Source organism: Urocampus carinirostris, chromosome 5 (genome assembly GCF_059441175.1).
Source record: "Urocampus carinirostris isolate Australia breed hairy pipefish chromosome 5, RoL_Ucar_1.0, whole genome shotgun sequence".
Lineage (NCBI taxonomy): Eukaryota > Metazoa > Chordata > Actinopteri > Syngnathiformes > Syngnathidae > Urocampus > Urocampus carinirostris.
In genome coordinates, this window is record NC_142353.1 from 45979482 (window position 1) to 46123660 (window position 144179).

Genomic DNA, 144179 nt, shown 5'->3' on the forward strand with positions numbered 1-144179 from the left:
CAATTTTTTGTGCAGTGTGTGTTAAGGGTGGTAATGGCTCTGGGGAAGAACCTGTCTCTGAGTCTGTTTGTTTTTGTTTTGTGTGAGGTCATGATTACTGTGCGTCACAGGAATCGTCGTTTCAGGCTGCAATACTTTACTTTTAATGAGTGCTCTTTTTAATGCATCATCTAGCACAACTTATGTACATTTATATACAAAAATAGTTCGTGAAAGCAGCTCCTAGGGTGGCCCCTCAGACTGTGCCCTGGCGAATAATCTTGGTCAGTCTTGATGATCTTCTGATGTGACCATACCACTCAAGTTTTGGTCAACAGTTCTTGGGAGGGTCCTATGTGCCCTCTGATAGTAGCTGATGCCCAGAAGTTTCCTGTACCATGGCATCTCCATGGCCTGGATTTTCTTTTCCAGTTTTGCTGTGAGAGTCCAAGAAGGAAGTAACAAGCGCTTGCATGAAATGAAATGATCTGCATTTCTATAGCGCTTTTCAAGTCAAGACTTCCCAAAGCGCTTTGCAGTGTGCTTCACATTTCCCACTAGCGGCTAACCTGCATATTGGGGGTATTAGGGGTTGAGTGTCTTACCCTAGGACACTTCGACATGTAACACGGAGGAGCCGTGATTCGAACTGGGATCCCTTGATCCCATGACGAACACTCTACCTCCTGAGCCACTGAGTCTAAACTTTAATTTCACTGCTATGTTCTTGTCCCTCCAGATGGGTTTCAGTCTGGCAAGTACGGCTGTAGTTTGAGCTACCCTGGCCATGATTTCTGGTTCCCGACCCTTCTTCTGATACGACGGCTCCAATATATTTCAGTTTGGTGACAAGTTCTTGCTCCCTGCGGTTGATGGTGATGTTAGTGGTGATACCTTGGTCAATACTTTTTTTTTCTGTGCTGATTTCCATCCCATATCGGCTTAATGCTTTGTCTAGGCAATCCTAGCTGAAGAACAGGCAGGTTCCAGGGAGAGAAGGAGCGCCACAGAACAGATTTTTAAACTGCGTGTCCTATGGGAGAAGTTTGAACAATACCAGAGAGAGCTTTTTGTTGATGTCAAGAAGACAGAGTATGGCTAACTGCTTTATGGGCCACCATGCGGAAGTACAGCACGGGCTAGAAACAAGTTCAGACCATTGTATGCCAATGCCAACTTATTACTTTTGTCCTGTTTTTAAATGCTCATATTGTACCAACATTTGTTTGATGAATGAAATCTGAACGTTGTTTCCTCTAGATATCCATGACCTGCTAAATCGCCAGGGTGAAGATCCCCCTGAGGAATGTTTGAGTTTGGAGCAGAAGAAGCCTCCGCTGCCCCCAGTCAAAGCAGAAGAACAAGAGCTTCAGCTTCCTCACGTTAAAACCGAAACAGAGGAGTGTGATGTCGGCTGGTTCCCACCGACGGGAAGCCCTGTCAGGAGCGAAGGCCAAGAGGAAGACCCAGCCGAGTGCCCCCAACGGCCCCAGGATGAAAGTCCAAGTGGCGACGGGTCTGGAGGACTGTTTGAAAAAACCATAGAGGAGGAACTTAGCCGACAACGACGGCTCCTGGAAGCGCTTTGCCACGGTCAAAACATTATGAGGAGCAGAGGTCTGCACACAAACTTACATTTCAACTTTGTTTGATTGAGTATTTGTCCATTCGTAATAATTGTGACCTCGTGTCCGCTCAAGTCTGTTGAAAAAAATCAATTTGTTCAAACTGTTGTTCCTCCGAAACATCTGAGTTATTACCTTGCGTTTCTAGCTTGTTTTGCAAAAAGCTAGCATGTTCTTTAAACATGTTAATAGAACACTTCGATGGAAGCAGTTAGACGTTTTGACAATTGAAATAACTTCGGAGCTTACATATGTTGATGCAAGTAGAACGCTCAGACAGTTGAAAAGCGTGATTAGCGCTATCAGCAGAGAAGAGGATTGAAACCTTTCTGCGCTGCTTCGATCACAAATTTTTTATATCGGTCAGGACAAAAAAATGATTCCCCGATTTTGGTGGTAACACGTGAAATTTCCGCCCCTGTTCCTTACCTCTTCGCTAAAACACCTAAAGCGCCTTATTGGCATGTAATGTTGATAAGTGACCGGCCAATTTATTTGGCTTCATGCTGTCTTCTGCCAACATTTTTAAACGTAGCAAGCGGGTCTTTCCTGATCCCTCCCTCCATGGTCACAATGAAAGTGATGGCTACATACGCTTAGTCAACCATCGTCCTCTTAACTTGCAAAAGACTTGAAAACCGAGGTCACACACAACCCCCTTGATATATCCTCGCCCCATAAAGGGATCAACTGTTTGAAAATCACTGGTTTAACCCCAAATTTAAAACGAGCCCAGAATGTTTCAGCCTTCAGCTCCTTTTAAACATATATGAAACCAGATCCATGTGTGCTTCAGTGCTTTTTGTCTTTTTTTTTAAAAGCTTGTATCAAACGACCACCGGTTTGATGAGCGAAACCTGAACATTGTGTCTTTCAGATAGCCGTCCCCTTCTAAATCGCCAGGGTGAAGGTCCTCCGGAAGACCTATGTCGGAGTTTGGAGCGGAAGAAGCCTCCGCTGCCCCCCGTCAAAGTAGAAGAACAAGAGCTTCAGCTTCCTCGCGTTAAAACCGAAAAAGAGGAGTGGGATGTCTGCCTTATCAAGAGTGCGGGCGAAGAGGAAGATTCAACTGAGGGATCGCAACAGTTCCAGGATGAAAGTCCAAGTGGGAGAAGGTCTGAAGGACCCCCACCGGATGAAGACTTGGCTCCCCTTTCAGACAGCGATGACCCGGAGAGCAGCGCACGCTGCAAACAAGACTCCCGACAGCTGGAAAGTTCCGAAAAGAGAAGCGCTTCCGGCGAAGAAAACGCGGACTGCTCGGTTTGCGGTAAAAGCTTTGCGAAAACACATTTTTGGAATCGGAAGGAGAACCGCCAAGGCCACCGCTGCGGGGTTTGTCGAAACCGTTCGGCCCAACGTTGCGTCGTGTGCGGAAAGGCCTTTCCTGGCAGGTCTCATTTGATCGTCCACATGAGAACGCATACGAACGAAAAACCATTTTCTTGTTCAATTTGCAAAGCGGAATTTTCTCAAAAGAGTAATCTGAACAGACACATGACGAGGCATTGGAACAAAAAAACATTTACTTGTTCGTTTTGCCAAAAAATATTTTCTCATAAAGGTAATTGGATTATGCACATGAGAACGCACAGGGCGCAAATCCCCCTTTCTTGCTCCGTTTGCAAAGCGGAATTTTCTCGAAAGAGTAATTTGACCAGACACATGAGAAGGCACACGGGGGAAAAACCTTTTCCTTGCCCATTTTGCGGTCAAGCTTTCACATCCAAAAGACGGATGGAAGAACACATGATAAGACACGTAGAGGACAATCCCAATCAGTGCTTCATTTGTGGGGACATTTTCTCTCAAACCATAAATTTGGTTCAACACATAAGAGCTCACAAAGGGGAAGGTTCTTTAAATTGTTTGGATTGTGGTCAAGATTTAACGAATCATTCTGATATGTTCCAACATTTGAGAGTACACATGCTACAAAGGGGAAAGCCTGAGTAGTCCTATCTGGAGGAAATATTCTTCAATTCCTTTAAGTTTTGAAAATGTTATGATTGTCTTGGGGGCAGCACGGCGGCGCAGTGGTTAGCGCATGTGCGGCACAGTTCATGTCATGGGAACCTCCTGCGTGGGTTCAAATCCAGCTCCAGACTTCCTGTGCGGAGTTTGTATGTTCTCCCCGTGCTTGCGTGGGTTTCCTCCGGGCACGTTCCAAAAACATGCATTTCAGGTGAATTGGCCGGTCCAAATCGTCCCTAGGTGTGAATGAGCGAGCGAGTGAGTTGTCTGTCCCCGTGTGTCCTGCGATTGGCTGGCAAAAAGTTCAGGGTGTCCCCTGCCCACTGCCCTGAGATGGCTGGGATGGGCTCCAGCCCCCCTGCGACCCTAATGAGGGTAAGCGGTACGGCTAATGAGATGAGATGATTGTCTTGGCTGCGGGAAGTTCGGGATTTCCTGGTAATTAAAACAATGATTTATGTCTTGACGTATTAATGTATTTGTTCATATAGTAGTTATACAGAAATTGTGTTGTTCTAAGTGGTGTTCTGATTTACTGTCGGAGGAGTCTTGCCTCTAGTCTGAGCGAACTACCAGCCTGGAAGAACTGGTGTGAAAGCAGAATCTGTGGAATTTTCCACTGACTCATTTTCATCATTGCCTCCCATGTTCCGCTCCTCCGATATAGAATTGGAAGCTCACTCGTGAAACTGTCAAAGCCTCTTTTTGTACTCGCAAACCGAGGATATTATTTTGTATGTGTTTTAAATTTTTGATTGTAATAAAAACCTCAACTGAACTGCTTCTATCTCACGGTGCATCCAAGAAAATCTTCAAAGCTTCTAGAGCATGGGTGTCAAACTCATTTAAGCTTGGGGGCCACACAATGGAACAAACATTCTGTCAGGGGCCGAACTAGTAGATTAAAGAGAAAGAAAAGGAGAGAGAAAGAAATAAGAGAAAGAGGTGGTAATCTCCCCTTCCAGGATGACCAGGCTGCAATGGATGTTGCAATAATATATCAAAAATACAACTTCGTAAATAGAACAAATGTACAACTATAACTATATTTTTGTAGTACTACAAAAATAGCCTATGGAAATACTACAAAAACATGGTAGAAACACTTTAAAAGTACAGTAAAAATATGACAAAAATACTCCAAAATCATAACGCAGAAACACTACAAAAATTCATGATAATGCTTGTAAAAGCTTTTTCATTTTTGGGCTCTGGACAAATTTGCTTTTTGTCCAATATGGCTCTTTTCACATTTTGCGTTGCCTACCTCTGCATTAAGGCGTCAAGCAAATAAGATAGAGAAACAAATACGTAAATAAATGTTTTCGGATATATGGTAATTGCCACGAAATCACGAACTTGATTGAAATAATAATAATGTGAGGAAGTTGTGACTGTATATTTGCATATACACACATTTCAATATCCCAACACCTGACATGTCGTCGGTATCCACCACAAGGTGGCAGGATTCCTCATCTCACGTCTACAAAGCGGCCACAACAGACAACATTTTCAAAACTTGAAAGAATGGAACCTTATATTCTCCAGACAGGGCCTCTCAGTCCTTTCTTTAAAGTACGTGTACTTTCAATAGTTGAAACAGATCAAGATTATTCGTCAAATCTTGACCACGAATCAAACAATTCAAAGTATTTTGCGTTTAACCATATTTAACATTTAAGTCAACATTTCCCCACAAATGAAGCACCTCTAAGGATTTTCCTCTATGTGTGGTCTGCCATATCTTTTGTATGCAAAGGGTTGACTGCAAAATGTTTTCAGTGTTTTTGTCATGAACAGGATCAGGACCCAAACGCGTGACGTTTCTCACTCAAGCTTTTATTTTACGGGAAATGGGGAGTCATGCACGTTAGGCAGCCGGTCTGGTGTGGAATAATAGGAAGCCAGAGACCGACGAGATCGATTCCAATTGCCAGAGTTGATATCGGACGGATGGGGTCGATACCGGACAGGACGGGACGGACAGGATTGATATTTTAATTATCGAAAATTAAACACGACAAACTAGACTGGGAAAAAAAAATGGAGAGAATAATAAACAGGACAAAAATAGACAGGAACGAATCCGGAAACCCATATTAAACAGGACACGGGAACAATACCGTACAGGAAATACCAAAAGGAAACAGGACCGAGTCAGAACCCACATCTTGCGGGGCTCTCATGATTGCCGATTGAGAGCACCTGCGACAGCCCGGACAGCTGATTGGTTGATGCTCTCTTTTAAAACCCGTCAGATCGTTATGCGAACTGTTGCCTCAAGCTCAGTAAGCCTTTTCGTCCGACTCCGTTCCTGCCCTGCTTTTTTTCTGCCTGATCTTTGTTACCGACCTGTTTCCGGACCTGACTTCGCCCCGTTCTGCCTGCCTGTTACCGGACCTGTTTTGCCCCGTTACCTGCCTGCCTCCTGCTACCGACCTCGCTTACGAATTCGACACCGCCTTTGATCTCCGGTCCCGGCCAACGACATGCTATTCCCGCCTGTCTCCGATCCTCCTCGCCAGACACGGAAGTGCCACTTCCGCACCGCTCGCTCCTTTTGTCTGTCAGCCATCGGATCGTGGAAACAAGCCTTACTCTCCCTCTTTATCAATAAAAACTGAGAAAACGAGCGCTATTGGGTCCTGTGTCCGTTTCTGGTCTGTGACAGGGGCAGAGGTCTGTTGACGGACTGACAAACAGAGAGCGTGAACACTGAACTTAAATAGAAGGAAAGCCAATCTGTCAATGAGCCGCAGCCGGCGCCACACGGGCGTGGCCAATCAGGCGCCATGGCATCCGTGACCGTTTTTCATGGATGCGTTTGACGGTTAGCTTTAAAAACAACAACTGTTCTTGGATTTTCTCATGTATTTTTTTTGCAGTTGATATTTGGGATTTGGTGGCGTCACTTGCTTGACTTTAAAGTTGCTTCATATAAAAATCTTGCGAATGTAAATCTGTTCACTGGAAGCTATTGTCATTTAGTAGAACAATAGATTAAAAATAAATATGAATTCATGATGTGCATAATAGTACATGCTCTTTGGTAACATCCTGATCAAACGGATGCCTCAAAACCTTTTTTTTTCCTTGCAATTTTTTTTTCGTCTTTATTATTTCTTTTTTTTTTCATTTTTCTAGATTTTAACTTCTTTTGATTCTTTTTTCCCTAGCTTTGTACTTCTTCTTTTCTCGATTTTTCTTTTCTCTTTTCACCCTTTTCTTTCTTTTCTTTCTTTTTCCTGTTTTTTCTTATCTCTTTTCACCTTTTTCCTTTTTTTTTTTTTTTCTTGATTTTTACTTCTTTTCTCTTTTTTTTTGCTTTGTGTTTCCCTTTTTAAAAACATTTAGTGCATAACGTTACATCATAATTGGTATAGTATGAATCAAGCAACAAAAAACCTCTGGGGAGCCTTGAGAGCCTTCTCTTTTTTTTGAGCCGCTTCTCGAAAAAGAGACTGAATTCCCTTCACTATAACAGGGCGGGGCTCTCTCCGTGGGGACTCAGGCATACACTGTGTGCTGTAGGGGGCAGTAGAGTCAACACTCGTGTCTGTAACAGGGGTCTCCAACCTGGTGCTGGACTGAAGACAGTCAAGGTGCCTGTGCGGACCCGTTCTGAAAAGAGCTCACCCGTGCTGGGTCATTGAGATTTTCTAGTCAAATTATTTTTTTTTTTTAGTGGTCAACTGATTCAATTTAACACTACCTCCTACTTCTTTCTTGTGTTTCTTTCTTTCTCGCTCTTTTTCTTGTCTATTTCTTGAGATTTTTCTTCTGTTTTTATTATTTCTTTCTATCTTTCTATCTTTCTATCTTTCCATCTTTCTATCTTTCCCTCTTTCTATCGTTCCCTTTCTATCTTTCCCTCTTTCTATCTTTCTCTTCTTCTATCTTACTCTCTATCTTTCTCTTCCTCCATTTTTCTTTCTCTCCCTATTACTTTCTATCCTTTTCTCTCTTTCTTTATTATTTTCTATTTCCAATAATTAACCTGGTAATAATATAGTAACAACGTAAGTAGTACAAGTTAAGTGATTATAAAAATGCAAATGAATTGGGGGGCTTTTGCGCTCATAATGAGCAAACAATTACTCTCGGCTAGAAAAACGTTGAAGACCCCTAACCCTAAATCGTTGTAATTTCCAACGCCGCGTTGTTGACAATGTGTTTTTTTTGTTTTTTTTAAATTAGCGTTTTTAATGATATCGAAGCCTATATTGTCTTTTATTAAGGAGAATCGATTTGGAAACTGCCATCATTTGTGGAGGCGCTTGAGTGGAATTCGGGGGTGCTAAAGCACCCCCCAAAACGGGCTGGTGACGCCCATGGTGCAGAGGCTCTTCAGCAGAAACGAGCCGACTTGCAAAACGCATGCCGCTCGCCTTGCAGTGGCATCAACGACGCTCGGTGCGACGTCACCTTTGAGCAAGGCACCAAGGTGAAAAAGTCGGAGGGAAGTAGTCGGGTGAGTGCACTTTTTTGCTTCTTTGCCGGCTATGCTAACGCGGTTAGCTCGCTCGCTAGCTTTAGCGTTAGCATTCGCACAGTTGAAACATTTAAGTGCAGACGAGTCGCAGTGTGTACACTCTCAGTTTATCATTTTAAATCTCCTACTACTCGCTTAAACCATTTACGAGTCTTGTCGTTTGGCAAAGATTCCGATTTTGTGAAGACGGGAGGATAAAATGGCATGGAAGTGCCTTGTGAACTATTTCAAAAGAAGCGACTCTGTAAGCTATGTGACACAATACCTGAGTACATCTGCAAGACTTTTCTCCATTTATGCTCGATTGCATGAAGTTGGACTCTTAAAACAACTCCCCATGCTTTACAATTCATCCATTTCGACGGGAAACTATCATCTCAAACGTTGAGCTACTATTTGTTTCTAATGATTGCAAAGGGCACCCACTTTCGTATGCATTTCTAAAATAGCAACTTAGCTAGATGACTTGCTAATAAGGTAAAAAGGTAGCTTGGTAGTTAGCTACAAAGGTAAACGGGTAAGCAATTCAATGGAGCTAGAAAGCTAGCTAAACGAGTAAAAAGCCATCTAAATTGCCTGATGGAAAGCTAAAACCAAAGCTAGATAGCTAGCTGAAAAGGCTAAAATGTTGGCTAGATTCTATCTATCTGCCTTGGTCATATTCCTCGAGAGGTGTGACCGACAGCAAGATAAACATACAAAGGAAATAAAAAGGAGAAAAAAAGTGGCAAAAAAATATCACACAAAATTTTTGGACCATGGCCAACCAAAATGCCCAAAGACCCAAAACAAGTCAGGCACCTAAGTTAGTCTTTCTTTCGTCCCACCAGATGAAACGGGACACCAGAAAGCGGCCACCTCACTCGGGTCAGGGTGACACAACACACTCTTTAGTTCGCTGGTTTACCCCTGCCGCATCATACAGGTGCCCTGCCCATCCCTTCCAAACCTCCCACTATTCTTTTACAACACCTCTCCACTCATTCCTATCACCAACAAGAGCTCAAGCTTCCACTAGATTTTGACCTCTTTCCTGCAGAGCACTCATAACACCATCCATCCACGTCCATCGCGGCCTTCCTCGGTCTCCTTCCATTGACTTCTGCTCTGTAGATCCTCTTCAACATTGGCTCCTCATCCATCCTCTCCATCTGTCCAAACCAAACCAGTACTCTCTTATCCACACGCTAGGTCAGCTCCACTACTACTCCAGTTTTGTCTCTCACAATTTCATTTCTCAATCTATCCAATCTTGTCACTCCTAACATACTCCTTAAACACTTTATCTCAAAAACATTTCATTTCCTTCTCAAATCTGCGTTCAGGCTCCAAGTCTCTGCACCGTACAACACAGTCGGCATTCTCCTCAAAGCACCCAAAACCTTGCTTCCTTGATTGACTCTGTGCAATACCTCGCACTCCATTCCACCAACTGCAGTCACATCACAACCCAAGTACCTAAAACTTTCAACTTCTTCCAGCACCTGTCCATTCAATCCGATTTCCAACGCCATGCCCACTCCATTACGTGAACACTTCATCACCTTACTCTTCCCAACATTCACACATAACTTACGCCTATCACATACCCTTCCAAACTCCGTTAGCAACCTTCTCAATGTTTCCTCAGAATCCGCCACAAGCGCTGTGTCATCTGCAAACAACTGACTTACCTGCCATACCGTTCCACCTCTGACAAATACTCTTGCATTCATCCCTCTCAACACACCATCCATGTACACCTAGCTAGATTGCATGCAAAAAATGTAAAATCTAGTTAGATAGCTTGCTAAATACTTGAAAAGGTATGAAGATAGCTTGCTAAAAACAACTGCACATTTTTTTGCTCTTTTCTTTGTAAAACCCATACATTGAAGTTTAGTTTGTTGTATTTTCTGTAAAACAAACAAATACATTGAAATACATATTTTTCAGACACAAAAAATTCTACTCTCTTAATTAATTGCCCAAAAATAGAAGTCAAGACCATGAACTGGAATGTATTTGAAATAACAACGCTATCACCGTTTTTAGTCTGTTCCATTCTTAAAAATAAAGTTTTAACAAAGTCCACCAAATAAAAGAAATCATTTTACAAGGAAATCACAATGATCCAGCACCGATTAGCTCTTTTCAGAACAGCTCAGCGGGCACCTCAACTGTCCTTGCGGGACACCCTGGTGTCCACGGGCACCACGTTGAAGACCCCTAATCCAAAATTAGGGTTCCAGTTTTGCCTTGGGTCACTGTCATTTCTAATAGGATTTTCAATGCCAAGTCGGAATTATTACTAGTATGCAACAGTTACTTCGATCACTTTTACGCAGTACTATAACGTTCCATCGGATGCTAACGTTAGCATAGCGCTAAATCTCCCGGCCGCTGCTATCAATAAACAGCAGCTCGCACACCCCGACGGAGCTTTTATCGTCGCCGGCGACTTTAATTGGGCGTGCTTAAGGACTGTACTTCCTAAATTCATTCAATACGTGGACTGAGAAATTAGGGAAAAAACACTGGACCGTGTGTACAGTAATATCAAACGTCTAGTTGGATCCGGCCATCTCTGTCTGTCCCTCACCCCCTCATACACCCCCCTCAGGAGGAAAACAAAGCCTATGGAATCAAGGACAGTACAAACATCTTCTTTGTTCCTTTATCGCTTTGTTTTCTTTAAAATGTGGACCTGGAGTGCCACGTCCAATTTCGTTGTCACAATATATTCAACCCATGTTGTAACAATGACAATAAAGGTAGATTCTATTCTATTCTATTGGTAGTACTGCTTGGTGCCGTAAATGAGCCGTGTGAAAAATGGAATATTCAAAAATCTTGCTAAATACTTGAAAAGGTATGAAGATAGCTTGCTAAAAACAACTCTGTTTAAGTGTCGTGGGAACCAATGACGCAATTGGCAGCTTCGGTTGCTCTTGTTTTGAAAGCTTTTGTACAAACAGGAAGCTAAATGAGCGAAATTCCCTGCATGCCTGACCCTATAGCTAATTCTTTCGTTGGCGTTCTCCTTTTGCCTTATATGTTCATTTAGCTGGAAAATTAAAACACCCTCCCGGCTGCGATGAATTTGTGTAAAAGCTTTTCGTTTTAGTGATCATAACTTTTAGCATTGCAGGTCAAATCGGATGGTAAGGGCGTTAGCCGTGATGCTAATGTTTTGGGTGTGCCCATATCAATTGTCAGCTCGCTCGCCAAATAAATCAGCGTTGGTCTGATGTTGCATAAGATCGGATGACTCTTTTGCTGCAAGCCCTGTTTCACACACTTTAGATTGTTTTGTTTTTTTTAGCTTTCGTTGTTGTCATCATTTAGATAGATGGATAGATATTCATCCCCATAGGGAAATTCACACTTCCAGCAGTATCCTTGTATTGAAAATAAAACAATAATAAAGGAACAGGAATATCATACATAAGACCCAATGTAACGTGTTGATATAGAGTATTTGAATAGTGCTACATAAAATACACAGTGTCATAAAAATAGGGGTCATATGCAAATGTGAGCGTGGGGTTTCATGTGGGCTTTTACTCCCCGGGGTGGAGTTAAAGAGCCTCATGGCATGAGGAAGAAATGATCTCCTCAGTCTGTCCGTGGAACAAGACTGTGACAGCAGTCTGTCGCTGAAGCTGCTCTTCCGTCTGGAGATGATGCTCTCAATACACACGTTCTATTATATTTCGAAATTAATTCCTGGCACTTGTTTTGTCTGTTTTTTTTTTCATTGACCCTTTGCACACACGTAACGATACCATGACTGAAGCTAGTAAACTGTAGTAAACGGTGGACGAGGCCATTAAACAATAGACAACAACTGCAAAAGCTATGCTATACAACACCTTTGGCAATGACTAGTCAAACCAATATTGTCCGACTGTTGGATGAGGTGAAACACCTTGTTGGAAAGCACAAAGAACGCTATTTAGAGAAAGTCAGGATAGCATTAGCAGGACTAGCTAACGACACCTACAGTCTTCCTCCTGACATATTCACACATCTAACCAAATCCTCCAGTCTGCCTGACTTCAGTCCACACCATATGTAATACTACAACTGTAAATGGAGTATCCCCATACACCAGTGCCGATCGAATAACTTATAGTAGACTGTGTTCTTCGTTACTGGTACGCGTTTTGGCGCTTTGTTAAATTGCACCCCCGTTGCGAAACGTCCCTCTAGTCCAAACGTTCCTAAAACGAGTTGGTATCTCAATTTTGGAGAAATTTAATAGAACAGTAAAGCATGGGGCATTTGCAACTTGACTTTTGAGCGTTTTGAAAATATTCACTGTGGCGATATGATATTTTATCTTTTGAACGTTGTGCTCTGGTTTTTAGCTGGTAATGATTGGGCAGTTTGTTTCTGCGTAATAAGCTTCATGGTAGAACACATTACAGTTTTCTGTACATGTGCTATTCGAAGGATCACGATTTTGAAACACAGCAATAAAAGCGGCTCGTTTCCGTTATATGAAATGGCAAAGGTAGGACACTAACATAGTTGGTTAGCACTAGCTATCTTATTATGTTGAGTGTCTCGGAAAATTGCATGGAAATCCATCAAGCGTACCTTGGAAAAGCTCGCTGCAGATCCTGGAATAATTCGAGGGCTGCAAGTCCCTCCGTTTGATTTGCAGATAAGCTTTGCCGTCTTCTTTCTTCATCTTAACAGATATACAGTAGAACCTGGGTTCTCGACCATAATCCGTTCCAGAACCCTGTTCGAAAGCCGATTTGTTCGATCGCCGAAATCATGTTTCCCATTAAAAATAATGTCAATCGTTTTAATCCGTTCCAACACCCTGAATGTTTACCTTGAATGTTTAACGTAAATATCAAGCTAACCCAGGCCAATCGTACGTCCGCGTTATCGTAATCTTCCGTATGAAAGATGACGCTAACATGAATGTGTAAAAATTAAAAAATCAGGTCGTTTACAAATCACTTAGCACCCCACAACAAGTGGTGAGCGGTTCATTGGAAAGGGGGCTCCGTTCCAACACCCTCAATGTTGGGCTCTGTTCAAACACCCTCAATGTTTACTGAATGTTTCACGTAAACTTAAAGCTAACCCAGGCTAATCGTACGTTCGCATTATCGTAATCTTCCGAACGAAAGATGACGCTAACGTGAACGTGTAAAAATAAAAAAAAAGGATCAAGAAAAGAATTATGAATAGGATTTCTTACCTTTGTGGTGGTCATCAGAAGGCGCAGGCAAGATCAGCAATAGTTGTACGCACTACTTTTCTTTTTTCACCTGTAGCAACTTTGCTGCTTGCACTGACTTTATTCGGAGGCATCATTAGGGGTTAAAACACTTCGTATACCTATATTAAAAGCGAAAGCAAAACGAAGCGCGTCCGCACGCGATAACAGTCGGTCAAGAAATGAGCGATCTACACCCGTACGCCGCTCAGCATGGCACCCTAGCGTACGCACTCACGCATTACCGGCTTTCGAACTCTGTTTTTTTTTACCGAACAGCGAAGCAGGAATTTCTCAATTTTGGGTCGGACTCCGATTTGTTCAAACTGAGAGGCGTTCGAAAACCGAGGTTCCACTGTAATGAAATTCCGAATCGGGTTTAGAACCTTGCCCTTTGGCACAGCCCAGCGCACTTCAATAAATGATAAAAATTCTATTCTTCTGCCGTCATTGTTTGTTTCAACTCAAATGCTTATTCAACTGGTATCTGTCAGGGTGCTTCTGCCGTCCGTCACGGCTCTCATTCTGCCAGGCAAGGCGATGTCACATAAGAAGTGTCTGTTCTCTCTCATGCAGACCGCTTGTCCATGCCTTGTAGGGAGGTTTCTTTGGGGACGCCATTGCAGGAAGCTGTCGTTCCAGCGAGGAAGCGCCTCCCTGATGTTGAAGCTTCAACAGGAAATAAACAAACAGGTCTTTGGGAGTAGTTCTTTCAAAACGGACTATACTTGGCTTATCGCTCCTCTCTTATTCTCCTCTTCTTCAATCAGAGCTTCGTGGCCTGTAAAATGCCCTATGCGGTACATGGTGCTTTCAAGTCTTTGAGCTCTGCATCATCTAGAGCTCACCATTTCACACCAGTTGGGCTGTCAAATGTCAGTCATCGTTCAAAATGTCCAACTCCTTAACATCTCCCACTTAGGCGTAACCAAAACTGCATTCGGGGGTGTTATTTTAGGACGTCTTTTCTGAATGTAGGGGAGGTTTCAAGCAGCTTCCCACGCTTATCTCCTTATTCCTTGGCCGGTTTGAAGGTTTCAAACCTGAAACGTCGATTCAATTCACTTTAAGCTTATATTGGTGAAAGATGAGAACTTTGCTAATGAAGATGGTTAGGGCTGCAACAACAAACTGATCAAAAAATTTGATTATTAACCAATCAACATTTCTGTGAAATTCGCCTAAAATCTCAATCCAAGTATGTTGGAGAATGTGGACGCTTTTGGTCTATGTTGAAAGTTAAAACTCAAGTATTGTCCCAAATTGAAATAATGTGTTGCAAGTCCTTCTAACTATGTGTCGTCTGAGTTAGAACACACATAGAAAGTTTTTAGTCTCGGCTGAATTTATTTTTTGCAATCAAATGCCTGCAGATGAGTGTAGCATGGGCATTTTGGCGAGAAAACATCTGGGACGATATCGAAAAGCCTTAAACATTGTTTTTTTTTTTGTTTTTTTTTACACATTTCTTTCAAGGTATGCGTTTCCAAAAGTGGTCATTTGGAGATGACCAGTTTACAGCCTTAAAACCTTTTGCAATCAGGTATTTTACTTTGGCCAATTTTTAGACATTGCGATAGTGTTGTAAAGGTCTGACTTCTCTAAGTTGTGCTCATTTGACAATGGTTGTTGTTTGCTTTAGACATTTTCTTTGTTTTTGTATGTGTTTGTCGGTCACCCCTCTCGAGGGATATGACCAGGGTAGATAGATAGATAGACCAGGTGTCTCAAACTTACGGCCCCCAGGATGATAGTTGAGGCCCCGGCCTGAAAATGAAAGTTCAAGGGGCAGTGTGTTTCGTTTTTACATTAGATATCGCTGTGTTGTCAAAAGCAAGTGCTAAAAGCATAACGGAAGAAGACAAGATGCGGCAACTCGGTGACTAAAATGCAACATTTTACTTTTGAGAACATTTACAACTCTTTCACAATGTCTAAAAATTAACCAAAGTAAAATACACAGTTGCAAAGGTTTTAGTGCTGTAATCTGGCCGTCTCCAAATGAACGCTTATGGAAACGGCTAGAACTACACATAGAAGAATGTGTAAAATACAAAGTTTATATTTTCAGATTTTACATGAACGTGAAGGGGTTTATGGACTCATTCTCTCTGTGATTCCAAAATGCCTAGATTTCTTTTTATCGTTCTCTTTTTTTGAGAGAGCTCACCTGGCTTGCCGCACTGCCATCGAGTCTTCGTCCGTGCCAAACCAGAACATAATCTTCATCATATGCAGTGAATTATATACATCAAGTAATGGCTACGTCCGCACCGTGTTACATGAAAAAAAGTGCATAGTTAGGTCGTCGTATAACTTTTATGGTTCAGCTTTATGTACCAATGAAATGTGTTTGAAACGAAGATGTCTGGATTGACTTTGCCCTGCTTTTACTGCTTTTACCTGCCTTCCATTTTGTTTTCACGGAGTAGAAAGTAAAGAACTGGGTTAGGATCAGGGATTTACCAGACTTTGATGATTGGGAAATGCATTTCCCTCAAACATTTCAATTGTAAAGTCTGCTCCTTTTTGCCTTGGAGTTGTTTGAAAATGAAAAGTCCTGCCCCGTGCGCTTAGAATTTATTTAATAGAATTTTTCGACATTAACATTGGAGGTCGGCACCGATATTTCGGAGTTTGAAGGATATCGGTATCTGCCTTTTTATACATTATACCGGCGAACGACATCGATTTCAAACGGTTAGAGGAGCAGGAGAGCGCTTTTCTCACTTAAATTTGACCAAAAGGTTGGAATTCCTCTCAACAATAATCGTGCCCCGTTTTATTATCGTTACTTTGGAAAGCAATATTATAGTTTGGACTTAACCATTTTTAAACTGTAAGAAACTGAACTTTGTATGGTATTTGTTGGCGTGTATAACTCCCGGGACCAGACTGAGTGTTTAGACGAAGGGAAAATATGATGATAAAAGACCAGTTGAGTTGAGGACTTTTATCAAAAAGTTGAAAAATAAACAAGAGTCATTCTGGACTTCTTGATCAGGAGAGCGGTCTCCCACCCAAGGGCCAGGAAAAGGTCTCCCTCAGAAAAGACATCGACAAAATGTTTCTCCCCTCTCTTAAAGGAAAAGGGTGTAGATTTGACAAAATGGAAAATTCAATTTACTAGGATGGAATCTCCTGAAAAAGTTAGAAAGTCACATATTCTCAGACCTTTTTTAAGACGGAACCCAGGTATGGCTGACTAATGCTGGGAAAGGATGTTAAACCTTGGAACAGAATGAACACAGAACTTATATACTTCATTCGCATATGTGGATAAATACTGTATAGCACATTTATCACAACTCAATTGATGGTGTGATTATCAAAGAAATGTTGTGCTGATTAAATCATGAAGGTAATATAGCTCAAAACTCATCCAACAGTCAAGTCAAGTCGTTTATTTGTGACGCACTTAATCACAAAGAGTCTCAAAGGGCTGCGCAGACCACAGACTATTATGACACCATGCTCTGATCTAAAACCTACATGAGGGCAAGGAAAAACACAAAAACCTCAACATAAATGAAGAAACCTTGACACTCCCCCTTCCAGGATGACCAGGTTGCAATAATAAGTAATACGCAGATATTGTCAACATCTACGGAATTAGGAATAGTTAGCGACCTTATGAGTGTTATTAATAAAGTGACAACATATTCAGTGACCAGGGTTGGGTAGGGTTACTTTAACTTGATTACTTTCAATGACTTTTGGATGACTCCAATAGCAAATATGCTCATAAAAGACAAAAGAAACTAAATAGGAATAAAATGACTCCATTTTGTGCAGGCTTGGGGAGTAACGGAATACATGGAATGGCAAAAATTATGTTTGGATTCATTTTCATTTCCTTTCTGTCGCATTTGATGTTCGTTTTGCCGGAGATCAAAGAGATCAAAGCCAGCAGAGAAACCTTACCACGTGTTGTGAGTCATCATTTTATTCATATTTAGTTTCTTTTGTCTTTTATTAGCATGTTTTGTATTGGAGTCATTCAAAAGTCATTGAAAGTAATCCAGTTCAAGTAACCCTACCCAACCCTGTCAGTGACACATTTTAATAATCTAACATTCTGTACTTTGTATTGACCAACTATGCCTTCAAAATGAACAGATTAAAAACTAATTATAGCAATTTGGTTTAGAACTAAGCTAATAAATTTAAGAATACAGGGGTCACTGTCGAGCAATGATGAGGAACAGAAAGCGAAACCACAGCCTGGTGTTTGTAATGCCTGACTCAACCTCCCGGATTAGTCCCACTGTTTGCACTGTAATCCCACCCTCAATTGTCAACGAGCGGGTGGCGTGCATGTGTAAATTGTTCTGTGTCAGCATGAGTTAAGCCTTGTTTTTGCCCTTTATCGTTTACTATTTTCATTCTTTTGACTTCTTACTTCAAGTTTGATATTTGAGCCACACATCCACGATCAAAGTTAAAATTTTTCAAAGGAACAAAAAATGCTGCAGAAATGCGGAGAATGAAAATTGAGTAAATCAAATAAAATTGAAAATAATAATAATGACATGTTTAACTCTACACAAGGGGGCGGATTTTTTTAGCATATTATATATCATTTTCAGATTGGGAATGTTACTCAAAGATTTAACCAAATAAAACAAAACACTTATCGACAACATTTCGAAAATTGGATTTACACTTTTATAAATAAAAAGAATTCCTACACATGAAATGAATTGTATTGCTCTTTCTTTTTTTTTTAAAAATGATCTTGATGATAAATAATAAGGTGTTAGTAAAAGAGTGTGTTACATATTTGGAGGATTATAGCATATATTTGTTTGTAATTTGTTGATTGTCATGTTAACTTGAATTTTTGTTTTGTTTCATATTATAAAATATTTTGTGCACTATTCTTCTGTCTGTTTCAATATTTGAAGAAAGGGGGGGGGAAATCCGATTCATCGATTAATAAAAAAGATAATGAACCGATGAATCGATTATAAAATGAATCCTTAGTTGCAGCCCGAGTAACATGCCAACTTACCTCGAGATGACTTCAATACCGAATGAGAGTATACTACGAACAAAATAACAATGATGCATCAACAAATAAAAACAGAACTGCGGTTGAATTAATGGTCTTTATTATCATGATGCTAAAGTACAGATAGACTTCGCGCTTTGGTTATTGCCGGTTCACTCCTTTGTGGATTTTTAATTGAATTCAATGGTCTTTATTGTCATTGATATCCACGTATTGTGTTTCTAATAAATGGCAGTGGGGGCAAAAGATAAGGGAGGACGCTTTGGGGCGGCAGTAGCTCAGGAGGTAGAGCGCTCGTCTTGGGATAAAGGGATCCCAGTTCGAATCCCGGCTCGTCCGTGTTACATGTCGAAGTGTCCTTGGGTAAGACACTGAACCGCTACTACCCCCAATAAGCATGTTAGCACCTTACATGGCTGCACGGCCGCTATTGGGAAATGTGGAGCACACTGTAAAGCGCTTTGGGAAGTCATTGACTTGAAAAGCGCTATAGAAATGCAGATCATTTCATTTGTGTTGGGTGGGTGTGACTGCAACTTTGGCTTGTTTCGCACTGCAGAGCTTAATGCTCATTTTCGATTTTTTGGGGTGAAATCTGATGTTTAGTCACATCATTTACATTACCAACTAAATGCGAATTGATATTCCTGTGTGAATGCGCCACAACTGTCATACGCAATGTAATCGTGTTTGCAGAAGTAGTCATGGATGTTAACAGCAGCGTGTTGTCCACCCAAATACTTACTAAATCCAGAACCTCGCTTTCCCCCATTGAATGCTGTCTGTGTGGTGGGATTTGAATTGTAATATTACTAACACTAGAGCGGGGGTCGGGAACCTATGGCATGGCTACATATGGCTCGTGAACCATACATGGCTTTTTTCATGGGTAGTGTACTTATGGCTCGGAGATAAAGTAGAACTTGCACATTATTTTAACATACTACTTCATGCGGAGCCAGTTTTCGCGCATACGAGTGCGAAACAATACTGGTGGAAAAAAGGTTTTTGGTCCAGTATAGAGAGCACAATCTTGACGACAGTTGACAGCCCCACAACCCCGTCTTGGCTGTAAATCGCGAAATAATCCTTTATATGAAAGCTCATGTGCAGGATGGCGGCGCAGTGGTTAGCGCGTGTGCGGCACAGTTCTGAGGTCATGAGATCGAACCTCCTGTGTGGAGTTTGTATGTTCTCCCCGTACTTGCGTGGGTTTCCTCCCACATTCCAAAAACATGCATGTCAGGTTAATTGGCCGGTCCAAGTGTTCCCTAGGTGTGAATGAGCGAGCGAGTTGTCTGTCCCTGTGTGCCCTGCGATTGGCTGGCAAGCAGTTGAGGTTGTCCCCTGCCCACTGCCTGAAGACTGCTGGGATGGGCTCCAGCACCCCCGCGACCCTACTGAGGATAAGCGGTGCAGATCATGGATGGATGGATGGATGAAAGCTCATTAAACAATCTCTGTTCATTGTTGAGACACTTTATGCTGAAAAGACACCCATCAAACTTTACCCTAAAACGGACGTCTTTTGCACAGAAGCTCAGAGAGCACCTAGAGCAATTTGATGGAGCGGTAGGATAGGGCGGAAGCTATAGACATGGCGCACACTCTTTCTCGTTTGCCCAGCGCCGTCTGCACTATTTGCTGCTATTCTCTTTTGCAGTATAATGGAACATTTTTACAAAATAACTGCCTGTGCCATTTAGGACATATATGCCTCAACACTCGGGAGACAAATTTTAAGAGGTATATTTATATTGGCCCCATAACTGTTTGTTGGTTATAGGAATGAGTGGAGAGGTGTTGTAAAAGGATAGTGGGGTGTGTGGACACGTTCTAAGGGATGGGCAGGGCACCTATATGATGCGGCAGGGGTAAACCAGTGAAAGCTGTCGGGCCCTGCTTTCGAACCTGACCGTAGTGACATGGCCGCTTTCTTGTGTCCCGTTTGATCCGGAGGGACGAAAGCATGACCGACTCGGGTGCCGAGGTGCTTAACTTGTTTGGGTGTTTTGGCATTTGGGTTAGCCATGGTCCAAAAATGTTTGTGTGTGTTTTTTTGCTATTTCTTTCCCTTTTTTTTTAGTTTTATTTGTTATTTTATGTGTTTGTCTTGCGGTCGGTCACCCCTCTTGAGGGATATGACCAAGGTAGATAGATAGATAGATATTTATATTGATATGAGACACAGGCTCTGGCATAATTATTATTTCATGGATTTCATCAAAGCATCTAACGTCACATCGTGAAATAAATTGCTTTGTCTTGTTGAATTTTGTAGTAAAATATATAGCGTGTGTCTCTTAGAAAAAATCTTCATATTTTTGCTTTTATAGCTCTTTGGGTCAAAAGGGTCCCCAATCCCCGCACTACTAGAGGATACTATAAGCAGTGTTCATTTGAGCTGTGAAAAGTGATGGGTCCCGGGGACTCGCATGCTCAAAAATCTATGGGTCCCAACAGAGATCTATGGCTCCCCAAAATGGAGTGTGCTCCATGCCCTTACAAACTGTCGTATTTTCCCTTACAAAATACAAAAAAATCTTTTTTTTTTTCCACACATGTTTATTGATGTAGTTTAACATGTTATATTGTACATGTGTTTCCTTGTATCATATATATTGTTAATGAACGTTTTGTTGTGAGACACTGAGTTGCTTGACATGAATGAGGTTTATTATGAAAAAAAGTTCAAAAATGAAGTCGCTTGGACGTTCACTGTAGAAGGAAAAAAATACATGCAAATATAATTAAGTAGAATAATACATTTTCTTATTCGAATTATAAATTCATTTTCTGCATTAAACTTGTTTATACAACATAATCATTTGTAATATAATGCATCAAAGCAAGTGAGCCGTTGGAGAACCGGCTCTCTTTAATGAGTTGAGCCGAAAAAGCCGGTTCTCTAAAAAGAAACGGACTTTCACCACACAACTCGAACTGGAGCTCGGCGTGCGGACGAAAACTCGAACCGCGAGACCAAAACAACAATGGCGGATCTGCCTCACGAAAAGTTTGGAGTGCGGTAAATCTTTGTTAAAAAATGATAATGACAATTTCGTGTCAAAAGAGTTGCGTCCCGGGGACGCACGTTGATTTGACACGATGCGTCCTCAGCAAAAATAATGCGTCTAGGACGCAGGGACGCGGGCAAACCAGAATGTATAAGGAAAGAATTAAGCAGGATAGAGAGAAGTGCTAAAGTAAGAGAGTATATATGTTCCTCCTCTCAGGTATTTTTTCCCTACATGTTTTAGGAATATCTTTAATGGAAAGAATTTGCCTCCTACGCAGCGATAGGCATATATTTCAACATGTGTTACCTTTCTCCTCGCTCTCGTCTGCTCAGACCGGGCTGTAAATGTTTCGGCACCGGGGAACTCAGTATGAAGAAGTCCAGCCGGCCTGCGGTGAATAAGGCGAGTAGCGATCGAGGCAAGGCGGAGGCCTCCTCTACCGCCGGTACAGGAAAAGCCGCATCCAAGACCAACAGTGCCCTATCTCTCTCCAAGGTGACGAGCGCCGTCTTGCTTCTATGCAGTTGTTTGTTTTTACCAGACGTGCCCGAATGTTGTGTTCCTATAATGTGCCGTCAGGTGAAAAGCAACGATGATCTTTTAGCTGCTATGGCCGGAGGAAATCCCGCTTCAAGTAATGTTGTGGGCAAAACCAGGAGAACGGCGTCGATCGGGACCACCACCAGCACTGGGGACAACAAGCAAAAAACAACAGGTATGTGGTATAATCCTCTTATCCTCGTCAGAATGTTGATGAGCAAATACGTGTCAACAGTCACTGCCACATATCATTGGAAAGTGCAATCTCTTTACATTTCAGATAGGATTTCAAAATGTATTCATCAGAGAAACCTCACAATCGGTCTCGCTTACCAATGACGTCCCCTGGAAGTTACCAAATGGGTGGAATGTCTGCAAACATGGAGTCGATAGGGTTAAATTGGAGTCAAATATTGACTCCAAAACACACAAGCTATTGTCGCACTTGTAAGATGCCTATGCTTCACTCATCTGCAGGCTTTTGATTGCTAAATAAAACCCAGAACAATTATAAAAACATTCTGTTATATGATTTTCGCCTTAAGACAAAACCTGAGAGTGTTCCCTTTCAAAAGAGGCCAAAAGCGTCCATATTCTCCTAAGAGCCTTCAGGTGACTGTGGGTACATCTTGGATTGGGACTTCAGGCCAATTTTACAGGAACGCTAATGTGTTAAAAACGCTACACATGCTGCTATTCCACGTTTTTATCAGTTATTATTTTTATCCTTTCGAGAGGCTACACAAAAAGTCTTTATAGTGTTCATGGCCTGAGAGAGATGGGTGCCACCTGGCTCTACTTTTCCAAGACACACCAGAAGAAATGCTGCCCCTAGGACCCTAGTGGTTAAGGGATCCAACCAACCAACCATTTTTCCAAATAAGGGGAAAATATGCTTTTTCGAACAAACAAGAGGCCTTGAGTAGGACTCTTTATATACCAGCTCAGTAGCCTAGATGGTAAGGCGCCCGCTTTGAGACTGGGAGGTTCGGGTTCGCGCCCCGGCCGAGTCATTCCTAAGACTTAAAAAGTGGTCGGCGGCGCCCTCTCTTGGCTGCGGCTGCATCGGGTCAGGTGCAATCGACATTTCGTTCTGTGTACATTGTTACACAGAATGACAATACAAGGAAATTATTATTATTATTATTATTATTAATAGCTATTATGCAGCATTTAGATAGATAGATAGATAGATAGATAGATACTTTGTTCATCCCCGAAGGGAAATTCACATTTCCAGCAGCATCCCTGAGCTGAGAACAATCGAGAACAATCGAAAATAACACGGGAGCTGCTGGAGTGGCTGCCATTCGTGACGGCGCCGGAAGAAAAGATTCAATTAGTGGCTTTTTACATGTATTCTTTCTTTTTGGGGACAGTGGCTCGGCTGTTTTGTTCATCCACAAAATTTGATGTGACTTGACGAGTGCCTAATCTTTTTTTACTTTACAGAAACACATCTAGTACCTGAATGTTGTGTTTTCGAGGTCAGGAAAAAGCATGAATTTTGCTGAAGTGCTTGAAAATGCTTGAAATGATTTCCGTTGCTGTGTTTCCTGGCAGTCTGACTTGATAGACCACACTTTGAAATGAAGAAAAATAACAAAAGTGCATAAAAATAACTCCAATGGTGGCTCTAGTGTAGTCCTCATTATCTAGTTGTCATATGAAGCGTTACCGCCCCCTGCTGTTGCATCCAAGAGGACAGGTCTATCAGACTAGTCATGGGAATTCCAGCTATTTTCTAGCAGCGGCTCTTTCGGCTCAGCTCACTGAGAAGAGTCTTGCCTTTTGGCTCCCAAAGGGCTCCTCAGATTATTTTTTTAAAGGTATATTATCAATAATAACGAAACAATATGCACCACATTACTTAGTATTTAGTATTTAATTTCATGTGTTTTGCAGAACAAAAACACAAGAAATATGAATTGAAATATTCACAGATCTATGAAAAACATCAAATACTAAACAATTATTTAAAGTAGAACAACAACTCAAAATCCCTAAAAATGCAAAATAATAAAAGTGCCATAAATAAATGATAAAATGCATTTTTTTAACTATTTACAATTCCATTTGAACTAATTTAGACACAGATCTTCCGCCAAAAAACCATAAAAATATAGGTTAAAAAAGAAAAAAATCAGCAGTCTCTAAGATTGAACGAATGAATGCACAGTGCTTCGGAGCCATCAATATCTTTAAAATGAGTCTAAATTTGGCTCATTTTTTAACTTTTTATACATTGCCGTACTTTCTTTCTCAGTCTTCCGTATTTAACTTTATTGTCACCCAACATCTACGGAGCCTTATTAAAGCAGAATGACAGAATTCATTTCAGCTTCTAGCAGCCCATTGACACAAATCGATCATAAATAGGAACCACGCAAAACGGCAGTAGCTCAGGAGGTAGAGAGCTCGTCTTGGGATCAAGGGATCCCAGTTCGAATCCCGGCTTGTCCGTGTTCCATGTCGAAGTGTCCTTGGGTAAGACTCTGAACCCCTAATACCCCCAATAAGCAGGTGAGCGCCTTACATGGCTGCAAGGCCGCTATTGGGAAATGTGGAGCGCATTGTAAAGCGCTTTAGGAAGTCATTGACTTGAAAAGCGCTAGAGAAATGCAGATCATTTCATTTCATTTCATGTGCTAGCAGCAAGACAGCGACTTGATTTAAATCATCAACGTCAACCCTTAAAAAAACGTTCTTTTGAATGGCACTGGATTTCTTCATTTGAAAGTACTGGAAACATTAAAAATATTTGCTTTGATAGTGCCATGAAGAAAGGTGTACGAACCATGAAAATGGAAACGTATCATCGCCAACCATTTTTTTCTTGGTGTTGGAGTTCTTACTGGTCTGATAATGGTATCCTAATGTGCATCCTTGTTACAATTTGAAACGTTATTTGCATTTGAAAAAATGTTGTTTCTCTGACAACGTTACACAACCGGTATTGGTTCTCTGAATGCTGTTGTTTACATGCTTACAAAATCAATGAAATATGCAAACATATTAGTGGTCGACCGATTATTGGCACAAAATTTGACATATCGGTATCTGCATCTTTTTCATTCGACGAGCCGATTGTCTCATGAAGCCCAGACTCTCTCTCTTTCCCCTACTTCTCCCCTCCTCTGCTATCCTCGCTACCCACTACGCATTTTCTAATTGGTCAAGCGACCGAGGGTGTAGCCAGTGAGAGCGACACCTCAGCTTACTCGTCGTCTGTGATAGAAGAGTGTTTGCGATTAGGAGAAAGCGTAAAAAGTCTATTCGATTTGTTTTAGAGAGGCACGTTCATGTGCATATGGAGATATTAGCTGTTATCATAACATTAGTTTGCCAAGCGCGTGTGTTGGTGTTTGTGAGCGGGCATAAGAAGCATGCTAAACTGGAAGTGATGAGCTCTTAATATCACACAAGTTCATCAATCTGGCCCTAAAACAGGTGTGTCCGCACTTTTTTATTTAAGTTAATGTAAGTCATGTTTCTGGTTTTTCATTTCTATTGTAAAAAGTTACAGGGAGCAATTTAACTTTTTCAATACCTTTTTTATATACGGTCTCTGCTAAGCCAAATTTGATTTTCTGCACTGTTAGTTTTTGGTTTAAGTGAAAGATCAGTCATGTTAGTTGTTTGGAAATTCTAAATTATTTAACAGGTTTTAGAGAGCTGTTCAAGTTTTATTTGAATTTATAACAAAAATTCTTTGTTTTCTTACACTACTTTTCAAGCTTTTACATTAAATGAATATATGTTATAAATATCCGTTATCGCCCTTCTCTTAATACTGATAATTGGTATTGGCCCCTAAACCCATATCGTTCGATCCCTAAAACATATTTTTTATCATGCAAAAAAATGTCAACCAACTATTCTTGGTATTTGAGTTTCATTGGCTTTTTCTCAGGATTTCTTTTTTTTGTCAGAACAAGTAAACACAAGATTCGTTTTTGTTCCGTCCCTAATTAGGTTCCTCAAGCAAGCGTACGGCGTCATCGACTTCAAAAGAGCCGACTTCTACACGAGACCGTCTGCGGACATCCAGGACGTCGGCCGTTAAAAAGCAGCCGGTTTCGGGGTCGGCAGCGGGCGACTCGACCTCCGGGAAGCGCTCTCGCAGCCAGGCCTCGACCGAGTCCGAGAGCCGCATGAGCAAGTCCAAATCGGACGGCCAGATCAGCGATAAGGTGGCGTTGGAAACGAAGGTCAATGACCTGCTCGGTCTGGCAAAGAGTAAGGATGTGGAGATTCTCCACCTTCGCAGTGAACTGAGAGACATGAGGGTCCAGCTCTGCATGGAAGGCAAGGACTCTCAGCCGCAGGAAGAACCCGAAGAAGGGGAGAAGCCGCACGCTTCGTCCATCACAGCGGCTGATGTCGAGTCCACTCTGCTCTTGTTGCAAGAACAGAACCAGGCCATCAGGGAGGAGCTCAACCTGCTGAAAAGTGAGAATCGAATGCTCAAAGACCGCCTCAATGCCCTCGGATTCTCCCTCGAGCAGAGGCTGGACGGCTCGGAGAAATTGTTCAACTACTCGTCGCTGAGTCCGGACATGACAGAGGTTAGCGGACAGAGTGAGGGCGGGGCGACCCTGACCTCCTCGGTGGAAGGCTCGGCCCCGGGCTCCTTAGAGGATCTCCTTACCGGTCACCAGCACGGTGGCTCTGCGGACAATTTGGACAGCGAATCCAGTGAGGTCTACCAGGCAGTCACCTCCAGCGACGACGCGTTGGACGCTCCGTCGGGGGCCTCGTCTTCCTCCGAATGCGAGTCTGCGCCTAGCCGAGAGCGCTCGCGCAGGGGCAGCAGCGGAAACGCCAGCGAGGTTTCAGTGGCCTGCCTCACGGAGCGCATCCATCAGATGGAGGAGAACCAGCACAGCACCTCAGAGGAGCTCCAAGCCACTTTGCAGGAGCTCGCCGACTTGCAGCAAATCACCCAAGAGTTGAACGGGGAGAACGAGCGACTGGGTGAAGAGAAGGTCATCCTCATGGATTCCTTGTGCCAGCAGAGCGACAAACTGGAGCTTTACGGTCGACAGATCGAGTACCTTCGCTCTCTCTTGGATGAACATCACGTCTCGTACGTGCTGGAGGAGGATATCAAAAGCGGCCGCTACTTGGAGCTGGAGCAGCGCTACGCCGACCTGGCGGACAATGCCCACTTCGAGAGAGAGCAGTTGCTGGGGGTGCAGCAGCACCTATCCAACACTTTGAAGATGGCGGAGCAAGACAACGCCGAAGCCCAAGACGTTATCGGAGCCCTGAAAGAGAGGAACCACCAAATGGAACGCGTCATGGACTGTGAGCGGCAAGAGCGGGATGCCATGGCGGCGGCGCTGGACGAATATAAAGCGGCAGTCAGCAGCGACCAGGCGGAGCTGAGCCGCTGTCGGACCCAGTTGGAGCAGGAGAGGCAGAGGGTGGCTGAGCTGTACTCCCTTCACACAGCGGGAGACAAAAATGACATCTGCCAGCTTCTGGAAAGTGCCCGGCTGGGGAAGGAGGAAGCCGAGGCCGAGGCTGCAAAAGCGCAAAAAGAGCTGGAACGGGCTCACAATGACCTTGCTCTCCTGCAGGACACGCTCAGTAAGGTCAGTTTTGGAAAGGGACTCACTTTGGGGGTCTTAAAAAGAAGACGTAACCCCTTAAAGTCTTGTCTTCCCCATTTGACCAGTCACTGAAATACGTATCTTTGGAAAGCTTAAACTCTATATGATCCTCATTCCAAAGTGTACTCATCACAGAAACATCACCATCAGTCTTAAACTAGATACTAGAACATTTGAAAGCCGGTATGACTCACCCAAAAGTGCTATAATAGTCCACCCATGACACGATTATACACAAACATGGTCTGGTTACATTCACCAGTCTAGTGAATCGAACAGTGTAAAATATTTACCCCAAAACACATAATACTGACAGATGAAAAATACGCCCCATTATTCCATTTTAAAAATAAACACTCTTCACATGATTTCCAATATGGCCGATCTGTTGATTGACATCACTCTCGGGCAATTGCAAGCTTTTTATCACGGTCCTTGGCCTGTGACAACCTATGAGGGCATGAATTGAAAAACAAAAACAAAAAAAGCAAATAAAATGACCTGCTTTGGCTTCAAAACTATTTAGCCATAAGTGACCGATTCAAATGTTGATTGACGTAATCTTCTGCCCTTTTAAGGGGCGTATTCAAATTAAAGTTGAAAAATGAGCATAAATGCGACACAGGATCCATTATTATGTGCAAGTGTGCACAACCAGCGATTGACTTTTGGAAAGAGAATTCAATCATTTACAATTCTTTCACAATATCTAAAAATTGACCAAAGTCAAATACACGGTTGGGCGGTAAACTGGTCTCCTCCCTACCAATAGAAGAATGTAAAGTACAATGTTTAGTTGACCTAGGACCAAGTAGGGCTTAATGCTATTGCTTGGCTGTTTGCCAGCTAATATGCCCATGCTTCACACATTTGATTAAGAAAAAAAAATCAGGCAAGATAAAAATGCTCTACTTCTCTAATGACTCGGTGTTAGTAGCACTTGCAGTCATTATGGTTCAAGAACAGCATTTAATATAATTTGGGTACATCTTGGATTGGGGTTTTAGGCCAATTTTACGGGAACGTTAACCATGTTAGACTTCTAGACTTATGGGAGGGTAAGGTTTCACTTTAGGTTTTTTTCTTGTAACACCAATGTGATCCTACAAAACATTTTGGAGCTGAATTCTCCTTGATAAATCTAAAATAGGTTATTCTGCAGGGTTCCCCCAAGGTCTTAAAAATCAAAAAAGTCATCAATTTGATAACTCCAAATGAAGGCATTGAAAAGGTCTTGAGTACCTTCGCTCTTTGCTGGATGAACATCATGTCACCCCGCTTCTTTGGCGCAGGGTGAGGCTTTAAAGTCCCCCGCCATCGAAGCCAGGTGGGGTCTGTCACGACTGGCCCCTCGCCCCCCCAGAGTAGGTGCAAGATTGGTCTCAAATTTCATCGGATGCGGTCTTGAAAAGATCTTTAAAAGTCTTGAATTGGAACCCTCGGGAACCCTGTTCTGATTTCAACGAGCGACTGCCGTTCCTCTGTGTGAGCAGCTGGACCGGGAATATCGAGACTTTCAACAGCAGGCGCAGCAGCAGGTGGCCGAGCAAGAGCACGTCTTGGAAAAACAACGCGTAGAGCTCCAGGAGAAAGATGCGGAGATCGTCGACATGAAGGAGACCATCTTTGAGCTGGAAGACGAAGTGGAGCAGCACCGAGCTCTCAAGCTCCACGACAACCTCATCATCACAGGCCTCGAGAGTAAGCGGCATTGTTTGTGTTTCTCGTTTCTCGAACATTTATCCCTGGTACTGTGACTTGGCTTTGAAAGTCTTTAAAAAGTGCTTGAATTTGCTCATAACAAAGGTGTACTCACCTTGGTCAGAGCATAGATCTTCCAGATAAAGCGTGGAGTGGATTAGATTTTCTGTCCACACAAATGAATACAGAAAATCTGGAGGTAATTTACCAGCGTTCTGTAAAGAGTATTCTACAATGTGTCTGGGCCAAACATGTGGTGGAGGGCCGTCGACAGAACTCTCAACGGGACGCGGCGTCGTGTTTGTTCAGAGAAGCTAGCTCGTGGCTACGAGACGAGGGTGGTCCCTTTCTGTTCCATGTGAGCTAGCTTGAAATTGTCAAGGAATTCCTTGGCGAACTGCAAATTAAGGACCGACTGATATGGGTTTCCGGGGCCGATACCGATGATTAGTATTCAGAGGAGGCCGATAACCGATATTTGGAGCCCATATTCATTTCCTGTAAAAATGGTTGTAAGATATTTTGAATTATGCAAAAAGAAACAATGAATATTTGTTATTGATTAGAATAAAACTTAAAATATCTCTTTGAAACGCTCACTGTAAATTGAAATTTCATCACAAATAATATGAATAATCTTTCCCTTTAACCAAAAGGTAACATGGCAGGCAATACAATTAGTCTTATCAGCAATCCATGTAAAGGTACATAAAAACGTTCCCCTTTTTGTTTTTTTTACAATAAAAATGTCAATACAACCAGCATGACTAAAACAAAACGGGGAATCGAAACCCTAACAAAGTTCACAAAATAAAAGTATGGGCGCTCCTGTTTTAGAACCAGAGTGGCAAAGTCATGTTATGCTAACAGCTAATGACTCACACTTGAGCGTGCTTTTTATGCTCTCAATCACAAACAGAAAACGCTTGATTGACCACCTCATGTTATGATAGGAATTAATATATCCGTTTCCATCTGAATGTTCTTCCCTAAATCAATATAACCATTGGATGCATGAGTGGGGTCAAAAATGACCCCGTGGGTTTTTATTCTTCAAAATGCTCACAAATAAAACAAGTTATAATATTGTCATATTCCAGGTATTCCTCATGAAACATAGTTATGAGATGATCCCATTACTCTTTCTACGTAATTGCTAATATTTCATTTAAATCAAAGAGCGGAAAAGGGATCACGAGGGACGGGCTCAGAGAGATATCGTTAAAGCTGTTGAACTGAAGCATAGATGTACTCTTGCATGTTACTTATACTGCAGGGGTCTCCGATGTGGTGACCCCTAAAAGGGGGCCTGCGGACGTGTTCTGAAAAATATTTCCAATATGGCCGCAAGCCTCTGACCTTTTGATTGACACCTTGCTCAGCCAATAGCAGGCTTTTTGTCCCACGGTCCACAGCCTGTATTAGCCTATAAGGAGCCTGTATTGATAAAACTGAGACCGCCTTTTTTAAGCTTCAAACATTTTTAGCCAGTAGTAACTGTTTAAAATGATGATTGCACATTGGTTAGCCAGCATAAGTGAGTGCAATTTTTTAACGTGTATTGAAATCAGAGCTGAAAAGTGTGTATTATCACGCGCAAGTGTGCACAATCATCGATTGACTTATGGAAAAAGAAGTCAACATTTACAACTCTTTCAAAATATCTAAAACAAATGGCTAAAGTAAAATTTGAGTTTTTATAGAGGTATGTCTAGTTTTTCAAATTTGTGATTAAATTGGACAAGGCATCAGGTGAGGTTTTAAGCTATTTTCTAACCCATTTTCCAGCTCAGATGCCCATGCTACTCTCGTGCAGGCACGTGATTGCAAATAAAAATTCAGGCGAGAATAAAAACCTTTATCCGTGTGATCCAACTCGGATGACTCAATGTCAGTAGCACTCGCAGTAGGGACAAACCGTTGCGAGTGTACCCTTTGAAAATAGACCAAAAGTGTCCAGGTTCTCTCACTGGTTCAAGAAGAGCCATGGGTACATCTTGGATCGGGATTTGACGCCAATTTGACAGGAACGCTAAGGGATTAAAAGCTGTTACTTAGTCTTGATGTCGGAAGTCTTTGTGTGTTGGACCATGACAGCATTAGCATACTGCATATAGCAGGAATGATTTTTACATCAAGACCGGTATATTTGGCTACAACTGCATCGGCTCGCTACAGTTTAACTGTACGGGTCAGGTGTATCGACATTTCGTTCTGTGTGCATTGTTACAAAGAATGACAATAAAGGTAAATTCTATTTTATTCTAAACGCAACTATTTTGTTTTCTAGACTCCGTAAAAAAGCTACAGGACGAGAAACGCGACATGGAACGGGAGATCAAGATCCTTAATCGCAGACTCCGGGTGAGTTGGTCCCTCTTGACTTGGCATGCTATTAGGAAATAGTAAAAAAGGGTTATTTACATGGTGACCTATCCCACTTGAAATAGTGTTCAAGAAGGAAGTTTGTTCTCATATGGAAACCATTTTATATAATGAGAAAAACTGCAGTTTTTTTGTGTCATTGTGACAATTTTTGTAGGGGATGATTGTTGAAAGAGCCATTTCTGTCTAATTCTTCAAAATAACATCATTTTGGCACAGGGGTTCAAAGATAAAGATGTCAAATTGTATTTCATTTTTTTCTCATCAACACCAGGCGAGCAACATGAAATATAGGCCATTCATAAGCTATAGAAAAGAATTGTGTTTTAAGCCGAGATTTCAACAGTTCCAGAGGTTGCAGATCAAATCTCAGAGGGTAGAGCATTCCACAGCTCTCGGACCAGCGGATTTCTTCTTGGCTCCTGGAATCATTAGTAGACCGGCATTTTCTAAATGAAGGCTCCGATCAGGAACGTAGGGGGAAACGAAATCTGAAAGATATGAGGGGGGCAAGTTCATCATCATTATAATCATGTATAAACCAACAGAATCTTAGAATACCCAACATCTTAAGCTTGGGGCGGCATTAGCTCAGGAGGTAGAGCCCGACATGCTTCAGGTCAAACGCTGGTCCGCTGACTCATCTCAAATCGTCCTTCTCCTTGGTATCACCACCAGGCAGGCAGGCGGAAAAAGACAGGACAATACAGAATATGAGGTAGGCATCAATCATAAGCTTTGGAATAGAAGTGTGTCTTAAGCCTTGATTTAAAAACTTCCATTGAGGTTGCAGATCTTATCTCCGGAGGCAGGGCGTTCCATAGCACCGGGGCCCGGATGGAGAACGCTCTCGAGCCCGCAGACTTCTTGGCTCTCGGAGTCACGAGTAGACCGGCATTTTCCGAGCGCAGACTCCGTGCAGGAACATAGGGGGAAATCAAATCGGAGCGATAAGAGGGTGCAAGCCCATGCAAACATTTATACGTTAATAAGAGAACCTTAAAGTCACATCGTAAGTGGACTGGGAGCCAGTGCAAGTTAACCAATACAGGAGTAATATGCTCAAACTTTTTTGTCTTAGTCAAAAGTCTAGCTCCCGCATTCTGAACCAGCTGCAAACCTTTGATGCCAGACATCTAGAGACCAGAAAGCAATACATGACAATAATCAAGCCGAGAAGTCATAAACGCATGAATTAAAACCTCTGCATCTGATTGGGACAGCATCGAACGAATCTTCGCACTATCACGGAGGTGGTAGAAACCGATTCTAGTCAGATTTTTCACGTGTGACTGAAACGACAGATTAGGATCAAATATAACACCTAGATTTTTGACCGAGTCACGATGGGTGATATTCCATCTGTCTAGGTTCAGGGCAGTGTTTGAAAACAACTCACGATAGTGAGCGGGACCAATAATCAACATTTCAGTTTTTTCTGGGTTAAGGCGCAACAAATGAAGTGATTTTAAGGCATGGATTTCAAGGTTTAACTCATTCTAAAAGAGTTACTTTAACGCTTAAGAGATATATTTAATTCTCGTTTTCGATGACATATTATTTAGCATTCAAACGTCCCTCGCTTCGCAGGAAGAATCGTTGGAGTGGCGTCAATTTCAAGCCGACCTGCAGACGGCAGTTGTCATCGCAAACGATATCAAATCCGAAGCGCAGGAGGAGATCACGGATCTGCGACGGCGACATCAGGAGGCCTTGGAGAAGAACGATAAGCTGAGCAAGGAGCTGGATGAAGTCAAGAGCCGCAAGTAAGCCACGCGCATCATTTTGGACATCTTCCATTACCTTTTCCTGCCACATTCGTTGATACTTTCTTGCTCTAACCATGTAAATCTTGGATTTAACATCTGCATGGTGATCCATTTTAAACTATCTATATGCTGTAGCGAAAATGGCTTCAAATTACGTTTTTGGGGTTCAGAATCTAACTGGTGGTTACTGATTCGGCCAGCAAGTGGTGCTCAGGATATCTCGCAGGAATTAATCCCCAAATTGGCCTCTTTTGTTTCTAGTCTCAAGATGGAAGCTATCATATTTTTTTTGCTTTAAATTGCTGATTTGGATAAAAATGGATCAGTCCAAAAGAAAACTAATAGACTCACAAATAAATGAGTCTAACAAACTACGATTTATTGACACGGCAAGGAATATTGAATCAAAAGAAAGAACTTTGTTGACATAAAAACTCGCAATGTTAATGAGGGGAAGGCGGTTGAAAATTCTGTAGCAGGGATGACAGTCCCAGTCAATAAACCAGATTTTGAGATAATCAACTCATTTAAATGATCAGGAATTATTTTATAGCGTGTCAAAATGAAATATTCATGCCCAGCACCAAGACGGTTTGTTGGGTTATCCTTTGGGTAAGATAAAGCAACACGCGAGGGCAGAGAAAGCAGCATGGTCCTTGGAAAAAGCGGAAACTTTCTTCTCTTTTTTTGGAGACTTATCTTGCGGACTTGACCGGGAGGGACCGATCCCCGGGCCATTGTCATTGTCGTGCAGAAGGCTTCCTCGCCGAAGGGCCCGCTCTGGGTTTTGTCCTTCTTTGCCGACCAGGCTTCCCCTATGGGTCCCCGTGTCCAGGAACAGGAAGAGAGGCGTTCGTACCTGGCCTTTTAAATGCCACTGATTATCAGTCACCTGAGGCGTGTCCTGTGAGCAGTTGCAGTTCCTGTTTTTTCTTTTCAAAATAAAGTTCTCCAATGGGTTGATTATAAGAGTTTCATTTCGACACGCAATGAATTAAAAATTTTGGCCCGAAACATGACACGCATATACAAATCATTCATCTTTTGTACAAATATACACTTTGGGGGTTTAAATCTTTATTACAGCTGGAGAGTCTGGTCACTTCCTGTGAATGAGTGCAATGTCTGTTCGCGGGCCCTGGTGTGCGTGCTCTTGTGTGCACTTTAGCAAAAAAGCAACTCATAAAAAAATTGTGGGTCTTTCAAAGATGTTAGCGGGTTTTTCAGTCCTCTACATGCCAATATTAAATTCTATATTATTTTTGACTCTACGGTTTTTTTTGCCCATGGTCTTAGTATGCTGTTGGTATCCTGTATTTATTTCCCCAGGCAAGAGGAGGAAAGGGGCCGAGTGTATAACTACATGAACGCAGTGGAGAGGGATTTGGCCGCGCTCAGACAGGGGATGGGTCTGAGTCGTCGATCTTCCACCTCTTCTGAGCCTTCGCCGACTGTCAAAACTCTCATCAAGAGCTTTGACAATGCCTCGCAAAGTAAGTAACAAACAAAACAACAAACTTAATCGCTCAATTTTCTGGAGTGCTTTTCAATGAACCCCTTTTTAACATTTATGGATTATATATATATATATATATATATATATATATATCTCATCTCATTAGCTGCACCGTTTATCCTCAGTAGGGTCGCGGGGGTGCTGGAGCCCATCCCAGCAATCATCGGGCAGTGGGCAGGGGACACCCTGAACTGGTTGCCAGCCAATTGCAGGGCACACAGGGACAGACAACTCGCTCACTCAATCACACCTAGGGACAATTTGAACCGGCCAATCCACCTGAAATGCATGTCATACCCCCCTAGTGTGAGGTGGCTAGAGTCATTTCTGACTCTTTTTGGGAGATTGATTCAGAGGAGGGGATTCCCAGCCCCCTCGCTCAACCCAACTGAGGTGTTGGGAGTCATTAGGTGAGCAAACCCCCCAATTCCAACCCCTAATGCTGAACACCAAGCAGGGAGGCAACGAGTACCAATGTTGTAAGTCTTAGGTATGACTCGGCCGAGGCTTAACCCACAACCTCCCAGTCTCGGGGCGGGCGTTTATGGATTAACACAAGTTTTTAAAAACATCAACAATTTGATCTTTTTGTAAAAAGAAAAAATGGGAAAAATTGAGTCACTTTTTGTAAAAATGAAGAGGAACAAAATCATTTCGGTCATATTTTACTAACAATTCCCAAAAATGTGTTAGTTCATTTGTGTTAAACAACCTGAAAAAGGGTTCAGGTTTATAATCCCCTCCGAAAGAATAGTGTTCTAATCTTTATAAATATATCAACTAACCCCAAATAAGGGTCAGATTCAAGGGTTGATTCATTTTCTTTAAGTATCGAAGTAAGTCGGTACAGAAAAGAACTCCTAAAACACTCCCAAAATCAAGTTGTCTTCTTTTAATCCAGCTCCTAAAATTGGGTCATTAGAAAAATACAAACCAAAAATCAGGGTTTTCTCTTTAAAAGCTAAAATAACTTGAATAGGGATTATAAAATATGGCTCAGTTTTCCCCATTTATTCCTAAACATTAAAACGTCTTAGGTTTTTGTTGCCCCCCAAGCCCCCACCGTGCTGAGAGGACCCATTTCCGACCTGAGGAGGCATCATCTCGGGAAAGCTAAGCAGGGTCGGGCCTAGATAGTACTCATGTGGGAGACCACCTGGGAATATTGGGTGCTGTAAAACGGTCATTTGTCACACACTCTGCTGCGACAGCACTGACTGTACCTCTTTGGTCAGTGAAAGTGAATTTCCCTAAGGGGACCAAATGAATTAAATTACGAATATTATGATTAGTAGGAAAGGCTGACAACCTAGCAGAGTTCTTTTGATAGAAAACACCACCCTTTACATCACATTTTACACGTCCCCGACATATGAGATATTTTTTAAGCACATGGCGACCTTCAACCCCCACTTCCTGTTGACCAGAATTTGCAGGGGTCAAATTATTATTCCGGTCTGTCCTGCCCTTTTACAAGCCCCTGACCACCAGGCATGTTTTCTTAGGAAAAACCTCGATGCTTTGAATAACACTGCCTAAAAAGGATCGTTATTTTCCAAACAACCTTTAAAAATGTGGCCATCTCATACAAAATCACATAGAAAGTTGGATGAAATTAATCCAAGCTTTTTATCTTATTTTCAAAACAACAGCAGCCTTTATTTTTTTGGGATTAGACATTTTCCCAGCGCTTTTGATCTATTTCTCATGCATCATACTGATGTTATTTAGATAGATCGATACTTTATTCATTTCCGTAGGGAAATTCACACATCCAGCAGTATCCTTTTGTTGTTAACAGATGAACAGGATGGCCTCGGGTGCTGTGTTGTAGTTTAGCAACAGCGGAGTGGATGACGTCACACGCTAGGCCAAAAGTTCCACGTCCCTGCAGCAGATGGAAATCTTTGTGCCGAGGGTGACACCGCCTCGTGTTCACGTAGATCGCGAGTCCGCCTCCTCTCTGCTTCCCGCAGGCTTTCGTGTCTCTGTGTAACAGCGCTGAAGCCGGGTAGCTCCATGTTAGCGTCCGGGATGCTAGATGTGAGCCACGTTTCCGTAAAACACAGCAAACGGCAGTCCCTGTACGCTTTGATGTTTTTCATCAGCACACCCAGTTTGTCGTTCTTATTTGGTAGAGAGTTCACATTTACCATGATTACAGACGGTACCGAAGGCTTATAGCACCGCTAGCTGCTTAGCCTTGACCTTAGCTCCAGCTCAGGAGCCACGATAGGGCCCCCTCACCACGCTGGCACGAGAATTCTTCAGGGCAAGGAGTTGATTTCTCGAATAAACGCATTTTTGTGCGTTAAAACCCATAACCATAGGATAGAAAGTCATCCAAAGTGTAGGTGTCAAACAGGACAAAAAAACCTGGAGATGGTAGCAGACAATTAAAACAACAAATCACAAAAAGAGCGAAATAACACGGAGCTGCTTGAAATGATGTATATGTGTATGACATGTAATTTCAGTTCAATTTCAGCAGACATGCGGAAACTAATTTTGTTCTGGTCATTTAAAGCCCCGCCACCTTCCAGTACGACGACTGTGACTCCAACAGCGCCCGCCACCCCGCTCCCACGGACTCCTCTCAGTCCTAGCCCGATGAAGACTCCTCCGGCTGCTGCTGTCTCACCCATACAGGTACACGGGATGAAAAGTTCTTGTATGTGATTTGCTTTCTGGAAACTGGTTAAAGCCCCAAACTGCTCCACCCAAAATGGAGTTGATGTTTTCACTGTAGGATTTAACAATAGCAATGAAGAGCCCTTTATTCTCTCCGTTTTTCAATAATGACTACTTTAAGATTGTCTTTCTTTTATTCACATTTGTAGAGAAAATTGCTTTCCAATGACACACAAACAAATAATGAAACATGGTTTGATTTAAAAAAAACTGATTTATTGACATGGCAAGAGAAATCACACCAAAAGAAAGATCAGACGACATCGATACAAGAAAATCTCGCACTTATTAAAAGAAAAAGGAATCGTGTCCATAAAGAGAGTTGAATAGACGTGGAAATGTAATTTCTTAGAAACAATGGAGTCTATGTTGTCATGCATAATTTGAGAGATTTACTTAACCCATTGTGTACTAAACTTCACAGCTACCCAAACACCGGACATCATGTTGTCCATTTCGTGCACAAGTTACCTTGATGAATGAGTTTGGGTTTGTGTGTCACGTCTTGGCCAGCGACAGGAAGCATTTGGGGGCCCACGAATGATCTAGATATCTGGACCCGAGGGCCTCGCACCCCAGGGGGGATGGCGACCCATGGTTGGGAGCCATCGCTCAGGCGTCCCTTGTCCGGCAGCAAAAAAGAGGTTTGGGAGTAGGTTGATCCACCTCGTATAGGCGACGTGACTTGCATCCACCCAAGAGGGTGAAGAGAGAAGGGAAGGAGGAGGTTCCCCATCTGCCCCTCCCTTGTGGGCCCACTTGTTATTGCAGGCAGACATTTGATGCAATCAACAAAAAGAAAACACAATTTACCGTAAATACCGGACTATAAGCCGCTACTTTTTTCCCTAACTTTTCTAACGGTTCTAACGGCGCTCGAGTGTTGCTACCATTAACTGCCCCGTCAAAGCTATATTATTATTATTAAAGCTTTGAAAACTTTCTCGGTCTACCGTCTTTCTTTGTAAATATGTTTAACCCGTGTATAATACGTATTTGCAACTGTATATTTTTGTAATGTATTTATTTGTATTTATTTTAGACACTTATTCTGATATGTTTTGCACGGATGAATGAAAAATGAGGGGCGGAACAAACGCGGGGTGCCGAGTTTAAGTGGGGATCGCTAAAGGTGAGGGACAGACGAGGAAAGAAGAGGGGGTAAAAAGTTGGTTAAAGAAAAAGGAGTTGCGTGAGTAAATGTGTTCATCTGATATATTTTTCCCACCCTTACCTTTGGAAATATACACTTTTTTCTTTGGATGACTTTCAACGGGACCCAGACTCTGCAGGTCCGCATCAAACCTTAAATACCGATATCATTTTCCGTTCATTTTGCCGGCTGTGATTTTTTGGGACTGTGGACTTTAATGAAGGACATTTAGTTTCAATCGCGAGACTTAGTCGGGTTTGGGTAATTTTGTGTTTGTATTACATGTTTAAATGGGGCCGCGTGCGGCTTATATACAGGTGCGGCTTGTGTGTGTACAAAATCGGTTTTCCTCTTAAAATGTGGTGGGTGCGGCTTATAAACAGGTGCGCTCTATAGATCGGAATTTACAGTAGTAGCCAATGGTTAGTTTTCTGCCACGTACGCTTATTGGTATATGTCCCACACTAATCATTTTATGACCGGGAATCCTCAAACATTGGCCTATTTTGCAAAAACACAGGCGGAGATTTTTTATTTACAATGGAAAACTTTGTTAGTCGGCTCCAGTTATCTAGTCAACTAAATAGTGAACCAACCAGTGAGAACAAAAGAGTTGTCTTATGTGATTAGGGTCAGCAGACTGAATGCAGGGGTGACGTTTCTGTACCAGGAATGGAAGGAGAGGTTCTGTTGCCAGTCAGAGAATATCTCTACTCATTTTTCTTTTGCTTTTGTCATCTCTAAAATACATACGAAGATCAATGAATTAAGCTTCTCTTTTCTCTTTCAGAGGCACTCTGTACCCGCGTCTCTCTCAGCTTCCAAGCCTCTCTCGTCCCTGACTGACAAAAGGAGCAGCTATTCTGACATCTCCATGTCATGTGAGTTAGTTCACACTGAACCATTCGTTATTTGACGCCCTACGCTTCTGTAAACTTAGGCAAACCTTAAGTATTTGAAATGGTGGAAGAAATGATGGCGTAATTGGCAGCCGTTAAGATGAATTGATATTCTGCAAATGTAAAGTCTTTCCATCCATGACCATCCAGTGAATCCAACCGTGTAAAATACACACCATAATGCCAACAGATATTCAAAAAAAAATCCACCTGAAAGCATTTCTGCATCATTGGACATTTCTTTTTGTAATCTTCTCGTTTCTCCTCATAATTTCCATTTACAAATAGACTCGTACATTTTATTTTTAATACAGCCTTTTGACACCACTCTCAGCCAATAGAAGGCTTTTTATTTCCACAGACCGCAGTATACTTCCTTTAGCTCTGAGTATCTTCAGCCAGTAGTTATTAATTCAAATAAGGATTGACACATTGTTTAGCAAATGAAATTCTGAACAGAACAACGCCCAGATATTTGCTGTCTATTCAGATTAGACCCCAAAATAAACGTGCGCCACTCCACTCACGATCAATTTTTCTGCACCATTATTATGCCCAAGATTGCACGATCATGAATTGACTTTTGGACAGAGAATTCAAACATTTACGACTCTTTCACAATGTCTAAAAATTGTCCAAAGTAAAATACACAGTTGCACAACTTTCAGATCAGGCCCGCTAAGGGATTGAATCTGGCCCACAAGACAACACTCAGAGAAGCGCAAGATAAAAACAAGCTGCAGGTTGAAACTTTATGTTGCCAAAGCCAGGTGCCTCGAACAAAGACACTGTACTTGTATTTCTTTCTCTCTCTCTCTTTCTTCTCCACCCCTTTTCTCCCACTCTGTCTCTTTCACTTTATGTGTTTCTCTTTTTCTCATTCTTTGTTGATCTTTGTCTCTCCCTCTTTCTCTCTCTCTCTCTCTCTCTCTCTGTGTCTTTTAACCTCTTTTGCTCTAACTTCATTTTCTCTTTTCTCTTTCTCTCCATACCCTTCACGCTTTCTTTTCTCTCCTTCTGTCTTTCTATTTATCTTCAGATTTCTTTCTTCCTCTCCCTTTCTCTCATGACTTTTTATCTTCTGTTTCTAACACTCTCTCCCTCTCTTTTTATTTCTTTGTCCTGCCCTCTCTCATCTTCCCTCCCTCTTTCTCTTATTTCTTTATCTCTCTTTTTCTTTCTCTTTAATCTAGTAGTCCGGCCCCCGACAGAATGTGTGTTCTGTGGTGTGGCCCCCGAGTTCAAATGAGTTTGACACCCCTGGCCTAGACCTACCATTAGAAAAACCCGTAAAATACAATGTTTATTTTTTTCGTGTCGTGATCCAATTTGACTTGGCTTCAACGGAAGAAACGGTAAGGGGTTAACTTTCTGAGAAATGACCCATCTGACGATGTTTACGGCTTTCCCCGAGTGTTTTCTAAACAAAAGGGACGCTGTCTGCAATCGATGATTTGAGGTTTCCTTCTTTTCTGTTTGCGTTTCTGCGGTCGGAGTAGCTTGACCCGTGTAAGTCAAAAGAAAGACGCACTCGGAACTGTATACAGCGGATAGAAACATTTCAGTTTGAAAAAATGCTGCAACTGTATCCTTCTTCTTACCACTTACAAAGCATTTCGCCTCCGCGTAGAATCTTATTAAGGGGAGCGAACGATATATTCGGAGACGGATACTTTAGTAGCGAATAATATTATTTCAGGTACTATATACAATGGAGATCAAAATTAGAGAATGACTTAAAGAAAATCAATTATTTCGATACCATCTTCACTATTCAACAGTTTAAGGACATTTTGTTGCGTCTTTACCAATGTTCCCTGTCATTTTCCTTACGGGTCTGAGCGTTCACACAAAGTCGGTGAGCGACGCTTGAAACAACAGTGAGCAACCATAATCCCAAGAGTGGCAACTAAGTCATCATCAAACATGTCCAAAACTTGACATCAACTTACATTTTGCCGAGTTTCCGGCAATGCAAAGTTATTTTTCACTTTTGAATGAATTGACTCATGTATGATGGCCTACAAACGTCATTTGTTCTTACAATTCTTTCACAAGATTTCCATTTCTTTTATTCCTGGTATCTTGTCGCATAATACTAACAATTTTGGGGGCTTATCAAGTCGGTTGCACGATACAGAACTGTATTTAATTACATTTTTTAGTGGAAGTACAATGTTGGCAACACGATTGACTTGGTATCATTGGAAATGATTTGAATGCAACACAAACTTTTTCCGTGTTTTTTTCTCCTTTTTTAAAATTCCTTTTAAAAAAAATCTCGTTGTGTTTATTTTTTCCCTTTATTTGCTTCTTTCTTTTCTTCTGGCTTTTTTTTTCTGAAATTTTCCTGCTCTTTTTTCTCTTTTTCTCTCCTTTTTTTTCTTTTCAGCTTTTCACTACTTTTTCATTTTGGTATTTTTTTCTTTTTTGTTCTATCCTCCCTTCCTTTAAGTCATTTTGTGCACAATTTTACATAATATTTGGTCATGTAGGGATGAAAGAAGCAAAAACAACCTGATGAGCCGTTTGGGACCCAAAAGAGCAGGTTCTTTTTAGTGAGCCGAGCCGAAGAAGCCGGTTCTCGAAAAACTCTACTGACTTGACTCAACTTCGTTCTACTTCGACCTTGACTTCAAATACTGCATTTAGAACACAGCGTCAGGGGAACCCTGGTATTTTTACGCTCATGCTCTGTAACTTTGAGTTAATTCTCTTTTTAATTAGCAATTTGGAGCCCTGATTTTTGTGAGCCGGCTAGATTTTCTTGTGTGCGGAAAAGCTCTGGGCAGTGCGCAATTGCGCACACACGCAGCTTCGAGGGAACATTGGTCTTAACCATGCTACCACAAGTTTTTCACAAAATGGATAAGGCATTTTAACCAAAGACCTTTAGTTTGAGGAACATTCAACGATTCAAATTTCAGGTGCCTCCCACTTCATGGTGCTAATACAGCACATGATGCCAATCTCTTGGATTATCTGTCAACCCCTATTTAACTGGCATTCCGACTGCCAGTTTCACTGACTTTGCAAGATGGTGTGCCGTTCTTAAGTGACTGATGTCCAGATGAAAACAAAATGGATGACCCTATCAGCCAAGACAAGTTGACGGTCTGTGCTATCAAGAATATTCAATCTTTACAAAACTATAAATTCATCTGCGGGTTCCTCACTTGCGTTCATCGCCCAATGAGCCTGCAGTCTTCGCGCAGGACAATGCTCCATGTCACGCAGCAAAACGCTAAAGGGACATCGGCCTGCCCAGAGTCCTGATCGCAACCCAAAAGAGAAACTGGAAAATCCTTGGTGACCAAGTTATGGTCAAGATAGCCACTACAATCACCGAACTGTGGAGGAGGCTGGAAGAAGAAAGGACCAAAATCCCTCCAGAGCAGTGTGAAGGACTAGGGCTATTCTGTGTCCACAGATGTGCCGTAGTCATTCACAGCATAGACCTGTAAAGTTCTTACTAATTCCTGAATGTTGTAACCTTCAGTTTTTTTAATGCCAAGGTGATTGTTGTTCTCTAATTTTGATCAGTGCATTTTTGGCAAAATACAGTTTTTTGTTAAAATGTCATCATCCATTTTGCAAGAAAAGTCTTGTTGTAGCATGCTCTACGCGCAACCAAATTTTCTTAAATTGTTGAGCAGTGAAGATGGTATGGTTTCTAAACAATTCCATTTTTTACAAGTTGTTCTCTAATTTTGATCAGTACTTGCTTTATAAATGCTTGAAAGTCCACCTACGTATTTGACTCTCCTGTTGTCTTCAGGTCAAAATGACCCGCTACTTTGCTGTTAAAACCCAGAAGAAAGACTTTTGCTTTGCCAATGATATTTTATTGAACATGGAATGTTAGGATTTCTCCATCGGTCCCAACGGAATACCAAAAATAAGAAAGGTTTCATTTATTCACATTTGCAATATAAGCTGTATAAATAAGTACTGAGATCGTCCTTGAAATAGAATAGAATAGAATATACCTTTATTGGGATAAATTGTGACAACGAAATTGGACGACTCCAGTTCCACATTTTACAGTGAGGATAAGGAAAACAAAGAGATAAAGGAACAAAGAAGATGTTTTAACTGTCTTTGTTGTATAGGCTTTGTTTCCTCGGAGGGGGGGGGGGGGTGTATGAGGGGGGTAAGGGACAGACAGAGATGGGGGGATCCAACTGGATGTTTGATCTTACTGTACACACGGTCCAGTGTTTTTTTCCCTATTTGCTCAGTCCACGTATTGAATGAATTTGGGAAGTACTGTCCATAAACATGCCCGATTAAAGTCGCCGGCGACGATAAAATGAGGACAACACGAGGGTCAAATATGTCTAACTATAACCATGACGAGCAGAACTTTGTCGACGAATGAAAATCCGATCCGTGGACAAGAAGTGGAAGTCGGTACTGGTCGGCCGTCGTTCCCTTCATTCTCAGAAGTGCAATCGTGTCTTTACAGCCGAGCATCTTCTGAGAGGAGCCCCAGCTTCTCGACCTCCTCCTGTCCTCCAGAGGGTCTCCAACGTCGATTCCACCAAGACCATTTCAGGTTCGCCGACATCCTCGGTGGTGACGAAGGAACCTTTCCAGAAATTCATCTCTCCCCTTTTGTTCTCGAACAGTTTCCCGTCGGAGTAGTGAAGAGATGAAAAGGGACATGGCGGCCCAAGACGGAAACGCCTCGTCTTCACTGATGGCCATGAGTGCCTCCTCCTCTCCCACGGCCTCCGTCACTCCCACGGCACGCAGCCGTCTTAGGTACAACTCGGCAAAGATTGAACAACTAAAGGAAGCTTCGGGGTTCGTACGGATGCTTGAAATCTTTGAAAACGCATCAATTTTAATGTTTTGTCGTCAAGGTCAAGAAAATTCTTGCCATTTTCATGTTTCTTGGTAGTCTGTCTCTATAGAGGACGCAATAAATATATATTTTTTTAAAAGTGCGTGTAAATGGCGCCGACACGCCTGCTTGTCATGATGGTGTAGTCTGCTCGCGCCCAAGAGGACGGCTCTATTGAAAAATCTGGCTTTTTTGGCTCGGCTCACTGAGAAGAGCCTCTCTTTTGCCTCCCAAACGGCTCCTCGGATTTTTTTTAACATTTTTTTTTTAATTATCAATAATAATACTTTATGCACAAAAGTAATTTCATATGTTTTGCAGGGAATCCTTAGAAAACACATGAAATATAAATGGAAATAATCACAGATTTACCACACTAATTTGAGCTTTTAGCACACTGAACAGATTTAAAGTCAAACAACAACACAAAATCCCCCTAAATGCAAAACGATACATTTGAAAAAAATAATGCTTCAGTGCTATAAAAACATGATTTTTTTAAACTAATTACAACTCTATTTTAAAATAAATAAAATAAAAAAGGCAGAGGATCAGTAGTCGAATAGAATATTAAATACACTCTGCTTCAGAGCCATCAATATCATGAAAATGAAAGAGATGCCTTTGATACATACAGTACTTTCTTTTTTGGTGTTCCGTATGGAATTCCATGATTAGCCAATACCTATTGATCCACGTTTGTAAATAATTTTGACATATTAAAAGTGCATCATAGATAGCAACCGTTCAAAATAACTAGCTGCAAGATGGGACTTTACTTGAGTCATCAAAGTCGACAACAAAAAAAACGTCTTGGATTTCTTCCTTTGAAGGTACTGGAAAATGGAATCATTTGCCTTGAAAGTTCTTAAAAAGTGCTTGAATTTGGCCAGGAAAAGCGCGTACGAACCCCGAAGCGTCCTATGCAAGCACACCACACCCGCCAATGTGTTGTTTTTCTGTAAAGAGAAGAACGAAAAGACCCCCTATCTGCGCTGGCCAGAGAGTACGGTGGCTCCAAGAGAAACGCGCTACTGAAGTGGTGCCAGAAGAAAACCGAAGGCTATCAAGTAAGTTATTTCGAGCAGACATTTTCATTTTTTTCCAATGCACCACGTTCGGTTTCCCATACAAGTTGTACTCTGAGTAGCTGAAGTTCATTCAATGTACCCTATTTCCGTCAACAGCTATTGGAGATCGGCCAACTAAATTTGACAGGCCGATTATGTAGTCTCAGATGCAGCTGAGCCTCTCCTTCTCTCATGGCTTCTGATTGGATAAGCAACTGAAGCTAAAGGAATATAGTTAGAGCGGAGCAAACACCGACTGCTCTGCTAGCTCCCGAGTCCCAACCGGCCTGTGAATGAAGACCGCTGATAATATTGAGATTTTAAAAAGTCAATAGTAGAAAAGCGTGTGTATGATTAAGATGGCTTAAAGAGTGGAGTAAACTTGTTTTAGGGAAGCAAGTTGAGGTGGAGACCGATATATTAGCTCTTAGCATAACATCAGTTGGTCAATCAAGTGTGTGTGTGTTTGTCATTGAAAGGTAGCATGACAAGCACACTGAAGTGAAGGTGATTAGCTGTTACCATAACATTGGCTAATTCATGTTTGTTGTATTGACATTTTTTTGAATCAGTTATTTAAGTTTTCATGTACCTTTTATGCAAGTTGCTGCTAAACCTAATTTCATATCCTGGACTGTTAGTTTTTGGTTGAAGTGAAAGATCAGTCATGTTAGTTGCGTTGAAATTCCAATTTATTAACTGTTAACGGTTTCAGAGAGCTATTGTTTTTGTGAACATTTATAACAAATATTCTATTTTTTGTTGCTTTATTAAAAATGTCTTACCCCAATTTTTAAGCTTTACAGAAAATAAATATCTGCTTTCAAGTATCTGTTATCAGCCTCCTTGGTATTAGCCCTACACGTCAGGGGTCGCAAACTTGCGGCCCCCGGGTTGATGGTTTTAGGCCCCTCCTCCTTAATGTGATACTTATTCTTTGATTTATTCTCGTATTTATACTTTATTTGTGTAGAAAATGTACTCAAGTATTTATTTGCTGAATTACTGTTGTACCTCTTTATTACTGACTCATTTGTTTTCTTTTGTGTAGTCAAAAACTATATTTGAGAACAGTTAAATGTGTTTATCGGAGCTTTTCATTAGGAAAGGCCGATTTGGCCCCAGCTCACCCGGACCCCACCTACTGCATCATTTGAGTTTGAGACCTCCGCCACCCATTTGACGTTGTGCAATGACCAGAAAAAAACAAGATAAGAGATGAGCTCCGATAGGCTGCAAGATGCCGTTTGTTTCGTATTTTTGTATTCACGAGTGAGGCGACATGGTCTCCATGGCAACTGAGGCGCTCTCCAGGAAGTGCATGACATTAAGCAAAGTGACTCGGACGCACACCGCTAGCTTAACTAATGTCAGGGAAACATCATTGACTCTATAAAAGCTCTTTTTTCTTATTAGATATCTCAAAGGGCCCCCAGTTTGATATACATTTCTAAAACGGCCACCTAGCTTGATGGCTTCCTCATAGCTAAAGCTAGCTTCTTAGTTCGCTAGAAAGGTGGACAGGTAAAAAACTAAAGGGGAGCTTGATAGCTAGCTAAGAGTAAATAGACAGATAGAAAGTTTTTAAAAAAAGAGCTAGATGAGTTAGTTGAAAAGAAGGCCAAAATATAGCCCGATAACTGGTCAAATGTTAGTGAGGTAGCATCCAAAAATGGCAAAAAGCTAGCTAGATAGCTTGCTTAATAACAAAAAAGCTAGGAAGATGGCTAGTTACAGAGTTAAAAATGTAACCAGGCTGCTAGGTAAAAAAAACTGCACAATCTTAGATGAATTAGTTAGAAAGAAGGCCAAAATATAGCTCGATAACTGGTCAAATGTTAGTTTGGTAGCATCCAAAAATGGCAAAAAGCTAGCTAGATAGCTTGCTTAATAACAAAAAAGGTAGGAAGATGGCTAGTTACAAAGTTAGAAAACGTAACCAGGAAGCCAGGTAAAAAAAACTGCACAATTTTCTTGTAATTTGCTCAAAAAATAAAACTTAGTTTGTTGTATTTCCTGTAAACTAAATCAGTAAAAAGATGTATACGTTTTGTAAATACATGAATAGATTCTCATTCCATTAACTTTACTAATTGCTTAAAAATGATTATCAATTTTTAAAATATGAGTATGTTATTTCTACGTTTTTACTAGGTGAATTATTAAAAATGGGGTTCCATAGACTCGGTCAACCAAAAAAAAAAAAATTTCTGTAAAAATACAATGACTCAGGACTGGTAAGCTATCTTCAGAATAGAGTTGCAGGCACGTCAACTATCCTTAGGGGCCACCCTGGTGCCCGCGGGAACCGCCTTGGAGACCCCTGCTCTAATAATTGCCTCTACAATGTTGACTCTTGCACTTTAGTATGGATTCCATTTTGAAAGCGCTTATTTATATGGAGGTTCATCAAACGGTATGCTCTGTGTTCCAGAACATCGACATCACCAATTTCAGCAGTAGTTGGAACGACGGTCTGGCATTTTGCGCCGTGCTCCACACATACTTGCCGGCTCACATCCCCTATCAGGAGCTCACCGGCCAAGACAAGGCAAGTGGTAACTGGAGGGGAAGCTTAAAAACTTTCAAACAGGGGTGTTAAATGTACAACCCACGGGCCAGAATCGGCCCTCCTAGGGTATTCTATTAGGCCCTGAAAGTGACAGCGAGCCGGGGCACGGTCAAGTCAAACGGTCTGAAGACCGATGCGCTTCACGCGTACCCGTTCTCACACACCGATGGCGCCATGCCAGGCGCCTACTTGACATTTAACTTGGAATTGGAACCTGCAACCGCTCGGTCCCAAGACGAGCGCGCTACATCCTGAGCGACTGCCGCCTTAAGTTTATTCATTGATTTACGATGGACTTGATCACAAGATGTCTCAAAGGATGTACAGGCCACACTGACATCATCCCATGATCTGAAACCGACGTGAGGGTAAGGAAAAACCTCAGCAGGAGGAAATTAAGAAATCTTGAGATGGGGTCTCACAAATGGTAATCCCCCTTCCAGGATGACAAGGGTGAAATAGATGTATAAAAAAATATAATATAAAAATAACCCTGGTAATATGTACATGAGTTCCCATCTCAGTCGGCCGGTCGATGAAGATGATGGCACGCTTAAAGTCCAGGTGCTGGTCCGCTGACTCAACCCCATTCGTCCTTCTCCCTCATTTTTCCAACAACCAGGCAGCCGGAAGGGACGGGACAGGAAAAGTATGAGGTCCGCATCAACCATAAACTGTAGAATAGAAGCTTGTCTTGGTCTAGATTGAAAAACTTCCATTGAGGTTTCAGATCTTGGCTCAAGAGGCAAGGCATTCCACAGCGCCGACGGAAAACGCTCTTGAACCTGCGGATTTCTTCTTGGCTCTTGGGGTCACCAGTAGACCGGCGTTTGAAAAGCGGCCTTAGATACTGGTTGCGTTGTAGAGTTGATTCCTTACTTATTTAAAAATCAAAACCATTACACGGCACTATTTCCCAAAAAGGAACATTTGAAAAACAAATAATGACAGTTTGATCGGCATAATATAGCAACCACGGGAAGGTAAAAATTCCAACAATGGTAAGAATGATGCAAGTTTTCTAAGGATATCTGAAATATTTCATGAAATGTTTTATGGACATTCATTGAATGTCAACATTTTATTATCTAATTTCCGGACAAATTTTGACATGTTACCAAGTGTTCTCTTTTATTGATGTTTACGATTGTTTATATACTCTAACTCAATGCTAAATCTATTCCACCCTGGTTATCCTGGAAGGGGGATGACCACTTGTGAGGCCTCTTTTCAAGGTTTCTTTTTTTCCCTCTCGCTGAGGTTTTTTCCTTGCCCGCATGTTGGTTTCAGATCAGGGGATGCTGTTATTGTAATCCTGTGCAGTCCTTTGAGACATTTTTGTGATGAAGGGCCAAACAAAGAAATGGGACTTCACTTGACTAGACTTCACACCAAAACAAGAGAAAGATGATATTGAGATGATTGCAGAGTATGTTATCTCTTTGACATCCACTGAGGACCACAAAAGGAAATTCATTTCTCATCCATGCTCTAAAATAAAAATGTAATGACTTGTCTATTTTTCCTTTTTTTTTTTAACAGAGGAGGAACTTCACGTTGGCGTTCCAGGCTGCGGAAAGTGTCGGCATTAAATGCACTTTAGTGAGTTTTCAAATGAAAATCATTCCAAGAATGAAAATTGCAATTGCACCTCCACTACACTCGAGATCAAAATTAGAGAAGCATTTACAAACCATTGAAAGAAAAGCCATCTTCACTGCTCAACAGTTGAAGAACATTTTTGCACGTTTCCGCAAAATGGATTAGGCGTTTAAACCAAAAACATGTATTTTGCCAAAAGCAAACCCATCAAAATTCGAGAAGACTTTCAGGTGCCTCCCCACCTCATGGTGCTAATCTCTTGGATTATCCGTCAACCCCTATTTAACTGGCATTCCGACTGCCAGTTTCACTGACTTTGCAAGATGGTGGCCTGTTCTAAAGTGACTCAAAACCTCCGGCAGCAGGATGTCCAGATAAAAAACGAAAGGGATGACCCGATCAGCCATAGCAAGACAAAATATACAGAATCTTTACAAAACTACATTCGAGAAGGCCAAGAAGGCGGGTCGTCCACGGAAGACAAATGCAAGAGAGGACAGGTCGCTGGAGTAGAATAGAATAGAATATACCTTTATTGTCATTGTTACAAAATGGGTTAACATATTGTGACAACGAAATTGGGGTTTAGGTTGTAGTTTTCACACTGTTGCTGGAACTGCTCACCAGTTCAGTGCTGACAATGAAAAGGATCTGTCTTGCCGTTTAAGAACATCGGGACTGAAGGCCCACGCTGCAATGACCGACGAAGATAAAAGTCCTAAAGCTAGACTGAGGTTTCCTAAGGAGCATGTTGTTTGAATAGAAGAGTACTGGTCCGGAGTTCACTTCAGTGATAATGGCAAATGTCATCGATTTGGGTTTGATGGTAAGCGTTATGTTTGGCAACACATCGGAGAAAGTCTAAACCCGAGGTGTGTAAAAACCATAAAAAAAACGTGACTTGTTGTCTGGAAAATACGGTAAATGAATAATAACTTTTCTAGACTATCTTGAGGATGCCAGAGATAAATGATGAATTTTGTGGCTTTCCCAGGACATCAACGATATGGTACACACCGAGAGGCCAGACTGGCAGAGCGTCATGACTTACGTCACGGCCATCTATAAATACTTTGAGACCTGACTGGAGCGGCGCGCACCTCAACTGCATCATCACAACTTTACCTCACTGGCTCCTACCCCGCTTGGCACGTTCGACATCATCCTCAGGGGTCGGCCACAACGGAACGGAAACGCGTGAATATCGTTTGCGGTGTCGCCTTGAGAAGGCGACTGCTGACGTTGAAGAAACCCGCCTGAGTGCCTTTTGCCGGGGTTTGTTTTTCTTTTGCAAGCAATTCTGCTTTGACGTTGACAAAGAGAGGAAGAGGTCCATATGTTCCGGATTCAGCGATGGCTAAGCTCCGCCCCGTGTGAAGAGCGCTATGGCGAGTGCCACAGTAGGAGACATTTGGCAGAAGGCGAGCGATGCGCACTCGCACCCCCAAAGATCCCATTTCATCCAGAAAGTCACTGAAAGGGCCCGGACTCTGCATTATATTCATGATTTCATTCTTGAGAAGGCCCATGAAAAGTTTGAGCTTCAGGACAAAATATACAGGTCACAATGTAAACGTGATAAAGCACATATCATCATCATCATTTTAAAAAACAAGATGGAGGATCAGCATTGTTCATGCATGTTAAGAAATGTGATTGACCTAATTCACTTCACTTGACTTGTTAGAGATAGCGTTGGCTAAAGTAAGCCTAACGTAAGAGGTGTTCATGTTTTAGATAATTGGATATTTCCTCCAGCAAACTCATTTGACTTACCCTAGAACAGATGTAGACATCCTTTTTAACTTTATCCACGTTGAGTTGTTGCCGCGGACGACCACATAGCTTTATCCAAAGCGGACGCTCGTCTCGATTCAAATGCGGCTTTGGAATGGGTAAAAGAGGAACACCATCGCTTAGCTTCTCCGATTTTCCCGTATCTCACGCACACCGTTTGACCATTTTGGAGTTTAAAATGTAAGAAAAAAAAGCACAAAGGGAAAATAAGAATCTGATGAACTGCCATGCATTTCTATGGATGAGGGAACTCTGAGTGCGTTGGGTTTGCTACGCGCACTGTGATTGGATCGTTGTGCTTGAGGGCGGGGCTTAGCCACCGGTCAATTTTGAACTTTTCATCAGCGTCTGTTACGAATCGGGAACATCTCAGCAGTTAAAATGACTTTTTTTTTTTTGCAGTAATTCCACATGCTTTTGTTTGAGTGGCCCAAGTGCCTGAGTGATGATGAAGAATGTCTTCCCTTCAGCATGTCGGGATAATAACCACGAGTTGCAGTTTTTCCTTATTTGATGCCGGTTTCCCCAAAGGAAAGGCTTCCGTCGTACTGTAGTCGTGACACATATCCGAACAGAAGTGACCTCGCTTAAAGAGACATTGAAGCGCCGATGGTTTTGCAAAATAACGCGCGGATCGTAAGATCCGTTTGGCCCGTGAGCTTTGACGTGCGATGAAGCAGAATAGCCTAAGGAGGGTCAACCGCTGAGAGTCCTTATGCAAAATCCTGGACAATTCTGAGCGAATTGAGGGGAATTTCTTTACAATCTCAGCCGTTGCCCTCGCAATGATTTGCTGTTTTACGTTCGCCTTTACGACTTTTCTGTTGGCAAATGTTTGAAAATGTTAGCCATCTTTTTGCCTTATAATATGAACATTAGAGAAACATTAGCCGGTATACTTACTTCAGAAGAAGCATGAGAGAGGAGAGTTGTTGATTCTCTGTGCCATAGAAAAGTAATAGCTCGCTAACCGATTTGTGTGTTTTTTGCATTTTTAGCACTCGCAATGGTTTCAGATCATCAAACTCATTTTAATACGACACAGACGACCCCAGGAAATGCAAAATGCCGTTTTCAAATGTTTTATTTACTAAAGCACAAAAAAATCAGAACCTAAAAGCCGTTTGGGCCACCTTTGGCAACAATAACAGAATACAAACGCTTCCGATAATTGGTGATGAATCTTTCACAAGACAGCGGAGACATTTTTGCCCACTCTGCTTTGCAAATGTGTTTCAAACCTGCCATTCTGGGGTTTTTTTCCAGCATGAACTGCCTGTTTCAGGTCACACCACAGCATCCCAATTGGATTTAAATCTGGACTTTTACTGGCCACTCAGGAACCTTCATTTATTGTGTTTCGGGTTGTCGGCCTGCTGCGTTAACCAACTGCCGGCGTCCTCCTTCAGGATCTTCTGCTAAACACCCAAATTCATGATTCCGTCAACGAAAGCAATTTGTCCCGATGATGAGGCAGCAAAGCAGCCCCAGACCATCGCTTTGCCACCGCTATGCTTTACTGTTGTCATCATGGTCTTTTTGTCACATGCTGTGCCATTTTTACGGCAGAGGTACCTAAAAATTTCAATTTTGACTCCTCATTCCACAGAAACTTTCTCCCAAAGTCTTGAGGATAATCAAGATGCTTTTTTGCAAATGTGAGACAACTCATTGTGTTCTTTTGTGACAGCAGTTGTCTTTGCCTGGGAACTCACCCGTGGATGTCGTTCTTGGCCATTGTCTTTATCATAGTGGAGTCATGAACACTGACATTAATTGGGCCGCTTAGTTGCCTCAGGACCAGGACAATTTGCTGCCGTGGTGTGACCTTAAATGGGCAGTTCATGCTCAAATATTTTAATGTGGCAGATTTAAACCAATTTTGCAAAGCAGAATGGGCCAAATTTCCTCCACAGGGTTGAGAGAGTCAACCAATTATCGTAAACGTTGGATTTCGCCGCCGATGGTGGCCCACCTCGCTATTATGTTCAGCAGATAGGACTACTTTGTTTTTGTACCTTAATAAATGGAATCTACATTTTCTTATTTTGCATTTTTTTGGGTTTTCACTGTGTGATCTTAGAATTGGTCTGATGAAACCTTTGCAAGTGATAAATCTGCAAAAAACACCAAAATTTGGTAGTGGGCAGGCATCTACTTTAGCTTAGCATTGCTTAGTCCACCCAGGACACTAAAAGCTCAAAGAAACAGTCGACCCGATACAGGACCTGATATTCCCAGGCGGTCCCCCATCAGAGAACTAACCAGTCCCAATCCTCCTTAGCTTCCCGAGATCAGGCCTGCTCAGGGTGCACATTTACATATTCGTATTTTCAGCTATTTAAAACACTTTGTTTTTTGAACTTTTGTACTGTGACTTAAGTATGATTTTAGATTTGTTGAGTGCACGTCGGCAGGGCTTCGAAGTCGAGGTGAGGTCGGACCTAAAAAAATCCAGCCTGACCCGACCTGAGGAACTCAATTTTGAGGGACCGAGCCCAAAGTAAATCCGGATTTTCACATTTTATGAGTGAGGAGGACTGTCTGTTTTGGCCAGCGACTAAAAATAAACAAGTGACGAGTGGGTAATTGGAATTGAAACAAAAAAAAAAATCAGCGAGACAGAAGCTTGGGCCGAACTGACTTCATGATTGACGTTTCATGTCCAGCCCCAAAAGTCGGGTCGGGTTCGGGCCCAAGATCTTACCTCTACTTCCAAGTCCATTGAGCCTGCGACGTGATTGTGTGGCTGCTGTTGTGCCTCAATTCACACGTTCCTTCTATTTATTTGGATCTTTCCAATCACTGTACCGTCGGGGTCATTGTTTTGGTTTTTATTATTATTTTTTACACACTAAAGTTGGCATCTGTGGTAAAGCGTTTATGTTTTGATATTCTTCAAAAATGTGCAGTTTATGTCCTGACTTTAGTGCATAGTAGCTGCAAAATGTTTGTTTTTTCCTTCAATTCTGCACAGTCATGGGGCTAAGGAACGAACGGCGCACCGGTAGAAAAGAAATGGCACCATTGCGGTAGAAAAAAAATCCTGTCTGTATATAGGTTAAATTTGCAACAGATTCTCCTTATACGCCCGATCAGTTATATTTTTTGCTCTGCGCCGTAACAACCATAAGAATATCATGATGCCTGCGTATATAGGCTCGTGTTGTGCTGGGTTTGCCGATATTCATTCATAAGAATCCCTGCATACTGTTAAAAATATCGTTTAGTCAGGTTGATACGTTTTTTGTTTTTGTACACCTGTTCAAAGTATTTCATGTTCAAAAGAATTTCATAACAATGGCCAAAATACTACTCTTCAAAATAAGTACACGGACGGGATTTAAAATTGTGACATGACAATCTTTGTTTTCAAACGTTACAGCTCCTTTCCTGTCTTTGTTGAGAATTGATCTCTCAAAATGTAGCGTTTTAACAAATTGTTCGAATGAGTTATCTGACTCCATCAACCAAACACGACCCACATTCATCCAACTATCATGCGTGCTCGTTTTTTGAGAGAAATGACCAGAAGGATAACACGGGGGTGGATGTTTATTGTTCCCAACAGAAGACTTAAGTGTATCAACAAGAGACCGCACGTCCCCCTCCTTGTTGCCCCGGGTTATTTATACATTTCACAAAGAAAAGAAAAGACATTCCACTATTGGCTATGTGTCCTCTGCAACTAACTTACGCTTTCTCTTATTGGTCTTCTCCTCGCATGAGGGTGTGTCGGCTCGGGTCAGCAATCTTCGCATACCAGCGGCGCCCCGACGTCTGTCCTTGTGCGTCTGGCCTTCTCCATCAGCACTCACAGGAATTCTGTTAACAGAAATAAGTCTCATGCTGTCCACACAGCCTAACCTTCTAATGTACCTAAAAAAAAACAGTGAATATCCTTATTGCATCAAACTGAATACATGTACTTTGTAGTCAACCATATAAAATCCTTTATAGTCAAGTGTATAAAATCCAATATCTTAGAAGTTGAGCTTTTGAGAGTGTTTATTTTTTCAGAGAATGTGTCAGGTTTCTCTGCACAATCATGCAAATATGTTCAATACTGTTCCACTTGCCCTGGATTTTGAGGAATCCATTCTCAAAGTAGACAGTTTTATCTCATATCCCTTAGATCTGTGACGTCCCCGAATGACAAGAAACACTTAGTATTTCAACGGGACGCGCTATTGTTACTTACTGACAGCGATTGTAGTCATCGATGATTGCATAGCACTCATTCCCGCTTGGAGTTATTGGAACGTTGCTTACTCTGTGGCACCCGGTTATCCTGGCTGCTTACTGCATGTTTTCGGTCAGCCAGCCTTGCGTTCCTGTCCACCAATCGGTCACAGATAGCCCTTCTTAGCTGCCGTGTCCCGGCAGGCTTAACCCCTGTTGGATCTTTTGCCAGTTGGTCCCATTTTGAGCGGTCGCCGTTTGTTGTACCATTGCTGCAGCCACCTGCAAAACAAGGCCAAGGCATTCTCCACAAAAACAACCAAAACCAGGCCTCAAACACTCAACTTATTCTACTAATTAACAGCTAAACCAATATGGTAACTGGCTTGCCAAAGGGCTGGTGATACTCGGATAACATCAAAGCTCAAAGACGAGACACTGTCTTCAAAATGCATTAAAAATAAATGGAGTATACCGATAATATGTATAGATGTAACCCAAAGATCCACATTCACGCCGGACTGGACGATGAGGTTTTAATTACAGTTGCTGCAAATGAATGAGTCACAACACAACACGTGGTAAGCTTCTCTGCTGGCTTTGATCTCGTTGGCAGCGTGCTCTTAGACTGCCCGCAAAAACATATCAAAGAGCTTTCTTTTCATTTACATAAAATATATTTTAGAATATCAACGATCCCAATACATTTTTACATCCATTTTAACAAGATACTTTTAACAAGAGATCGTATAGTGTTTTTTTTAATGTTTACAATGAATTTTAACCAACATCATACTATTTATATATATGAGAAAATAGAAATAATAACAATAACCAGTATAAAAATGGGTACAATTTACCTGCAAATGAATGAGTCACGCACAACACCTGGTAAGCTTCTCTGCTGGCTTTGATCTCTATAAGGGGAATTAGCATTTTAGCACAACACGCAACGTCCGGCAAAACGAACATAAAATGCGACAGAAACAAAACGAAAATAAATCCAAACTGCTTGACAACATCAATCACATTACTGTGCATGTTGAGAGATTTGTCAGCTGTGGTTTTAATGTTTAAAATTCACTTTTTGCGGAGCACCAAAAGATCGTGCCTTACCGTTGGCAGCTCGTTGTAGACTGCCAAAAACCCCGCCTTCCGGTCACAAGTCAAAAGCCGAAACCAAACCTTACCCTATACCAGCAGGTGGCACTGTTGGACTCATCATTGCAGGACACTTACACAAAAACTATATAACATATTTCAGCCGGAATTTCAATACAACAAAAGTTATTATTACACCCGTTACATAGAGATATCATGCAAAAAACATCTCTATTTTCTCGTACGTTTTAGAATTTGGGCATCCCTTTAAACTTACATTTTCTCCCTATGCAGCGTTCCCATTGAAAAGCAATCTGACGAGTGTCTGGTGAGCATGACTTTTTGCTGGTTTGGGGCAGATGAAGCCTGCCGGTTGCTATCTATAGTAACGCCGTTGTTTTCTTCCAAAATCATCACCGTCTGTTGAGTTGCATTCGTCATCCATTCGTCACGTGTGCGCTTTATGTGAGAACTGCTAAGTGCTTTTAGAACACCGACCGTCATCAACCGAAACTTTAATAGCGTACTGCCTCCGTTCCATTGCCGGACTGTGTGGCTCCAGCTCCCAGGATAACACAATCCACCCTTTCGTTTGTTAGTAAACATTGTGACGAAGCCGAGGCAAAACAATACTCGCGCTGGTCAGAAGACAGAGCAAAAGAAAGTCGCCACGAGCGCTTGTCATGTGTGTTTGGATGCCAGAATCGCAGAAAAAACATTCGTGATCGCAAAGTTTTCCGGGATCCTCGTCAAAGAAAAGTAATGCGGTTGAATGCATTAAAGACAAAAGATTGGACCGAGGCGCTCATCTGCTTGGGTTTGCAGCACACACTTCGAACGAAGTAAGAGAATTTTAACGTTTCATTGTTGCTATTGAGTCCGTATTACTTATATTGGAAAAAATGTTTCGTTATTTTCTTGGCTTCAGCTAACTGTTAGCATGTAGCCTAGACGCCAATGTCAGCTGCGTGCGGCTGCTTAAAAATAAAAACATTTATTAGATACATTTAATCGTTCCTATATTTTTATTTAGGAGAAGCATCTTTTGATTATGCTACACGCTGTTACCTGACGCTAAGTAAACAAGATATTCTTCCGATATTTGTGTAACTTCGGTGTAGCCGTCCCACCAAGGATCCACATTCAGGCTGAACTGGACGATGAGGCTTTTATTTCAGTTACGTTAGCACAACATACACGCACCATGTGGTTAGCACCTCCGCTGGCTATCAAAATCGTTAGCGGCGCGCCAACTATAAACAAATCATTTTCTTTTCAGTTACAATAAAGTTCAGAAAATCAACCATCACAACAATTTCTACATCTCAACAAGATACTTTTAACAAATGATCGTATAGTGGTTTTAACTTTTATGATGAATTCAACTCGACATATTTTTTAATCTGAATTTTAGCCAACATCATCCTTTTTATACATTTGTGAAAATAGAAATAATTACAATAACGAGTGTAAAAATGGGAACAATTGACCTGCAATGAGCGACACAACACACACACACCAGGTGGTTAGCACCTCCGCTGGTACTCAACATCTATGAGGGAAATGAGCATTTCATTCGAGTACAACGTACGGCGAAACTAACATAAATGACACTTAAAACAAAACGAAAATAAATCCAAACAGCTTTGTGGTTTTCCTGTTGTCAAACTTTTTTGCGGAGCACCAAATGATCGTGGCTTACCGTTTGCAGCGCGCTGGAGACTGCTAACAATATCCGCCTTCCGGTCATAAAATCAGAGGCTAAACTAAACCTTACCCCAAACCAGCAGGTGGCACTGCTGGACTTATACACAAACTATACAAACATGTCGGCGGGAATTTCAACAAAACAAAAGTTATTATTACATTCGTTACCTATGGACTCGATAGCAACATTCATCACATTTCATTTCCCTTACCTGATATGAAATGCGCCTGCAAACCGGAGCAGATGAGTGCCTCGGTCCAATCTTTTCCCCTGGACGCATTTAACCACCGATCGGGAGGACGTCATCCAGCAGAACTTCCATTTACGATGGCTAACAGCTTTTCCTTCGATCCTGGCACGCGAGTCGACGCCATTTTTACATCGAAAGCTTGGTGACTTCAGGATTTTGAGCCGTTTTCAACTCTGTTGCCAATAAGTCCTTTTTCTTCACTTCATACCTTTTCTATAAAGAAATACTACAAAAATGCTTTAGATATACTGAAAATATTATACAGTGGAAACAGTACATAATGCTGGTGAAAAACGTCAAAGCATACAGTTTGCTGTGTTTTACGGAATTGTGGCTCACGTCCAGCATCCCGGACGCTAACGTGGAGCTACCCGGCTTCAGCGCTGTTCGGGAAAGAGACACAAAAGCCTGCGGGAAGCGGAGAGGAGGCGGACTCGCTATCTAGGTGAAGACGAGACGGTGTAACCCTGGGCACAAAGATTTCCATCTGCTGCAGGGACGTGGAACTTTTGGCCTAGCGTGTGACGTCATCCACTCCGCTCTTGCTTAACTACAAACACAGCACCCTGAGGCCATCCTGTTCATCTGTTAATAAACAACAAAAGGAGACCGCTGGAAGTGTGAATTTCCATATGGGGATGAATAAAGTATCTATCTAACTATTGAATAGTACTCTAGAAATACCACAAAAATTCGACTACAGAAAATACTACAAAAATGCCACTGCAGAAATACGACTACACGGTGCTAGGAATCAAACGGACCGAACCATTTCAAGTCGGAGTATTTCTGAGGCTGCGTTGGTCTGACTTTTGTGTGACTTTTTGAAATAAGAATGATTTTGCGTTTTTGGTGATATTTGCGCTTATTTTGTCCTTTTATGAACATATTTGTCCTTTATCATATCTGGGGGGTGTCGAGCACCCTCCAAAACGGGCTAGTTACGCCCACGAGGGCCAACTATCTTTTTATCTGGGCCATTTGAACCAACGCGATGGGGAGATACCGAAGGTGTGAGGGCGTGGCCAGGACGAGTCGTCGACCGCTAGTATTCACAGTGACAGAAAGAAGAAGAGCAAGGAGACGTCATCCCTCACCTCCGTGGGATTTCTGCCATCCATCAGGTATTCTGCTTTTATTCATTTCGTTTGCTTGAGAAGACATTTTTGGACTGCTATGCATTCTCTCCGTTTGGAGCGGCGGTTCAAGTCCGCATCTTTCTCTTAGATTATTCTCTCAAATGCAGAAAATGTTTATTTAATACTCCTTTATTTATTCCCTTGAAGTGTTTGCAGTTCTAAAACCCTAAATATGATTTAGTACTTTTAGTTCCCTGTTTATCGGGGGCATTAGGGATTCAGTGTCTTAACCGAGAACACTTTGACATATAAGACGAGCGCTTGACCTCATGTGTAGGCCATACATTTTTGTCTTAATCATCTGAGAAACTAAACTTCATTTCATCATGCAATGAAATGTTATGGCATTTTTGAATTCAAGTATTACTGAAGTGGTATTTTGGAAGTATTTACCTAGTATTATCTGTGTTGTTTTTATTATTTCTGTAGTTGTAGTTCTGATCCGTCATATTTCCGTAGTAGTATTTTTGTAGTGTACATTTTTTTTCTTTTCCAGATCAGAACAAAAGCACCAACATTGAAATTTAGTTTTTTAGCAATAATGTCATACTTTTATAGTATTTCTGTTATAGTATTTTTGTTGTAGACACACAAAGTTGGCCCCAAAACATGTTTACAAGTAGTACTTTATTGACTATTATATATTTCTTGTCATTCTATTTTGTCCATTTTTGTTGGGCGGTCCGGATAAAAAAAAATGTATGGGGCTGCGTGTGGCCCGCGGGCTGTCATTTGCCCACCCTTGATTTAAACGCTGAAAAAACATGTTTTGTTCTGAAATCACACGTTTTTGACCATTTTTTTAATTTTTATTTTTTATAATGTACTTCATTTTAACTTCATCGTAAGATAAAAGAAACAATAGCACGTGGGACGACGTCCCCTGACCCTGCATTGGGGTGCGTTCGTTCGCTACGTTAGCACCGCAGCCCGAGAGGGATCGAAGGTGGAACGGAAACGGAGTTTTACCACCGAGGTATCGGTTAACGGCGGAACCGGTTCCGAATGACAACCGGTTATCGATGCCTAGCACTCGCGCCTCTCTTTTTAATGCCGCTGATGTCATCAATGGACTGAGGCATGTCCTGTGACCGGTGGGCGTTCCCGTTGATGCTTTTGGAAATAAATATCAAAGGATTCATAACGGGTGAAATGAAACACGACACATACGTAAATCATGAATCTTTGGATTACACGTGAACTCTTTGGGGCTTCAAATCTTACCCAGCCGGAGGGTCTGCTCACTTCCTGTAAATGACTGCGATATCGGTGCGTGGTGTCGGCAGAGTCAGTGATTGGAAAAGCTTCATGGATATATGGCGCTGTTCTTCCTCTACGAGTGTCAAATACGCCATTGAATCAAAACCTGCAAGATCATTTACAATGAGAGCAAATACTACCGTGCAAAAGTGAAGGGTAATAGTATAAAAACATATTGAAAATAAAGATCATTTATACGGTATCGGTTCGAATGATATGTACCGTATTTTCCGCACTATAAGGCGCACCTAAAAGTCTTCATTTTTTTCAAAAGCGGACCATGCGCCTTATAATACAGTGCGCCTTATATATGGATCAATATTAAATCGCAAAATCTTGCAACTAATGCAAGCAGCCGCCGACTCCATTTTCCCCCGAACGTGGAGTAGTCTGCGGTGAATGCTGGGATTTATTTACCGGCGTTTCATTGGCTAACCAATGTGTCAATCATCATTTGAATCGATCGCTATTGGCTAAAGTTATTCGGAGCCTCGGATAGGCTAGAGGGCCGAAACAAACCCTGCATTTGGCCGAAAAAGATGTGTCAATCATCCGTTAAATCGATCGCTATTGGCTGAAGTTATTCGGAGCCTCGGATAGGCTAGAGGGCCGAAACAAACCCTGCAATTGGCCGAAAAAGATGACTGTGAATAGCAAACTTGCTAAAGTACGCCATAAAGAAACATGTTTCATTAGTCTGTATTTGTAAATATTTTTCTCTCCTGGATTTACTTCACTCACGGTTGTAAGAAGACCATGATTGCGTATCATTATTGAACGTGAGAACTTAGGTGAGCTATGCGGCTTTATATTTTCCCGGTATCTTGTTTTAGAACGATCTTGATGTTGAATGAATTCAACTCAATTCCAAGTGTTTATTGTCATATGCACAGTAAAGTTGCGAGCGAAAAAGAAAATAGAAACTAAGGAATGGTTGGCATTTCTTGAATCCCAAGACTTTAACCTTCCGAATGATGGAACGATGCATTTGAGTGACATCGTACAGACACTGTTTCCGTACATGTCTGAGACACGTATTTGCTTCTTTGCAAGCTTTGGGAATGTTAAGGGGGTAATCAGTTGGACTGAATCATCTGACTGTTTTGTCGACGTTCCCATTGTAGCGCCTTATAACCCGGTGCGCCCTATAGTGCGGAAAATACGGTAATAGCAATTTCCTCGCAGGCCTTTATACAAAAGAATGGGATAAGTTCTGTTTCAGCAGAGTAGTCAAAACCGATAAAACAAAGTACTACAGAGGCTGGTAGCATCGGCACATGTGATGCCTTCCTTCCGTTCTGGTTAACCACACTAAACGAAAGGAAGGGCAGCTTTCTTCCACTTCCTGTGACAAACATCGGCTGCTTGTTTGCATGTCAGACATTTGTCGTTAAAGGGACAGTGTGTCATATTTAGTGCACCCTAGTGCGACAGAAAAACTCACTCAGTTAAAAAAAAATCATTTGAATACATGAAAATACATAAAATGACACACCAATATTTATAAAAAAAAAACATAGGTGGAGAAATTGGAATTTCTTTAAGATAGTGCAGGGGTGTCCAAACTTGTCAGAAAATCAGGGAAGCCAGATTTGGTACGCTGAAAAGGAGTGAGGGCTGACTATTCAGCCTGGCAATCTTTTAAAAATTCACCCTCCGCCAAAAGTTTGCGGTGCTTGGCGTTCAGACCTCGTCGCTCGCCCTTGCAGCGTTTGATCATTTGATCAAGTGAGTCAGCATGTTTGGTCTGGCAGTGCCGCTTCATATTTTATTAAAACCAGATGAGTCGTACGCAGTTGTTGAGGACTTCGGTGAAAAACCCCCTCCGATTTCTGTACTCATCCTCGCAGTCAACTTTCCTTTTTTCATTTACAGTCGCCGTGTCGGAAATAGGGTGGGCTAAAATTCTCACAGGTGGCCAAAGGGCTACAGCCAACATCCGGTCAATTTTTTTAATTTCATACTGCGGTCGACATTACTGGCGGGCGACATATTATGACAGAGGTTCGTATTACACAACACGGTGGGGCTTTAAAATTTGACAAATGTACATAAAAGAAAAAGAAAACATTATACACTGTATATAAAACAGTTTTTTTTAAATGTTGCTCAATGCTCTTGCACTATTGTAACAAGGCACTATTCTTCTTCGTTGCATTATTATGAGTTGATGCCAGGCCGACTCATTGCTGACAGTGTTGTATGTGCAGTGCCAATGAGTTGGCCTGGTGAAGTAGATGCTAATGAGTCATGCTAACGGCTACATGCAAACGGGTTATTGCTAAGTAGTCATGCTAATAGCTACATACTATCGAGTTACACTAACGGCTACATGCTAACGATTCGCATTAACAAGTAGATGCTAATGAGTCATCCTAACGGCTACATGCAAAGGGGGTATTGCTAAGTAGTCATGCTAACAGCTACATACTATCGAGTTACGCTAACGGCTACATGCTAACGATTCGCATTAACAAGTAGATGCTAATGAGTCATCCTAACGGCTACATGCAAATGGGGTATTGCTAAGTAGTCATGCTAACAGCTACAAACTATCGAGTTACGCTAACGGTTACATGCTAACGATTCGCATTAACAAGTAGATGCTAATGAGTCATCCTAACGGCTACATGCTAACGAATCTTGCTAACGAGAAGATGCTAATGAGTCATGCTCACAAATACATGGCAGTGGCTACAGTGGCTACATTGAATCATCTCTCCATGGTCCACGGCACCGCAAAAACATGGCTTAAAGACTGCCTTTCCAGGTGCCATACCGCTGTAGGTGTCATCTTCCGCTCGAGATTGTTCAGAGAACCTCGCAGAGGCTACTTCGACTGTACTGAATACTGTGCTTACGTTTGTCGTGTTCCTTACGTCTGTCGTGTTATACAACAGAAAAACGGGCAGGCGTTCCAAAACTAAGTTTGATGTCAGTTCTGCTGCTGTGGCATATTTTGGCTAAAACCGCATGCAAACGGGTTATTGCTAAGTAGTCATGCTAACAGCTACATGTTATCGAGTTAGGCTAACGGCTACATGCTAACGATTCGCGTTAACAAGTAGATGGTAATGAGTCGAGCTAATGGCTACATGCTAACAAATCTTGCTATTGATAAAATGCTAATGAGTCATGCTCACGTATTCATGCAAACAGGTTATTGCTAAGTAGTCATGCTAACAGCTACATGCTATCGAGATATGCCAACGGCTACATGCTAACGAGTCGCGTAAACAAGTAGATGGAAATGAGTCGAGCTAATGGCTACATGCTAACAAATCTTGCTATTGAGAAAATGCTAATGAGTCGTGCTCACGTATTCATGCAAACGGTTATTGCTAATTAGTCATGCTAACACCTATATTCTAACGAGATATGCTAACGGCTACATGCTAACGAGATATGCTAACGGCTACATGCTAACGAGTCGCGTAAACAAGAAGATGCTAATGAGTCGAGCTAATGGCTATATACTAACAAATCTTGCTATTGAGAAAATGCTAATGAGTCGTGCTCACGTATTCATGCAAACGGGTTATTGCTAATTAGTCATGCTAACACTTATATTCTATCGAGATATGCTAACGGCTACATGCTAACGAGTCGCGTTAACAAGTAGACGCTGATGAGTTACGCTCACGGCTACATGCTAAAGACCATACGTTGACAATTTTTTTTTTTTACTCCTCCCGAACGCATAAGGGATTCCACGAGTTCCCGTTTCCCCAACCCTCCCGATTGCCGCGGGAAACGTCTACTTCTGACGACTTAGTCCACTTTTTCTAAGCAGCGAGTCGTTCGTTATCGTTTTCATCCCGATGGTCTTCGTCTTTGTTTCAGGACCTCGATATCGATGACAATAAAGAAAATTCGAATTCTAGTTTTGTTGTAAAGTTAGGGACGGCACGCTCATTTTTGAGTAGGCGGGGCGGTCTTGCGGTCCAATCATATTTCTTTCCGTTATGACCCCCGAATTGAGTTAAAAAAAAAAAAAAAAGACACATACCCACAAAAATGGAACGTTTTCTTTCAAGTCATGAAAAAAGGAAAGCGAGTGAACCATGGCATTTCCTGGAACACACTAGACAAGCTCTCAGGGCTCGTTCGTGCCGTCTTTTTCGCTCTTTTTTTGAGGGGGTGTTAGGGTTCAAAAAATCTCGCAGTCCATTGAAAATGTGTCACTATGATTTCCATGGAGCAGTCTCAAGTCTTTTATTTCAACTTAATTACAATGTGGCCTAAATTAACAGTCAGGTTTTTATCATTTTTATCACCTGTCATTATATTTTCCAAGTTTTACTATATTTTGTTCAACAGCAGGGCCCGACAGCTTTCACTGGTTTACCCCTGCCGCATCATACAAATAAAAGATTGTGTTGTGTCACCCTGACCCGAGTGACACGGTCGCTTTCTTGTGTCCCGTTTCATCCCGAGGGACAAAAGCATGACCAACTTAGGTGCCTAACATGTTTGGGTGTTTGGGCATTTGGGTTAGCCATGGTCCAAAAAAAATGTGTGTTTTGTGCTACTTTTTTTAATTTTCTTTGTTTTTGTTTGTCTTGCTGTCAGTCACCCTTCTCAAGGGATATGACCGGGGCAGATAGATAGACTTTCTTTTCATATAAAATTGGCAACACAATAAGTTCATTTGACTATGTACAAGCTTTTTCTGTCTATTTTATTTTAATTAAAAAAAGGAAAGAAAATATTTTTACTTAATTTTCTTTATTTTGTTCTTTTTTGCAGTCCAATTTTAAAAAGCTTATTCAAATCAGATGAAGTCATAAATATATATTCTTGTTGTACCTCACGAGCAGATCTCATCTCATCTCATTAGCTGCACCGCCCATCCTCAGTAGGGTCGCGGGGGTGCTGGAACCCATCCCAGCAATCATCGGGCAAATAATAACCGGTTCTTGAGGTCAGGTTTTCCAACCAGCGTGTCGGGGTACACTCGGGTGCCGTGAGACCTTGTATAGCGCAGCAAATTGCCCCCTAAAAGCATGCCATTATATGCTATTTGCAACGTTCGCAATCATCCCTAGCAGTGAAATTATTATCCTCATTTGGGCAGCACGGCGGCGCAGTGGTTAGCGCGTGTGCGGCACAGTTCTAAGGGCTTGGGAACCTCCTGTGTGGGTTCAAATCCAGCTACCGGACTTCCTGTGCAGAGTTTGTATGTTCTCCCCGTGCTTGCGTGGGTTTCCTCCGGGAACTCCGGTTTCCTCCCACATTCCAAAGACATGCATTTCAGGTGGATTGGCCGGTCCAAATTGTCCCTAGGTGTGAATGAGCGAATGAGTTGTCCCTGTGTGCCCTGCGATTGGCTGGCAACCAGTTCAGGGTGTCCCACTGCTCCAGCACCCCGCGACCCTACTGAGGATAAGCGGTGCAGCTAATGATGAAAAAAAGAAACGGTCGTGGCACATTTTGATAACCCGACAAAAACAAATCACCCAAAAGGGAAAACAATCATTTATTTTAGAAGAAGGAAAGAAAGCCCTGAGGTCCTACTTGATGAGGCGATCCGTTCCTTTTTGACACAAAATCAAAACAATAAAAACGTTCTTTTGATCGGAGGTGGATTTCTTCGAAGGTACGGGATGAATTGAAAAATGGGCCTTGAAAGTACTTGAAGAGTGCTTGAATGTGGCCATGGAACACTTCCTGGATTGCATTTTCCTTTTCTGTGCAGTGGCCGCTTCGGTGCGATTCCGTGGTGGTCCCAGAGCCCACCCCCCCCCACCGTCCGGCCCCCCTAAGAGATTCATGAGAAAAATCCACAGAGGGGAATGACCTGCAGATCTGGAAAGCGGAGGAGCCGCAGACGGGACAGTCTCTTCTTCCAGTTTTTGCGAGCGCGGCTTCTTCTGCTCCGGTGTCGAGCTCTTCTTCGGCAAGTCCGGATGGATCCGGGTCAGGGTCCGAGAGGCTGAGGCGGTAACTATGGTCGTCCGGGCCCAGAGGTGGGTAGCGACCGGTTCCATTTACGCCGTTACCTTTACTCGAGTACGTTTTGGGACATTTTCTACTTTTCAGTCGATTTGTGAAGAAGGAAATGTTCTCTTACGCCGCTACATTTGGCTACATTGAAGCTGTTACTTAAATCCCCTCCACGTTCGTATGCCTGTCTCTGCTAAGGCGCATTTATTTTGTCAGACGCCTTGTTTCTTTACTTAGATTTGACCAGGGACCCAAATAACCACTGGTTGGCACTTGCAGATTTGACTTTTTCCTTGCCCTCAGGTAGGTTTTAGATCAGGGGATGGTGTCATAATAGTCTGTAGTTTGCAATAGTCTTTAATTTGTGCAGCCCTTTGAGACTCTTTGTGATTAAGGGCCAAAGAAATCAACATGATTTGACTTGACTTGTGAGCAGGGTTACAAACATGTTTTTCTTTCATTGTACTGTATGCGCAGTGTATACAGCATGTATCTAATTTATTGATTTATTTTTAAATCCACTGAAGGTTCACCCAAACAAACTATCTGAGTACACAGATTTATAATTACATAGACATGTACCGTATTTTCCGCACTATAAGGCGCACCGGGTTATAGGGCGCACCCCCAAAAAATAGTTTTTGGTCCTATATTTTCCATCCATAAGGCGCACCGGATTATAAGGCACTACAATGGGAACGTGGACAAAACAGTCAGATAGTTCAGTCCAACTTCTTACCCCCTTAACATTCCCAAAGCTTGCAAAGAAGCAAATACATGTCTCAGACATGTACAGAAACAGTGTCTGTACGATGTCACCAATCACTCAAATGCATCCTTCCAAATATCATTTCTTAGTTTCCATTTTATTTTTTGCTGGCAACTGTGTGGACAGCAAAGTAAGAATTTGATTGTGCAGGGAAACGGGGTTCTTTACTGTGCATATGACAATAAACACTTTGAATTGAATTGAGTTTAAAAATAACCACCAACATCAAGATCGTTCTAAAACAAGATAGCGGGAAAATATAAAGCCGCGTAGCTCACCTAAGTTCTCTTGCAGCCATCACCTTCAATAATGATACGTAACCATGGTCTTCTTACAACCGTGAGTGTAGTCAATCCAGGAGAGTCAAATATTTACAAATACAGAATAGTAAAAAATGTTTTCTCTATGCCGTAGCGCAACCCAACGTGTGATTCACATTCATCTTTTTCGGCCAATTGCAGGCTTTGTTTCGCCCCTTTAGCCTATGCCAGCCTGTAAATGATCAAAAGGATCCGCCCCCTTGACATCCGAATAACTTTAGCCAATAATGACTGATTCAAATGATGATTGATACATTGGTTAGGAAATGAAACACCGGTATATAAATCCCAGCATACACCGCGGACGACTTCGCCTTCAGGGGAAAATGGAGTCGGCGGCTGCTTGCCTTAGTTGCAAGACTTTGCGACTTCAGATTGATCCATATATAAGGCGCACTGTATTATAAGGCGCATGGTCAGCTTTTGAAAAAAATAAAGGCTTTTAGGTGCGCCTTATAGTGCGGAAAATACAGTAACTTATTGTTGATTGATTGGTTGTTTTCATTTAAATAAATACTGTAGTTACTCAGTACTTGAGTAGTTGTTTCACTTTAGCAATTATTTGGATGACTACTTTTTTCTCCTACTCGAGTATCAGTACTATTATTTGAGTCCCCTACCCCTTTCTGCCCAGGCCTCCTCAGCGCTCCCCCTCGGTCACCATGCTGGAAAATGCGGCCGCCTCGGCCCCTTACATGGCAGTGGAGCTCCTGATCGCCCTTTTCTCCGTCCTGGGCAACGTGTTGGTGTGTTGGGCCGTCTTCCTCAACAGCAACCTGCAGAGTCGCACCAACTTCTTCGTGGTCTCGCTGGCGGTGGCCGACATCGCGGTGGGGGTCCTGGCCATCCCTTTCGCCATCGTCATCAGCGTGGGCTTCTGCTCCAACTTCCACGGCTGCCTCTTCATGGCCTGCTTCGTGCTGGTCCTCACCCAGAGCTCCATCTTTAGCCTGCTCGCTATCGCAATGGATCGCTACGTCGCTATCAGGCTACCTCTCAGGTCAGTTTGGCTTCATCCAAGGCAGGGGTGGCTAAGCCAGTCCTGGATAGCCGCACCTACCGCATGTTTTGGAGGTTTCTCTGCTCCAATTCAGGTGATTCCAATCACCTGGATCGCTATCAAGCTCTCACAAAACCTGCGAACAAGCTGAAAGTTGGCGTCACCGGTGTTGGAGCTGAGAAACCTCCAAAACATGCAGGACCGGGTTGGCCACCCCAGATCTAAGGCATCATCTCGGGCTCTCAAACTCAATTGACTCGAGCGCCGCCAGAGCTAGGGCCTGAGGGACATTGGAGCAAATTGGGCTTTCCGCGAGAAAACCTTATATAAAAATATTCCACAGTCTTCAAATATCTCGTTTAAGGAATTGTTACTCAACCGCATGCCTTTATCCATTTCAAACATTTTTTTCTTGTTTTTCTTTTTGTACATGCATTACTTTCTTTCCTTTTTTTGTTTTCTGTATTGAAATCAATGATTAACACCTATAGAACTCTTGACGTGTTTGTAAACAAGCGTGATGCGACGGAATTCGTGTCAGTTTATAGCAGATCATCGATAAGAACAGCTCCAAATAGCACAAAGTCTCTGTCAGCTGAAAGATAGCAGACTTTTAGTCATCAAAGCCCCCAAAAAGCAATGTTCTTTTGATAGACGCTGGATCTCTCCATTTGAAGGTACCGGAAAGACGGCCTTGAAAGTGCTTGAATAGCACTGGAATTTGGCCATGAAAAAAGTGTAGGAACCCTGGCACCCGTACGAACCTTGCTTTTTCTTGTTGTTGCAATATTGACATTTGCACTTTAGCATCTGCAGAATGCCACAGAGACCAACGGGGGCCGTCTCGGCGGCTCTCCCACATGAAAACCTGAAAATAGAAGTACTTGATTGACTTGTTTGTTGGGGACCTTTTTCCGTCTTCTTGTCCAGGAAGAGACTTTTCCAAAAGAAGACGTGACCGTGGTGTCTATTCCTCTCGCCACCTTACTTTCAAAAAGTCATCTGCTTCTAGTGACTCACCACTTCTTCCAAAAAGCAATTGAGATAGTAACTGTTTTACTCTATAGTCCAAGTAACGAGTTACCAGGGAAAGTTACTATTCAAGTTGTAAGTCAAAGATTTTGACATTTTCTGAGCCAATCGGAAACAGTGACGTCTTTGACCGGGGTTTACTTTTAGAAATGGGAATCATGACTATTTTTAGAGAACCGGCTTTTTGGGCTCGACTCACTAAAAAGGGCCATCTCTTTCGGGTCCGGACGGCTCTTTTAGTGCTTTTGGTTGACTGACTTCCAAAGAGGGAAAAGAAAGAAAAAAGACCAAAATGCAATCAAAAGAAACGGTCACAGACCAGGGACAGAGACGGGACCCAATTGCGCTCGTTTTACTCCGTTTTTATTAAGAAGGAGAACATCCACCATCCGATGATCGTCGGTCACGGGTAGCAGATGGCAGGAACGCGGAAGTGGCACTTCCGTGTCGAGCGAAGGTCGTCGTTGACGGCGAGAAAAACAGGTCGATAGCCGGGACGGAGGAGCAAAACCATAAACGGTCCAGAAAAGAGGTCGGCAACGGTTTTCAGACAGAAAACAGGGCAGGATAGAGTCGGAGAGTCACGAGAAGCTTGCCTAGCTGGGAGCATAGGTTCGCAGACGATCTGACGCGTGTTTTCAAGAAGGCGGGAGTTTAAAAATAGTCCAACAGCCAATCAGGTTCCGTGGCTGTTGGCTCCAACGGGGCAGACTCAGGTGGGTCGTATCAGTAATTATGACAGAAACCAGAAAGAAAACACGATAAGAAAATGAAAAGAGAGGTAAAAGACAAAAAAAAAAAAAACACATTTTCACTGAAAAGACAGGAAATACATTCAAAATATTTATACATCTACAATAAAAAAGCTGAAATACAAAAACGTTTGAACCTTTTGTATGCTCCACAAAAAGCGCACATTGTCAAATCACAAGAGAAAGACTAAAAGGGAACCTGCTGTCGATTGGTGGGGAGCAGGCTCCCTGCGTTCGCTACTCTCTGCAAATGACACGAGTCAGCGCTGTCAAACATAAGGCTCGCATATTTTTGCGAATCGGCCCTCATTTGCCTTTTTCTCAAATACTATATTCATAACGGCTATTTAACTATACGGCAGCTATTCTGACACGATCCGAAAAGACGTGACGTAAACAACTGGGAGGACGGCGGAAAACAGCGCCAGGTGCGCGGGGAAGCGCTTTGGACCGTCGGTTACGGTGAAGACGGAAAAAATAATGAGTAAGATAAATGAATGAAAGGTTTATTTAGAATATTAAAATAAAAACAGGACAAAAACAATAATGAAATGAAATGATCTGCATTTCTATAGAGCTTTTCAGGTCAATGACTTCCCAAAGCGCTTTACAGTGTGCATCACATTTCCCAATAGCGGCCTTGTATTGCAGCCATGTAAGACGCTAACCTGCTTATCGGGGGTATTAGGGGTTCAGTGTCTTACCCAAGGACACTTCGACATGTAACACGGACGGGATCCGAACTGGGATCCCTTGATCCCAAGACGAGCGCTCTACCTCCTGAGCTACTGTCGCCCAATAACTCGACACCAAAATAATTTTACACAAAATGTTCGAAAAGTAAGAAGCAGACGCTTATTTTCCCTACCCCATCATCTTTCCTATTAATTACATTCTATAGATAGCTCCTCTTTTATGTCTAAATACAACAAAATCACGGATATAAATATTACGTAGGTCAGATGTCAATGATTATTATAATAACAATATTCACATGTTTTATACACAAATCATCGTAGTACCCATCTATTAATGTTTTAATGCTACTACTCACTAAATATCATTGTGACACCAATGATAATAACAACAATGGCAATAATATTAATAATAACAATTAGATAGATAGATAGATAGATACTTTATGATGTTATGATGTAACAATAGCAACAATAGCAACAAAGTTAACCATAGTTCTAGACGTACTTTTCCCAATCTCACTCATATCCCATTTTCTTCATCCCTGTATTCCACCAATCATGTTTTTTTTGTATTTAAATTCGAACACGTGAATAGTCGGACATTGTTTGATCTCGTCTTGTTAATTGTTCCAAAGTTTGACTCCGCACACAGACACGCACATACTTTTCCTGGTGGTTCTCACCTTTGGGATAATGAATTTAAGACAGCCCCTTAAATTATATTTTCCCTCTTTCTGGATGAATCATTTTTGGATGTTTTCTGGCACTCGATGACCCCGTTTCTGAAAAAAAAAAAAAAAAAATGTCCGGTCGTCTTCCATGATTCTCGTCTCTTTTCAAGGTACAACAGTCTGGTGACGGGCCAGCGGGCGCAGTGTACCGTCGCCATCTGCTGGTTTCTCTCCGTCATCATCGGCCTCACCCCCATGATGGGCTGGCACAAGGACTCCGGAAAGGAAAGCGGCGACTGCCCTCCGGGACTGATGACCTGCCTCTTTGAGGAAGTGGTGCTCATGGACTATATGGTCTACTTCAACTTTTTGGCCTGTGTCATGATCCCCTTGCTGCTGATGCTGGCCATCTATCTGTGCATCTTCATGGCCGCCCGCCATCAGCTCAAGCGAACCGAGGTCAACAGCGGGGAAAAGTCCCGTTCCACCCTCCAGAAGGAAGTCCAAGTCGCCAAATCTCTGGCCATCATCGTGGGACTTTTCGCCATCTGCTGGCTGCCGTTGCACATCATCAACTGCTTGGCTCTTTTCTGCCCCGGCTGCCGGCGCCCGCCGCCGTGGCTCATGTACCTGGCCATTCTCCTATCGCACGGCAATTCGGTGGTCAACCCTTTCATCTACGCCTACCGCATCCGGGAGTTCCGGCAAACCTTCCGGAAGATCATCTACCGCCGCATCCTGGGCCGGCAGGAGCTTCCGGAGAGGAGCGCTAGTAAGCGCGACTCCTTTCACAGCAGCTTCACCGACTCCGTCAGGCCGAGGGCCGACGGTCTTCGTTTCGAGGTTTGCGTCGAGCGGGAGAGAGCTTCCGGAAACGCCGTCGGGGGAGGGTCATCGACGGTATCCCCGAGTCCTTTGTCGCCGACCGCGCCGGAAAATCCCAAAATGGATCTCTGCAGGTGGAACCGGAAAGCCGTCTGCCACCACGGACGGTATTTGGCGGCATCGAAGACGGTGGAGGAAAATAAAGCGCGGAAGCAGAGTGGCGTGCCGGTGCAACCGCAGATGCACCGGCAGAACAGGTAGCGAAGCCTTCTAAGCAGAGTTACAGTATGTCACCAAGGTGAGTTCGCCCCTCACATTTCTGCAGAGCTTTCATTACAAGGTCTGGCAACAAAGACCATGGCTTACGAGCAAAGTTCCCTCTAAGCTGCGCACGGCGTGCGCAATCGCGCACCCCCCGCACATTTTCAGCGCACAAGAAAATCGAGCCAGCGCACTGTTCCCTCTAAGCTGCGTTATGTGCGCAATTCCACTCTACCCAGAGCTTTTCCGCACACAAGAAAATAGAGCCAGCTCACAAAAATTTAGGGCTCCAAATTGCTAATGAAGTCAAGTCAAGTCTTTTTTATGTGTTTGGCCCTTAATCACAAAGAGTCTCAAAGGGCTTCACAGGTTATTACACATATGCAGTTTAGGTTATTCATATGCTATGGAGTAGAAGTGAGTTTTAAGCTTAGATTGAAACATTTCCACTGAGGCTGCAGATTGGATCTCAGGGGGAAGGGCATTCCACAACACCGGGGCCCGGATGGAGAACGCTTTCGAACCTGCGGAACACTTCTTGGCTCTTGGGATCACCACAAGACTGGCGCTCTCAGAACAAAGGCTTCGGGCTTCGTTAATTAAGAATCCCCTTAATTAAGAAGCCAATTAAATCAAAGTTACAGTGCATGAAGGTCAAAATACACGGGTTCCCCAGACGCTGTGTTCTAAATGCTGTATTTTGAAGTCAAGGTCGAAGTTGAACGAAGTTGAGTCAAGTCAGTAGAGTTTTTTGAGAACCCGCTTCTTCGGCTCGGCTCACTAAAAGGAACACTCTTTCAGGTCCCAAACGGCTCTTCAGGTTGTTTTTGCTTCTTTCATCCCTACACGACCAAATATTATGTCAAATTGTGCACAAAATGACTTAAAGGAAGGGGGGAATAGAACGAAAAAGAAAAAAATACCAAAATGAAAAAGTAGTGAAAAGCTGAGAAAAAAAGAAACAAAAGGAAGAGAAAAATTCAGAAAAATTCAGAAAAAAAAGAAAAAGAAAAAAAGTAAATAAGAGAACAAAAAGAAAAAAGTAACAGCTCGGAAAAAATAAACACGATGAGTTTTCCTTAAAAAGGAATTTTTTAAAAAGTAGAAAAAAAACAGGGAAAAAGGAAAAAGTTTGTGTTGCATTCAAATAAACAATTTCCAATAATACCAAGTGAATCTTGTTGCCAACATTGTACTTCCACTCCAAAATGTGATTAAATACAGTTGTGTATCGTGCAACCCACTCAATAAGCCCCCCAAAATGTGAGGATTATGCGACCAAAGATACCAGGAAAAAAAAGAAATGGAAATCTTGTTAAAGAATTGTAAAAACAAGTGACGTTTTGTAGGCCATTGTAAGTTAGTCAATTCATTCAAAAGTGAAAAATATTTTTTGCATTGCCGAAAACTCGGCAAAATGTAACTTGACGTCAAGTTTGGGACATGTTTGATCATGACTTGGGTGCCACACTTGGGATTGCCGTTTCTCACTGTTGTTTCAAGCGTTGCTCACCCACTTTGTGTGAACGCTCAGACCCCTGCAAAATGACAGGGAACATTGCTTACTAAAAAGATATCCTGCGGTCTGATGAGACAAAGATGAATCGATTTGGCTCAGATGGTGTTAAAGTATGTGTGGCGGCAACCGGGTGAGGAGTACAGTCAATCATGTCATGGTTTGGGGCTGCATGAGTGCAACTGGAACTGGGGAGTTGCATTTCATGAAGGGAAACACAAACTCAAGCGTGTACTGTGGAAAACTGAAGCAGAGAATGATCCCCTCCCTCCAGAAACTGGGTTGTAGGGCAATGACAATGACCCAAATACACTTCTAAGATGATCAAGACTAAGGGTAAAGGGGAAGGACTGGCCAAGCATTTCTCCAGATCTAAACCCAATAGAACATCTTTACGGCCTCTTCAAGCAGAAGGTGGAGAAGCACAAGATCTCCAATATCTCCCAGCTCGGTCACGTTGCCATTGAGGAGCGAAAGAGCGTTCCAGTGGCAATCTGTGAGGCTCTGGTGAAATCCATGGCCACGAGGATTCAAGTGGTCCCGCCAAATCATATTGGTTACGCCAACTATTGAACTTCAAGAACTCTTTCACTTTAAGGCACAGGTGTCAAACAGGCGGCCCACGGACCACATCAGGCCCGCTAAGGGATTGAATTCGGCCATGCGAGACAACACTCAGAGAAGCGCAAGAGAAAAACAAGCTGCAGGTTGAAATATGTCCACTTGATGTTGCCAAAGCCAGGTGCCTCGCACAAAGACGCTGTACTTGTATTTCTTTCTCTCTCTTTCTTTTCCACCCCTTTTCTCCCACTCTGTCTTTTTTTACTCTCTGTGTCTCTCTTTTTCTCTCCCTTTGTTGCTCTTTGTCTCTTTCTTTCTGTGTTTTTAACCTCTTTTGCTCTAACTTCCTTTTCTCTTATTTTCTCTTTCTCTCTTCCTACCCTTCGCGCTTTCTTTTCTCTTTTCTCTCCTTCTGTATTTCTATTTCTCTTTGGATTTCTTTCATCCTCTCCCTTTCTTTTCCCCCCTCTCTCACGACTTTTTATCTTTTGTTTCTCACGCTCTCTCCCCCCTCTCTTTTTCTTTTTGTCCGGCCCTCTCTCCTTTCCCTCCCTCTTTCTCTTATTTCTTTATCTCTCTTTTTCTTCCTCTTTAATCGACTAGTCCGGCCCCCGACAGAATGTTTGTTCCATCGTGTGGCCCCCCGAGTTAAAAGGAGTTTGACACCCCTGCTTTAGGGTGCACTTACTTTTGTTAAGGTTTATAATTATGTACGCTTCTCACAGACTATTTTCAATGTGTCAGAGCCATGTTTCTTCTTATATAATATACGAATTATATGGCCTTATATAATGGCACAATTCATTGTTTAAGGTCCCCAGAGAGTTTCTTGCCATGGTGTGCCATCTTGGGAGTTTCTGTGACCAGTATAACATAGTTAGTGTACTTCAAATCACTTGCTCCCTGTTCATACCTGAAGACTAGGAAGAGTTACAAGTCGCATGGTATTTCAGAGGGAAAATGTTGAGCAGTGCTTTGTTTGGACACATAGTACCTTTGGGGTGTACTCACTTTTGGTGCCAGGGGTTCGTTATTTCCTTTAAGGGGAAAACTCAGCTATATAAGCTTCTCAGACTATTTTCAATGTGTCAAAACCATGTTTCTTCTTTGTTGTTCAATTAAACTTAATGATAAAATCTCTGCAGAAATGTGAGGGTTGTACTCACTTTGGTGACATACTGTATATCATTGTCATAGTTAACACTTTAAAGCATGGGTCAGGAACCTCTGGCCCGCGAGCCATCCATGGCTTTTTTCAGTACATACGGCTCGGAGACAAAATACAACTTGTGGAATGATTTGACGAGCCTCTGCGTGCAAAACCGAAACAATACTAACTGCTGATGGGGTTCGGTCCAGTACATACAGGACACCATTTTGACTCCGGTTTGCAGTCAAGTTGTCACACCGACAGACCTCCATTCGGCTAAGCTAATGAATCCTTTGTATGGAAGTTGTAAGCATCGGGTACAGCCTTATGGCACCTATCCTTCTCCAGGCCAACACGTTTCCACTCGGTCTCGAACCGAGGACCTTTCGCGTGTGACAAGTCATGGACAATCTTTAAACCAAAGTAAATACTTTTCACACAGCCTCCGTGCCCCTTGCTTCGTCTTTTACGTCCCTTAATGTTTGCCAGTGATGTTTTTTTGCAAGGTTTCGCTCTCGTAGAGAACATACTGTGAAGAAAATTGGCAGCCTCGCCCTTGCTTTGATTGCAACTTCCTGCTGAGTTCCACGATTCATTGGTCAAAAGCAGAAAACACTATTCTCCCTTTATCAGACGTCGCTGACCTCTGCTGGCAATTTGCACAAACTACACCTTGTTGTTATGACGGGAGCGCTCCAATTGAGCTGTGGCTCAGCCCTCCTTTCCTCACTCGGACAAAAGTTCAACCAGTGGTGTCACCAGACGGGAGCTCCAGGGGGGGTATACCCAATCCATGGGGGTCGGGGGCTGGTGGAAACACACAACTAATATACAAAAAAAAAAAAAAAAAGAGCCTCCAGCTCCATTCCAGCCAGACAACCCCCGACCCCTCATCAGACCACGGGATATCTTTCTAGAACAAAATGAAGAAAAAAAAGAGTAGGAAAATAGAAAGAAAGAAAGAGAAAGAGATATAAATGGTAAATGAATGGCCTGCATTTATATAGCGCTTGCTTTTCAAGTCAATGACCTCCCAAAGCGCTTTACAATGTGCTTCACACTTACCCATTCACACACACCCTCCAATAGAAAAATAAATAAAAATTGCTAAACTAAAAACAAGAAACAAACTCATACAAATAAATCAATGTGAAAACATAAAGAATGAGGATACAATGCAATTAAAAGAGATGTTCAAAAAGTTAGAATGAAAACATAATACTAAATTGAAAAAAAGAATAATTAGAAATAAAAAAGAATATATGCGTGTAAAAACATATTTCAGAAAAATACAGAGATAAAAAAAAACTGAATTTAATAAAAAATATAAATGTAGATATAAATAGGTCAATAAATGTACTGTACACATGCAAATGAAATATGTAAAAAATACAATTGTACACAAGTTAAAAAAAAAAAGACTATAAAATAATTTATGTGAAACACTAAGAGAAACAATACAATACAATAAAAAATTGATAATTAAAAGAATAAAAACATTAACAGATATGTGGAAATAAATGAAAGAGTGCGTCACACCCAATTAGTTTAAAAAAAAAAAACACCATTTCATTTGAACATTTGGTCTGAAATTGAATTATTGTTCATTCAAAACAATAACTAAAATAATTTCACATCGCCTTGAAAATAAATAATTTCATCTCATTAGCTGCAGCGCTTATCCTCAGTAGGGTCGCGGGGGTGCTAGAGCCCATCTCAGCAATCATCGGGCAGTGGACACCCTCAACTGGTTGCCAGCCAATCGCAAGGCACACAGGGACAGACAACTCGCTCGCTCAGTCACACCTAGGGACAATTTGGACCGGCCAATTCACCTGAAATGCATGTCTTTGGAATGTGGGAGGAAACCGGAGTGCCCGTGGGAAACTGACGCAAGCACGGGGAGAACATACAAACTCCGCACAGGAAGTCCGGTAGCTGGATTTCAACCCACACAGGAGGTTCCCTAGACCTTAGAACTGTGCCGCACACGCGCTAACCACTGCGCCGCCGTGCTGCCTGGAAATAAATAATAATTACATTAAAAATAATATGTTCCCTCATCCGATTTTCTCAATCGTGATTAGTTGAACCTTGTCACTCGATCGAATCGGAAAAAAGTTGGACTCCTACTAATAGAAACAGAAAGAGTGAGAGGATGAGAGGGAAGGAAAAGAAGAAAAAGAGAGGGAGAGCATTCATGCTTAAAAGCTTAATCTGAAAAACTAAACATTGAATTTTCACATTTTTCTCAGGGTATTTTTAGGCCTTTCCAAAAGTGGCCATTTGGAGATGACCAGCTTACATCACTTAAACCTTTACAAATGAGTTTTTCATTTTGCCAATTTTTAGACATTGTGAAAGAGTTGTAAATGTTTTACCTCTCTTTCCAGTAGTCAATCCGTGATGGAGCGCACTGGCGTATTAAAATGGATCCCAGGTTGCATATGCACACGTTTATTTTTGGCTCTGATTTCAATTCGGATTGTAAAATGACGTTAAGAATTTCATTGACTAACCCATGTGTCAATTGACACTTGAATTGGTTACTATTGGCTAAAGATTTTTGAAGCGGATGGAGATCTTTTTGGTTTTGTTTTCAATTCAGGCCCCCGTAGGCTGTGACAGGCTAAGGACCGTGAAAAAAAGCTTGCAACTGGCCAAGAGTGGTGTCAATCAAAAGGTTGTAGGTTAACAGACATATGGGGAATAACCTAAAAAGTCCGTTTATTTTTAAAGGGGAGTTACGGCGCCAACGAAATGATTACAACAAGGATCGTCAAATGATGTAGGAGTGCTTTTAGGCGGATTTTTTTTTGTTGTCTTTCGAGATTATTGTGCTTTTATGACTCAATATTTGACACGGTTGGATTCTTGGAACTCTCGTGAATGTACCCACACCACATTTGCAGGGAATCGTGTCATGAGTAGAAGTTCCCAGCACTTTTGGGTGACTTCTACGGGCTTTATAGTTTTCGGGTCTCTTGTTCCGGACTGATGATAATGTTTCTGTGATGAGAATATTTTGAATTAAGTTTTTAACGTTTTCCAATGATACGTTGCACGACCCGTTTCGGTGACTGGCGACATTGTCCTTGTTTATCAACGTTTCGACGGACTGCACCATTGCGGTGAAAAGAAAAAGACGCCCGTGTTGCCTTCACGGGTCGACCGCACCGTGAGGACAAAAAACGAATTTCTCTTCATTTCAGTTTGTGGGTAAGCGCCCGTCTGAAATCTCAGAGGGCAAACGGTCGGACGGATTGTGAAAAAAAAAAAAAACACGATTCCTAAAGAAAAAGCAAAAACAATGAAGTAATATCCTGCCAGGGACAAAACAGAAGATAAAGGCCGGAGAAGATAAAATGTTGGAGTGTGCGCTCGCAGATGTAGCCAGAAAGCCAACACAACGCCAATGTCAATTAAATGTACGCATACTTATACAGTGGAACCTCGGTTCTCGACCATAATCCGTTCCAGAACCCTGTTCGAAAACCGATGTGTTCGATCACCGAAATCATTTTTTCCATTAAAAATAATGTAAATCGTTTTAATCCGTTCCAACACCCTGAATATTTACCTTGAATGTTTAACGTAAAAATAAAGCTAACCCAGGCTAATCGTACGTCCGCGTTTTCGTAATCTTCCGTACGAAAGATGACGCTAACATGAACGTGTCAAAATAAAAAAATCAGGTCGTTTACAAGTCATTTAGCACCCGGGTCTCCGCAGCAAGTGGTGAGCGGTTCATTGGAAAGGGGGCTCCGTTCCAACACCCTTAATGTTGGGCTCCGTTCCAACACCCTGAATGTTTAACGTAAAGATAAAGCTAACCCAGGCTAATCGTACGTTCGCGTTATCGTAATCTTATGAATAGGATTTCTTACCTTTGTGGTGGTCAGCAGAAGGCGCAGGTGGACGGTGGTGCTATTTCTTTCTTAAATGCAATAGTTGTACGCACTACTTTTCCTTTTTCACCTGTAGCAACTTTGCCGCTTGCACTGACTTTCTTCGGAGGCTTAATAAGGGGCTAAAACACCCTTACGCCGCTCAGCATGGCACCCTAGCGTACGCACTCACGCATTACCGGCGTTCGAACTCCGATTTTTTGACCGAACAGCGAAGCAAGAATTTCTCAAAATTTTTGCTCGGACACCGATTTGTTCGAACTGAGAGGCGTTCGAAAACCCAGGTTCCACTGTATATTAAATGGTTGCCGTGTAATATAAATGATCAACTTATTTTATTTTTACGATTTATCCATAGGGTTAGAAATGAAAGGAATTTCAATCGAAATATACTTGCATGAACACATATCGGCGACGTGCAGTGAGGGAGAGGCAGGTGAGGATGTGCCTCACCTGTCATCATCGAAATTGAAATATATGAAATGGTTATATTTATTCAATGTTAAAGGTTTTTCTTATTTAACATTAGCATTTTTCTATGTTACCAGCTCGGTGGCCTTGGGGGTATGGCGCCCGCCCCGAGACTGGGAGGTTGTGGTTCAAGCCTCGGCCGAGTCATACCTAAGACTTACACATTGGTACCCGTTGCCTCCCTGTTTGGCGTTCAGCATTTGGGGTTGGAATGTATATATATATATATATTTTTTCTTCTATGTCCTTTTTTTTTTTTAATGCAGAATTGCAATTCTCTTACCATATGGCAGAGGGCGATCATGAGACCCAGGATTCAGCAAGTCAAGCCACCCAGTCATTACTCATTGCATGGACTTTTTACCAGAACGGATTTATTCCACAAAGTCCTAGAGTTTGTTTAGCTGAAAGGGGAATCAGGAAGGTTGGATGTCAAGTCCCATTTATTTGTTTGGCATTTAATCACAAAATGTCTCGAAGGATTGCTTACGTTACAATGACATCATCCCCTGATCTGAAACCAACATGCGGGCAAAGAAAAACTCAAAATGCTCAATGAGAGGAAAATAAGAAACCTTGAGAAGGGGCCTCACAAGTGCTGATCCCCCTTTCCAGGATGACCAGGGTGGAATAGATTTAGCATTGGGTAACATTACACAAAACATAGTCAACATCGATTGAAAAGAACATAGGTTGTGTGTAAAATTGTCCAAAAGGTCCATGAAGGCAACAACGCAGCTTCCCATCAGACGTTGACATGCTCCAGGTCCAGGTGCTGGTGTGCCGACTCATCTCGACAGCAACCCGGCAGCCGGAATGGACAGGAAAAGAAAAGTATGAAGTGGGAATCAATCATAAGCTATTGAATAGAAGTTGGTCTTAAGTCTATTGAAAAACTTCCATTGAGGTTGTAGATCTTATTTCAAGGGGCAAGGCATTCTTAAGCACGGGGCCTGGAATGGAGAACCTGCGAATTTCTTCTTGGCTCTCGGAGTCACCAGTAGGCCGGCTTTTTTTGAGTGGAGGCTCTGTGCAGGAACAAAGAGGGAAATCAATTTTTGAGAGACAAGAGGAGGGGGGGAAGTCCATGCACACATTTGTATGCTAGTTACAGAACCTTAACGTCACATCTTAAATGGACCGGGAGCCAGTGCAAGTTAGCTAATACAAGAGTAATATGCTCAAACTTTCTTGTCTTAACAAGAGTCTTGCTGCCGCATTCTGAACCAGCTGCAAACTTTGGATGCTAGACACGGAGAGATCAGAAAGCAACTTGAGTTTAACAGTGACAGAGATAAGAGTCAGTCTGTCAAGCGTCAGCCTGACAGATGCATCAAGAAAGCTCATTGCTTCCTTTGCTGTGGAATGCTCTGCCCTCTGGGATTCGATCTGCAACCTCAGTGGAACTGTTTCAAACCAGGCTTAAAACACCCTTCTATTCTAGAGCTGATGAATGACCTATATTTCACGTTGACGAAATCTGTGTATATCCATTTTGGCCAGGTCTTCCTGGAAGGGGGATGACCTCATGTGCAGCCCCTTTTCAAGGTTTCTTCATTTTCCTCATGCTGAGGTTATGTTTTTCCTTGCCCTCCTGCAGGTTTTAAAGCAGGGGATCTTGTAATGTTTGTCTGTAGAGTCCTTTAAAGCGTTATGTGAATTAGGGCTAAACAAATAAACATGAATTGACATCAATTTGGCATGATGGCAAAATACAGCAGACTTTGCTTCTTTTTTCAAAGAAGGATGAGAATGAGGATCATGGTTCTCATGTTTTGGTTCGTCATCCAATCTATTTGTACTTTGTTTATTTGATTACCCCGATTTTGGCTGTCCTGCACCGGCTCTCTGTCAGCTTAAGATGTACATTATTTTAAGATTCTGTTGGTGTTATAAAAAAATCATGCATGGACTTGCCCCCTCATCTTTCAGATTTAATTTTCCCCCGTGGACCTTCTCAGAGCCTTAGCTCGGTAAACGCTGGTTAACTTGTGATTCCAAGAGCCAAGAAGAAAACCGAAGTTTTCAAATCGTTGCTGTGCTGTGGTGCTGTGGAATGCCTTGCAACCTCACTAGAAGTGTTTAAATCTAGGCTTAAAACACACCTACATTCCATAGCTTATGAATGACGTATATTTCATGTTGACACGGTCTGTGTATAGATTGTTGAGGCCCTTGCAACATCCATTTGGGCCTGCTCTTTCTGAATGGGGATGACCTCAAGTGTGGTCTCTTCTTAAGGTTTCTTCATTCTCCTCATGCTGAGGTTTTTGAGTTTGTCCTTGCCTTCATGTAAGCTTTAGATCACGTCTGTTGAGCCCTTTGAGACTTGTTGTGATTAAGGACCAAACAAATAAACTTGACTTGACCCTGCATTTGACGCAGCGATTGTATCTGCAGGTCAAACCAAGAAGCTCTGGAATGAGAAAGCACTGGGAAGCTGGCACGTGAGTTCAGCTGCTGGACCAGAACGTGGTTCCCGATGGCATGGAGGCAGTTTTATTATCGGGGCAGGAAAAGTGTGAGCGGTGAGCTCAAGCGTGGAAACCATTGCCAAGGAATAACTGCGTCACGTTCAACTTGGAATGTTGAATGTGGAAGGGACGGAACACTATCTACAGATTCACTCAGGGGTGTTACCAGAGAGGGAAGTTAATGACAGTGCCAAACTAAAGTAAAGCGGACGTAGTACAGACGGCAGTCTGGGCCGCGCACATGCGATCTCATTCATAATGTGTGTGTCAGCGAACATTAGCGTGGACTCTCCCGCCTCCTACAGCCCCTCTCAGCATATCCCTTTATCGTAGTGCTGGGAATGCCATCTCATTTTCCAGAAGCGGCTTTCGGCTAGGATGGCTAAAAACAGACGGCTCTTTCGACTCCCAAGCAGCTTTTCGGATTATTGTTGTTGCTCTTATGCATATATTACCAATTCTTATGTAACATTACACACAAAATGACTTCAAAGGGGGAAAATACAGCAAAAATAAAAAACTGCCAGACTGGGCCTTTACCTTCATCGAACCAGAACCATAGTCCGTCTCACGGTGCTAGGTATTGGTGTGACTGTTGAGGGGCAATTCCATCGAATAACAATAACGTAATAATTAGGCCACCAACACAAAGAGTAAAAGGAAAAGGAGTTGTGTGTAGTCAACCTTCGGAATAACTCAAAATAATCTAAAGACCTAGGCGCTGCTCCAAAAAGGCGAGGAGAGTTTAAAAAGAAGAAACTCGGCTGCTCATTATCTTAATTGGTCAATCGATTATTTCTAAAAAAAAAAAAATAATAATAATAGTTGAAATTTTGCTAGTGCAGTGGTTAGCACATTCGCCTGACACGTGAAAGGTCCCCTGTCCGGGACCCGGTGGAACCATTTTTTGCCCTGGCAGGCTGTAATTGACCAAGACACACCTCAGGAAATGCTGCCCCTACTACGTGTGCTCAAGGGATTCAACCCACCGACCATAATACAATCGAAACTTATTTTGTTGAAATGACAAAAAGGGTCTATGGTTTTTCATTCCTCGGTCATCGCAGCTCATTTCGTTTCAATTTCCTTTCGACGAGTGTTTGAATGTCTTCCGATATGCAAGTCAATGGTAGGACCGGCGTACTTTGTGGAAACCAAATGCTCCACGACGCGTCGCGAATAAACAAATGGGAGAAACAAAAACAACAACTGCGGTGCACCCACCCAAACAAAATAGCACATCCACAAGGAAGAGGCTGCAGGAAAAGTGTTTACAAAATCCTCATTAAGGAAGTTGTGAGATAACGCGGCGAGTGGAGGGCAAGCGCACATCCACGCACGCACACAAAGCAGAGCCTTCCGTATCGGAGATAAGGGACGGCAAGAAAAAAGCTGGGAAGGGACGGCGGAGTACAGAAAACCAGCACCGCGCCGCAGATGACAAGGTCTGTCAAGGTGCCGCGGGACCTGCTGCGCAATAACTGTGCATCAGGCTAGAAGACTTGACCGGGCAAAGCTCCACTCTTTTATTGACTGCCAAAAAAATCTCCTTGCCATTTTTTGGGGGATCCTCCATGGCGAGCGTTTGGGTTCCTCTATTGGGAACTATCTGCAGAATCCAGACGTTCCCTTTGCTGTTTTCTATCCTGTTGCTGAAGGGGCCTCTTTGTAGCCGGACCAGTCCGATTTCCAAGACGGACAGGAGACTAGGATTCGCTCCGGGACCGGGCAGGGCCGTCACGCGGGGCGTTTCGGAGAGCGCGGACGAGCGCTTCCCGCGCACCTTCAACCTGTCCGACTCGGCTCCGCCTCCGCTTCCACCCGGGGGCGTTCGAGAGGAGCCGCCCGAGTACATGATGGAGCTCTACAACCGCTTTGCTAATAAGCGCAACTCTGTGCCGAGCGCCGGCATCATTCGCAGCTTCAAGAACGAAGGTAAAATGAATTTCTCGTTTTGCAGAAGGTCCCGAAAGACGTGAGCTAAGTTTGTTCTACCCATATGTACTCCAACCCCTCAGGCCTTAAATGCAATTTAATTGTAAATAACCCAAGTCAAGTCAAGTCATTTTTATATGTAACGCCCTTAATCACAAAGAGTCTCAAAGGGCTGCACAGACCACAAACTATTATGACAGCATCCCCTGATCTGTAACCAACATGAGGGCAAGGAAAAACTCAAAAACCTCAACATGAGGAAAATGAAGAAACCTTGGGAAGGGACCGCACATGTGGTATCCCCCTTTCAGGACGACCAGGCAAAAATGGATGTTGCAATAAGAAATAATACACCGATATTGTCAACATAAAAAATAGCTTATTTATATACTATAGAATAGAAGTGTGTTTTAAGCCTAAATTTAAACCCATGACTTTATTTCAGTTGAAATGATATCTCGATTTTGACATCCGACTCTAAAGAGATCGTTCAATAGGTCCGGAGTACTACGAGCGAATAACAATCCCAACGTTGGAGCTAGCTAAGTAGGACTTATTTTGCACCTGATGTTGGTGTGCATGTAAACTACCCATACTGTTAACTAACTAGAAAGTAGGCCAGGGCCGTAGACAGGGATGAGTCTTAAGGGGGCGTGGGGGGTGGCTTGTGTCACAACTATCAGTTTCCAGTGTTTTTCCGAGATGCAATTCACAATTAGCCTTTTGAAAAATCTACTGAATTTGTCAGTTTCTTTGTTGTTGCACTGAAAATTCAATAAATTGTGTCCTGCGGGGATTCCAGTTTAAAGTCCATTAGTATTAAAGATCATGGATTTTTCAAAAATATTGATTGATTTGGAGCAGAATATTACATTATTAGTAGTAATACAATATACAAAGGGACCTCTCAAACCTTTTTCTTGTTTTGTTTTTTTTTATTTTTGTTTTCTTGCTAATCTTCTCTTTTATTTGTATTACCTGCTTCCTCTCCTTTTTTTTTATTCTTTTTTCCCTAAATTTTTTTCCATTTATGTTTTTTATTTTTCTTCTTTTGTTTCATTTTTGCCAGGTTACCTTTTTTTTGCTTTTTACTCTTCTTTTTTTTTTTTCTTGTTCTAATTTTTTTCATTTTTCATCATCTTTTTTTTGCCCTTTCTCTTTTTTAATCATTTTTTTCTTATTTCAAAATGTTCTTATTTCTCTTCTTTTCGAAAGTAATAAGATCACTTTGAGTCTCTGTAGTTTGTCTTCCTCCGTTGTGCTTTAAGCACTGTTTTTTGCTGGCACGACAGAACACGGCGACATCTAGCGGCCGAATAATACACACCGTCCCTTAAAGATTCGTATTAAGGCCTCCAACTCTCATCCCGGGGGCGGGGAGATTGAGACCCCCGATGCAAGTGCATCGTAACCGTAGTGCAATGAAAACGAGTGTCATGACAAAACATTCCCAAAGAAATTGAGAAATAAGCTATTTAAGCTCATTTGATCTGAGAAGAATACAGTTTTGCGCGGCTTTTGGAAAGGCATCCCTTGAGAAAAACGTGTAAAAAAACAATGTTTCGTTTTTCGGATTGTGGTCAAACTTGACCTGGGACCAGGTGAGGCTTCATGCTATCGTCCCAGATGTTTTCCAGCTAAGACGCCCTTACTATACTCGTCTGCAGGCATTCATTAAAAAAAAAAAATTCAGGCGAGAATAAAAACCTTCTATTTCTGTGTGCTCCAACTTAGATACTCAATCTTAGTAGCACTTGCAGCGGGAACAAAAGGTCAAGATGGCTCCCTCCAGACGAATCCAGAAATAAAGACGGAATTCTGTGATCCACTATACTGAAACGGAGTTCAGTTTTCATTTGTTCTCCATTCCACAGATGACTCTTCGAGTACCCTGGGCGTTGGGGGAGTCAGGCGCCACCCACTTCTCTTCAACGTGTCGGTTCCCCAACACGAACGCGTCACGGCGGCCGAACTCCGCCTCTACACTCTCGTTCAGACCGACCGCCACCTGTTCGCCGGCGTCGACCGCAAAGTCACCGTCTTCGAGCGAGTACGTCGCTACAAAGGCGACAACGGCACGGACCGGAACGGCGTCGGCGGCGATGACGAAGGGGCGGAGACGGTGGAGCTGCTGGAGTTGGCTTCGAGGCAAGTGTACGGCACGGACGACGGCTGGGAAGCCTTTAACCTGACGATTCCCGTCCAGAGCTGGCGTAAATCCGTGCACGGAACCACACATCGTTTGGAAGTCCACATAGATAGCGTGGCCGGCGAAGGCGACTCGGGACGTACCGCCGGTCGCGAGAAAAACATCGAAGGGGACATGAAGATCGACACAAACTTGAAGGAAAGACACAAACCCCTGCTGATCGTCTTCTCGGACGACGAGAGCAAAGACCGCCGAGACGACGAACACGAGCTGGAAGAGATGATCGACCACGAAATCTCCAACGCGATCGAACTCGACAACGACTTCCGGGTGGACCGGGACGACGACGGACAGGCGGAACCGGACGAGGCCGACCTGCTCCAGATGCGCTCCAACCAGATCTACGACACCAACTCGCGCATCCGTCGGAACGCCAAAGGCAACCACTGCCGGAGACAGCCGCTGCACGTGGAGTTCAAGGATATCGGATGGGACAGTTGGATCTTGGCGCCCAGCGGATACGATGCCTTCGAGTGCTCCGGGATTTGTTCTTTCCCGTTGACCAAACACGTCACGCCCACTAAACATGCCATCGTGCAGACACTTGTCAACATCAACAGCCCCCATAAAACAGCGCGAGCGTGTTGCGTGCCCACCAAGCTGGACCCCATCTCGCTCCTGTACCTCGACGACACTGGCGTAGTCACGTACAAGCACAAGTACGAAGGCATGGCCGTTGCCGAGTGCGGCTGCAGATAGCCGGACTCTCGACGAAGGAATCGAAACGATCGAGGAGGCCGAGACTGTTCTTCGGAGAGGCGGCGATCTTTGGATTCAAACCAACGGGACCAGAAGTACATCTCACGACTTTTCAAAAAGTCCCTTGTCCATAGAGACAAAAAAGCTATTCTTTCGGGCTCAAGTCACCGCCAGGTTTGGTCACGCTGCAAGGCTTACGTTCAGCCATCTATCCATCGATCCATTTGTCCTGGATCGGTTCACGGGGCAGCAGCCTTAGCGAGGAAGCCCATACCTTTCTATCCTCAGCCACTTGGTCCAGCACACCCGACAAGATCCCGAAGCATTATTGAGCTAGCTGAGAAACACAGTCTCTCCAGCATGTCCTACGTTGTCTCTGGGACCACCTGACTGTAAGAGAAACCTGCACTAACTCTCCAGGGAGGCATCGAGGAACTACTCTAATTACTCGACTTGGCTCCTGTCGGTGAGGAGGAGCACAAACTCTGAGACGACCAAGCTTCTCGCCCCATCTTTCAGGGTGAGCCCGGACACACTGCAGAGAAAACTCATTTCAGCCACTCGTGCCGGGATCCTGTTTCACAGGTCTACCCACACTTTAAGGCCTCGGGTGAGGGTAAGAACCCAGATTTCAAGCAGAGAGAGAGTCCGCTTGATGACAGACACTGTAACGGTCTTGAGCTCCTGTTCAACTCTGCCCTTACTTGTGAACAAGACCATGAGACATTTGAACAAGGGGCAGATTTCTTCCTGGATCCAACGGAGCACATTCTGCAGTGTATGCAATGTCGGTGGGAACTCGCGGGCCAGAGGTTCCCCCTCCTGTTCCATCCCCCTGACATGTGTTTTCCTCTCCACTTATCTGCGCCCTCCCCACTCCAGGCAAACACTAATCAGCACTTGGCGCGGCCTGCCACGGTCAAATGACCTCGTCCGTGCAACCTGACAAGACTTGAACTCCTGCGAGCCCCTGATACGTAGGCACCGTGCGAAGGTCCGGCTGCTGGGGTTATCTCTCCGTTTCCCACTTCGCATTCCTCTTTTCCAGTAAAAACTCTTACCTTCCCATACACGCGGGCTCCGGTGATAAGCAAGGTGTTTGCGGTCGAGAACCACGCAATTCCCCCGATGGGACTCGGACGTCATCCCGAGCTCCGGTTGGAGGGACTGGGACAAAAACCAGGGGCGGGGGTCGAGCACATTCCTCAGAAACGCAATAGCAAAAACATCTCCACATGCTGACCTGACACCTACTGCTCCTCATTGGGTCATCTATCTCTTTTATGGTGCATTGCCTTAACGGGGTGCTCGTTTTTGGACAAACAGAAGCTAAGCTATTGAAATAAGACCTAAAGGAGAAAAAAAAAAACATTTTTTTTGTAAAGGCTTTTGGAACCTCTGCTGCTTATAAGAAACTATTTATTTTTCTAATTTATTATTATGTGTTACTAGAAACAGATATCCAGAGTTCTATTTCAAGATAGAATGTGTGTGTTTATCTCTTTATTGGGTATTGTTGAGCTGAAAATGACAATTGAAAGTGGAAAAAGAGAACTACGGGATCAAGAAGGCTGAAAAATAGAACTGAAAAATAAAACGAAAACACGATCGTTTTGTCAATGACTTTCCCCGGCGTCCAGCAGTTAAAGGCACCTGCAAATGGCCCCAAATATGTGGAAATGATTTAAGGTGCATTTAGTTGAATGTCTCGATGGCAATTTTGCGTAACAAGGGAAATGTTTTCGAAAACTGTGCAAAGAGGCATGCACGGATACCATTTCTTTCATTTCATTTCAATTCACTCTTTAATTAAAAATGAACAGCTACAAACGGAGGTAAAACTGAAGGACAACTGTCCCTACATTAAAAAGGTAGGGTGCATAGTTTGAGGTGTCCTTAAAAAGTTTCAAATGAAATACTATGTTAACAAACTGAGTTCAAAGAGCCCTTATATATTTTTTTCCACGTCCCCATCTGCTTTGATCTTACTTTTACCTTCCGTGTTCCGGTCACGGAGCGCATTACGCTGGAGGAAAGAAGACGGGAGGGGTGGAGGAAGAGAGCAATTTCAAGCAAGTGCTCACGGTTTTCTTTTGTTCATGAATGAAAATGGTGAAAGTAAGAAAAGGACTGTTTGAAATACAGTCCAAATGCCAACCCGAACCCCAAAAAGATGAAAGATAATGTTTATTGGAGCGCATCTTAAAGAGACACATTCCTGCACGCAGCATACAAGCAGCTTGACAGAGGCTGCAATGATGATTTCAGCCAGAAGATGGCGTCAGAAAGAATATTTGGACCGGGAGCCAGCTTCTTCCCCATTCCCTCTCCCAACAAGAGCTATTTGGTGTGTATATTTCAAGGTTTTTTTATAGCAGAAAAGTTTTTTTAGAGTTAAGAATTAGGGTTTAGAGTTTGGGTATTATTTTTAGGGGTTAGGTTTAGTGTATGGTTATAGAGTTACGATTAGAGTAATACGGTTTAGGGTTAGTGTAGGGTTACGGTTAGAGCACAGGTGTCAAACGGGCGGCCCGCGGGCCAGATCAGGCCCGCTAAGGGATTGAATCCGGCCCGCGAGACAACACTCAGAGAAAGCACAAAGCCACTGTACTTGTATTTATTTCTCTCTCTCTGTCTCTCTTTCTTTTCCACCCCTTTTCTCCCACTGTCTCTTTCACTCTCTGTGTCTCTTTTTTCTCTTCCTTTGTCTCTTTCTTTCTCTGTGTGTCTTTTAACCTCTTTTGCTCTAACTTCCTTTTGTCCTTTTCTCTCTTTTCTCTTTCTCTCTTCATACCCTTCATGCTCTCTTTTCTCTCCTTCTGTCTTTCTATTTCTCTGCAGATTTCCTTCTTCCTTTCCCCCCCTCTCACGACTTTTTATCTTTTGTTTCTCACGCTCTCTCCGTCTCTCTCTTTCTTTGTCCGGCCCTCTCTCCTTTTCCCTCCCTCTTTCTCTTATTTTTTTATCTCTCTCTTTCTTTCTCTTGAATCTTCTCGTCCGGCCCCCGACAGAATGTTTGTTCTATCGTGTGGCCTCCCGAGTTCAAATGACTTTGACACCCCTGGGTTAGAGAAATAGGCTTGAAGGTTAGAGTTTGGGGTTACAGTTAGAGCAATAGGCGTTAGGGTTATTTTTATGTTTGGGGTTGGGAACTTAATTGGCAAAATTTCGCAAAACTCACTTTCGGTTTGAGCAATTGCCCCTGATGCATAAGACGCGTTTATTTCAACATTTCAAGTTAATAGTCAATCATCCTGAAGCACTTTTGTCTTGATGTCCAATGGAAATTTGAAAGAAACCTCTTGTTGATGGTTAGAACTCATTCTGCCTGCTTCTTCTCCGCCTAGCCAGTAGTATCAGCGCCCAAGTCAGAGTTCAATGAAGGATTCCAAACATAGGAAGTTTGGGAAAGTGATTAGAGGAAGGGGGTCTCCAACTCAAGGCCCAATTGCGCCCCCCTAGGATGATAGTTAAAGGGACAGTGTGTACTATTTGCCCACTAGATATTGCTGTTGTAATCTGTCGCTCCACTAACCCTGAGTGCTAAAAGCGGATACTTGAAGTGACCATGTTACTTTTGAAAAAAGGAGTAAAAAAGAAAATTAAAAAACACAAAACTAAAAATAAAAGCAATAATACAAAAAGTAAAACTTGAGGAAAAAAAAGGAAAATGAAAAACAAAGAGAAAAATAATTAATTTAAAAGAAGAAAAAGAAAGGACAGCACGGCGGCGCAGTGGTTAGCGCGTGGGCAGCACAGTTCTGAGGTTATGAGATCGAACCTCCTGTGCGGAGTTTGCATGTTCTCCCCGTGGTTGCTTGGGTTTCCTCCCACATTCCAAAAACATGCATGTCAGGTTGATTGGCTTAACCGAAATCTCCCTAGGTGTGAATGAGCGTGTCTCCTTGTGCCCTGCAACTGGCTGGCAACCAATTCGGGGTGTCCCCTGCCCACTGTCCAAGGATGGGCTCCAGCACCCCCGCGACCCTACTGAGGATAAGCAGTGCAGATAATGGATGGATGGATGAAGAAAAAGAGAAAATTGCATTTCTTTTTCATTTTTGTCTTTTTTCTCTCCAATCCCTTTTGTTCCTTTTTTCCTTCTTTTTCTCAATTTTGATGTTTTGCTTCCAAAACCCCCACTTTATTTTAAAATTCCTCTTTTCCTCTTATTTCCCTTTAAAGAAAATCTTCCTTCATTCTTTTTGTGAAAATGGGAAAAAGAGGCGCTTTACGGTCACTTGAAGTCTCCTCCTTGGACTCATTTTTGCTACACATGAAAACGCCATTTATTGGACCGATATCAAACACTGTACCTTTATGAACAGCAGAACATTTTTAATCAAGGCTGTTTTTGTGGAATAGCCTATTTGGCCTCACAAGACCCAAACTCATTTGAGTTTGAGATCCCTGCATAGAAAAACTGTTTATGAAGACTTTGCAGCTGGGACTGACTGTCATATTGGAAGCTTCTGACAACAGATTGTTACATAATCTTGCCTTCTTTTATGTACCAACGCACAATAAGGTTGTAAATAAAGGATGTGATCCAATTCTTGAATTGGCGTTGTTTTGGGGGGCAAAGGGTTTCAAAACGGAAGTACAGTGGGACCTCGCTACTTCGTGGAGAGCTTCGCGAGTCTAAAAAATAATAATAATAAAATAGAAAAAAAAAAAATATATATATATATATATATATATATATATAGTTTTTTTTAACCATTTTTGAAGGGGCGTCGCTACTTCGCGGATTTTCACTTTTAGCGGGTTGTTTTGTTCCCGATTAACCGCGATAAGCGGGGATTACTGTATTTTCATTTCCGCCGGACTTTTGAAAACGTGTGTATGACGTCACCATTCTCTAAAATCGGTCTTGCCACATGTCATTGGAAAGTTTAAACTCTTCGAATTCAAGATATGATGAACATTTCAAACTATACTCAAGACAGAAACATCCCCATCAGTCTGTAACAAGATACCCCAAAAGCATAAAGTCGGTATAACTCACCAGTGACGTCATCCCCTGGCCGCCATCAAATTCGTTGAATGTCCGCAAAAAATGGCTTCGATACATCAAGGATAATCCAGCAGTGTCAAATATTGACTCCAAAATACACCAAAAATGACGACAGATTAATGAAAATCCTCTTAGTTGGACGTTAATTGCTGTAAACCGTTCGTTAACGCCACCAATTTCCATCTACGAAGAAGCAGCTTCGTAAACTGATTCCCAATATGGCAGTTAGCCTCTGACCTTTCAATTGACAGCGCTCTCGACCAATAGCAGGTCCACAACTCTCATTAGCCTATGAGAGCTTCAATTGATAAAACGGAGACCGCCTTTTTTAGCTTCGAATATCTTCGGCCAGTAGTAACTGATTCGAAACATGATTGACACATTGCTTAGCCAATAAAATCCCCAACATAAATGTACAGTGGGACCTCGCTACTTCGCAGTTCCACGTTCGCGGGTTCAGAGCTTCGCGGGTCTAAAAAAATAAAAAAATAAATAAAATAAAATATATATTTTTTAAAGCAATTTTGAAGGGGTATCGCTACTTCGCGGATTTTCACTTTTCGCGGGTGGTTTTGGTCCCCATTAACCGGGTCTAAAAAAATAATAATAATAAAATAAAATAATTAATACAAAAAAATATATATATATATATATATAATTTTTTTATTTTATTTTTAGCATTTTTGAAGGGGCGGCGCTACTTCACGGAATTTCACTTTTCGCGGTTGGTTTTGGCCCTCGTTAACCGCAATAACCGAGGGATTACTGTATACGACTTTGCGACGTGTACCCAAATCAGACTCGAAATTAAAGGCGCAATTTGTGATTTGTTTTGACGCACCATGATGACACACTCATTGATTTGACTCTACAACTCTTTCACAATTTCTAAAAATGAGTTAAATACACGGTTGCAGAGGTTTTAAAGCTGTAAACCGGTCGTTTCTGTGTGTCCATTTCAAATGACTCAATGTTAGTATCACTTGCAGTAGGGACAAACTGTTGAGAGTGTTCCCTTTGAAAAGAGACAGAGACAGGACCCACTTGCGTTACGTTTCTCTCAGTTTTATTGGGAAGAAGGGAGAGGATTGCACACACGATCTGGTGATCGCTGGACGCGGGGTGCAGGTCGCTCCGAACGCGGAAGTGGGACTTCCGTGGCAAGCCATGGCGGTGTCGGGAACGAAAAAAACGGGTCAGTCGCTGGGACGGGAGAGCATAAAACGTGGTCGAAATCAGAAAAGCGGTCGGAGCCGGGAAACAGACGGAAGCGAAAACAGGAGTGAGTCAGTGTTCGAAAAGCTCGCCTAGAGTAAATTGAGGTTTGCAGACGGACTGACAACAGGTGACAGATAGATGAGGGTTTAAATAGTGATCGGGAGCCAATCGGAGTCCGAGCCCGTTGGCACCAAAGGAGCAGGCACAGGTGCCTCGCATCAGTAAGCTCGCTATTGTGTTTTTGTCCCGTTTGGCACCAACGGCCTCAGACTCTGATTGGCTCCCTGTCACTATTTAAACACACTCCTTTCTGTCACCTGTTGTCAGTCCGTCTGCGAACCTCAGTTTACTCTAGGCAAGGTTTGACCCTGACTCACTCCTTTTTTGGCTCCAGTCCATTTGGGCGGCAGTGGCTCAGGAGGTAAAGCGCTCGTCTTGGAATCAAGAGATAGCAGTTCGAATCCCGGCTCCTCCGTGTTACATGTGGAAGTGTCCTTGGGTGAGACACTGAACCCCTAACACCCCCAATAAGCAGGTTAGCGCCTTACATGGCTGCAAGGCCGCTATTGGGAAATGTGAAGCACATTGTAAAGCGCTTTGGGAAGTCATTGACTTGAAAAGCGCTATAGAAATGCAAAACATTTCATTTGATTTTTATTTCGACCGGTTTTCTGATCTCCACCACGTTTTTTGCTCCCCTGTCCCGGCGACTGACCTGTTTTTTTCCGTTCCCGACACCGCCATCGCTCGCCACGGATATCCCACCTCCGCGTTCGGAGCGACCTGCTCCCCGCGATCACCGGGTGGTGTGTGCTATCCTTTCCCTTCTTCTCAAATAAAACAAAGAGAAACCTACGCAAGTGGGTCCTGTCTCTGTTCTGGTCTCGACCATTTTATTGATCAGAAAAAAAGAGCGGATGCAGCCGCAGCATATAAAAGCCCAGTATCCAAAGTTCCATGTCATTTCAAAGATAATTTACTGTTTTCAAAATTCCTTTTCACCCAAAAGCGACAAAACACGCTTCAAAAATGAGGGATGTTCACCGTCTGCTCGTCGTAGAGCCACCGGATCGTAAATTCATTTGGAAGGAACGTTGGCGGCGTACGTTCCGTGATTTCGGCGCACTCAATTGATGGGATCTCATCCGAAACAAACGAGGACGAACTCCGTTTAAACTCACAACGGTAAAGACTGGAAGAGGTTGACTTCATGCCAGCAAATGTCACGGACAATGATCCCTCTAAGCTGCGCGCGTGCGCAATGGCGCACTGCCCGCACATTCTCAGCGCACAAGAAAATCACAAAAATCAGGGCTCAAAATTGCTAATTAAGAAGCGACTTAGGTCAAAGTTACAGTGCATGAAGGTCAAAATGTATTTTGAAGTCAAGGTCGAAGTAGAACAAAGTTGAGTCAAGTCAGTAGAGTTTTTCGAGAACCGGCTTTTTCGGCTCGGCTCACTAAAAAGAACCGGCTCTTTCGGGTCCTAAACGGCTCTTCGGTTTTTTTTTTGCTTCTTTAATCCTAACATGACCAAATATTATGTAAAATGACGGAAAAAATGACTTAAAGGAAGGGGGGAATAGAACAAAAAAGAAACAAATACCAAAATGAAAAAATAGTGAAAAGCTGAGAAAAAAAACGAAACAAAAGGAAGAGAAAAAAAGAAGGAAAAATTCAGAAAAAAGCCAGAAAAAAACGAAACAAAGGAAAAAAGTAAATAGAGAACAGAAAGAAAAAAGTAACAGCAAGGAAAAATTAAACACAATGAGATTTTCCTAAAGGAATTTTTAAAAAAAGCACGGAAAAAGAAGAAAAAGTTTGTGTTGCATTCAAATCATTTCCAATCATCCCAAGTCAATCTTGTTGCCAACATTGTACTTCCACTCAAAAATGTGATGAAATACAGTTGTGTATCGTGAAATGTACTCAATAAGCTCCCAAAAATGTTAGTATTATGCTACAAAAGATACCAGGAAAAAAACCTTTGCAATAATACATGAGTCAATTCATTCAAAAGAGAAAAATAATTTAGCATTGCCGGAAACTCAGCAAAATCTAACGTGATGTCCAGTTTTGGACATGTTTGATAATGATTCAGTTGCCACACTTGGGATTGCTGTTGCTCTCTGTTGTTTCAAGCGTTGCTCACCCACTTTGTATGAACGCTCAGACCCCTGCAAAATGACAGGGAACATTGCTCACGGACCAGGAACAGAGACAGGACCCAATAGCGTTCGTTTTACTCAGTTTTTATAAAGAAAGAGAACAGGACTTGGATCCACGATCCGATGATCGTCAGTCTCGGGTAGCAGATGGCAGGAACGCGGAAGTGGCACTTCCGTGTCGAGCGAGGGTCATCGTGGACAGCGAGAAAAACGGGTCGATGGCCAGGACGGAGGAGCAAAAGCAGAAACGGGTCCAGAAACAGGTCAGCGACAGGTATCAGGTAGGAAAACAGGGCAGGATAATGTCGGAGAGTACAAAAGCTTGCCTAGCGGAGAGCATAGGTTCGCAGACGGTCTGACGGCTTCCTTTCGGAAGACGGGAGTTTAAAAAGAGTCCAGCAGCCAATCGGGTCCCGTGGCTGTTGGCGAGCGAGTGTGGAGAGAGTCCACTCCTTCAAACTCCTGGCTGCGCACATCTCTGATGACCTCACTTGGGCCTCCAAAACCAGGCCTGTGGTGGGGAAGACCACTTTCTGTGGTCCTCGGGAGGAATAGGAACAGAAGTTACTGGTGTCTGTCCATAAAGCCACAGTGGAAAGTATTCAGGTATACGGCATCCCCGTGCGGTACGCTGGGAGCCCTGGAGAGACGTACAAAGCGTCATCAACACGACCCAAAAGATCGACGGCTGCTCTCTGCCCAGTCTAGGAAAAGTGAGCATTCACAAAGCTAGGACAGAGACAGCTTCTTTCCCAAAGTCATCACGACCTTAAACAAGTGCAGAAAACTGTGAAAACACATCTCGCCACCATTTTGGGTTTCTTCTCTTTTTGTGGTTGCTGAATGAAACTGTGAAAAAATACAAACTATTAGCATCAAAAAGTAACACATTTATAAATATATATATACCTTGTGACTTACATGTTTTTATTTGCTGCTTCTAAATGTTATTGTACATATTTTCATTGCATTCTTTTTACAACACACTATTCTTCATTGCACGCAGTAGCTCAGGAGGTAGAGCGATCGTCTTGGGATCAAGAGATCGCAGTTCGAATCCCGGCTCCTCCCCGTTACATGTCGAAGTGTCCTTGGGCAAGACACTGAACCCCTAATACCCCCAATAAGCAGGTTTGCAGCCTTACATGGCTGCACGGCCGCTATTGGGAACTGTGAAGCACATTGTAAAGCCATCTGGAAAGTCTTCATTGACTTGAAAAGCGCTATAGAAATGCAGATCTTTTCATTTCATTGCATTTCATTTCATTATAACTTTAGCCAGTTTTTCTAAGCATGACGTTGTCATTGTTATTTTTTTGGATGTGTCAACAATGTTCATTATTCTTTTGTCTGATCCAATTTTCCTAGACATGTCAATAAAACGTAGTTTGTTAGAATCGGACCAAGTGCATTATTTAATTGACTCTATTTTTTTTTTTTGGTCTGATCAATCGCGATCACTATTAATGAACTGCAAAATGGATCATTTAAAGCTAAATATACGATAGTTTGATCGCTCGCTTCATGAAAATATGAATATAAGATTGTAAGCCCCACCGATGTCCTTACGGGTTCCCGCCAAATCGGATCCCTAAACCGAAGCGATTTCCTCGACGCGGTTCTCGATATATGTTTTGACTCGTAGAACCGACCTTCGCTCGGGTGCTTTGGCCGTCCGTCACGGTGCTCCTACTTCCGAGTCGGGGTCGTAGGAAAGAGCGGTGAGGGCAGAGCCCCTTTCCGGTCGGAGCCACGTGCAGTCGGCTAATTGGATATTTACAGAAGGGGGTCCGAAATGGAATCTGGCCTTTGTCAGTGGGGAGGAAAGAGGAGCCAATGGGAAATGTTTGCTATTGACTCAAACGATAAGGAATCCTCTCTGCGCACTTTTCTGCTCGGACATCCGTTAGCTCGCCGATATCCGCCGTGGCCTTCTCTCTTCTCTGCCTTCTTTTTTTTCAGCTTCCGACTGAAAAAAAAAACCCCACTGTTATTTCCTGCCTTTCCCAGAAAAAATGTACACCTTTCTTCTTCGTTTTAAAAGCGCTCTATGGTCTATACCAGGAGTGTCAAACTCGTTTGAACTCAAAACAAACATTCTCTCGGGGGCCGGACTAGTAGATTAGAGAGAAAGAAAAAGGGAGAAAAAGAATTAACAGAAAGAGAGGGAGAGAAAAAGAGAGAGGATGGGACAAAGAAAAAGGGAGAGGCAGAAAAAGAAAGAGAGGGAGTGAATGTGAGAAACAAAAGAGATAAAAAGAGAAATAGCGAGTGAGGGGGAAAGAAAGAGAGAAAAATAAAGAAATCCAAAGAGAAATAGAAAGAGAGGCAGAGAGACAGAGACAAAGAAAGAAAGAGAGAAGGAGAAAGCAAGAGAGAGAGAGAAAGAGAGGGAAAAGGAAAAAGGGAAAGGAGAGCAAAAGAAGATAAAAAGAAACAAAGAGAGACAGAGACAAAGAAATACAAAAAAAGAGAAAAAAAGACGGAGAGAGTGAGAGAGAGAGAGAGAGAGAGAGAAAGAAAAAAAAAAAGAGAGAGAGAGAGAGAGAGAGAGAGAGAAAGAGAGAGAGAAAGAGAAAGAGAAAGAAATACAAGTCCAGTGTCTTTGTTCGAGGCACCTGGCTTTGGCAACATCAAGATGTCATATTTCAACCCGCAGCTTGTTTTTCTCTCGTGCTTCTCTGAGTGTTGCCTAATCTGGCCCGCAGGCCGCCTGTTTGACACCCCTGGTCTATACGGCCTTTAGAACCAATCAGACACTAGGTAGCGCTAGAGCACTGGTGTCAAACAGGCAGCCCGCGGGCCAGAATAGGCCCGCTAAGGGATTGAATCCGGCCCGCGAGACAACACTCAGAGAAGCGCAAGAGAAAAACAAGCTGCAGGTTGAAACTTGCTGTTGCCAAAGCCAACCTCTCACAAAGACACTGTACTTGTATTTCTTTTTCTCTCTCTCTCTCTCTCTCTCTCTCTCTCTCCCCTTCCTTCCTTCCTTCCTTCCTTCCTTCCTTCCTTCCTTCCTTCCTTCCTTCCTCCCTCCCTTCCTTTCTTTCTTTCTTTCTTTCTTTCTTTCTTTCTTTCTTTCTTTCTTTCTCTCTCTTTCTCTCTTTTATTCTTTCTTTCTTTCTTTCTTTGATTCTATCTCTCTGGCTTTCTTACGATCTCTCTCTCTTGCTCCCTTGCTTTTTCTCTTGCCTGCTATCTCTCTCTCTTTTACTCTATCTTCTTCCTTCTTCCAATAATAAACCCGGTAATAGCATAGTAAGAACCTAGTAAAGTAGTACAAGATAGGTTTGATAAACGTAAATGAAGCGGTGTGCCTTTTGCACGAATAAGTATCAGAAAGTAGTTGAAATATCACATGAAGAAAGGGGGCCGTTCAGATATGCAACGTTGAGATATCTCATCATTCATGGGCGAAGGACGTGACGGTGGGGTGGAACTGTTGACGTGAAGACAAAACCTCGCCCTTTCTCTGACGCGGATTACCCGTAATCAGCCTTTCCTGCCTGGAGTCACGTTTTTATCCGGCCATCTCCCGCTTAGCTCGTCACACCGCCGTCTTCTCTTTTCCCGATTGCGTACGACTCGTGTTGATTTGGATCGTCGCGTCAAGTCTCAAAGGACTACAGACTACACCGTCCCCTGATCTAAAACCTACATGAGGGCAAGGGAAAACTCAAAAAACTCAAGTCTTGTTTATTTGTGACGCCCCCAATCACAAAGAGTCTCAAAGGGCTGCAGAGAACACAGATTTTTGCAAACCACTGACTATTATGACACCATCCCCTGATCTAAAACCTACATGAGGGGCAAGGAAAAATTCAAAAACCTTAAGTCATGTTTATTTGTAACACCCTTAAATCAAAAGGAGTCTCAAAGGGCTGCACAGACCACAGCTGATTGCGAAACACAGACTGTTAAGACAGCATCCCCTGATTTAAAACCTACAGAGGGCAAGGAAAAACTCATAAAACTCAACATGAGGAAAATGAAGAAACCTCAAAAAGGGACAGTCTCAAAGGGCTGCAGAGAACACAGATTTTTGCAAACCACTGACTATTATGACACCATCCCCTGATCTAAAACCTACATGAGGGGCAAGGAAAAATTCAAAAACCTTAAGTCATGTTTATTTGTAACACCCTTAAATCAAAAGGAGTCTCAAAGGGCTGCACAGACCACAGCTGATTGCGAAACACAGACTGTTAAGACAGCATCCCCTGATTTAAAACCTACAGAGGGCAAGGAAAAACTCATAAAACTCAACATGAGGAAAATGAAGAAACCTCAAAAAGGGACAGTCTCAAAGGGCTGCACAGACCATAGATTATTGCAAACCACAGACTATTATGACGCCATCGCCTGATCTTAAACCTACATGAGGGCAAGGAAAAACTCAAAAACCTCAAGTCAAGACCTGTTTATTTGTGACACCCTTCATCACAAAGAGTCTCAAAGAGCTGTACAGACCACAGATGATTGCAAACCACAGACTATTATGAGAGCATCCCCTGATCTAAAACCTATATGAGGGCAAGGAAAAACTCAAAACCTTCAACATGAGGAAAATGAAGAAACCTTGAGAAGGGGCTGCACATGAGGTCATCCCCCTTCCAGGAAGACCTGGCCAAAATGGATATACACAGATATCATCAACGTGAAATATAGCTCATTCATAAGCTCTAGAAGTGTGTTTTAAGCCTAAATTGAAACAGTTCCACTGAGGTTACAGATCGGATCTCAGGGGGTTTCAGTGGAACATGAGGAGAACCCAAATGCGTGACGTTTTTTACATACGTTTTTATTTTACAAGAAATGGGGCAGTCACTTTAACCCAAACGCCACTGATTTGGGGATCGTTGGGCGGGAGACGTAAGGCAGCAGTCCGGCGTGGAATGACAGGAAGCCAGAGGTTGACGAGATCGATACCGATTGCACGAGCAGATATCGGACCGAAGGGGTCGATACCAGACAGGAAAGAACATGAAATTAAACAGGACAAATTAGACAGGAACGAAACTGGAGGTCGATATTAAACAGGACAAAATAGACGGGAACGATACCGGACTGGAAACACAGGCAGGAAACCGGGTCTAAACCCACGTCTTGTGGGTGCAGAAGTTCGTTGATGGACTGACAAAGGAAACATGAGAGCACTGAGCTTAAATAGAAGGGAAGCCAACCTGTCAACAAGCCGCAGCTGGCTCTGCACAAGCGGGGCCAATTGGGCGCCATGGCAACTTTGACAGGGGGAAAAGCATTCCACAGCACCGGGGCCCGAATGGAGAACGCTCTCCAACCTGCGGATCTCTTCTTGGCTCTTGGGGTCACGAGTAGACCAGTATTTTCAGAGCGAAGGCTCTGGACTGGAACATAGGGCGAAAATAAATCTGAAAGATAAGAGGGAGCAAGTCCATATGAGTTGGTATAATACCAACAGAACCTTCAAATCGCACCTTAAGCTAACAGGGTGTCATGGTTGCCATGGCGCCCATTTGGACACGCCCGTGTCTGTCACGGGTGCTGTGCTGCCCAATTGGCCCCGCCCGTGTGTGTCACGGTTGCCATGGTGCCCAATCGGCCCGCCCGCGTGGCGCCAGCTGCGGCACGCTGACAGATTGTCTTTCCTTCTATTTAAGCCCAGTGCTCCGTCTCTTCCTTTGTCAGCCCGTCAACAAACTTCTGCCCCAAAACACGTGGGTTCTGACATGGTCCTGTTTTCCTGTGATATCTCCAGTCCGATATTGATCTTGTTTTTTTTTGGTCCTGTTTAATTTTGGGTTCTTTTTTTTCTGTCTATTTTGGTCCTGTTTATTACTTTCTCCAGTTTTCGTTCCCGTCTCGTTTCTTCTGTTAGTTATCGATATCCTGATTTGTTGTCAATCCTGTCCGTCCCTTCCCGTCCGGTATCGACCCCATCTGTTCCATATCAACTCGGGCAACGGGAATCGATCTCGTCGGTCTCTGGCTTCCGGTCTTTCCGCGCCAGACCGGCTTCCTAATGTGTGTGACTCCCCATTTCCTGTAAAACAAAGGCTTAAGTGAGAACGTCATGCGATTGGGTCCTGTATCTGTTCTGGTTCTGACACAGGGAGGCAGTGCATGTTAGCCAAAATTAGGGTAATCATATCAGATCTACTTTATTGTTATTCCTGTACACGTGTATACAGAACGAAATGTCGATACATCTGACCCGCACAGTTTCCTTAAATGTACAGATATAAATATGTAGTATTGAGTTGGAGTATTGAAAAGGGATTTTATCTACAACAGTGCAAAAAAATGTATCATTTGTAGGGTGAAACAGGCAAGTGGGGGGGTCAAATAATGTACAAAAAAAACATGGATGTGCAATGTGCAGTGGCTCAGGAGGTAAAGCGCTCGTCTTGGGATCAAGAGATCGCAGTTCGAATCCCGGCTCGTCCCTTTTACATGTTGAAGTGTCCTTGGGTAAGACACTGAACCCCTAATACTCCCAATAAGCAGGTTAGCGCTTTACATGGCTGCAAGGCCGCTATTGGGAAATGTGAAGCACACTGTAAAGCGCTTTTTTGGGGCGGCAGGAGCTCAGGAGGTAGAGCGCTCGTCTTGGGATCAAGAGATCGCAGTTCGAATCCCGGCTCGTCCCTTTTACATGTTGAAGTGTCCTTGGGTAAGACACTGAACCCCTAATTCCCCCAAAAAGCAGGTTAGAGCCTTACATGGCTGCACGGCCGCGATTGGGAAATGTGAAGCACAGTGTAAAGTGCTTTGGGAAGTCATTGACTTGAAAAGCGCTCTAGAAATGCAGATCATTTCATTTCATTTCATTGCAGTAGTGCAAAGAGTGCAAGAGGAGCAGCTGAAGTCAGGTCAAGTCATTTTTATTTGTGACGCCCTTAATCACAAAGAGTCTCAAAGGGCTGCACAGACTATTATTTCAGACTATTATGACAGCATCCCCTGATCTGGAACCAACATGAGGGCAAGGAAAAACTCAAAAAGCTCAACATGAGGAAAATGAAGAAACCTTGAGAAGGGACGGCACATGTGGTATCCATGTACGAAACGGGCAGTCAGGTAAACAATGTGATCAAAGTTTCTCGATGCTAGACTTTGGGGGACCTGAGAGTAGTGCATGACGGTAATGGAGACAGGTGGTCAGAAATGCATCCATTCTAATCCCCGCATTAGATCTGGATAGCATGGCTCGAATTTTTGCAACCTCAGAAGATTTCCAAGTGGTCGGGACGCTTCGGAAGAGCGGAGGCTGTTGCGCAAGTCTCTCTGTGAAGAAAAGTGAAAATGAAAGACAGATGTTGACCAAGACGGTGACTCACTTTATGGCAAAGCTTGCCAAAACATGTCACGTGGAAGGAATGGCTCTGGGGGAGAAAGTTGCAACATTTGGCCCCTTTCCATTCAAAAGCCAAGAAAAGGGCCCCTTGCTCTTTGCATAACGCCTTCAGTGTTGCTACATAGCTCAATTCCAGCACTTTTCAAGCACTTTCAAGGAGCATTTGTTTTGCTTTTTCCAGGACCTTCAAAGGAAAAAAAAAATCAATCCAGGGGTCTGAGCGTTCACATAAAGTCGGTGAGCAACACCGGAAACAAACGTGAGCAACGGCAATCCCATGTGTGGCGACTAAATCATGATCAAACATATCCAAAACTTGACATCACCTTACATTTACAAGATTTTAATTTTTTTTCCTGGTATCTTTTGACGCATAGTACTCACATTTTGGGGGGCTTATTGAGTCGGTTGCACAATACAGAACTGGATTTAATCACATTTTTTGAGTGGAAGTACAATGTTGGCAACAATGTTGGAAATGATTTGAATGCAACACCAACTTTTTCTTCTTTTTCCCTGTTTTTTTCAATTTTTTTTAAAATTCATTTAAAAAAAATCTCATTGTGTTTATCTTTTCCTAGCTGTTAATTTTTTTCTTTTTGTTCTCTATTTACTTTTTTCCTTTGTTTCTTTTTCTTTTTTCTGTTTTTTTTCTAAAATTTTTCCTTCTTTTTCTCTTCCTTTTGTTTCTTTTTTCACAGCTTTTCACTACTTTTTCATTTTTTTTCTTTTTTGTTCTATTCCCGCCCCCCCCTTTAAGTCATTTTGTGCATCATTTTACATCATATTTGGTCGTGTAGGGATGAAAGAAGCAAAACCAACCTGAAGAGCCGTTCGGGACCCGAAAGAGCCGGTTCCTTTTAGTGAGCCGAGCTGAAGAAGCCGGTTCTCGAAAAACTCTACTGACTTTACTGAACTTCTTTCGACTTCGACTCGACTTCAAAATACCGCATTTAGGACACAACGTCAGAGGAACCCGTGTATTTTGACCTTCATGCACAGTAACTTTGACTTAAGTCGCTTCTTAATTAGTCATTTGGAGCCCTGATTTTTGTGCGCTGGCTAGATTTTCTTGCGCACTGAGCATGTGCAGGCAGTGTGCGATTGCGCACACGCACAGCTTAAAGGGAACGTTGGCGCCGTGCCAAAAGAGCAGTTTCTATTTTAGTGGAGCTCCAGGACCAGAATAAAGTCGCTATTTTTCACGGTTCCCATCTATGGTCTTATGTTCTATAAACTGACATGAATTCTGCCTTTCTGCTTCAACAACGCATGCTCTGCTTGGCTACATCACTCTTTGTCATGATTACCGATGCGACTCAGCTGTGCCCGCCCCTTTGGCGCCAACTGCCTCGGACTCTGATTGGCTCCCTGTCCCTATTTAAACCCACTCCTGTCTGTCCCTTTTTGTCAGTCCGTCTGCGAAGCTCTGTTTTTACACGGCAAGCCTTTTTTCGACCCTGACTCCCGCCTGTCCCGTTTTTTGCTCCTGTTTTGATCTCGACCACGTCTGTTCTCCCGTCCCGAATCACGATCCGTTTTTGATCCCGACCACGTCTGCTCTCCTGTCCCGGCTTACGACTCTTTTCCGACCCCGACCACGTCTTGCTCTCCCAGTCCCGGCTACCGACCAGTTTTCCTGACATCGCTCGCTACAGAAGATCCACTTCCGTGTTCGGATCGCAAGCCGACTACGAGAGAAAACGCAGGATCGTGGGCACACCACTTCCTCGTTCCTTCAATAAAACTTGTGGTAAACATGACGCGATTGGGTCCTGTTTCCGTTCTGGTCTTGACACCCTTGTTTACAAACAGGGAAGGGGTTCTATCGGTGTTGGCTAACAATGGAGTTCAATACGAAAGACAAAAAAAGAAAGAAAGAACTGTATGTAGAGAGAGAAGGAGAATGAGCCAAATTTGGACTCATTTTGATGATATCAATTTCTGAAAAGTAGAGTGCATTCAATATTTTAATCTGAGAGACTGCTGATTTTTTTTTTTAACCTATATTTTTTGTGGATTTTTCTGTGTCTAAATGAGTTCAAATCAAATTGTAAATAGTTTAAAAAAATGCATTTTCTCGTTTATTTATAGCAGCGACGAGGTATTGTCAGGACCAGAACAGAGACAGGACCCAATTGCGTTGCATTTCTCACAAGTTTTATTGGAAGAAAGAGAAAGGGTTGCGCCCACCCTCCGGTGATCGCTAGGGGCGGAAGTGGATCTTCCGTGTCGAGCGATGGCGGTGTCGGGAACGGAAAAACGGGTCAGTCGCCGGGACAGGAGAGCAAAAACGTGGTCGGGGTCGGAAGCGCGTCGTAAGCCAGGAAAGGAGAGGGACAAAAGAGGTCGAAAGCCGGGACGTGAGAGTAGACGTGGTCAGTATCAAAAACGGGTCGAAGCCGGGGGACAGAAGGGAGCAAAAAACAGGTGGGAGTCACGGTCGAAATAAGCTTGCCTAGTTTTAACCGAGGTTTGCAGACGGACTGACAAACGGGGACAGAAAGGAGTGGGTTTAAATAGGGACAGGCAGTTGGCGCCAAAGGAGCGGGCACAGGTGAATCACATCGGTAATCAAGACAGGTATACTTTTAATTCATAATTTTTTTGTTATGCATTTTTAGGGATTTTATGTTTTTGTTCGACTTTGTATCTTTTCAGTGTGTAAAAAGCAAAAATTAATTTGAATTTGGCCATTTTTCTTGTAGATCTATGAACATTTTCATTTCTATTATTTGTGCTTTTCAGGGATCCCTGGCAAAACATTGACATTACTACTTACCGAATAATTTGCTGCATGTTTTTTCATTATTATCGTATATTATCCCCCAAAAATCTGTGGGCCCGTTTGGGAGCCAGCTCTTCTCAGTGAGCCGAGCCAAAAGAGCCAAGTTTCTAAATAGAGCTGTCCTTTAGGGTGTGACCAGTAGGGGGCGGTGACGCTTCACATGACAACTACACAATGACCAGAGCAGGCCTGTCAGCATCATTTTCACGCATTTTTGTGAATTTTTCTTCATTTCTTGTGTGGTCCTTAGAGCCAGACTGCCAAGAAAATTGGCAATGGCAACCATTTTAAGCATTTCTAAGCACTTCACCCAAAATGCAAACATTTTCCTGACCTTGAAAACTTAACATTAAAGTTGAAGCTTTTTCAAGGATCTCAAGCACCCGTACGAACCCCGTTTTTAGTAACACACGCATGCTAGCGCGTCGGTTGGTGACCTGTAACTTAAATCAGATGTAAAATACAATGAAAAGAATAATCTATTATTTTCTCTACATAAATACTACTACAGTAATAGTATAAAAAATTTACGACAGTAATACTACAAAAATACAATTGGAAATAAGGTACTAGTAAATTGTCACGGTTGCCATGGCGCCCAATTGGCCCCGCCCGGGTGGCGCCAGCTGGAGCTTGTTAACAGATTGGCTCCCTGTCAGTATTTAAACTGTGTCCCGTTAGTCCCCTTTTGTCAGTCCGTCTGCGAATCTCCGTTTTTACACGGCAAGCCCTCCCTCGCCTATTCTGTGTTGTTGCTCCAGTTTTTCTCCCGCTACGATGTGTTTGATACACACTGACCCCTTAGACTTTCATATTCCGGCCGGGGCCTCAAATTACCACCCGGGAGTTGGAGACGGCTGATCTAAGGGTAAATAAAACGGTAAATAGTTGTGAGTTTTCTCTCAAACACTCATGCGGCCATATGGAGTGCATCACAAAGTGCAAACACTTCAAGTGTATTTACCGTAAGAAGGGTTATTGGCATTGTGCCGCGTTTACGATCCAGACTTTTACATCTTGGCCAGATTCCGTCGCTCACAAATACTGCCACGATTTCAGCTTGTGTTGACATTTGGTTGAATGGCCATTTTGGACGTGCCACTTCTCATTTCTCATCAGTCTGGTGTCATTTTGACCATTGTACATGCATTCTCGTGAGGATTATCGGCGCTTCGGCTTCCTGCAATGCAATAGGCTTTTCTCATTGAGACGGAATCGATTGGGTCTCCGAGCCGAACGTACTCATGAAAAGAGCCGTGTGTGGCTCGCGAGCCGTAGGTTCCTGACCCCTGGCATGAACAAAATCATGACAAGAACCTGTAGCTTTCATACTCATTTGGACGGCAGTTTTGAAATCAAGTACAGTGGTACCTCCACTTACTGATTGAATTCCAGGCGTAGCTTTGTATGTCGAGACGCCTTTTCAATGTAAATGCGCTAATCCGTTCCAAGACCCTCAAAAGTACAAAAATCATAGAAGAGCATCAGAACATGAAACATATTAAAATGAAATTGCAGCACAATAAACACAGAACGAGAGTCGCATCATGTAAAAAAAACTCGAAAATCAAGGAAATAATCAGATATTCATGTACCTTTTTGCCTCGCCTTTCTTAAAAAACTGATCCAATGACGTCTGCTTTTGCTGCCTTTTGACAATTATTCAGATATTTGGGGTGCAGCACTTTCCTGGATGGTTTCTTTCCGCAATATGTGTCTCTCATTTAACTGATAGAATGATGGCTGCGTCCTCATCCGTGTCGTCTCTGAACTTCTCCTGAATATTAGTGTGTGTTATCATACCTTTCTTTTATCTCTTGCTTTGTTTCAACACCCAGAAAAAGTCTCTTCCTTTTCCTTTCTCCTTGTCCATTTTTCTGCACGTCTTTCATGGGGTCCATTGTAAATATTAGCTCTCTGTACCATACAGTAGACTGTTTGCAGAGTGGAAAGGGGACACGAAGAGCATGATGGGAACGGGCATAGGCACCGAGTGGCCGGGTAGAACTCTGGGAGCGCGTACTGTAGTGTTCTTTGTATCCTGAAAGGCCTTTGTAACTAGAGGCAATATTTTCCACTTCAGGTACTTTGTAACCTGAAACTTTTATAGATGGAGGTACCGCTGTGCTCAATGATGCAAGCCGCATTGTACGACACAATACTCGGAACATATTCGATTTTCCCCAGTGATTTACAATCTAGTATCAGTACTGTCAATGCCGAAGTTGAGCTCATCCGAAAGGAGCGGGATAACGTTTCACACCGAAAAACTACGGCGACCAGATATGATAAAGGTGCTGTATCTGAGACAGGACCGGAGGCTTCTCTCGCTACTGGAAATGATGGAAATGAGTCCAGTGACCCCGCGTTATTTCACACTCCAATGATCACTAATTCATTGTTTTGCAGTTGTCAAAATGAATTGTCTTTATTTGATATTCTGAGCAGACAACAGACAGGATCTGCTCTTACAGGGGCAGGTGAGGGAGGGCTCTGTGCGATGATGGGGCCCGCCAGCGGGCCGTCCCACGGTTGAGAAGCAAAGTGGTGTCTTCACCATGTCACCGGTCACTGAATCACGTCATACCACATATCCTTGGGAAATACAAACTTTTGAAATTCAAAATATGATTTCAAAATATACTCATCGCAGAAACATTCCCATGAGTCTGAAACAAAATACCCCAAAACTAGAAAGCCGGTATAACTCACCCAAAATGTCCTGTAATATTCCATTCATGACAAGATGGCTACATTGACGAGAGTCCGGTGAATCCAACCGTGTAAAATATTCACTCCAAAATACAACATCATGCAGACAGATAAACAAAAAAAAAATCCGCCTAAAAGTATTCCTGCATGGTTTGTCGATCCTTGTTGTAGTCTGTTGGTTTGGTTCCCTAACTCGCCTTCAATAGAGATTTCTGATATAGCCGTTAGCATCTGACCTTTTGATGGACACCAATTGCAAGCTTTTTTTTCAAGGTCCTGAGCCCAAGACAAATTATGATGGCCTGTATTGAAAAAAAACCCGACAAAAACAGATACATTGGTGAACCAATGATATTCCGTAGTTTTCTGCAATTTTACGAGATGTATTGAAATCAGACCCCAAAATCAATGTTTGCAAAAGTAACCTGGGACCCATTTTTAACAATGACATGCGAGTTTGTACAAGGGGCAGCACGGCGGCGCAGTGGTTAGCGCGTGTGCGGCACAGTTTTAAGGTCTCGGGAACCTCCTGTGTGGGTTCAAATCCAGCTACCGGACTTCCTGTGCAGAGTTTGTATGTTCTCCCTGTGCTTGCGTGGGTTTCCTCCCACATTCCAAAGACATACATTTCAGGTGGATTGGCCGGTCCAAATTGTCCCTAGGTGTGAATGAGCGAGCAAGATGTCTGTCCCTGTGTCCCCTGCGATTGGCTGGCAAGCAGTTCAGGGTGTCCCCTGCCCGATGATTGCTGGGATGGGCTCCAGCATCTTCGCGACCCTACTGAGGATAAGCGGTGCAGCTAATGAGATGAGAAGTCTGTACGATCATTGATCAACTTCTGAAAAGAGAAGTCAAACATTTACAACTCTTTCTCAGTGTCTAAAAATCAGCCCAAGTCAAGACAACGGTTGCAGAGTTTTTATAGCGGTAAAGTTGTTGTTTCTACTTTTGGAAACGGCCTAGAGTGACCAATAGAAGTGTGTAAAATCCAATGTTGCCATCAGATTTCAAGCTATTGTTTTCCAGGCGAGGGGGTCGGGGTACGTTTGCGAAAGTCGCGTCCCTCCTCAGTCGGGACTGTAGGTGCCGAAGAGACGGTCCCAATGCGTGAAATAAGGGGCGAAGTTGACGTTGTGCCGGCGATGGTGGATGTGGTGGTGAGGGGCCCCACCCAAAAAGGACAAAAGCCGGCACGGGGCCCAGGGCAGGTCGTAGCCGCAGTGGTCCTCCACGGCCAGCCAGGTGTTGAGAAGGTGGAAGAGGATTTGACTGAGGGGATGAGCGTGGAGCAGGCGGGGGCTGACCTGGGCCAGCAGGAGCAGGGAAAGCAGCTCGGGAGGGCTGGCGTCTTGGGCCTGGAGGGCGAAGGGGGTCCCGTTCTGGTGGTGATGCTTGTGGACGGCCCGGTACAGCCAGCCGAACCTGGGAACGAGTCGGAAGAGGGGGCGTTACCGGGGGCGGGGCGGAAACCGGATGGAGAGGGGAGGAGAGTGGTGAAATAGAAGAAGTCGATGAAAAAAAAGGAAAAAGGAGAGAAGGAAAAGGAAAACAATGCAAAGTAAAAAAAACTGGGGGGAACAGATAGATAGATGTCTAGATAGATGTCTAGATAGATGTCTAGATAGATAGATAGATAGATAGATAGATAGATAGATAGATAGATAGATAGATAGATAGATAGATAGATAGATAGATAGATAGATAGATAGATAGATAGATAGATAGATAGATGGATAGATAGATACCATAGATGGATAGATAGATAGATGGATACCATAGATAGATACCATAGATACTGTATATTGATAGACGTTTAGTTAAATCTAGATAGATGGATAGATAGATACCATATATGGATAGATAGATAGATGGATACCATAGATAGATACCGTAGATATATTGATAGACCTTTAGTTAAATCTAGATAGATAGATCTTTAGTTAAATCTAGACGGATAGATAGATACCAAGATAGATAGATATAGATAGATGGATGGATAGACAGTTGAATCTAGATAGATAGATAGACCTATAGTTAAATCTAGACAGATAGATAGATACCAAGATAGATAGATATAGATGGATGGATGGATAGACCTTTAGTTAAATCTAGATAGATAGATAGATAGATAGATAGATAGATAGATGGATAGATAGATAGATGGATACCATAGATAGATACCATAGATACTGTATATTGATAGACGTTTAGTTAAATCTAGATAGATGGATAGATAGATACCATATATGGATAGATAGATAGATGGATACCATAGATAGATACCGTAGATATATTGATAGACCTTTAGTTAAATCTAGATAGATAGATCTTTAGTTAAATCTAGACGGATAGATAGATACCAAGATAGATAGATATAGATAGATGGATGGATAGACAGTTGAATCTAGATAGATAGATAGACCTATAGTTAAATCTAGACAGATAGATAGATACCAAGATAGATAGATATAGATGGATGGATGGATAGACCTTTAGTTAAATCTAGATAGATAGATAGATAGATAGACAGATACCAAGATAAAGAGATAGATGGATAGACCTTTAGTTAAATCTAGAGAGAGAAAGATACTTTATTCAGAAGAAACAAAAGAAAAAAAATCACAAAAGGAAATAGAAGAACAATAATCAAGCAAGAACAAGAAGTCAAAAGCTAGAAAAAAGATGAAAAGCAGAAAAAATGAGAAAAAAAGAGAAAAAAAAATAAGAGAGAAAGGAGGAAAAACGTAACAAAGTAAGAAAAGTCGATAAAAAAATCATGAAAACAGTCATAGATTGCACAAAATCAAAGATCAAACATTTTTGAAAAATCGATTATTCTACTACATTTTTGTATTTTCACTCTGCTGCAAACTTTTGAACTTATTGATACTACAAAATACGAGAAAAAACTTTCTATCTCCCTTCTCTCTTTCTGTCTTATTTTCACACTTTCTCTTTCTCTTTTTTTCTTCATTTCCCTCTCCCTCCTTCAATTTCTCTCTCTATCAATCTCTCTTTTTCTTGATCTATCGTTACTGACGCTCGAAAGCACCGCGTGACGTGCGTGACGTGCATTGTTAGTGTCGACATCTGTTTTGGTGAGTCTTTAGCACAAACTGTTACTCAAGTAAAAGTACTGTTACTTTAGAATAATAGTACTCTAACAATGCTCGAAAATCCGACGGAAATATCCCAAAATACTCGTAAGAAAATGCTTTTGTCTTGGATGGATCTCACGCATGCATGCAGATGCCAAAGGAAGAAAAGTACTGTGGAAATACTACGGAAATCCTACTGAAATACACCAAAATACTCGCGAGGAAATGCGACGGATCTCACCTGTGCAATGCAGAAGATGCCAAGGGAAGAACATTACTACGGAAATGCTATCGAAATATTCTAAAATGCATTTAGCCTTTGGGTGATGGATCTCACCTGCGCATGCAGAGATGCCAGGAGAAGGAAAGTACTAGGGAAATACTCCCAAATTCCTCGCTTCTCCTTTGACGGAATCTCACCTGTGCATGCAGACGTGCCAGAAGAAGAAAAGCGTATCGAAAAGGAGGAAGCAGCCCAAGACCTCCAGCAGAAGCCGGCAGCCGCTCGGAGACGTCTCGGGGAGTCGCTCGGAAGCCGTGGCCGCCTGGAGGAGCGCGGTGGCGGGCAGCACGACCGTCGCGTAGCGCGTCGCCACTTTCCCCAGGCACCGGAACCAGACGCCGATCGGCGGCGGGGGCTCGCCCGCGGGGATCCTCCACGCGCGCAACCGCCGACTCCGTCCGGCTAACGAGTCCAGAACCAAGAACGGGGCGCAGAAGGCCAGGTGACTCAGCAGAGCGCACAAGGTGGCCAGGTAAGGGGAGCGCAGTAGGGTCCGGTGCTCTCTCCTCAGGTGCCCCCAGACCGTTTGGAGCATCGGCCCGGGTGGATCTCCAGCCTGCGTAAAAGGTGCGCTCATGACGCGGGGAACCTTTGCGTCCGCATCTCCTTTTAAGCGAGCGCTCCCACTCGTTTTCACTTTTAAAAGGCGGGATGCGAAAAGTCGGCCCGCTCGGCCGCACCTCCGTCGAGAGCTAAGACGATTTCTCCACGAGATGTTTCATTTTCGGGAGTTGCTGCGCCCCCACCCACGCCCCTCCGTACAAATCACAACTTGCGCAATGACTTCATGTATCATCGCCAGGGCGAAGACCAGGGTTGGGTAGGGTTACCTTAACTGGATTACTTTCAATGACTTTTGGATGACTCCGATAGCAAATCTGCTCATAAAAGCCAAAAGAAACGAAATATGAATAAAATGATGACTCACAACACATGGTAAGCTTTCTCTCCTGGCTTTGATCTCTTTGATCTCCGGCAAAACGAACATAAAATGCCACAGAAACAAAATGAAAATCAATCCAAACAGCTTGCCAACATCATTTTTGCCGTTACTCCCCAAGCCTGCACAAAATTGAGTCATTTTATTCCTATTTAGTTTCTTTTGTCTTTTATTAGTATATTTGGTATTAGAGTAATCCAAAAGTCATTGAAAGTAATCAAGTTAAAGTAACCCTACCCAACCCTGGCGAAGACCATACCTGTCAAGCTGTACGTTTTTGCCGCACAAAGTAGATTTGGTTTGAACAATTTTCTTGACACTGTTCACAGCAAATAAACAATGTGAGGTTTAAACAATTTTTCTCGACAGTTTTAACAGCAATTAAGCATATTCACAATTTCGTTATATCTGAGAATATGACGTTTTAACCATTTTTTTCCGACATTTTTAACAGCAATTAAACGCACAATTTCATGATATCATGTCCCAACAAGGGCAGCACGGCGGCGCAGTGGTTAGCGCGTGTGCGGCACAGTTCATGTCATGGGAACTTGTCGTGGGTTCAAATCCAGCTCCAGACTTCCTGTGCGGAGTTTGTATGTTCTCCCCGTGCTTGCGTGGGTTTCCTCGGGCACTCCGGTTTCCTCCCACGTTCCAAAAACATGCATTTCAGGTGAATTGGCCGGTCCAAATTGTCCATAGGTGTGAATGAGCGAGTGAGTTGTCTGTCCCTGTGTGCCCTGCAATTGGCTGGCAACCAATTCAGGGTGTCCCCTGCCCACTGCCCGGAGATGGCTGGGATGGGCTCCAGCCCCCCCGCGACCCTAATGAGGATAAGCGGTACGGCTGATGAGATGAGAGATGTCCCAACAAGGGCAGCACGGCGGCGCAGTGGTTAGCGCGTGTGCGGCACAGTTCTAATGTCTTGGGAACCTCCTGTGTGGGTTGAAATCCAGCTACCGGACTTCCTGTGCGGAGTTTGTATGTTCTCCCCGTGCTTGCGTGGGTTTCCTCCGGGCACTCCGGTTTCCTCCCACATTCCAAAGACATGCATTTCAGATGGATTGGCCGGTCCAAATTGTCCCTAGGTATGAAAGAGCAAGCGAGTTGTCTGTTCCTGTGTGCCCAGCGATTGGCTGGCAACCAGTTCAGGGTGTCCTCTGCCCACTGCCCGATGATTGCTGGGATGGGCTCCAGCACGCCCGCGACCCTACTGAGGATAAGCGGTGCAGCTAATGAGATGAGATAGCCCAACAATATGAGTTTTTATGGACACTTTTAACAGCAATTAAATACATTCACAATTTCATTATATCATATTCTAACAATGTATTTGAAGACGTGTACCACGTACGAGAAAATCTGCACGGAAAAACGCAAATTTATCAATGATGGGTACCCTCCGGTATACACCGATCATCACCAAACGGCAAATCAATCGAGTCAAACCAGTTGGCCCTGGTAGCCCCTATCTCGGTATGTTTTTTTTCGTTGCAAACGAAGCGAGCGGTTGGATGCTACTGTGCGCATGCGTCTGCCGTCCGGGGATTTCCCATCATGCATCTTTCCGATCACACGTGAACAAAGCAAAAGCGGAGCAGTAGGCCTACATGACAACATACTTTTGAATTTTCTTCGGATACAATCATGGAGTCGCAATGGCCGAACCCGAATTCAAACGCCGTAAGTCATTCTGATCCGAAAACGACAGGCGGGGTCGATTGAGTCAATTTGAAATACACGTGGTCTTAAAAAATTGATTTCATGTGGTAGTTGTGTAGCGAAAGGAAGTCCGTCTCTATTTAGAGAACCGGCTTTTTCGGCTCAATTCGTTCAAGAGAGCCGGCTCTCCAACAGCTCACTTGCTTTGATGCATTCTATTACGAATGGTGATGTTGTATAAAGAAGTTAAGAAGAAAGGAAGTATAAAAGGAGAAAATGAAAAAAGACAGGTTGGTGGTGATCCCTTTCATCGGTATATCGCCAACAATAATTGAATGCAGAAAATGAATTTATAAGTTGAATAAGAAAATGCATTATTCTACTTCAATCTATTTTCATGTATTTTTTCCTTCTACAGTGAACGTCCGAGCGACTTCATTTTGGAACCTTTTTTATCATAAACCTCATTCGTGTCGAGCAACTCCGGATCTCACGACAAACTGTTCATTAACAATATATATAACGAAACACATGTACAATACAACATGTCAAACGACATCAATAGACCAGTTTGAAAAAAAAACATATGGTGTAAGATTATTTAGTATTTGTTAAGGGAAAATACGACGGTTTGTAAGGGCGTGGAGCCCTGAAGCGCCACAGGTATGAAAACACAACTTGCGCAATGACTTCATGTATCATCGCCAGTGCCAAGCCGAGATGATTCGATCTAGTTCAAAGGTTCAGTCCAATATATACAGGACACACTTTAGACTACAATTTACACTTAAGGTGTTCACGAGAAGACCCCGTTTTGGCAGAAAATCACTAAATAATCCTACATATTGTTGGAAATTAAACGATCAAATGGCCATCTTCTCCCTGCATAATGGCGTGCCGACTCCTCCCATTGGCGTGCGAAGGAGGCCCCCCTGGACTTCACCATCTCGTCGAAGAGCGTCGCGATGTCAGGAATACTCAAAACAACATCGAGCGTTTGTACGTCATCAGGGCCTTTCTGCGTCAACAGCGTCTGGACGTGCTGGTTATCTTATCGGCCTTACGTCCCGTTCCCGCCGTTCCTGTAAACAACATTTTCCACCAGGGTGCCCTGACATCGCACCACAGCCCAGCCAGTGAATATCTTTTGCGTTAAATGTCATTTGTATTCGATCGTATAAAATCCTTTATAGTCAAATGTATTAAATCCTTCAATATGTTCAATGTTGAGACACTTTATGATGAAGCAAGCATTGTTATTTAAACACCCAAAAGCTCTAACAAAGCACCTAGGACAATTCGATTGGGTGAGCGGTAGAAACGGGTGGAGCGATACAGAGGGTGGGTGCACTCCTCCTCCTCCTCACCCGGTGCCGTCTGCACTGAGGGTTAATACATTGATGTCATTGTTTGCAGTATTTTTTACAAAAGAGCTTTGCTCGCACCGTGTTTTCAAACCATTTCTTAGGAAAAAAAATGAGCCTCAAAACTCGAGACAAATTTGTAATATGGATAGGCGAGTTAGGGAACCAAAACAACAGACTACAGCCAGGATCGACAAACCATGCAGGAATACTTTTAGGCGGATTTATTTTGTTGATCTGTCTGCATGACACGTTTTGGAGTGAATATTTTACACGGTTGGATTCACCGGACTCTCCTGAATGTAGCCAGACCCTATTTGTGGGGAATCGTGTCATCGGTAGAAGTTCCCAGTACTTTTGGGTGAGTTATACCGGCTTTCTAGTTTTGGGGTATCTCGTTTCAGACTCATGGGGATGTTTCTGCGATGAGTATATTTTGAAATCATATTTTGAATTTGAAGAGTTTGTATGGCGCAGTGGTTAGCGTGTGTGCGACACAGTTCACGAGATTGAACCTCCTGTGTGGAGTTTGCATGTTCTCCCCGTGCTTGCGTGGGTATGATGTGATTCAGTGACTGGCGAAAGTGGTATATTTATATGAACAATTGGAAACAGGCTCTGGCATCATCAAACATCCCGCAAAGTATGTGCTGAAGAATTAGCATTTGTCTGGAGAACAAGCTGGGCAGTTTTGTGGAATTTTTGTCTTCAAATTTGTGTTGTGGCTCGATAACCCCCCCCCCAACCCCTCCCAAAAAAAAAATATCGATGTTTTTGCTTTTAATGGCTTTTTGGGTAAAATAGGTTCTAACAGGGGTGTCAAACTTATTTTAGCCCAGAAACGAAATGGTGGAAAACAATTCTCACAGGTGCCAGACTAGTAAATGAATTCATGGCAAAACGTGTGCCTGAGCTGGAGGGCTGGAGGTCTTTTCAGAGGCTCCTGATGAAATCATAACCCTGGGGTGTAAGATTTCATGGTAAAGCAATTCTCGAGTTTTTCTTCCCACTTAATATTTTTTGTAATAAAATTAAACACAAAACAAGAGTTGAAATCCACCGGTATAAATAGATCAACAGTCTTTATTATGATGTGATTCTCTTTTTCATTGAAACCAGTGTAGAAACTTGAAAATCGGTCATTAAATAGACAGAACACACGTTGGTTGGTTTTCCTGTGGTGTGTCTCGGGCAAGTACAGCCTGGTGGCGCCCATTCTCTCTCCGGACCGACGAATGTTTCCACTCGTCTTTCAATAGTGCAGAGTTTGGCACATTGCCGCGAAAGGTTCCCGGTTCAAGACCGGGCGGAAACATACGTCAGTCCGGAATAAAGATCGATATCTATCTATCTAAACAGATGCTGATGTATAAAAAGTCACGGAGACTTTCATTTTTACATGATTTCTTTTCAATTGTGCTAGAATATAAAGACAAAACCTATAAACCGTCTATTTCATTCGGAAAGAGGGAAATTATAACTTAAGGGGCTGTCGTAAATTCCTAATCCCAAAGGTGAGAACCACCAGGAAAAGGACGTGTGTGTCTGTGTGCGGAGTCAAACTTTGGAACAATTTACAAGACGAGATCAAACAATGTCCAATTATTCACTTGTTCAAATTTAAATACAAAAAACATTCCGGGCAGAATACAGAGATGAAGAAAATGGTTAACTTTGTTGTTATTGTTCCTACTGTTATATCAAAACAGTTATTATTAATATCATTACAATTGTTGTTATATAATTAGTGTATTTAATAGGGAAGATGAAGGGGTTAGGGAATATAATCATTTGCTTCTTACCACCCCTTTTATGTAACATTATTTTGTTGTCGAGTTATTGTTTTTGTTGTTTTTTTATTTTAATGTTCAAATAAAGTTTTCATTCATTCATTCGTTCATTTCCAAGACTTCTAAATACAACGTTAATAAAAATGACAATCCCCCAGTTAAATATTTGATGAAACGTTGCCCTGATTCAAATTAGAAATACATGATACAAATATTCACAATAAAACACAAACCCACACACAAAACATTCCATTTGAAAATGTGAATGTTTTAGTTATAGAATGTTTTCTTTTGTTAGCAGATAAAATTCTTATATGTGTCACATAATGCAAATATGAGACCGGGCTTGAAAAAAATCCTTCTCACCTATAGCACGGATAAAACAAAACGATCCCAGTCGCATAGAAAACCAAACAGGTTACCATAGAATGCTACATGCAGCCGCTACAACCTAAAATGATCGACGAGAAATAAGATCCCAAACCGTCCCAGCATGAAAACAATTGACCTATGGCTAAGCCCCGCCTTTAAACCCAACGAGCCAATCCGAGCGCAAAGCAGACGACATACACTCGGACAAGCTCCGCTGGCATGTCCATTCTATTGCATTTATCAGTTTTTTTGTCTTTAGTCTAACGTTGTGCATGGGGTACATGCAAATCTAATACGAGGTATACTGAGGCTGGGCAATGGGGGATATTTTCTACCCGATTTGACCGCGTGTCCGTTTTGGATATAGCTCTGCGTCGACCACGGCACCGACTCAATGTGGGTGAAGCGGAAAGAAAATGCAGAAGCAAGACATTTGAAGCTAAGACAAGAAAATCACTCCTAGATTAGCTAACTTGCACTGGCTCCCAGTCCGCTTAAGACTTTAAAGGTTCTCTTACTAGCCTACAAATGTGTGCATGGACTTACCCCCTCTTTTCTCTTAAAATTTGATTTCCCTCTTTGTTCCGGCACAGAGACTCCACTCGGTAAATGCCGGCCTACTTGTGACTCCCAGAGCCAAGAAGAAATCCGCAGGTTCGAATGAGTCAACGTCTGCATCGACTAAGATTGGAAGCTGCGTCGTTGCCTTGATGGACATTTGGGACAATTTTACATTTGGCCTGTGTTTTTTTGTATTTTTACCCAAAATGTATTGCAGCCTGGTCATCCTGGAAGTTGCATGAGCACTTGTGAGGCCATTTTTCAAGGTTTCTTTTTTCCTCATGTTGCGGTTTTGAGTTGTTCCTTGGTCCTATGTCTGTTTTAGATCAGGGAATGGTGTCATTGTGGCCTGTGCAGTCCTTTGGGACATTAAGTCACGAAGGGCGTTTTCGATTAAGACCTTCTCGACGATGAAATCCGGAATAGAAGCCACCGACGCAGAGTTCGAGCCCTTTCGGTGAGACGAAATGTGATCTTTGGGACCCAAGTGCGCGTCAATAAAAGCATCCGTTGCCTCCTGCCAAATGTCTCCTACTGCGACACTCGCCTTAGTCATGCTCTCCTTACACATTCTTCAATCTTTGTGTCCCAGTGAATAAAGGGAGCGAGGCTTAGCCATAGGTGAAAAGTAAACCGCAAAATGATTTGGCTTGACGTTTTTAGCGTAAAACCAGTTTGATTGATCTCTTTTACTTGGAGACCAAAATAAGACAAAACGAGCAGTGCTGTCAATACTTTTCGAAGAGTGTGCAGGGGCCGTGAGGAAGTCGACGGAGCTAGCGTCATAAAAACTAAAGTATTGGACCCGATTCTCTGGATTGACAACACGTCCTGCTTAACTGGATCCGGATTGAATATACTCCTTCTTCATCACATTGTCATGGAATCAGAACTACAAAATAGGGATCGGAGTTTGCAGAGTATTGCGGAGCTGCACTAGCTTTCTTCTTGCTTGCTGAGAAAACTAGGAGCACTTAGTGAGTATATTGTAAATAGAGCTTTTCCCTTTCACCTGAACTCCATGAGACCCTTTAAGGCAGGGCTGTCCATGCAGTCTTATTTGCAGTTTCAGATCTTGGGGAAAAAATACTTCAGTTTCCACTTGTCCTGGAGGCGGCGGCCCTCGCAGTCAACTTTCCTTTTTTATTACAGTTGCCAAGTCCGAAATGGGGTGGGCTAAAATTTTCACAGAAAGCCGAGGGCAAGGTGGCCAAAAGGCTACAGTCATCATGTCGTCAAAAAAAGTGATCACGGGCCATAACTGGCTCCCGGGCCGGACTTTGGACACTTCTGCTTTAAGGTGACCTCCAACTGTTTTGTCGTTGTCATTTAAAAAAAAAAAAAAGTATCTCCAAAATCCATTTTTTTTCCGGATAATGAAAAAACAGGACTACTCCCCAACAAAAATAATTTGAGAAACTGTGATCTCTCCGTCATCCTGGTTGATGGGGACCAGAACCCCCTGTGATAAACGAAAATCTGCTAAGTTACCCCTCACGCACACTTTTAAACATGAAATAATGGATCGCAGCCGGACAGGTGCTCTTCATTTGTTCGTTGTTTAGGCGCAGAGAATGTAAAAAACACAAATGCCACACACAACACAAATTTGCTCTCTAGGACCCTGCTCCCAGCAATAACCGACTTGGGGGCAATGGAACGTGGCCAAAACAGTGCAGTTCATTTTAGGCGAGCCACAACGGCACGCTTACCCGACATACAAAACAGCATGCTTATGCTGCATGAACCGAAAAAAAGGGATCTCCTGGCCCCTACTCGCAGCAATAATCAATCAGGATATTTGGTCGCGGCCGCACGGGTGCTATTCATTTTAGGTGTAAAGAACGGAAAAAAGAGCTGCCTCAAATGACACAAATTTGCTCTTTGGGGCCCTGCAATAGCAAAAGTCAACTGGGGTGAGACAATAGCTTGAAGCTTTAACTGGTATATAGTGAAATTTGATCAAAATATGAAAAACAAAACATTGTATTTTACACATTTTTCCAATGGCCAATTGCAAAAATGGCCGTTTGGAGACGACCAGTTTACAGCTAATTACAACTGCAACTGTGTATTTTATTTTGGCCAATTTTGGGAGACATTTTGAAGGAGTTGTAAATGTTTGGCCTCTCTTTACAGAAGTCAATCCATGATTGTGTACTCTTGCGCGTAATAACGGTGTATAAAAATAAATCGCGAGACGTGACGCGCACTTTGATTTTGGGGTTCTAATTTGAATACACACTGTAAATGTGGACATATTTACCACGGAAATATCATTGGCTAACATTTGAATCGGTTACTACTGACTGAAGATATTCAGAGCCAAAGGAAGCCTTCTCCCCTTTATCAAACAAGCTTTTTTGACTAATACGGGCTGATGACCGTGAAAAAAGCCTGCTATTGGCTGAGAGTGGTGTCAATCAAAAGGTCAGAGGCTGACTACCATATTGGGAATAATTGTATGAGTGTTTTTTCTAAAGGGGAGTTTTGGACTACTGCAAGGAATGTCCAACAATGCAGACATGCTTTTAGGTGCTTTTTTTTCTTAATCTTTCGGCATCATCTTGTGTTTTGGAGTCAATATCTTACACGGTTGGATTCACCGGACGGTCTCGGGTGGAATGACTCCATTTTCGCAGAATATCAACTTATCAGCTGACTTCCTTGGGGACTTTAGGTGAGCTATCACTGCTTTATGGTTATGGGGTTTCTGAGTATATCTTGAAATGGTCATCATATCTTGAATCCCAAGCTTTTCAATGAAATGCGGCACGACGGATTTCAGTGACTGGTGACATCGGACGGACATGTATTTGCTACTGCGTTAAGGGGTGAATGAACCATGAGGGGATGATTTCAATCTCTAAAAGACAAAAACCCAATTCAGGAGATATGCTTTTTTCAGGTGATGGAGACAATCTTCTCTTTTATAAGAGCTTCTGTGATGTGGTCCTGGAGAATCTTTGGACTGGAGTGTGAAAGTGCCCAACAGAGTATGAAAGTCCACCTCCGGCTTTCGAGCTAGCCACCGCGCTAGTCCGTGTTGGCCGTCTGCTCTGCCAGAAAATCCACAGCCGCGGAAGTCTTGAGCGAGGCTCCGGCGGAGTCCACGAACATCTGCGGTATTTCGTTGCCAAAATAGATTTTACTGTTGGCGGCGATGGACTTGTACTTGATCAGCTGCAGATATTCCGGCGTTAGTTTCATCTGCAAGAGCGGAAACAAAAAGGAGGCGTCATCGTCGGGATTGGAGACAGAAATAAGGCTGGGTTCACACTGCGGGAACAGACGCGATCCGTTACGGTCCGTCCGAACGGCGCCTACTGGATTCTTTCACGACAGAGCCGGACCGCCTTCATATGTGGTCCTCGATCCGCTTCATACCTGAACTTTTTGACTGCCGTGTGAAAGCTTGAGATGCATTCATGCCACCAAAAACATCAGCGGCAAAATTCTGGCTTTATTTCCTGGTCAAGTTCGCCTAAAGTCCCAATCCAAAACGTACCCAAAGTCAATTAATCTCTGTTCTTGTACCGTTTGGAAAACATGGACGATTTTAGTCTCTTTTGAAAGGTAACACTCTCCAGTTTTGTCCCGATCATCTAAGTTAGAACATACAGAAATATTTTGAAACTCATGCCTGCAAACGAGTGAAGCATGGGCATCTTACATGGAAACAGCTGGGGCAATAGCATAAAGCCAAACCTAGCCCAAGGTCCCTATCTAAAAGACTAAACATTGTAGTTAACACATTTTTCTAAAGGTATGTCACAGGGTTTCCAAAAGTGGCCATTTGGAGGCGACTTCTTTACTAGGCAAAAACGCTTTGCAAAATTGTATTTTACTTAGAACAATTTTTAGTCATTGTGATAGTGTTGTAACTGTTTGACTTCTGTTTCCAGAAGTCAATCCATGATTATGCACACTTGCGGGTGATAATCGCACGTTAAAATGGATCCCAAATCACATGACGCACCTTTACTTTCAGCTAACCAATGTGTAAATCTTTATTTGAATTAGTTACTATTGGCTAAAGATATTTAGAGCTAAAGGAGATGATCACTGTTTTATCAAACAGGCCCTTACAGGCTAATGCGGGCCTGCGATTGACCTAGAATGATGTTAATGAAAAGGAAAAAGGCTAAGTCTGTTTATATGTAACAGAAGTTATGTGGCAAGACAAACAGATTACAACAAGAAACATCCAATGATACAGATATGCTTTTAGGCAGATTTTTTTTTTTTAATCTGTGGGCATGATGGTGTGTTTTGGAGTCAATATTTGACAAGATCTAGTTTTCAGGTATCTGTCTTCGGACTGTTCGAGATGTTTCTATGGGAAGTACAATTTGAAACGGTCATCATATCTTGAATTTGAAGCGTGGCATGATTCATCTCAGGTGACATGGTACGGACACGTATTTGTTTATCAACAGTTCGCCGTGTCGTCTTAACGTTAAGGGTTCGAACACCGCAGGGGGAACCGGCGCCGTTTTTGCTTGCAAGCACAATCATTCTGTCCGAATTAGCTCGTGAAATAATTTCGCAGTTTCAAGCCCTGATTTTTAGCGCAGGATAGCTTTTCGAGTGTCCAGAGCTTAGTGGGCCTAAAAGTCGCATCAAGTGGCAAACGTGAACAATCGCAGAAAAACAAGGTTAAAATCTGCAGGATGGACCAAGCCCAAGTGTATTTTGGGGCTCTTTTCTCCCAACTTTGCTACGTAACCTATTAGAATAGAATGTACTTTTATTGTCATTCTTTGTAACCGTGCACACAGAAGGAAATGTCGATACACCCGACCCGTACAGTTAAACTGTAGCGAGCCGATGCAGCCGCAGCCAAACGGGGCGCCGCCATTTTAGACCCAAGTGCTGTGTTGGGAGTCATTAGGTGACCATTAGGTGATATTGTGCAGAAGTCTGGGGCAATCAGTACAAAAGTTGACTACAGCCCCTTATCTTCTCTGTTCTGATCTTCTTGGGTTTTTGACCTCACTGTGAATGTGTGAAACTGGAGTGTCATGCCCAATTTTGTTGTCACAATATGTTAACCCATTTTGTAACAATGACAATAAAGGTATATTCTATTCTATTCTATTCACGTGCAATTAGAACTATACACAGGGTAGGATATCAGGATCATACTCATATTTAATTCCTGCAGTCCAAATGATTGAAATTGGATGATTTAGTCCAATTTTTCACTTTACAACTGCTATTTGAGGTCAACAAAAACATAGTGCCAGGAAACATCCCAAAATTATTCATTCGGAAAGAGGGAAGTTATAATTTAAGGGGCTGTCGTGAATTCCTAATCCCAAATGTGAGAACCACCAGGAAAAGGATGTGTGTGTCTGTGTGCGGAGTCAAACTTTGGAAGAATTTACAAGACGAGATCAAACAATGTCCGACTATTCACGTGTTCAAATTTAAATACAAAAAAACATTTCTGGCGGAATACAGAGATGAAGAAAATGGGTGATACGGGAGATTGGGAATAGTGCGTCTAGAACTCTGGTTAACTTTATTGTTATTGTTGCTATTATATCATAACTGTTATTAATGCTATTGTTGTTCTTATCATTGGTGTCACAATGATATTTAGTGAGTAGTAGCATTATAACATTAATAAATGGGTACAACGATGATGAGTGTTTAAAATATGAGACAATTGTCATTATTATAATGATTGATATCAGACCTATGTATTTTGTGTATCCTTGAGATTGTGTTGTATTTAGACACAAAAGAGGAGCTATCTATAGAATGTAATTGATAGGGAAGATGAAGGGGTAGGGAAAATAAGCGTCTGCTTCTGACTCCCCCTTTTATGTTAACATGATTTTGTTGTCGAGTTATTGTGTTTGTCCTGTTTTTATTTTAATGTTCGAAATCAAGTTTTCATCCATTCGTTCGTTCACCTTATTGGCTTCCGCGGCTCTCAGCGCCAAGTAGAACTCAGCGTCGGCTTTGGTTTTCTGCCGTGCCAAGAAGGCCTGGTCTAGGAAGCACAGCAGAAAGACAATCAGACCTCATATTGATGGCGAGCAAGAGGCAAAACCAACTATCGTTAAAAGTGGCGTGCATCGTTTGAGGCTTCCTTAAAAAGTTAAAAGTGAAATGTTCTCCATTAAGTGTTAACAATGCCCAACTGAGTTCAAAGAGCCCTTATGCTTTTTTTTTTGGCCCATCCGCTTTTAATTAGGCCTGTTTGGGGCGGAACAAACCCCCAAAATGTTAAAAAAAGACGAGTATTTTTGAGCGCGTCTAAGGAATGCACGCAAATCAGGGATTCCTCTGCCGCCACCTGCAGACTCAAGTCATGATTGCGGCCTCAGGTTTTCAAATCCTGCACGCCGCCTTTAAATGGATCAAAAACAAAGCTTATGGGAAATTGCGAAAGGGGATCCAGCCGACCAACAAATGTTCAAATAGAAAAAAAAAATGAAAGAGTTGAAGCTTCTCAAAATCGGGCAGCACGGCGGCACAGTTCTGAGGTCCATAGATCGAACCTCCTGTGTGGAGTTTACATGTTCTCCCCGTGCTTGCGTGGGTTTCCCCCGGGCACCCCGGTTTCCTCCCACATTCCAAAAACATCTATGTCAGGTAAATTGTTTAATTGGTCCAAATTGTCCCTAGGTGTGAATGAGCGAGCGAATTGTCTGTCCCTGTGTCCCCTGCCCGAAGATAACTGGGATGGGCTCCAGCACCCCCGCAACCCTACTGAGGATAAGCGGTGCAGATAATGGATGGATGGAAGTTTCTCCAAATGATAATTAGCCATGATATTAGCTTGAGACTCCATACAACTCGCATGGAATCCAAATTAGCAGCGAGCGCTAAAGCGATGAGCAAATGCAGACATTTATTCGACCAAAAACCTTTCATAGAATGTAAAGTTAATTTTGCCCTATTTGAGTTATTATGGAGATATATAGAAATTTGGGGAACAATAGAGTCACTTGATCACCTGCATAAGAAAGCTATTAAGATTGTAGATCACGCTGGGTAGAGAGGTGGGTAGTAACTTTTTACTTGAGTAGATTTGTGAAGAAGAAAAGTGTACTCTTTCTGATACATTAGGCTATATCGAAGCCGTTACTTAAATTCCCTCCACGCAAGTAGGCGCCTCCCCCCCTTTGCAAAGGCACATGATTTATTTATTTTGTTTCTTTGATTTAAATTTGACAAGTGATCCAAAAAAACCCACCAGATGGCGCTTGTGAGTAGAGTTAGGAGAGTGTTTTTCATTTTTTTTGGAACTGTATTGCCGACAGTCGCTCATTAAGAACGTTTTCATTTCACATCTATTCGTCTAGATACTGATTTATGTATTTTTGATGGGGCCATTTTATTGAATGATTTGTGTATTTAAGGAACTTACTTTAAACAATTTATTCTATTCTCTTCAAGTGTTACGTTTTGAAACGGGGTTGGCCTCGGGTTAGGTGTAGGGCTAAGGTTAGGTACTAGGGTTTGTGCTCCATTTTAGGGTTCTAAACTGAATGTAGGATTCCAAAATGTCTTTAGAGCTCGGATTATGGTTTGAAACAGGGTTTATGGGTTTCGGGTTAAGCGTGGAAATGGGGTTAGGAGCTTGGCTGCAAGTTAGGGTTTTAAACAGATTTGAACAGGTTTGGGCTAGAATTAGGGTTTGAACCAAGGGTTTGGACTCCCGTTTTTGATTGGTGCTGGTTTTTTTCTATGGAGTAATCAGATATTTTATTTCTTCTCAGTCATCATTAGGTGAAATGTGTGTATTCATGATGATTTCGTCATGTCTTTTGAAATTTCGAAATGTGTCAAGCACATTGTAAAGAGCTGTTGAAAGCGATGCTACAATGGTTTCCAGACGCAGAGCACAAATTAGTCAGTGTGCTTTTTGCGAGGGCGTCCGTCCTGCCGGGACTCGCCAAAATATGACAAAATGCGATGATCTTTTTGGACACGTACCTTCAATCTCAGAGATCTTTTTCTCCGTTTCCTTTTCCATGACTTTTTGTCCAAACTTGATTTGCGCCACTTGGGCCACTTTTTCCGCCTCTGAAAAACAAACCACCGGATTTGGTCTTTTCTGACACGTCTCGGATCCGCCAAAACCAGTTTCTGGAATGTTTGGCCGCTTTAAAATGGGAATTTCTCAGTAGAGGGGTGTTTTGCTCCGATGGCTTATCTGATGATTGGAGCACAAATTTTCGATTGAATCGACCCTCCCTCCAATGACATCCACTGTTTGAGTTAGAATTGAATGATTAATATTGGATTTGGTGTTTTACATGAAACGCTAATACAGTGGAACCTGGGTTTTCGAACGCCTCTCAGTTCGAACAAATCGGAGTCCGAGCAAAAATGTTGAGAAATTCTTGCTTCGCTGTTCGGTCAAAAAATCGGAGTTCGAACGCCGGTAATGCGTGAGTGCGTACGCTAGGGTGCCATGCTGAGCGGCGTACGGGTGTTTTTGCCCCTTTTTATGCCTCCGAAGAAAGTCAGTGCGAGAAGCAAAGTTGCTACAGGTGAAAAAAGAAAAGTAGTGCGTACAACTATTGCATTTAAGAAAGAAATAATAGCAAAATATGAAGGAGGTGTGCGAGTGTCTGATCTTCTCCCCACCGTCCACCTGCTCTTTCTGCTTACCACCACAAAGTTAAGAAATCCTATTCATATTTCTTTTCTTTATCCTTTATTTTTTATTTTTACACGTTCATGTTAGCGTCATCTTTCGTACGGAAGATTACGATAACGCGGACGTACGATTAGCCTGGGTTAGCTTGATGTTTACGTTGAACATTCAAGGTAAACATTCAGGGTGTTGGAACGGAGCCCAACATTGAGGGTGTTGGAACGGAGCCCCCTTTCCAATGAACCGCTCACCATATGTTGTGGAGACCCTGGTGCAAAAATGACTTGTAAACGACCTGATTTTTTAAATTTCACACGTTCATGTTAGCGTCGTCTTTCGTACGGAAGATTACGATAACGCGAACGTGCGATTAGCCTGGGTTAGCTTCCTGTTTACGTTAAACATTCATGGTAAACATTCAGGGTGTTGGAACGGATTAAAACGATTGACATTATTTCTAATGGGAAAAATGATTTCGGTGATCGAACACATCGGTTTTCGAACAGGGTTCTGGAACGGATTATGGTCGAGAACCGAGCTTCCACTGTATATAAATAAATACACTTAACTGAGGCTAGGCACAGGCACCAGATCTTTTACACAAAACCAGAATTTCAGATTTATGTTATTCATTGATTTAAGAGCCGTTATTGTTACGAACTTTTAATCACGGGATGTTTTGTCAACTTATTAGAAATAATGTTTTGTTGAAAATAGCTTAAAACGTCAATACATATCAACCAGTGGGTATTTTAGCAAAAATATACCTATTCATGTCGATGATACCATTTTACAACAGCAAGAATTTGGTTTTTGGGGCCTTACTTACAAAAATCTTGAACAAGGGTGTCAATTTTTTGGAATTGGGGCCGAATTGGGTCGACATTTTGAAAAGGGGGCACGAAGGGACATTGGCTACAAGACCGGCACCAAAACAACAACAAATGTGTATTATTAGTACCGGTACTTTTCCTACCCCTGATCTCGGATATAAGGGTCATTCCTGTTATTCGGTGCCATTTGAGTGCCAGTGACATCAAATATTTTGTGCAAAAATGGACTTATACCTATTTTCAAAATAAAGTGATGTGCGTATGCAGGATAAATTAGTTTTAAATACATGACTGATTGTAGTACAAGTACACTAAAATGTCCCAAGTCATGTTTGATTGACTTCTGTTACAAATATAAATAAGATGATCGAATAAATTTAAATTTTCCATTACTTCTGTATTGCCTTCATGATATTCCTTGCATGTCAATTTCATTTTTTTGTGCATTTTTCCTTTTTTTTTTTATCTTTAGTATGCGCTCTGTCCTAGTGTAAAATGTCCTCCACGTTTCTCTGATAAAGTTCATTTCATTGGCTAACCGATGTGTCAATCATCATTAGATAGATAGATAGAGATAGATAGATAGATACTTTGTTCATCCCCGAAGGGAAATTCACATTTCCAGCAGCATCCCTGAGCTGAGAACAATCGAGAACAATTTGAATCATGTACAAACAAACAAACAATTGAATCATGTACAAACAAACAAACAAACAAAATATTCATGTTTCAATAAGTGGAGTGTTAATAAAATGGGGGGAAAATAATTTCTGATACTGTCAGTCACTACTGGTTTAAGAGTTGAGGATGTTAAAAAAGTTCGCCATATTCGAAGTCATCTTAGTGGTCTGTTAATTTTTAAAAAGGAATTATGGGGCGAAATGAAGGGATTGCAGCAAGGAACGTCAAACAATGCACAAATGCTTTTAGGCAGATTTTTTTTTTTTTTTTTTTTTTTAATCTGTTGGCACTATCGTGTGTTTTGGATTTCCCGGATTTCGTGAATATAACCAAACCATGTTTGGAGAGAATCGCGTCATCGGGCTTCATACTTTTCGGCTATCTTGTTTCTGACTGATGGAGACTTTTCTGTGACGGGTACATTCTAAAATGCCTATCATTTAGCGTGAAATCATTTGAAATCACACGATACGTGTCCTTTAATTCAGTTGCTCCTTACCGATGACAGCTTTAATCCTTTCCGTTTCCGCCTCTTTCTCTACAACCTTCTGCGTCTGCTGGGAGATCAGCAGCTTGGTCTTCTCGCTCTCCCTGAGGGGGGAAAAAAAAACCAACGGACTTCAAAAGCCAGACAACATTGCTCTTTTATTTATAAAGCTTTCATCCACTTGCAACATCCTCATGAAATGAGAATCTTACTCATGAGAATCTTGATGTTAAATGGGCTGGGACCAGAACGTTTCCTGGTGTCTAAGAGTGTTTGTGAATTTGCCTTTTGGTGACTCTTCCAGTTTTTTGCTAAAGGTCCAGTAAGAATAATCGGATAAACGTCAAACAAATCTATCAAATAACTTTCTTTTTTCTTCTTTTTTCTCGGATTATTCGGCTCATTGTATGTATTATTTTTCTAACATAGTAGATTAGTAGGTTTGTCTGGTAAAAGTTTTGGTAAAAGTTTAAATCCATCTTCAAAGTAAGCAAACTTATTTCGTATACAAAGATTTTATATGACAGAGAGAAATCCATCCATCCATTATCTACACCGCTTATCCTCAGTTGGGTCACGGGGGTGCTGGAGCCCGTCTCAGCTGTCTTCGGGCAGTGGGCAGGGGACACCTGCTTGCCAGCCAATCACAGGGACAGACAACTGACTCATTCACTCACACCTAGGGACAATTGGGACCGGCCGATTCACCTGACATGCATGTTTTTGGAATGTGGGAGGTAACTGAAGTGCCCGGAGAAAAAACCCAGGCAAGCACGGGGAGAACATGAAAACTCAACACAGGAAGTTTGATCTCATGACCTCAGCACTGTGCCGCACACACGCTAACCACTGCGCCGACGTGCTGTCCCAGTGAGAAATCATTTTTTGAAATTTTAAGCATTCATTTTACTCGAAAAAACATTTAAAATCAAGTCATATTTATTCGTGTAGCTCTTAATCACTAAAAGCCCAAAGGGCTTCACCATTACATCATCCCCTGATCTGAAACCCACGTGAAGGCAAGGGAAAAACAAAAAAAAAACCCTTAAAAGTAGAGTAAAGTAAATCCAGAATAATTCAATACATTCAGTTTTGCTGTTTTGATAGTAATATAAGAAGATAAAATTTCAAAAGGTGGTTCGTTTTGCACAATTGAAGTGCATTCTAGGTTAATTGAGAAGCGAAACCTAAGAAGTTCCTATATAAATATGCGAGTCGATCTGGAAATCTTAAGAAATCTCAAAAAAGAACGGACTTGCCACTGATGATTTATTTCATCCCATAAATAAGAACTGTGAAACTACAGTCGTCATGAAACTTGAAAACATGTCGCAGAAGCAGAAGACCATGTGTTCCTCTAATTCATACTAATAGACGCATGAGGTCAACCTTCACCATGTCAATGTTGCCTCACTTGCAGGTTATTAATGTAAACTCATTTTTGCACTGCGCCTTTATTACGCAGCAAATTACATACCTGGTTTATGAGTCTGCCTGCGCTCTTTGGTGATTTTTTCATAATGGCAGGTAACATGAAACACACACTTCGCGGCAATGGATTTTCATGACCTTGAAGGGACGAGTTATGTTTTATTTGTTCGAGTCTGCTGTTTGATGGCCAAACTTCTAAACCAGCTATTCAAATAAAAAGGAACCCCTGCGGACTTTCCAAGGGCTGCGCAACATCTGAATGCCAGACAGCAACATTCTCAAAATAAAGGAAAGAACTACACTGTAACTTTCCAAATATTAGGCAGAACTCTACCACCAAAATGCCAACTTTAATATAGAAATACATACTTCTTTTCAACTAGGCATCCATATTTCTCAACGCATACATTGTCAAGATCTGTCTGAAAGTCAGACAATAGAGTCCATTTTCTCTCCAGACATCATTCGACCGCCCGCTTTGAGACTGGGAGGTCGGTGGTTCGCGCCCCGGCCGAGTCATTCCTAAGACTTAAAAAGTGGTCGGCGGCGCCCTCTGTTGGCTGCGGCTGCATCGGCTCGCTACAACGGGTCAGGTGCAATCGACATTTCGTTCTGTGTACATTGTTACACAGAATGACAATACAAGGAAATTATTATTATTATTATTATTATTTTCCAGTTTATGACTATACTTCACTGCCAACTAAAATGGTCGCCTTTTAACACTAACAGCTCTTATTCTCACATCTAGCTTTGCAGAGAAAGTAACCTCCTGTTATGGCATAAGGTATAAATATGTTTGAAGAAGCATTGTCCCCAAGTGCCAAAACGTAAAAATACGTATATCTTGTTTTTTTAAAAATATATATAGTATATATTACAAAGGGTTAGGCGCTGCTCATCTGAATGTATCAAGCCTTTGGGAACGATTTCAGGATAAACATCAATAGGTGACAGGAGAGGTTTTGGGCAGATCTTTGTCCACACATCGAGGAAACCCGACTTCCTAGTGCTGCTTCCTGTATCCGGCGTATGTGTGTGTGTGTAGGTGGCTCCATTTGGCAAGTAGGCATAGCGATGCAGTCTCGTGAGAGTCCTGAGATATTGACAAATAGTAATGGGCGCTTAACTCTTCAACAGAGCTTATTTCCTCAAGAAAAAAAGTCCCATCGTCATTGTCTGGTCAGAGAGGGATGACATGCAAGTGGTCTCCTGAGGGAACACGATGGCCATGGTGATTGAGATCGAGTGAAGGTTCTTGCATATTTTTAAACTTTTCTTGGAAACGAGTATTTAAAAAAAAAAAAAAAGTATGTCCTCTACCGATACAGCAACAAAACTCAATTCAGTTTAGGCCTTTAAAAAAGGAGTCAAAATGGCAGAAATCCTCACAATTTGAGAGAAACGTACGACACCGAATGAGTTCAAAGCAAAGAATCGGGAAACTTTCAAGCCATCGTTGAGGAGAAAAGCCTGTCGGAAATAAATGTGAGTTTCAACTTGATCGTGTCAAAATGTATTTGCCATCTTTTGCGATGCGGGTGTGCGTGTATATACATAAAAAAAAACACAAATTATAGGAGTGAAGAAATTTTTGGAAAGGAATCAAAGTTATCGGGTCGGCTCAAGTTTCCCAAGTGATGGAAATTTAAAGATTGGAGCGGAAGCAAAAGATTTGTTATGATTTATGAGTTTTCCATGCAAGTTGAAGCGTGCATGGCACTCTGCGTGTCTTCAAAGTGAAAGTCATTGCGAAAGGGAACAGGTAAATGCTACCTTGATGTAAACACGAAACAACTGAGGGAAAATTCCACCGCTTTTCCAACCGAGACTGAGAAGGAATCTACGTCTTTTTTTATTCTGGGATTGGAATGAATGAATGAAAACTTCATTTCAAACATTAAAATAAAAACAGAACAAAAACAAAAACAATAACTCAACAAAATAATGTTACATAGTATGTTTGAAAATGGGGTAGTAAGAAGCAGATGCGTATATTCCCTACCCCTTCATCTTCCCTATTGGCTTTCCCGACGCCGCATTACATCACCGGCTCGAACGAGACGAAGACTCCGGTAAAAACAGGGATTGGAGACTACGCGCTACCATAACAGTCGAACCATTGACACACACTGCTCACTCGATATGGAGTTTCTAGCAGTATCGTGCAGACCCTTCTATGTACCGGGAGAGTTAACTGTGGTCTTTGTGTTTGCTGTTTACTTTCCACCGCTAACCGTTTCACCGGATGCTAACGTTAGCATAGCGCTAAATCTCCTGCCCGCTGCTATCTATAAACAGCAGCTTGCACACCCCGACGGAGCTTTATCGTCGACGGCGACTTTAATCGGGCACGTTTATGGACTGTACTCCCAAATCCATTCAATTGTGGACTGAGCAATTCGGAAAAACACTGGACTATGTGTAATGTGTAGTGTAAGATCAAACATCAAACATTCTGGTTGTATCCAGTAACTCTGTTTGACCACCCCCCGAGGAAAACAAAGCCGACTTCCAACAAAGTCAGTTAGTTCTTTGTTCCTTTATCTCTTTGTTTCCTTATCCTCACTGTAAATGTGGAACTGGAGTCGTCCAATTTCGTTGTCACAGCATATCCCATGTTGTAACAATGACAATAATGGCATATTCTATTCTATTCTGTTAAATACACCAATAGTAATAATATTAATAATAACAGGTATGATATAACATCAGTAACACTAATAACAAAGTTAACCATAGTTTTAAACGCACTATTCCCAATTTCACGGATCACTCATACCCCATTTTCTTCTTCTCTGTATTTTTTGTATTTAAATTTGAACATGTGAATAGTTCGCCATTGTTTGATCTGGTCTTGAACCCGTGGAAATAGTTGGTTGTCCTAAATGCATTTTTCAAGATTAGGTGATGCAAATTTCCTATAATCTTGAGAAAACTATGACGCACCTGAATTTGAATATGAAATTTTCGAACATGAGCAAAACGTGAACGTGCCACTTGATGAAGCGCTACATCCATTTGCGACTTCTTTACGGCTCTTTGCAAGAATAAATCACGCTCGCTTGGATTGCAGACCTCGGAAGGGAGTCTTAGAGTCCACAAAAGTCTCCAAGAACAGCAGGAGGATTTGCTTGATTTGTTGCTTGTGGCTTTTTGGGAAAAAGAGGCGCTTGAGGGGGTCTTGCACAGTTTCACTATAGAGTTGGCAAGGATTTTAGACTCGAGGTCAAGAGATTTTGTAAACCTCTCTCCAAGGGACGTAATATGGCACCTTTGCGACTTCTTGGAAAAAAAAAAAATCAAGATCCTGTCAGATTACCGGAACTATGTGGTCGGGGTTTCCCGATTTAGCAGCGACACTAAAGAGGACAGATACACGGTTTATCCACCCTTTTCATGGCCCCGTGCAAGCACTTCTAAGGTCAATTTTCCATTTGTTTCCAGTAGTCAAGTCAAGTCCCATTTATTAATGACGCCCTTAATCACAAAAATGTCTCAGAGGACTGCACAGGATTACAATAACAGCATCCCCTGATCTTGAACCAACATGCGGACAAGGAAAAACTCAAAACCTCAGCGTGAGGAAAAAAAAGAAACCTTGAAAAGGGGCCTCACAAGTGGTCATCCCCCTTCCAGGATGACCAGGGTGGAATAGATTAAGCATTGAGTTACAGTACACAAACAATAGTTAACACTCGGTAACAAGTTGAAATTTGTCCGGAAAGTGCATGAGAGCAATAACGCCCCCAACCTGTAAACTAGTCCAAAAAGTCCATAACAGTACCATTAAAATAAAAAAACTGGTGTGAATCATATATTTTGCAGAGCCACAAACAGATCTGCGATTTACATGTTCCATTTTTAATCTCGCGTATGCATTTATCAAGACATTGAGTTTTAGATCTTGAGTAAATCGGGAATATGTTTGTGGACGTTAAAGCGTGTTAGTGCCTCCTAGTGGAACCAAAAAAAACTTTCACTCGGTAGAAAAAAATGTATAAATACCAGGCCAAAATACCTGAACTAGCTTACCAATGTTAGTTTTGATGAATACGTATTTCTTTTACATAATGGTATCCTTACCTAAGGTTGCCAGCATGTTTGTCTGGCAACTTGTGGCACTGGTTTGGGTTAGCATGAGACAATACACTGCCATCTACTGGTCAAATATATCACACTTGGGTTATGGCAAAATAAAACACTCCCCGTATACTGGACTGTCTCAGAAAATTAGAATATTGTGATAAAGTTCTTTATTTTCTGTAATGCAATTAAAAAAACAAAAATGTCATACATTCTTGATTCATTACACATCAACTGAACTATTTCAAGCCTTTTATTGTTTTAATATTGCTGAATTTGGCTTACAGCTTAAGAAAACTCAAAAATCCTATCTCAAAATATTAGAATATCATGAAAAAGTATACAAGTAGGCTATTCAACTAATCACCTGAATCATCTAATTAACTCGAAACACCTTGCGAGGGTTTCCTGAGCCTTAAAAACACTCAGCTTGGTTCAGTAAACTAAATCACAAGTATGGGGAAGACTGCTGATCTGACTGCTGTCCAGAGGACCATCATTGATACCCTCCTGATGGAGGGTAAGACACAAAAAGAAATTTCTCAAAGAGCAGGCTGTTCACAGAGTGCAGTTTCAAAGCATATCCACAAAAAGTCTGTTGGAAGGTAAAAATGTGGCCGGAAACGCTGCACAACCAAGAGAGATGACCGCAGCCTTAACAAAATTGTGAAGAAGAGCCGCTTCCAGAATTTGAGGGAGCTTCAAAGACAGTGGGCTGAAGCTGGAGTCCAGGTATCAAAAGCCACAGTTCACAGACGTGTCCGGGAAATGGGCTACGATAGCCGTATTCCCATGGTCGAGCCACTTCTGAACTCAAGACAACGGAAGAAGCGTCTGACTTGGGCTATGGAGAAGAAGCACTGGACAGTTGCAGAGTGGTCCAAAGTCCTCTTTTCAGACGAAAGCAAGTTTTGCATTTCATTTGGAAGTCAAGGCGCCAGAGTCTGGAGAAAGGCTGGAGAAGAGCAAAATCCAAGTTGCTTGAAATCCAGTGTGAATTTCCCACAGTCAGCAATGGTTTGGGGAGCCATGTCACCTGCTGGTGTTTCATCAAGTCCAGAGTAAATGCAACTGTGTACCAAGAGATTTTAGAGCACTACATGCTTCCATCTGCTGAAAAGCTCTATGGAGATGAGGATTTCATTTTCCAGCATGATCTGGCACCTGCCCACAGTGCCAAAACCACCAGTAACTGGTGCACTGACCATGGCATCACTGTCCTTGATTGGCCTGCTAATTCCCCTGACCTGAACCCCATCGAGAATTTGTGGGGTATAGTTAAGAAGAAGATGAAAGACACCAGACCTACAAATGCAAATGAGCTGAAGGCCGCTATCGAAGCATCCTGGGCATCGATAACACCTCAGCAATGCCACAGGCTGATTGCCTCCATGCCACGCCGGATTGATGCAGTAATCCGTGCAAAAGGATTCCCAACCAAGTACTGAGTGCATCGATGGACATTTTCAAATGTTTGATTTAGTTTTGCTGTTTTAAAATTATTTTTTTTACTTGGTCTGAGGAAGTATTCTAATATTTTGAGATAGGATTTTTGAGTTTTTTTCAGCTGTAAGCCAAAATCAGCATTATTCAAATAATAAAAGGCTTGAAATAGTTCAGCTGATGTGTAATGAATCCAGAATGTATGACATTTTTGTTTTTTTAATTGCATTACAGAAAATAAAGAACTTTATCACAATATTCTAATTTTCTGAGACAGTCCAGTAGGTGTTAGATAAAAATGATGGTAATATGTTGCTTACATTTTCTTTTGCATGAAATTCTTCCCATAACAATTTACCGCCGGGAAACTAGTTTTTTACATAGCCTTTAAAAATGTCCATAATCCTTGAACTAATACACATTTCATAGTGCCCTGTTTAGGAGTATGAAGTCGCAAACTGTTAGCAAAAAATAATGTTAAGCTAGTCATCTCCATGAGTTACTCGTCAAATGACTGGAAAGTGCTGACTCTCTCATTGTAGAGAGTTGGATCTCTTTTGGGTTCTTTGCAGCAAGCTGTGTGTGGATTTGTTCCCACGTTTTATATGTTTTTTTTTTCTTTTTCGAGCCATCCTTCCTTAAGACTGCAACCTCCTGGCATTCGAGTGTGATTTAGAGGTATGATCTTGGGCCCGGGCTCGAACACAGCCCAATTTCGGGCCGAGTCCTGTCATAAAATGTCAATCAATAAGTCGAGCACAGCTTCTCTCTCACCGTTTTTTCTTTCTTTTTTTTTTTTTTTAAACTTTTTTTTACTCCAACTATTAAAATTGGATGATTTAGTAAACTTTTTCTCTTCACAACTGCTATTTAAGGTCAACAAAAACAGTGCCAGAAAACATCCATAAATTACTCATGCAGAAAGAGGGAAATTATAACCTAAGGGGCTGTAGTACATTCATAATCCCAAAGGTGAGAACCACCAGGAAAAGTATGTGTGTGTCTGTGTGCGGAGTCAAACTTTGGAACAATCTACAAGATGAGATCAAACAATGTCCAACTATTCACGTGTTCAAATTTAAATACAAAAAAACATTACTGGCAGAATACCAAACCTGTCAAGCTGTACGGTTTTGCCGTAAAAAGTAGGTTTCTGATGCATTGTAAGAAAATCTGTACGGAAAAACGCAAATTTATTAATTATGGGTACCGTCCGGTATACACCGACTACCACGAAACGGCAAATCAATCAAGTAAGAGTTCACCGTGGTAGCTTCTATCTCAGTATCGTTTTTTTCGTTGCAAACGAAGCGAGCGGTTTGATGTAGTGAAAGGAGGTCCGTCTCTTTTTAGAGAAGCGTCTTTTTCGGCTCAACTCATTGAAGAGAGCCGGTTTTCAAACGGCTCACTTGCTTTGATGCATTATATGAGGAATGATGATGTTGTATAAAGTTAAGAAAAAAAGGCAGTATAAAAGGAGAAAATGAAAAAAGAAAGGTTGGTGGTGATCCCTTTAATCAGTATATTACCAACAATAATTTCATGCAGAAAATGAATCATTTGAATAAGAAAATGTATTATTCTACTTAATTCTATTTGCATGTATTTTTTCCTTCTACATTGAACGTCCGAGCGACTTCATTTTGGATTTTTTAAATAATAAACCTCATTCATGTCGAGCAACTCAATATGAAAAGATGTTGATTAACAATATATATGATATAAGGAAACACATCTACAATATAACATGTTAAACTCCATAAATAAACACATTTGAAAAAAAATATGGTGTAAGATTATTTAGTATTTGTTAAGGGAAAATACGACAATTTGTAAGGGCGTGGAGCCCTGGAGCGCCACAGCTATGGAATAGAGAGATGAAGAAAATTGGAAATACTGCGTTTACAAATATAGTTAACCTTGTTGTTATTGTTGCTATTATTATATCATAACTGTTAGTATTGCTATTGTTATTATCGTTGGTGTCACAATGATATTTAGTGATTAGTAGCATTATAACATTAATAGATGGGTACTACGATGATGAGTGTAGAAAATATTTGACTATTGTTATTATTCTAATGATTGATATCCGACCTATGTAATATGTATATCCGTGAGATTTTGTTATATTTAGACGTAAAAGAGGAGCTATCCGTAAAATGTATTTAAGAGGGACGATGGAGGGGTAGGGAAAATAAGCTTCTGCTTCTTACTTTTCAAACATGTTATGTAACATTATTTTGTTGTTGAGTTGTTTTTGTCCTGTTTTTAATTTAATGTTCGAATAAAGTTTTCATTCGTACTTCCTGGAGGATCTGCACAGCATACACACTGTCCGGTAATTCTTTGGATGAATACTTTTGACTTCGATTTGAGTGATATTATGCTGAAGTAAAAGGACTTTTACTTGTGTAAAAGACTTCGGCGCCGCCCCTACTTCAGCCAAAGAGCGAACTTCGGCGCAGAAATACTCAATGAATACTTCATACTTAATTCGGGCCCGGTCCCTCAAATCAAATTTATCGGTCAGTTTTTCCTAATGCAACTGTCAGACGCTTCGTACAACCGCCCCAAACAAAGCACCGCAATCGCAGGTTCCGTTTCGACGTCGTTTTTAACCCGACCAGCTCGGTAGCCTAGGTGGTAGGGCGCCCGCTCCGAGACCGGGAGGTCGCCGGTTCAAGCCTCGGCCGAGTCATACCTAAGACTTACAACATTGGTACTCATTGCCTCCCTGCTTGGCGCCCGGCATTAAGGGTTGGAATTGGGGGGTTTGCTCACCTAATGACTGCCAACACAGCAGTTGGGTCTAAAAACCCGCCGCCGATCGAAGGCGACGAGTCACGTCGATAGCTTCGCGTGACAAAATGATTTCCGGTAGATATCATGTTGATGGTTGATACTGGCTGAATAATAATAATAAATAAATAAAATTTATCATTTTATTTTTCTCCGTTTAATGCGTGGTCTGTCGAGTCGGACGGCCGAGAAACATGGCAAGAATCGCGGGCGCTTTAAGCAAAATTCAAGATTTTCCTGACCTTGAAAACATAACCAGTGTCTGAAATAACGTCTGCCCGGACGCGTGCATCTTTTAAGTCGGGTGTACAACTTAAAAAACGACTCCGCCCGGGTGGCTGATTACTTTTTCAAGAAAAAAAAAAAAGTAAATCAAACGTTTGCTTTATTCCAATTTTGAAATCTTCGTTCGGTTTGGAAATTTTGGTTCGTTGGGCTATTTGCATCCTCGGCAGCCGATCAGAAGCCTGCATTGAATAACTTCGTGCTTACGGACTTTCCCGAGCGTTATAAGGTCGTGCATTGGCATATCATTTTCCAAAGTAGACGCGAAGAGAACACAATAAAAATGGAGAAGTGGTTAGGAATCAAGCCAAAACTTCACTCCAGAAGAAAGATTCAAAAGAAGCTCACAAAATTGATGACGCTCCAAAACGTAAACGTGCATTAAAAGCATCGTGGAAAGAGTGGTGAGGAATCAAGCCAAAACCTCAGCCCCAGAAGAAAGATTCAAAAGAAGCTAACATAATGGATGACGCTCAAAAACGTAAACGTACATAAAAAGCATCGAGGAAAGAGGAGTTCACATGGCTTGTAGCAGATGAGGCAACGCAAACATTGCATGAACGAAGATGAGTCAATACAGGTACCAACTGATGGCAATGAAAAACATGCAATGAATGTTCTAAGTAGATTTATAATAAACTTAATTTTAAAGTGTTGTTCTGTTATATATTCCGATGATCAAACCTTAATACTTTGCAACAATGGGTTTTTTTGCGATGAGTGGTCTTATTTTGTTTGAAGTTGGGAAAAACGGGGCAGGCAACTTCTCAGAGTTGTCTGCCCCGGTGTCCGCTAACTTTTTGTCACGAGTTTCAGACACTGACATAACATTCAAATTGATTTTCCCGGATACAAAGCCTGCATAATTTACGCTAGGCCACATGAAACCTCTCTTGTTCAGAGTAATCCAAACTTACATGAGTTCGTAATTCCTGCGGATGCTCTCCGGTATGTTTGGCTTTGTGACACGCACGGCCTGCAAAACAAAAGACAGAAGATAATGTTGAATTCCTTCAATAAAATGTTGCCCAATAATGGTTCAATACAAGAATAATAAGCAAAGGCAGAACGCCAAATCGCCCAGATGTAAAAGGTCAACAACATTCTCAACGGGACGACAACATTACCCATTTGCCTCCGTTGTTTTTTCACCTGGTTCTGGTTATTTCAGGGAAATTTTAGGCCTCGATAAGAAAAATCAAGGGAAAGCGTCAAACTCGGCAATGCAATGTGTGTTTATCTATGGGGTTTATGGGGGCTCTTCATTAAAACCCGCCCCCGCCCAGGAACCGGCCTGATGATTGGTCCCGTGGGGACTGTTAAGGTCTTTGCAGAGGTTGTAAAAACCAACTCTAAATGCCTCCTGGTCTTGCAGTGACACCGTATATAATGCGGTACTTAGCGGACATGAAACTCGTGAGGGGTTCAAACCGTGGTCGTACGTGCGCACAAAGTAGTGCGCTAGTACAATAAACATATACAAGTAAAACATTTTCAGTAGCTATCTTTCCCTCTTCTGGCTTTTCATTATATTCTGGTCAATCAGTTTCTGACAGCTGTTTATTAGCCCAGCGGGGGCGCTCTCACCACACAATCCCCTCCCCCCAACATAATAAACTTAACGAATAACCCAAAAATACTGAGTATTGCATTTTACGGACTGTAAAGCGTACCTAAAGATAGAAGTCAAGTCATGTTTATTTGTGACACCCTTAATCACAAAGTGTCTCAAAGGGCTGCACAGTACACAGACGATTGCAAACCACAGACTATTATGACACCATCCCCTCATCTAAAACCTACATGAGGGCGAGGAAAAACCCAAAAACCTCAAGTCAAAAGTCATGTTTATTTGTATAGCCCTTAATCACAAAGAGACTCAAAGGGCTGCACGGACCACAGATGATTGCAAACCACAGACTATTATGACACCATCCCCTGATCAAAAACCTGCATGACGGCAAGGAAAAAAAAAATGCTGTTAATTCGATAGTGTACGATATTCGATAATACGGGAACCGTTTTGGAATGAAGTTTATTTAGCTTTGAAATCAAATTTCCTCATATTTTTGTTCCGTAAAATTCACACTATAAGCCGTGACTTTTTTCCCCAAGCCTTCACGCCTGCGGCTTATGCAATGATGCAGCTAATTGATGCATTTCTTTTCCAAACATCACTAAAACAACATCTACATTTTTGGGAATAAAATAGAACAGTAAAGCACGGGGGCCTTTGTACCTTGTAAAGAAATCAATTTTGAGCATGTTGAAAATATTGACTTTGGAAAAATGTTTTCTACTGAATGTTTGTTTCCCGTTTTATCAGTTTAAAATATATTTGGAAGATTACCGATTTGAACCCCTGATTAATCACAATAAAAGCAGCTAGTTTACAGAGTAGGAACCGCTAACTAACGTAGCTAGTTGGTACTAACTAACGTATTATATTGAGTGTCTTTGACGTAACTCGTACCTACTTGACATAATATTGCTCAAAAATACATCAAACGTAAAATATTTTCCTTGCAAATCGTGGAATACTGCAACGGCAGTCCTCGTGTTTGACAGCAGATAAACTTTGCCGTTATCCGTCTTCATTCAAAGGGATACGTTTTTATTGGTATTTGTTTCAACTCAACTGCCGGTTCGATCGCCTCGCGCTCGAGTGCCTCTTGCTGTCCGTCATGGCTCTCATTCTGCCAAGGGAACGTGACATCACGTGCAAAGGGTCAAGACATACAATCCCTTGCTGATTTGAGTAGAACGGCTAAGCGTAAGGAATAATTCAGCAGCCCGTTGAGAACTCATTTATAAGCTCCTAGCTTAGATTTTGACAGGTAGTAATTTACAAAACGTATAGCAATACATAAAGAGATTGATGAATTTAACAGGCAGGTTAAAAAAAAACTTATATCTGGAGCAAGCCCAGGGCTGAGATCACAAAATTATGAAATGAAGTAGACTGCTGGACAGAATGATTGCGGTTCTTAGTATTTTTGAGCTTGTACGGACGCCAAAAGACACAACGGTGTTATCACACTGGTGTTACTTTTCAGCACAAGGAGATGTGCCAGATCAGACTTTTATAGCATTGCACAACTTGTTATATAAAGGCCTCATTCCAAATAATAGGGGCCTGCGAACAACAATAGAATAGAATATACCTTTATTGTCATTGTTACAACATGGGATGTATTGTGACAACGAAATTGGACGTGGCACTCCAGTTCCACGTTTTACAGTGAGGATAAGGAAAACAAAGGGATAAAGGAACAAAGATGTTTGTACTGTCCTTGTTATATAGGCTTTGTTTTCCTCCGGAGGGGGGGTGTAAGAGGGGGTAAGGGACAGACAGAGATGGCCGGATCCAACTAGATATTTGATCTTACTGTACACACGGTCCAGTGTTTTTTCCCTAGTTGCTCAGTCCACGTATTGAATGGATTTGGGAAGTACGGTCCTTAAGCATGCCCGATTAAAGTCGCCGGCTACGATAAAAGCTCAGTCGGGGTGTGCGAACTACTGTTTATTGATAGCAGCGGGCAGGAGATTTAGCGCTATGGTAACGTTAGCATCCGGTGGAACGGTAGCATCCGGTGGAACGTAAACAGCAATCCAATGACCACAGTTAGCTCTCTCGGTAGATAGAAGGTTCTACACGATACTGCTAGAAACTCTATATCGAGTGAGCAGTGTGTGTCAATGATTCGGCTGTTATAGTAGCGCATAGTCCCCCACCCCTGTTTTTACCGGAGTTTCCGTCTCGTTCGTGCCGGTGAAGCGTGTGTCCTGCTAGTTGGACTGCGGCGTCGGGGAAGCCAAGACTCCGTCATGACAAAAAAAAAAGACAACATGCAACAAAACCGCTATCTC

The 144179-nt window shown here is 42.4% G+C and overlaps 6 protein-coding genes and 1 long non-coding RNA gene across 10 annotated transcripts in view; 4 read left to right on the forward strand and 3 right to left on the reverse strand.

Annotated features, from left to right (window-relative positions):
* Positions 1-4356, forward strand: part of LOC148366524 (uncharacterized) — a 5992-nt gene extending 1636 nt beyond the window's left edge. Inside the window, exons 2-3 of the mRNA XM_088336987.1 lie at positions 1240-1596; positions 2482-4356. Coding sequence (XP_088193113.1) covers positions 1240-1596; positions 2482-3560 — 1436 coding nt within the window. The 3' untranslated portion in view covers positions 3561-4356. The remainder of the gene's footprint in view (positions 1-1239; positions 1597-2481) is intronic.
* Positions 4357-7905: 3549 nt separating this feature from the next.
* On the forward strand, positions 7906-53441 carry LOC148366525 (cytospin-A-like). The gene is made up of 16 exons (XM_088336988.1): positions 7906-8052; positions 21661-21823; positions 21908-22043; positions 25844-27468; positions 28980-29187; positions 31478-31551; positions 33163-33338; positions 34671-34834; positions 37385-37506; positions 39492-39582; positions 44069-44158; positions 44232-44367; positions 45417-45519; positions 47954-48070; positions 49634-49693; positions 50688-53441. Exons 2-16 carry the CDS (start codon positions 21698-21700, stop codon positions 50775-50777), a joined length of 3318 nt encoding a protein of 1105 aa, XP_088193114.1. The 5' UTR covers positions 7906-8052; positions 21661-21697; the 3' UTR covers positions 50778-53441.
* A 1727-nt stretch (positions 53442-55168) lies between these two features.
* LOC148366526 (uncharacterized) lies at positions 55169-93554 on the reverse strand. 3 transcript variants are annotated; one of them, XR_015850590.1, is made up of 7 exons: positions 93336-93554; positions 61095-61236; positions 59039-59316; positions 58693-58957; positions 56533-56589; positions 55794-55954; positions 55169-55315 (listed from the first exon to the last, which is right to left on the reverse strand). It is a non-coding gene; the product is annotated as an uncharacterized LOC148366526 (long non-coding RNA). The 3 variants fall into 3 exon arrangements; XR_015850589.1 differs by having other exon boundaries at positions 58693-59316; XR_015850591.1 differs by lacking the exon at positions 93336-93554 and adding an exon at positions 79013-79221 and having other exon boundaries at positions 58693-59316.
* On the forward strand, positions 67042-73760 carry LOC148366527 (adenosine receptor A2b-like). The gene is made up of 3 exons (XM_088336989.1): positions 67042-67099; positions 68800-69165; positions 72489-73760. Exons 1-3 carry the CDS (start codon positions 67080-67082, stop codon positions 73402-73404), a joined length of 1302 nt encoding a protein of 433 aa, XP_088193115.1. The 5' UTR covers positions 67042-67079; the 3' UTR covers positions 73405-73760.
* Positions 85059-88683, forward strand: bmp10 (bone morphogenetic protein 10). Its single transcript, XM_088335251.1, has 2 exons — positions 85059-85419; positions 87294-88683. The coding sequence occupies exons 1-2, from the start codon at positions 85059-85061 to the stop codon at positions 88325-88327; spliced, it is 1395 nt and encodes a 464-aa protein (XP_088191377.1). The 3' UTR covers positions 88328-88683.
* A 15669-nt stretch (positions 93555-109223) lies between the features above and the next one.
* Positions 109224-113685, reverse strand: LOC148366529 (cholesterol 25-hydroxylase-like). Of its 2 annotated transcripts, XR_015850438.1 has the most exons (3): positions 113084-113685; positions 109566-110987; positions 109224-109448 (listed from the first exon to the last, which is right to left on the reverse strand). XR_015850438.1 is itself a non-coding variant. In XM_088335252.1 (2 exons), the coding sequence occupies exons 1-2, from the start codon at positions 113521-113523 to the stop codon at positions 110633-110635; spliced, it is 795 nt and encodes a 264-aa protein (XP_088191378.1). In that variant the 5' UTR covers positions 113524-113685; the 3' UTR covers positions 109224-110632. The 2 variants fall into 2 exon arrangements, 1 of the variants encoding a protein (XP_088191378.1); XM_088335252.1 differs by having other exon boundaries at positions 109224-110987.
* Positions 113686-118270: 4585 nt separating this feature from the next.
* LOC148366530 (erlin-2-like) overlaps positions 118271-144179 on the reverse strand; it is a 36809-nt gene continuing 10900 nt past the window's right edge. Inside the window, exons 8-12 of the mRNA XM_088336990.1 lie at positions 141224-141282; positions 130272-130363; positions 127592-127681; positions 125560-125639; positions 118271-122845 (exon numbers count right to left, since the gene is read on the reverse strand). Coding sequence (XP_088193116.1) covers positions 122672-122845; positions 125560-125639; positions 127592-127681; positions 130272-130363; positions 141224-141282 — 495 coding nt within the window. The 3' untranslated portion in view covers positions 118271-122671. The remainder of the gene's footprint in view (positions 122846-125559; positions 125640-127591; positions 127682-130271; positions 130364-141223; positions 141283-144179) is intronic.

Excerpts from the sequence above, each read along its gene's own strand:
- LOC148366525 (XM_088336988.1), top strand. The coding sequence starts at position 21,698 with ATGAAGAAGTCCAGCCGGCCTGCGGTGAATAAGGCGAGTAGCGATCGA. Across the intron at positions 34,835-37,384 it reads CTTTGACAATGCCTCGCAAA|CCCCGCCACCTTCCAGTACG; the intron begins GTAAGTAACAAA and ends GGTCATTTAAAG. Across the intron at positions 44,368-45,416 it reads ACGGCACGCAGCCGTCTTAG|AGAAGAACGAAAAGACCCCC; the intron begins GTACAACTCGGC and ends TTTTCTGTAAAG.
- LOC148366529 (XM_088335252.1), bottom strand. The coding sequence starts at position 113,523 with ATGAGCGCACCTTTTACGCAGGCTGGAGATCCACCCGGGCCGATGCTC. Across the intron at positions 110,988-113,083 it reads TGGCACGTCTGCATGCACAG|GTTCGGCTGGCTGTACCGGG; the intron begins GTGAGATTCCGT and ends ACTCGTTCCCAG.
- bmp10 (XM_088335251.1), top strand. The coding sequence starts at position 85,059 with ATGGCGAGCGTTTGGGTTCCTCTATTGGGAACTATCTGCAGAATCCAG. Across the intron at positions 85,420-87,293 it reads TCGCAGCTTCAAGAACGAAG|ATGACTCTTCGAGTACCCTG; the intron begins GTAAAATGAATT and ends TCCATTCCACAG.
- LOC148366527 (XM_088336989.1), top strand. The coding sequence starts at position 67,080 with ATGGTCGTCCGGGCCCAGAG. Across the intron at positions 67,100-68,799 it reads ATGGTCGTCCGGGCCCAGAG|GCCTCCTCAGCGCTCCCCCT; the intron begins GTGGGTAGCGAC and ends CTTTCTGCCCAG. Across the intron at positions 69,166-72,488 it reads GCTATCAGGCTACCTCTCAG|GTACAACAGTCTGGTGACGG; the intron begins GTCAGTTTGGCT and ends TCTCTTTTCAAG.